Here is a 135880-nt window from a genome sequence, read left to right as displayed (position 1 = left end):
CCTCTGCTTTCTCCAGGACTGGATTTGTGAAGTTTCCCAAGGAATGTTCTGCAGCCATACCTCTTGCTCAAGCCCACTGACTCCCATCTCTCCCACCCCTTGCTGTCCCTCCTCAGCAGGAAATAGCCAGATCGGCATCACCGTTCCAAGAGGTTGGAGTGTTTGGTTGGACTCCCCACCCCCATCCCTTCACCTCTGCACAAGCTGGGAAACCCCGCCCACTTTCACCGCTCTGGGCTAACACTTCATCAACCCTCACCTCAGTTTTTGACCATATATGGGCACAATCCCGGCTCCTACCTGACACATCAGTGCTCCTCGCCTAAGCTCTAAAAACTCCCTTGCTTTCCCAAGGGTGTGCGCCTTCTTTGACCTCCACCTGTAAGGAGGGAGGTAGACCCTCCCAAGAACTGTCTCTCAATAAACCTGCCTTTATATTCTTGATTCAGCTTGAATTGGCTTATCGCACTGGTGGACACACAGCCCTCACAGGGTAGGAGGGAAACCATCATTCCTGCAGCAGGTAGCACCTCGATCTCCAGCAGTGGCCTCCTGGACATTTCCCAGCAAGAACAGGTTGTTTAATGTTTGTCCATACAGAGTTCCTTCCCTGAATTCAGAGAGCCCTTACTTTTTAGGGGGCAGGAGCAGGAAGAGGACCACACTGTCACGTGTGAGCAGCAATTCCTTAGCTGAGGCACTGATGAGATACCCCCTCCCCCCTCCCCAACCTCCATAGACAGTGGCCTTGGATCACTCAGATGTGGGATTAACTCCAAAGTCATTTAAAGGTATATTTTTTTGGGTGACAGGCTTGTGATGAGTCGAGGTCCTGGCAGTGCAGTGAAAACAGCTATTGACATAGTAGCTGAGAGAACTCAAGACCAGACAATGGAATAAGCTTCCTGAGGTCACGCAGCTGGCAAGTGGCAGAGCTGGGGTTTGAACCCAAGGTGCCTGGGATCATAGGGCATGTTCTTATTTCTGTCCGGCGAGCTTATCAGCGGCACCGCAGGCTCCTCCCAGCAACCTCGACTGAAACAGAGGTCAGGATTTTACCTGTTTCCAAAGACAAAAGAGGGCTCAAGAGCTCAGTGACATTTGTAAAGTCACTCAGCCTGGGGTGGGTGGAATTGGGGAGGGACACTGGGCTCGTGTTTGAAATGAGGCCCAGGAATTCCATGGTTAGTGCTTTGAACATTGAGCTGAGCCCAGGCCTCACAACCTCTCTCTCTGGACACTGTGGCTGAGAGGGTCAAATGGAATGAAGAGTCAGGGGTGCCACGCTCATGCCACCAACGAGATAAGACAAAATGGCAACCCAGGGGCTGGCCTTCCGTCGCCCACCTCACCCTCTCTCCCCTCAGAGCCCCTCTCTCCACCTGTCATAAATCAGCAGACAGTGTCTGACCCACAGGTGAGCTGCTGCAGTGGGGGTCTTCAGTCATCCTGGAGTGGACAACCCCTTTTGCTATTTAATTTTAAAAAAAGAACCTCTTGACATTGTATTTTACTGTACTGGTTTGGCCTCTCATCATGACATACATGAGACAAACATCTGAAGGGAGGGGTGATTGAAATTGGCTCATGGTTTCAGAGGTGTCACTCACCTGTGACGGAGAGGGTGTGGTGGGACAGAGCTGCTGATGTCATGGTGGACAGCAAGCAGAGAAAGATGGCCGTAAGAAGGGCCAGAGAAACAGCCCCAAAGACATGTTTCCAATGGCCTGCCTCCTACAGGCAGGCCGAATCCATTAGATTTATCCATCCCGTAGGTCAGAGCTCCCATGATCCGATCCTTTCTGAAAACACCCTGAGGTGCCCTTTACCTGTCCCCTAAGTGTTTATTAATCAAATTAGGTTGATAACATTAGCCCTCATACGTGTCATAACATTCGGCCGAGCCAAGCATGCCGCCTGGCTGCCTTCGGTCTATCACAGAGCAACTCGGTCACATTGCCATTTAACTTTAAAGCCTTTTCAACCTGGGAGGAACTTGGGGTACACTGATTTGCAGCAGCAAGTCTGCCGGAAGGAGAAATGGCTCAAACAGCAGCTCTGCAGATGGCCTTGTCCGAATGTTTGGGGAACACGCCCCCAAGACAGACCCCATGGCGTTGTCTTTTCCCAACACCTCAGAGGAGATGTTTTGGAGGAACTGTGGCTCTGCCTGCCCATTTAGGGTCCAGAAGTGACCGTTTGTTTCTCAGAGGTCAGAGCAGCGTTGTCATGTGGGTTAGAAAGTGGCCAGAAAGTTAATGAATCATGAAAATGATGGGAGAGAGGGTGAGGAGTGGAGGGCCATCTCTCTCTGTGTGTAGCAGATGTTCCCAGAGAGCAGCCTAAGAACAGACTTACAAAAATGAATTGGATCGTGTCTTAAAAAAAAAAAAAAAATTTATGTGTTAAGTCTGTATGTGGGCGTTGCACATGCATGCAGGTACCCTCGACGGCCAGAAGAGGGCATCGGTTCACCGGCAGCCACAGCTGCCTCATGGGAACTGAACTCTGGTTCTCTGCAAGAGCAGCGAGCGTTCTCAGTGGCTGAGGTAACTCGTCTCTGCAGCCCCGGAAGTGTCCTTCTTGTGCTCAAAACCCTCCAAGGGCTTCCCATAGCTTTTGAGAGCAGACCAGCCTCATCTCTCACTGTGCTCCCGTTACTCTCTTCCTTTTTAGCCCCTCTGGATGCCCTCTGGTCCTAGCCGGGTCTTTCACTAGCTGCCAGCAAATAGAAACAGGCGCGCTCTCCTGACTGAGAAATGAGAAGGAGTTTTGTTTCCTAAGCCTTGGTGCCTTTTTAATCTGTGTGACCTAGGCAACCGAGTGCAGAAAGTCTACCTTATAAAGACAGCGCTGGACTGGAGAGATGGCTCAGTGGTTAAGAGCACTGACTGCTCTTCCAGAGGTCCTGAGTTCAAATCCCAGCAACCACATGGTGGCTCACAACCATCTGTAATGCTCATATAAAAATAAATAAATAAATCTTTAAAAAAAAAAAAAAGACAGCGCTGACATCTGGATGGAAGCGAAGGCTCATGGGCTGAGGGAACAAGCGTAGGAGCCCCAGCTTTGCTGTACATAGGTGAGCTTGTGATTGGCCGTGACACAATCTGAAAGACCTAAACGACTCTCAGAATGAGGGAGACGAGTGCACTAAGGCCTGGGTGAGATCTTCAGACCAAAGGTACCCAGCCCAGAGAGGCCTCCTGGCTACTTGATCCAGGCAAAATGCATCTCACAGTCTTGGGCAGTCCCACAAGACGTCTTGAGGAAGGAAATCTCCCAAAGCCCTCAATGGGATCCAACATCAGCCTCGGAGAGCTTGGAACTGATGTCTCCCACACCAGGGCCTGGAGATCTTGAGGTGTGCTAATTACACTAAGTTAGAGCTTCATACCCTGGCCTGTTTCTTGCTGAGGCACAATGACAGGGACCATCCGCTTTTTGGGGTCAGGTGTTCAACAGCGCCACCACGTGGTAGTGAGGAGCAACAGTATCTGCATTAGCCACAGGACTACAATAGGATGTACTGGTACAGTAACCCATCACCTCTCAAAACTGCAGGATCCTAGACAGCCCAGCTCATCCCTTCCACCCCTCCAAGGAAAGTTGGAACAGCGGGGCTTTGCGCTAATGTAGGTGTTCAGGACTCAAGAGTGCACGTGCTGCAGGCCGCGCTGGCTACAGCCGGTGAGTGTATTAAGGAATGGACGAAAAGCCACACCAGCACACAGAATCTACAGTGGGGAGAAAAGGGGTGTTTTTGTAAAGTCCAAAATAATGTCACAGCTGCCGCAGAAATGCCGGTGCTGGAGGGGCTGCTCTGAAAGAGGCCCGGAGCCCCGGTACACAGACCTCTCGCTTTCCGGTGCTCAACTTCCAGTGGCTTGGGTTATTTCTAGAGCTGAGCACGGGGAAGCAAGCAGGGGCTGCAGGTCAGGGTCAAAGACTAAAGGATTCTTGAGCAGGACAGCCGGTGAGTGTGATGGCCCCTTGGAAGCAGCTGCAGAGCTTCCTGGCTCAGGGTCTGAGGTGATCTCAGGTCCGGTGTAAATCCGCCTCAAGCAACAGGAAATTCTGGGGAGAAACGGGCACCATTAGCCGAAATGCACCTTTGCTACTTGGTTGGATTTTTAAAGAAGGGAACCTGTCTGGGGAACTCTGTCTCAATATAGAAGGTGGCGAGCGATGGATGAAAACAGGTCACCTTTGGCCATTTTTTAAAAAGGAAACTCAGAGGCTTGGCTAAGATGCTGTTAAGGCAAGGCCTGCTTGAGAAAGGCAGGAAGCACTGGGACCGTAGGGTGTCAGCAGTGGGCTGGCTACAATGACACCCGGAGAACCTGTCATCAGCTTCCCGAGTGGGCCCACCTTGGGGGCCTCTGTGTGTCATCTCTGCCTTGCAGCAGCTCAAAAAGCCTGGTTCCAATCAAGGCTGAAAAATTACTCCCTACCCGGAGTGCCCTCCACTCTGCTTCTAAGTGAAGAAATTAAATTTTGCCGGGGGGATGGGGTGGGGTTGGGTGGGATTTTTTTTTAAAGGATGACCTTGATAAAAGCTAAGAACAGAGATTCTGGGAGGCTGGGGGCAGATTTCTCTGATCTACATCACCTGTTTCCTAGCCTCATCTTCAGCAGCCCCCTGTCTACAGAACTGAGGTTGATTGACACCAGGCATTAGAGTAGTGGTTCTCAGCCTTCCTAATGCTGCAACCCTTTAATGCAGTTTTGATGTTGTGGTTGTTAGCATTCTGTCTACGCTCCACCCCACAGTTACCTGGCAACAGCCAGGTATGTCCGACTCACTGTAAAAGGGGCTGCTCGCCCCCTCCTCGATCTCTTGTTCTCTCTTGTTCTCTTGCTCTTGTTCTTGCTTTCCCTTCCCTCCTCCCCATTCCCTTCCCCCTTCTCTCTCCATGTGCTCATGGCTGGCCTCAATTCTCTACTTCTCTACTCCTCTCTCTCTCTCTCTCTCTCTCTCTCTCTCTCTCTCTCCCTCCCTCCCTCCCTCCCTCTGCCTTTCTCTGCCTCTACCACCCTCTTGACTCCCCTTCTCATGCCCTGAACTTGACTCTCCTCCCCATTTCTAGAATAAACTCTGTTCTATACTTCCTGTGCCTGGCTGGCCCCTCAGGAGGAAGGGATGACTCAGCATGGGCCGTCGGGGGCACCCCCTTCCCCATACCTCATCACACTTCCATAGAACATATCCCCCCTCTCTTTATCTTTTTATAAACACATTAGTGGTGATCCCAAACCATAACATTATTTTTGTGGCTACGGCATAACTGTAATTTTGCTACCATTGTGAATCATGATATAGATATCTGACGTGCGACATATCTGATTTGGGGCCTCTGTAAAAGGGTTGTTAGACTTCCAAAGGAGTTGCATGGCCCACAGGTTGAGAACCACTGCATTAGAGCAAGAAACTTGATGACAAGGACCTTTCTCTTAAGTGCCATATGTCAGAAAGGCAAGCTGTCAACAGAGGTGGGAACTCAGCACGGGACAAGGCTTTCACCGTGGAGTTATGGGCTTCTCGTGATATGAATGGATGAAGGGACTTGGGGCACAGACACTGAGGAAGGGAGAGGCCCCAGCATGCACAGCACAGGCTGGTTCCAAAGCTGGAAAGCTGGGTGGCACAGAGATATCCGCTGAGCTTTGAAGAGTTGTTGAGAGTCACCAAGAATAGCAGTAATATGGGGGGGGGGGGAGGCGGGGCTTGCTGCTGTGCAGGGATGGGGAGGGGACAGAACAAGAGGGAGAGTGAAACACTCGGGAGCCCCGGGAGCCCGGAAGCTCAGAGGAAGGCATGTGCAAACCACAGGGTGTCACACACCTGTAGGACATGTTCGGAAAGATGCTTGGTGCATCTGTGGCATACACCATGCACCAGGTGATAGTTTCCCGCTGAGAGACTACACTTCCCAACCTCCCTTGCAGACTACGAAAGTCATTTCCACCCAAGACGAGGCCCATCTTATAGCATATAAGCGTATAATAGCAAGAAGAGTCCCATCTTCCCCTGGAAGCTTTTGGGCTATCTGCAGGTGTGGGTGACAAAGATACCCCTTAGCTATGGATGAACAAGACCCCCGCTTCACATCAGACCAAGCCTCTCCTCTTTCCTTCCGCCTTCTCCTTCAGTACAGCTGCTTTGTAAACGACTCGACCATTAGGCACTTAAACACAGGCACCTAAAAGGAACCGTATGTGAACTTGGCGAGTCCGTGTTTACTGGAACAAGCCATGATGGTGTAAAAAGCGAGCAGCCTGGCTTAGACTGTGGACCTCACTTGATGCCGGGCGGGTTTTCTGAACCTCAGCTCCTCTGTGTCCTAGGGATGTTGTGAGAATAGGCAGATCTCCATGCAGAGTGTGGTGAGGAAGAGGCTTGGCAGCACTTGCTATTCTTATGGGATGCTTGGTGACCAGAGACCTCAAGGACTCACTGTTGGCATTCTGTCTAAGCTCCACCCCCACAGTTACCTAGCAACAGCCAGGTATGCTCCACCCCACAGTTACCTGGCAACAGCCAGGTATACTCCACCCCATAGTTACCTGGCAACAGCCAGGCAAGCCTGACTATAAAGGGGGCTGCTTGCCCCCTCCTCATTCTCTTTGCTCCTCTCTTTGCTCTCTCGCTCTTCTCCTCTTCTCCTCTTCCCCTTTGTCCCTTCTCTCCCCATTCCCCTCCCAACTTCTGTTCACGTGCTCATGGCTGGCCTTTATTTACTCTCTTCTTCTACCTTTCTTCTCTCATTAAACCTCTCCCTGCGGAACCATGTTGGTTTGGTGTGGTTTGTTGGGACGGGAGCCGAGATTTCTACCCCAACACTCACCTGGGAGGAGTAAAGAATCGAGTTGATGAGCTGAATCCCGGCAGGCAAAGGGAGAGGAAAGCCTCGACGCAGCTTCTCTGTGGTGTGAGACAACAGAATGGGGAGTGAAAAAGGGGCTGGGAAGGAAGTCTACCCTGATGTCTGTGCCCTGCCTCCTTGTCCTCCATCATCCCCCTCCCAAGGCTACATGCAGCACCCCTGTGGGCCTCTCTCCTTCTGAGGGTACACGCTGCTGGTCTAGACCACTCCTGAGTGAAACCAGGAGCTACATAGACGGAGCACGGACCTGTGGTGCTTGGGGAGCCCCGCTACGATGCACATGAAGCTGCGAAAGGGCAGTAGCTGGGGCCAGCAACTCCATGAACTCAGGTGGGATGGAGGCAGGTAAGGTCAGAGGATAGTGTAGTAACCTGGGTTGGTTGGGGTCATCCCTGAGGAACTCCTCCTCAGAGACCCATCTTTCCCGCGAAGATAAACTTGGGTGGGTCAGTCTCAGAGCTGCTGGTGCGAACCCCAGTTAGGGGCAGATGCTAGTTTCCACCACCTTGAAAGAGTCACATTCAACAGCTCCCACCTCACAGGCTGCTGTCGGATGGGGGCAGCAGAGTCAGAGCCCAGAGCATGTGAGTCCTTTTGTCCTAGAGGCCTGTCCTCTGCCCTCACAACCCTGGCCAGGGACCTGCAGGCAGGCAGCCCCACATTTCTGACCTGGGATTGAAAAACCATTTCTTTCTCCAAAGCTTCTTACCGTTGATCTTGGGCAGCACCATTGTGGACATGAGGTAGTTTATGACATCCTCCAGTAACTCCACCTGCAGATGGAAAGGTGGCAGTGGTGGGAAAGGGAGCAGCTGACAAGGTCACAGGAACACAGGTCATCTAGGGAGCTCAGGAGAGTATGAAACGGGGTGGGGGGGGTGTTTCAGGGCTTTTCCCCAGTGGCCAACAAAAGCCTTGCAGATGTGCAGGACGTGGTATATGCCAGTGATTGAGGTGCTGAGGCAGGAGGATCATGAGGTTTAGACCAACACAGACTACTGAAAGACTGTGAGCCCTGGCTCAACAAAACAAAATGAAAACAAAAGCCAGGTGTGGTGACATATGCCTTTAATCCCAGCACTCTGGAGGCTTGGACAGGCGGAAGGTGGATCTCTTGAGTTCAAGGCTAGGCTGGTTTACATAGTGAATTCCAGGTTCAGGTTACAATAGTAAGTCCTTGCCTCAAAAAACAAAAAGCAAAGGAAGAGGAAGGGAGGGAGGGAAAGAGGGAGGAAGGGAGGGAAGAGAAGGGAAGGGAAGGGAAGGAAGGAAGGAAGGAAGGAAGGAAGGAAGGAAGGAAGGAAGGCAGGCAGGCAGGCAGGCAGGCAGGCAGGCAAGCCTTTCTTTGGGGGCAGTAACAAGCCTCATGCATTCATCCTGAGGGATGGGGGGGGGTTGGGAGTGGGGGAGGATAACATGGGACAAAAGCAAAACTTGAGAAGCGCGTCTCCCACAGACACACTTAACACAAACAGTAAGTTAAGAGAACTACTGAGTCCTATAGCAGGGGACTCACTTGGGGCAAGTGGCCCGACTTTGAGATCAAGAAACAGAAGGCAGTCATTAGACATGATATTGTAGAAATGTAACCATCAGCACGGGGGTGGGATGGATGTGTCAGGCAGGAAAAGGAGGCTCCAGGAACCAAGGAATTCTGAATTTTAATTAAAGAGGCATAATGAAAAGCCAGGAAGGATATATTCTAAACTATGAACTGAATGGCAGGAATACAGATAAATTTCACTTCTTGGGTTTGCAAAAGTGCAGGTTCCCGGCGCTCAATGCCACATATGGGCTGTTTTGACAGTAATAAAAAATAAAAATTGAAAATGACTGGGACCCACGTTAGGATGCCTGCCTGGAGCGGTGACACTTAGAGCTTGCAAATGTGTATGCGTTTCTTTCTGGAGTAATCAGGCTTGCTACCCCAGGGCTGCAGTCTCTGCTGCCCAGGCGGCTCAGTCTGATGCTCTCCTAGCTCTGTGTCTGGGAAAACCCATTTTCATTTTCTGCTGGAGCAGAAGTTAGTTACCAGCCCAAGCCAGCCTGGGGCAGGGGAGCCTGGGGGGATCCCCAGGAGGGGCGGGCAGGTTTTCTGTTTGCTGCTGCTATCCCAGATGGATTCCCAGGAGATTTAGGGATGGCGGGCCAGGACCATGTGACTCTGGAGCTGGCGGCTCCAAGGCCCTCAGTGGGCAACTTGAGGCATGTCCACCGATGCAAGACAGTGGGAAGCAGCGTTCTGCCGGATGCTCTAGGAGCACCAGCCTCGGGCGGATACATGAGCACTGCGTGGAGGTGCTTTATGCCATGCAGGAGGAACTGCCGTGGGCAAGTGAGCTTCCTGGAGACTGTCCGCTGTTTTACATAGCTTTGATGGATGTGCATCAGAAAGGCTCAGCCCGGGGGCTTCATCTCTGGGTCGCTCCTTACTACTGCTGTGCCTTCTCAAGTTTTATCATATGTCTGGCCATGTGTGACGGCGTGAGGAGACCCTCACTGCCTACAGTCTGGTGTGATTGCCTCTTGGGAGACAAGCCCACTCTATTGGGGCAATTTTCCTGCAGATCAGCATGAAGGTGAACTTTCACAAAATAATATTGTTTGGATGGACTAATGATTTTACAGAATTCCTGATTTGATTTAATCAGGGTAGGAAATTGAGGTAGCTAATAGAAAGTTTAAGGAGGTTTTTTTTTAAGTTGTTTTTGCCAGAAATAAATAACGGTGAGCTTTCATGCGTTACAGCACATAATTGTACTTGTAGGAGAAAAACAGGCTTGGGACAAGTTAATGATCAAAGAAAACATTGCATTCTGGGTTGAGTCTGAGTTCCTGGGTCTTAGGGAGGCGGCCATAGGTTTCAGTGTGTGTCAAGAAAAGACAGGGTTATGAATACAGAGTAAAGGAGTCTATTGGGAGTGCAAGAATAGAGAATGGATGACTAGACAACGAACAAGACTGAAAAGTGAGAAGTAAGATAGATGATGATCTGTTTCTCCGTAAATACTAATTGTCATCCGCTAAGCCTAGGAAAGAACTCGCTACCATAGACTGGCTTCCTTAAACGTTGCTAGTCAATGACAAAAGAATTATTGCTTTGGGGATATGATGACTCGTGGAGAGAAAGATAGATGGGAAATGTTTAGTTAGGCCCGAGTTTCAAAAGAAGAATACATAATCAATAATCTTATTGTAATTTCCTTTCGTGTAATGATTTTCATCTGGTTTTGGAGGATGTTTTTATGGTAATTGTTTTTAGAGAACATGCAACTTGTAGATGAGGTCATCGTCTTCTTACCTAGAGAACTTTGTCTTAGATGGTATAAAAAGGCTAAGAGGGAAAAAAAATGAAGTTGTTTGAGCCTGCTCTTGAAGTCTGCCCCATCCGCCAAATGTGTGTATGTGTACATGTGTATGTAAAATGGTCTGAGCTGGCTTGTTAGAGCTTTGCTCCATCCATCAAAATACATGTGTGTGTATGTATGTAAAGTGATTGGAGCTGTGCTCCAGCTACCCAATGTGTGAATATGCACAAATGTATGTATGTATGTATATATGTATGTAAAGTGATTAGAGTTGTACTCCAGCTACCCAGTGTGTGAATATGCATGTATGTATGTATGTATGTATGTAAAGTGATTGGAGCTGTGCTCCAGCTACCCAGTGTGTGAATATGCACGAATGTATGTATATATATATATATGTATGTATGTATGTATTGTGTGTATGTGTATGTGTGAAATTGTTGGAGCTTGCCTTGCTTGCTTCAGTGTGTGTGTGTGTGTGTGTGTGTGTGTGTGTGTGTATGTGTGTGTATTTGTATTTCTTTTTTCTCTTTCCTTCTCGATGGCCCTCAAAGAATTTAAAGAGTTCAGAGGGTGTTGAAGCTGGCCTTCTGCAGCATGGATGACTCTGTGGGCAGGGCTGGGGGAAGAGGGTTGGGGGAGGATGGAGAACACTAGAGTAGCCAAGCGGCCAGACCTCTTCTGGGTCATTCAGTCACTCAGCTACAACCTGGTTGCCACCACAGTGCCTTCTCACAAACATCCTGCCTCAGTTCTGCCTAACCCTCCTCTATACTGATCTCCGGCCCACTCTTTCCTCTGCTTCCTCACACCCCTCACATCCCTTGGCCACACTCTTGGGCCAGTTTCACAGGCCCCTAAAAGCAGCATAAACCATAGCTTCTTGTTCCCTGTAAGAACAGACTCACTGAGGCTGTTTACTGACCCTCAACTCCCTTCTCCCTTCTCCCTCTCCCTTCCCTCCTCCCTCCTCCCTCCTCCCTTCTCTCCTCCAGTCTCCCTACATGGCCCTAGAGGATCCCAGCCCTGGTTACCAGCCATAGCTTCTATGACCTCTACTCAATACACAGCAGCCACCCTGGTTTCATACACATATAGGGTTTCATTCTGTACACATGCCAAGATATTCCTGTCTCAGGGCCTATGCCCCTATTATTCCCCACTGGTGCTGGCTTACTCTGACTGGCAAAGTATCACATCCTCAGAGTGGCCTGCCCTGATCTTTCCCACCACTACCACCACCCCCACCACCAGCAGCCTCTTTCTTTGAGACATGGTCTTATTAGGCAGTAGCCCTGGCTGACCTAGAATTTACTCTGTAGACAAGGCTGGTCCTGAACTCACAGAGATCTGCCTGCCTCTGCTTTTCAATGGCTGGGACTAATGCACTCATCGTCTAATACCTAGGATGGGTGCTCAGTAACGTGATTGATCTGTCCACTCGATAGTCACACTGAGCGGTTCTTTTGTGTGCTTTTTGTCCCACTGGACTCCCAGGACACAAGCTCGGGTGATGAAAGACTGAGTAGAGAGGGGACAAGCCTGGCCTGAGGCTGCTCACAAAGCAGGCTGCTTGCCGAAGAGCCAGTAGCTTCCTCAGCAGGGCTTGGGACTCACCTTAAAGGAGCCAAAGTTGGATTGCTTCAGTTCCAGCAACAGCCTGCCGGGGAGGGAAGATGAGGTCATCCAGAGGCCCGAGTGGCCGAGAACCCACCCATGGACACTACCCAGGCCTCTAACCCAGTATGCTTTCTCAGCATGACTCTGGCTCTCTCTTGGGGACAGTCACAGGTCCTCGGCATTGTTAGTGCTGCTGACCACACCCTAAGCGCTAAGCACAGTCCACCTCTCTGTTCTGTGCTGACAGGAAAACGTGTTGTCCAGTGGGAGCTGTCCCCAAGGTGTCTACAGATACAGTGAGTGTCATTCTCCTGCCACACGGGACACTGCATGCTGGGACAGCTTGCAGGGAATGCAGACAATCCAGGGGACAGCAAAGCCAAGAGATGGAGTGACTCAGGTTCCCAAGGACTTTCCTGGGGCGCTTGGGCCTCAGGTTTGTAGGCCACCTGATCCCAGAGTTCACTCCCTGGTGGCCAGGATGTCATTTAATGATTTGAGAGCAAGAGGGAGTGCTGGGGTGGATGCTCTGTTCCTGTAAACCTCCAGGAGGCTCTCATCTCACAAGTGAGAAATACCCTCAGAGAGGTTAAACCATCTACCCAAGGCCACACAGTAAGTAGCTGGCAAAGTAGGACTCCAGTCAAATCTCTCATGTTCTTCAAAGTCTGAAAAGTTGTTGCCATCTGTCCATCAAGTTGGTAGCCCCGCCCCCATCCCTGCTCTGTGGAGTCCCATCCCCATCTCTGACACACAGCAGAGACCATGGTTTTTAGTTTTCTATCATCCCATTCTTCCTATCAGTGTTTCTTATTCTCTCTGTGCCCCACCCACACCCCACTTCTCCCTGGCTTTGAGCAAATGGGCAGGGTGTGCCCACAGCACACACTCTGAGGCTTGGTCAGGCGGACCAAGGCCAGGACTGGGTGCTGACTATATGTGGTGGCCACTATTCTCCTTTGGACCCAGAAACAGATGGGCACCCATCTCCTCTTGTCCCCACAGGCCTTCTTACCTGCCTAGCTTCATCTCGCCAATAAGCCTGTTTTTCATAGCATTCACTTCCAGAGAGGCATTTGTTTTCTGCAAAGCAAGTGATCCAAGGAACTGGCCTGACTTCCAGGTGGGGAGGGTCAGGGGTCAGCTTCTCAGAGGCCTAGCAGTGTGGCCATACCTCTGGGTTACAGCCACAGAGCCCAGGAAGCAGGAATCTGGCTTTGGCCTTGTGGTTCTAAGTCCTGGACTGTCAGCCTGGGGTGGGGAGGAGACCAGAGTCCAGGCTGACCTTTGCTTACAATGGCTACTCACTGCTTCACTCCAAGCCTAAGGAAGGGAAGTCCCACTTCAGTTTACGGCCTACAGATGGCCTTAGGTAAGCAAAACCAGAACCCATTTCATCAGCAAAGTGGGCTTCAGCTTAAAACGGGGCAGATCAGCCACAGATCTCTAGTGCCCCCTTCTAGGAGGGTGTAGACCCATGTAGGTGGTCTACGGGCCTCTAGTGTCTCCTGCTAGGGGAGATGCTGGACACATGCAGGGGCCACCAACCATTTCTGTAGCAATAGGGTGGTCCAACCAATGAATCAACAGTGGAATGAAAATTTGAAAAAAAAATTAAAGTTTAAGCAAACAAATGCGTGAATAATTGAATAAGTAATGGGGGGTAGGGGCCAGAAAACGTATAGCTTATTTCCCATAAGAATGAGTGATTGACTTAATTAACAATTGGACAAATGGGTGAGTAGATGGATGGATGGATGGATGGATGGATGGATGGATGGATGGATGGTGGATGGATGGACAGCATACTGGTGCTATCTAACTTACACAGATGGGCAGCTGGAAACTATTTTATGCCATGAAGGAATGAATTGCTGAACAAATGAAATGAAGGCATGCCTTAGCCACATGTAAATAATGTGTGTGTGTGTGTGTGTGTGTGTGTGTGTATGTGTGTGTGTTTGCACGCAGGTGAGTTGGTGTCTCTAGACTCAAGCTATAGAGTCATGGTATCTGGGTTTGAATCTGGGTCCCCACCCTTCTTACCATGCCAAGCAGGAAGAGAGGGATCAAGGAGGAGTTGGGGAGGACCACGAAGGCCCGGGTCTCCAGGTTAGGACTGAGCGAAAGGCCTGAGGGCTGTATGTTCAGGTGTGCAAACAAGGGCGCTGAGATCAGTAGCTGCAACCCCATGCTGGGGAACTTCTTGGCCACCTGCAGTTCCCAGTGGGGACAAGGGACAGAAGAGGTCTTTCTTAGTGAAAGGTTTGTAAGACCCATCATGACCCAGCAGCATACAGACCAGTGTCAGTCTGGACCTGCTGGCCCGTCGACTTGCCTCTGGTGCCCGCCCCCCCCCCGCCCCACCCCCCACCCCCACCCCCCGCCCCAGGGACACGTTGCTTCTGCTCTCCTCATATACCGCCCTTTCCCATGGAAGCCCCTCCCACTGTCTGTTTCCCTTCCTCGGGTGCTTGTTCCTGTTCTTCCCCAGGCAGGCTGCTAAGTTTCCTTCAGACATCAGCTCAGCTGTCACTTCGCCACGGGACAGTGTGGGCTTTGAGGAGAGCTAAGGAGAGCCTTCTCTCTGCAAGCCTTCCCGGGGGGGGGGGTGCTCAAGAGAACTTGGACATTTCTACCAGTCATACCCGCCCCGGCCACCACCTCCTGATAGAAGTTTCTATGAAGTGTGTGTGCCCCTCTGCTGTAATTCACACTGCAGAGATGTGACTCCGCTTAGAAACGGGCCTCCATGGACACTAGGCTGTACGAGGCCATGAGTGCGGGACTCTGAGCTGATAGAACTGTCTTGCCGACACTCCCCTCTCCCTCTCCTTCTGCTAGTGGCTGTCAGACTGTTTGTTCTCCCAGAAGCCCAATCTTGGTCTTCCAGTCCACAAAGAAATCTCTGGCTTAAGCCATTCAGCCTTCAAAAGGAATCTACCTACCTGTTCACCTTGTCTATTCTGCCACCATCACAGGCTGCCTGCATGGTTTGTTTGTTTAAGGGCCTTGTGCACCTGAGTGGAACTTTCTCATCTTTACGGGGCTGAGAGAAGCAGGAAGCAGAAGAACATGAAGGAAGCATAGGGGAAAGGGGAGGCGGGGAGCGGGGGAGGCGGCAGAGAGGGGAGGGGAGGCAGAGATGGGGAGGGCGCTAGGGGGAGGGGAGCACTGTGTGTGTGGGGGTGCGCGCGCGCGCGCGCGCGCGCGCGAGCGTGTGGCAAAGGACACAGAGATGGAGGTAAGAGATAACAAGTAGGTAGTCTCTTTTGTTGGTCCCCAGCTGGCCTAGCCTCATCTTCAGGGCATTGATGGGTGTCATGGTTTGTATATGATCGGCCTAAGGAGTGGCACTATTATAGGGTGTGGCCCTGTTGGAGTAGGTGTGTCACCGTGGGTGTTGGCTTTAAGACTTTCACCCTAGCTGCCTGGGAGTCAGTATTCTGCTAGCAGCCTTCAGATGAAGATGTAGAACTCTCAGCTCCTCCTGCACCATGCCTGCCAGGCTCCTGCCTTAATGATAATGGACTGAACCCCTGAACCTGTAAGCCAGCCCCAATTAAATGTCATCCTTTACAAGACTTGGTCATGGTGTCTGTTCACAGCAGTCAAACCCTAACTAATACAATGGGGCACCTGGACTATGTCTGCGCTGGGCTATCCTGAGCCATCTCCACTCTGCTTCCTGTAGGCCTGAAGGGGGTTCTTATCCCATTACGATGGTCCAGTCCTCCCCAGCACTCTAGTGAGCCGAGTGAGGAGACAAGTCTCCTACCTCGGGCAGGAAGGTCTTAAGGAAGTCAGTGTTCAGGTGGTATCTGGCATCCTTTGCTAACTGCAGTGAGGAGAGAAAAGGACATTGGGAGATTGTTACAAGCTGAGAAGAAGAGGTACATGCCAGGCCATGGGCAAGACTATGGACATCAGTGCACACTAGAACCCTGTGGCAATGCCACCCAGAACTACCTGACTAGCAATAGGCCAGGAAGGATAGATGTGGCCCGTGACTGCCGTCTGCTGCCCGACCAATCACAGGATGTTCTGCTTCAGTTAGCCTAGCTCCATGTTAAACTGTCCAATGACAGCAGCCTAACAAACTCACTCCTTCCAGTCCTGTGATGCCCCACCCCTGCCGCCTCTGACTCCTGAGGAACACCAGCTGCAGGTCGGGTCTGGCTCTGAGTAAGCAGCCTGAGCCTGCTAGGTGGTTGGTCTGTGCTTGCTTCCGTAGTGGGTAGTGGGCATTCAGCATTCCTTTCTATGCCTGCTGGTTCTGATGAGTGCTGTAGGAGGAACCCAGGGTGTCGGGGACCAGGTTGGGATGGCTGTACCTCCTAGGTTGTAGAGAAGCTTCATCATGTATAGAAGGGGAAACTGAGGTTCAGAGTGAGTCCAGTCATGAACATGTGGCCAATGAGATTGATGGTTGCTTGGGATAGGTGATGCCGAGTCAGGGGTGGGAATGACATGTGGTGGCGGCGTGACTGCTAAGTACTGAGAGCCCTGCTTCCTCATTAATATTCACAATGGCCTTTGGGGAGGACATGAGTGTGGTGACCTACAGATGAGTCTGAGGGACAAGGATGTATAAGTAACCTAGGCCCAGGCCCTCAGTTGACAATGCAAGTGGGGCCAGCACTTGAACTCGAGGCTCTGTGACTCCTGACCCTCGTGGCACCTTGGACTCCACCCCTGTGAACCAAACCTCCCACTAAGGTCTGCTGGACTCGGAGTCCTTGTTCTGTGTTCACAGTCAGCCACACTCACCAATTGGTCCCTCAGGGTTATTTTCAAGGTTTCAGACTCTTGGTACGCAAACTCCGCAGTGTTGAAGAAGTAGTCAGAGATGCCCATGCATACCATGTAGTTATTGTTGGGCAAAATATTCATTACTGGTGGGACAGCGGGAAATGGGCCGTGGTGTCCCCGCCAGAAAAACTCCCCCTGGATGGAAAGAACAGAGCGAGTTTAGATGCCCTTCTCGGATTGCAGGTGAGTTCAGTAAAAGATGGGAAAGAACCAGTTAGACGTGAGCAGGAACTGCCCTTGCGGTAGTGGGAGGGGTGGGGCACCTGGGTGTGCTTTCTAGAATCCTTGGACACGAGGAGGTCATACAGCCAGTAAGTGGCTGAGGCAGAGACGCCAATCCGGCACCTCCTCCCCACTGTACCACTCCACCTCCCTCTTGCCAGTCAGCTCAGCATCCATCAAAACAACAGTTGCCCCCTCTGTCCCATTGGCAGAATTCGGAAGGCTGAATCGTGTGTGTTTCGGTAAGCTTTACATGCTACAGGGAAGACACATGCTCCCTATGTCTCTAAAATGCGATTTGACAACGTGCAATGAAAGCAGATGGTTTGTTAGGAAGAAAAACAGTGTCGAACTCAGAGAAGCAAATTATAGCTGCATATGGTAGGATACCACTTAGGTAAAATTTAAAGAGCGTAGAAAAGTCTGAAATGTGCACAGAAAGACCAGTGTTACATACAGTCTGTGCAGTGTCATGTGCGAGCGGGAGGGCAGTGCAGACTCTGGACCTTTGGTGTCAGACATGCAGGGAGGCATGTACCACTGCAGCCCAGACCGTTCTCTGAGCCTCAGAATCAGCTGTCCTTTACAGTTAATGCCCACATTACTCATAATTCCTTTCTTTTCCTTCTTTCCTACTTCCCTATCTTCCCTCTGTCCATCTGTCCCTTCCTTCCTGTTTTCTCTCTCTCTCCCTCTTTTTCCCTCCCTCCTCCTTTCCTCCTTTCCTCCTTTCCTCTCTTCTTCCCCCTACCCTCTCTCTCTCGTCTTTGTGTAGCCTTGGTTGGCCTAAAACTTGATGTATAGCCCAAACTGAACCCACAAAGGAAACTCCTGCCTCTGCCCCCTGAATGTTGGCATTCAAGATTTGTATCACTCAGTGGACCATGCGGTTCTTTAAGACAGTGGCAACAATCTTCAATCCACATCCTTATAGAGCAACACAGTCAGGACAGCACCAGTCCACCATGTGAAACAGCTCATCAGCCAAGCCCAGATAGGCCTCCAGTGTGATTGAGTATATGTTTCTATGCAGGCACAGGTGAATGTGTCTATTTACACAAGTGTGTACATGTGTGCAATATGTATGTATGCCTTATGTATGCACATGTATGTGGACTATGTGTGTGCGCATGCATGTGCACATGCACATGTGTTTGGGTATATGTGTGTGTGTGCAGTGTTTGTGCATGTATGTGTGTCTATGTGTATGTGTAGGTATGTGCTCTGCTTGTGTATATGTGGATGAGGGGGAATTCAGTCTTGTCCAGCACCTCTGGAGGGTAGTCATGGTGGACAGAGAGCTGTCAGGATGATCCCTATGAGGGAGCTGCCTGCTCTTTCTTCCTGGATGACCACACGGTTCTGCCTGCCCCGAGTTCACTGTTTTTCTATCCTCCATCTGTCCCTGGCTAGCCTCCCATCACCTCTCCCCAGGTCCCAGCCCATAAACGCCTGCAAGTTTGTCCTTAGGGTGGACTAGAGACCTAGGCTTCATGAGCACACGTACCCATCATGTAAATAGCTCTTGCGTTTTAGCAAGTGGCATGCCACACGGTGGGCAAAACAGTCCTGGATCAGTACCGACTGCAGCTCTGGTTTGCTGCATGGGACCTCCAGAAAGAGTACACCTGTCCCAAGCAGGGGACTTCATGGGCCTTCCTCTGGTTGTTTACTGAAGGACAGAGCCACCAGTGAAAGGTCTTAGGAGATGTTTTGTGAGTGGCTTGTCCACAGTGTGTCCTTCTGGCTCAGTGGTGGAAAGTGGTGTTCACGATGGGACCGTGAGGCACGTGTGTGCAGTGTGTGCGGTGTGTGCGGTGTGTGCAGTATGTGCAGTGTGTGCAGTGTGTGCGGTGTGTGCGGTGTGTGCGGTGTGTGCGGTGTGTGCGGTGTGTGCGGTGTGTGCAGGGTGTGCATTTGCATCTGGGCTGCGTGGGCAGTGCTGTGTGGATCTGTTTCTATGCCTCTGCATGCGCCCATGCTGTCTCTGCTGCTCTTTGTGTCCACTCCCCACCCTTGCTCTCTCTGTGCATGTTGCATGGCTGTGGAGAAGGATTGGGGATCTGCCTCCGTCTTGATGGTGTTTCTTTCTAGGTGGTATGAGTTTAGCCAGTGGTCCTCAGCAGGGGGATTGGGACCCCCACAGAGGTCGTATGTCAGATATTTGCATTATAATTCATAACAGTAGAAAAATTACAGTTATGAAGTAACAACATGGTAATTTTATGATGGGGGGGTCGCTACAATTTAAGGAACTGCTTTAAAGGGTCGCAGCATCAGGAAGACTGGGGACCACTGACTGGCAACGTCATGATCTCCTTCTGTTGCTTTGTCAACCTTTCTTTTCTTCCTTTCTTCCTTTCTTCCTTTCTTCCTTTCTCCCTTTCTCCCTTTCTCCCTTTCTCCCTTTCTCCCTCCCTCCCTTCCTTCCTTCCTTCCTTCCTTCCTTCCTTCCTTCCTTCCTTTCTTCCTTCCAACAAATTTCCTGAGCGCTATAGATGCTGTATATACAGTGGTGAACAGAGCAGCCCTGCCCCGCCTCATCACAGTGTGTGTTGGGTAATTAGTTCTGCCGAGATAAAAGCAGTGCTGGAGGCACAGTGAGGGGCTATTTCAGCAAGAGTGCCTGGGGACAACGTTCCTGGGAAGATGTCCCTAGTTGAGCCCGAACTGGAAGGAAGCAGGGAGATCTGTGCCCATATCTGCTGTAGAGGAGCCTGGGCAGAGGAGAGAGCCAGTGCAAAGGCCCTGGGCAGTGGGCAAGCGCTGGGGTGGGGATACAAGGGAGTGGGGAGTGGGGTAAAACAAGCAGAAGTCCGTTTCCAGGGTTGCAGAGTGCGCATGTGCGCAAACACGAGTCTCTGTGGAAGACTCACCCTTAGCTGCCCCTCCAGGAACTTGTCCGTGGTCATCGGAGGAGCCAGCAGACTGTAGTCAATCGAGGTTATATCATCCACTTTGGCTACCACTAGACATAGAAAAGATGGACTGTGAGCTGGTTCCGGTGGCAGTAGCCTGCATGGCGGGCGGCAAGGGGGAACTATGGTCATTCTCCATTACTGCTCCAGGGAGCCCCTGAGATTCCCTTAAAAGATGTGAAGTTTGGAGATGGAGATTGGGTTGGAGCACCTAGTGAGCCAATGCCAGACCCTGGGTTCAGTCCTTAGCCCCATGCATGCGCTAACACACACACACACACACACACACACACACACACACACACACACACACACTCACACAGATAACAATGGCTCACTGAGGGGCAACATGCTTGCAGTCCCATTATATGGGGGGCAGAGGCAAGAGGATTGCTTTGAGAAACCAGCCAGATTGCTAAGAGTTTGAGGCTAGCCTGGGCTGCTAAAGGAAATCCTGGAGGGTTGGGGAGAGGCTGGTTTTTGACCTCATGTCAGAGCATGCACTGTGGATCCAGCAGGGATGGAGTCCAAAAGGGGACGGTCCGTTTATAAACGGTGGACATGATTAATATCGTACACATGCATGAAACTGTCACAGAATAACATTTTAACCCTGCCCTGGGATCCAGATTCTTCTGGGTGGATCTAGAACCTCCAACACGTGTCTGTCCCTCTCTGAGCCTTAAAGTCTCCAAGAGTGAAGTGAGGGGGCTGGGGCATCCTGAGTTCCTGGGACAGGAGGATGCCTGCCAGCATCGGCCGCTGTTCTTAGCCATTTGCTGCCTATAGAGATAACGCCCCTTTTGCAGGGTGTGAAGACTGAGGTCTAGAGAGAAGTGAGTGAGCAGCCTCTCATCTCAGACTATGGTTTACAGACCTCAGAGAGCCGGGGTGTAGGGAAACTAGGGTGTAGGGTCCCAGGGTGCTGGTGTACAGGGGTGCCAGGCTGTCTGGTGCTTGCCTTCTACCTTCTGCAGTTACTTTCTATTTTACTTCTGGACATACAAGGAACTAGCCCAGTACCGGCTATGGTAGAATGCAGCCTGCTCTCCTCTCCTCAGCAGGCTCAGTCCTGACACATCCACTCTGCCTCTCTCCCAATCCCGATACCCTCCTATCTTCCACCCACTCCCAGCCCTCACCTGGAAGAGTCTTCACATAAGGCTGAAGCTTGGCGGACACGGAGTTTCTCACGATCTTGCAGATCTAGGGGCAACCAAAGATGTCAGTGAGCTTTGGAAGTGAAAAAGCGCCATCCATAGGGGTTGGGGAGATGGCTCGGCGGTTAAGAGCACTGACTGCTCTTCCAGAATTTCTGAGTTCAATCCCCAGCAACCACATGGCAGCTCACCAACAACCATCTGTAAAGTGGTCAGATGCCCTCTTCTGGTGTGTCTGAAAAGAGTGACAGTGTACTTATCTATATAAAATAAATAATTCTCTTTTTTTTTTTTTTTTTGGTTCTTTTTTTCGGGGCTGGGGACCGAACCCAGGGTCTCTTTTTTTTTAAAGTGCCATCAACAACTGAGAGTCAAGACAGGCTGTTTCCGTCTTTTCTCTGTGGCTATAGCAAAATACCAGAGACCAAGTAATTTACAGAGAACACGGGTTTATTTAGTGCATGGTTCTTTACACATCCTAAGAACAAGGGGCTGGCATCTGCTTGGTGTCAAGAGGAGACTTCTTGCTGCCTTGTAACATGACAGAGGGAGGACCACGGCAAAACTTGGGTTCCTCTGTCTCTTTCTACCAAGCAGCAATGCATCATGGGGTCTCATTTGATCCTGATTGCCTCCCATAAGGTTGTACCTTTCTTTAAACACCATTAACAGATTAATTTGCAGATTAAGTGTCAAGCACGTGAACTCTGTGGATACAAATCAAAACCAGAGCACTCACTTTCCCTTCCTTTGGTGTCTTCTTAAAGATCATGCAGCTAATCAAGTTTCCTTTTTCCCTTTGGCCACCAGGAAGCTCTGAAACAATAACTGTTGCACAGGACTACACTGCCTGCACACTTGCATTCTGTGTCTTTCCTGCACATAAAACTTCCCTAATGGGTATTTGTGTGATCTGTGTTGTAGTGCGGTGTTCACTGTTGTTGTTAGTTATTTTGTTTTATCTTTAATTAATCAATTAATTAACTAACTACTTAGCTTTTTGTTGTCTCAGATCCTTCAAGGAGAGAAGCAGTGAACAAACACAGGTTGGGACATGGCTAGCCTTCCCTTCTCTGTGTTCTTGACAGTGGGGCAACCTCTAGTCTCAGATGTTGGTAGGCACCCTCACCTTAGCCTTGTGACTGGAGAAGCCATTTCTGGCAGCTTCCCATGACGTCACTTACAAGGAAGAGACACTGACCTAAGAACTGGCCGACTTTATTGCTGAGGAAGTCTCTTCATTTCTCTAGAACCTTATTTTTTCACCTTGGCATGGAACGGGTCAATCGCAGTAGCCTAGATAAACCAAACCTCTGCCTTTGGCAAAATTTGGTTACCTACAATCAGCCATTATCCAAAACTACGGAAGTAGGGAATTCTAGAAAATAAGAAAATTTCGAGTTTTAAATTGTGTGTTATTTTGAAGAGATGACAAAATCTCATTCAATCCCTCCTAAGACATGGACGACCCCTTTGCCCTTCACATTCAAGTTGTGTAGGCTACCTGCTTGTCAGCCACTTAGTACCCATCCAGGTCATCAGACTGATCCTGGTGTTTGGGCCCGTGTAGCTGGATTGCTAATGACCCTAAGGTCAGGCAGGCTGCCACTGGAATTCTTCACTTGATCTTAGCCAAAAGGCCGAGAAGCGATGCCACTGGAATTCTTACAACAGTGTCTTGGCATGCGTGTGACACAGCACTGGCCCATTCAAACTATGTTTCATCCCCTGGGTTGGTCCCAAGATCTAGCCTTCATGGCAGGAAGGAAAGGCTTTATAGGGTGACATCATTCCGGGAGGTGGTTCCCCAATGGAATAAAAAGGAGACGCATGTAATAACCCAGCATCCATCTCTCTGCTTCCTGACTGGATGTAGTGGTACCAGACACCTCATTCTCTCCATGCCCTGTCTGCTTTTCCATAATGGCTGCACCTTCAAGCCACAGCCAAATTCACCCTTGCTACCTTCGTCAGGTTTTGAACCAGCAATGAGTAAAAGAATTAATGCACCCACCAAGATACTAGACCAGGAGGACAAAGGGATGTTGGGAGTTGAAGGCAAGATTGAGGGGTTACTACACACAGACAGTGGCCGGGGAAAAGAGCTATGGCCACACATCCAAGCTCTCTGCGCCATGATAACTAGACCAATGGGTGACCAGGGAATGGAGACAGAACAAGGGTGGGAAACCTACTCAACTAAAATAGAATTATTGCAGGAAATCCCTCAGATCTGGGGAAAGAAATGAAGGGACTGTACCTTCTCTGTCCCAAAACAATAAACTGTCTGCAGGCTACCAGGAAAAGCTATCACCAAAAGGGAAATAAAGACCCCCTAAATGACCACAGACTAAAGCCACTCTTCCTCACTAACCAGCGCTGAAGACGGTGTTTAGACGAATCCTCCATGGGTGTGGGTGGGTGGGTGGGCACACACGACACATAGTAGAGACACATGACAGTACAGAGCTTGGGCAAGGGTCCGTCCCATTAGGAGAATAACCAGTGAGAAGAAGGAAAGACTAGGGCGTTAACGCGGTAACCTAGAAAATCTTTAAGAAAACAAAGTTGGTGTGCATCACCTCTCAGAGGATGAGCCCCTAAATGTGGGACTCAGTGGTAAAGTTGCCACTCAAGAGTGAGGGGCTGAGTTTGAATCCCAGGGCCTACAGTGACGCTGGTAGCACAACCACCTGGAACCCTAGTGTTTCCAATGGAGATAAAAGGTGGAGACAGAAAAGTGTCCCCTTGCTTGGTATATACTGCAGACAAGTGACAAAGGGACTTGCGCATCTTAAACAAGGTGGAAAGTGGGGACGGTTACCTGAGTTGTTTTCTGACCTCCACATGGACAGAGTGGACACAAGTATCTGTGCATTGACACACGTGAGTACACACATACCCAGTATACACACACACAGAGACAAACACATGCATGCATGCATGCACATGCACAGACACATACAGAGAAACACACACAGACACATATACACACACAGACACACACATGCATGCACACACACAGACATATACACAGACACACACACACAGACACATACACCCATGCAATGCATGCACGCACGGACAGACACACACACAGACACGGACACACAGACATGTATGCACGCACGCAAGCAAACTGACCGCAGATGTGAATGGTCTTAACTCTCCAATTAAAAGATGCAGACTGGCTGAATGGATTAAAAAAATGAAGTCCACTTATTGCCGGGCCTTAGTTTGCAGGCCAGAGCCTTCCTGGGGCTTCCGACTGAGGAGAGAGGGAGGAGGTAAGGGAGAGATGGGGGTGAGGAGGAAGAAGGGAAGCAGGAAAAGGTGGATAAGCTTCTCTTAGAATGTGCTTCTGTTACAGAAAGCCATAAAGTCCCAAGAGGAACTGGGCCTCCTTCTCTGAGGCCCCATGCCACTTCTCTCCTTGGCCCAGGTTGACAGGAGTATCAGGGATGGCTGAGCACTTTGGCTGCTCCTGAGGTACTGTGTGCCCTTAGAATAGTATTACACTGTGAGGGTGGGGGATACCCTGCTCTCTGCACCCTCACATCACTGGGCTCCACATTCCACAGCGATCCCTTCTTGATGCCTCTTCCTGGTGCCATGTGTTCTAGGGCAGCACCAGGCGGGGCAGGGAGGGGAGGCCAGCTAGGAGGGAACAGCAGGGAGGCTGGCTGTTCCCTGTGAAGGAGCTGGGGCAGGCAGGTGCACACAGGTTGCTTGGTGGTTACAGTAAGGTTTTCTGGGCAAGGGGTGGCCCTTCCCTATGCACAGAGCTGGGCTGTGGGGATGAAGCTGTGGATTTCCATACCCTGTGGGTGCCGAGGGGTTGGGATGGAGGCCAAGGTGTGTCCTTGAAGCCTCTGCCCTGCCACCATTAATGCCCAGCCCTCCTACCTTTTTGTAAATGGTCTTTTTCAAGGAAGTCTCAATTTTCCTGTGGAACAGTTGGATCAGCCACCTGGAGGTTGACATGTGGGGACATACAGGAGACTTTCAGGTGTACCTGGGAACCCTGGCAGTTAGGCCTTGGTGGGGTAGCGTTCATTAGGCATTTCTCCCTGTTTGCAGCAACCTGCTTGCTAGACTACGTTCTTAATAGCTGCAGACGCCTGCCCCATCCCATACCTGCCTCCTCCACTGCCCTCCCTCTCTGTAAACCAGCCACATTGGACTGCCTTGTTCCCAGATGCCTCTGCTTCCTCTCACCACGGTTGGTGCATGTGGTCCCCCTTGTCCAAAACACCCCATCACTAACTTCTACCCATGCATTCTTTTCATCTCAGTTCAAATGTCATTTCCTCCTGCCCCCAGACTGGGCCAGGTCCTCCAGTTCCAAGTGTCCAGGGCACTCTGTACCTTCCCTAAGTCCTCATGGGCCTAGGTGAGCCCTTCACTGGTGTAATGACATTACTAATGTTTCTTTCCCCCACTGTGCCAGGTGCTTTAGGAAACAGGGCTGGGCTTCCTGAGAGTCTAGGGTCAGACAGCCCTGCCCTTGACTACTCGGTGGTGGTCATGAGACCTCTATCTGAGGACCCCGGGTAGATAGTGTAAGAGCATTAAATGCTGGCCATGCTGGTTGCACAGCAAGGCTCTGGCTGACAAAGGTGTGTGTGTCTGTGTCACATGACACAAGTGTATGTGTCATCAGTGCCTGCTGTCCTGGTGGAGAGCGTGTCTCCCAGGTCCCACACCCAAGGCTCTGCAAACACCTGTGTGGAGGCAAGTCTCCAGCTGTATTTTCTGAGGAAGGGGACTTGTGGGGACAGAATTCTCTCAGGACTGCAGCCTCGGGAGACCTACCCCAGCATGCTGCCAGAGACTTTGATGCGGACGCTGTTGATGTGACTGTCGCAAGTAGAACAGGTGATGGTGATGCGACCTGAGGGGTCATTGCCCAGGATCAGGTCAGCGATGATAGAGACACCCTGAATGCTCAGCTGAAAATTGCCGCTGGCTTTGCTGAAAGGGAGACAGAGGAAAGTGAAGCCTTTCCTCCTCGTACTTCCCCTGTCAGCAGGGGGATCCCCACTCCAGGGAACAGGGGCTTCAGAGAAAAGAGGCAGCTGTGCAAACAAACCTCACAACACTGGGCGTCAGGGTTCTAACTGGACATCCCAACCTGTTTCCACATGATAGTTACTCTGCCTCCCTCAGAGCCCTTGCTGTGTGGCTTTGTTCCTGTTTCTTAGCCTCTCTGAGCTTCTGTTTTCTCGTCCAGACTTGGTACTAGTAGCTGAACATGGGGCGTACATCTCAGTTTTGTCACTAAAAATCTGAGTGTTTGGTGTTATGACTTTAAAGAAATTACTGGTCCAGTAATCTATTAATGAAGTTAATCACCATCCCTGTGGGAAGGAAGTGAGTTTATGTAAGGCAGGGGACAAGAATGTGCACGATCAGCTCTGCCTTTTGCACTTTTTTCTATCCCTAAGGCATAGGCTCTGGGTGGCACATGGAGCCTTAAGGAAGGAGCCACACCTCTCAGCTGGACCTAGTTGATATGCAGATACAGGCACTGCATCATGGTTACTGTTTCAAGCCACCGAGATGGAGATGTTTGTTACATAGCAGCAGTAGCTGACTAATACAGCGAGGAAACCAAAAGACCCACTTAGCTTTTTGTTCTGAGCCACACACACCAACTCAGCCTTGCCACATCCTGCACTGGGATATAAAGAAACTCAGCTATCCATTCAGGGTTTTGCAGAGTTCTTTAAGTGGACAATCCTCCCAGCCCAGAAACCCTGTTGTGACAGGTGTCATTCCCACCACTCTGGCTCCGATGCCTCCAAGTGTTGCCAGTCCATCTGGCAACCCTTGCCCATGAGACTCACAGGATGTTCTTCCTATATTTCCATCTTCCACTTATCTTGATGCTGGCACTGGTGATGGACAGCTGGAGGCCATCACTGGGTAGCAGCTTGATCTGGGGATCAGGAATATGAAATCCTTCCACGGCCATGCTACAGAGGAAAAAGTTCCAGTCAGCACCCAGAGCCCAAGAGGGCTCAGGGAGGCCCTTCATCCACATGCTGCCCTGGACAAGCCATTCATTTGGTTGGTCGGTTGGTCGGTCCAGTGCCCTAGGTTCACTGTGGACCCGCAGCTTCCACCTCATCGAGGTGATTATCCACAAAGGTTTTGAGCCTCACCTGTAGAATTCATAGGTACCCTTTCCCAGGTGCTTTATCTTAAAGTCTCCAGAGAAGTCAGGAATGCTGATGGCTAGGAGCTCCTTCTGCAACTCAACCATACTCTCCTGGCACACTGCGGGACAGAGCATAGAGAGGCAATCTCAGAACTCAGCTCACAAGCAGGGCTAGGGCTGAAGGCTGCTGGCAGCTCCAGACCCTTGGGCCTGACCTCAGAGATGACATCGGGATGCTGCAGAGGTGGTCTGTCTTCAGACAGCGGGGACCTCGAGCTGGAGGCTCGCCCACTCCTCCCCATTCTGTATGCCACTCCGATATCACTGAGATAAAGACACAGAAAGGACCATGTCCCAGCACAGCTCTGTGAACACTGGAACAGTCGGGTTGATTTCTTTCAACCATCTGCATCACAAAGATCATCCTTAGGGGTGTATTATACACCGGTAATCCCAGTGCTGAAGTCGCTGAGGCAGGGGAGCTTGGATATAAGAGTATACTGCAAGACCCTATCTAAAAAAACAAACCGAATGTCTGGGGAGAGGGTTCAGTAGTTAAAGTATTAGCAACTCCAAGATAAGGACCAGAGTTCAGATCCCCAAAAGCCATATAAAACTGGAGGGTGGGGTGACTTGTCTGTAATCCCAGTGCTCAGGAGATGAGGACAGGGGTCCCAGAGCAAGTTGACTGGCTACAACCTGTATCACTGAGCTTTGGATTTTGAAGATTGGCCTCAAAATGTAAAATGGAGAATGATCAAGGAAGAAACCCAATGTCAATTTCTGGCTTTCACACGATATAGGAGCACTCTCACCCATGCACAACCATGGGTAAGTTTGCACGCATGCACATGTGCACGAGCGCGTGCACACACACACACACAGAGACACACAGACACACCTCTCCCCCCCCACTACACACACACTGTGCATGGTACCTGAGGAACAACACCTGAGCTTTCCCCTGGCTCCCAGGTACAACAACCCCCATTATAATGTACGCTCACACATCCCAAAACCTTCCCGGCTCATAGGTCATTCGGAAATGTACAGCAAGCCACACCGAACCTGTGGGCTGTAGTTTGTAAATCCTGCTCAGATATAACACCCCCCCCCAAACATCCGGACAAGAATTTCTCTCCACACCCTCCTGGGGACTGCAGTCCCACTGATGCACACCTTGACAGCCGCCAGACTCTGTCCACAGGACCTTTGCACACGTGGCTCCTGCTCTGCACCTGTAGCCACCTGTTCAACGTCTCCTCTGTCCCATCTCTAGTCTTCAGGAAGCTTCCCTGACACAGACGTTTAGCCTCTTCACGTCTGTGTCTCCTTTGGAGCACGTTCTTCTCTGCAATTAGGTGTCTATTCACTTGACTCTGATTGATGCCACCCTCCCTTGCTAGACGGACCCGGAAGTTGGTGCAATGCCAGCGTTTGTGTATTAGTGTGTCTCTGGTATTCACTGTGGTGCCTGGCACATACTATTTGTTTTGCGTCTATAAATGAACTCCCAGAGGCAAGAATTCTGCCACCCTGGTGATTATGTGGCTAACAGCACCAAGGATCCAATTAACAGGCAACCATGTCCCCAAAGGGAGAAGAGAAGTGAGCTGACACTTCTTCCAGTTTCCCAGGAACCAGCCCAGACGTAGTTATAACCAGCAGTAGTAACAATAAAAAGCACAAGGGTCTTCCTGTCCACCGGAACTGCTTCCTTCAAACCGAGCAATCTTGGGAAGGGCGTCCTTCCATTCTCTCCCATCCCCTAGTGCTCCCATTCAAGAGCTCACGGCTGACAGACACATGGTAGAGGCCAGATGGGATCTAGGCTTCCTGTTCCCCAAGCTCAGGCCTCAGGGTCAGCTTTGGATGTGAGCATACAAGTTAATAGGATTGCTGCACTTCCAAAAACTCACTCCAGTTGCCACATGGGACATGAGCTGAGCCTCTGCTCACCCAAGCAGTCAGTCACACACGCACTCATGTGACACGTACACACACACACCAGTTCTGGGTTTAAACACAACCATATCCTCCTCGAAGTTCTTAGGGGAATCTGTTAGTATCCCTTCGACGTCCTGCATGGCCTGGAACATGAGTTCCGGGGTAGGAGAGCAGATCCCCTGGGGCCTGTGCACAACTGGGTGTGAGGACCTGGTCTGATTTGAGCTGGGATCGCCCTGAGTTCTGCAGTTCCTCTCTCTGTCACCGGGAGGCAGCACTAAGCAGCCTCATGAAGGGCCTCAGTGAGGGAGGACCAGAGCTGAAACGCAGGTGCGCACTTTCCATAGCTTTTACAAGAGAGACTCTGCTCTCCTGCAGAAGTGGACAGTTGTAGTATGTCCCACCCAGTCCTGCCATGGAAGAATCGGGGCCGGTGGGTGGATCTGTGAAGCTCCCAGCAGCGAAGAGGTGAGGGGAGTTGTTACCTGCCTGGGCTTGGAAAATAGCCTGGGGTAGTTTCCCCAGAGTCTGTCTGCAGAGTGTGGACCTCTCACTGGAGGGGGCTCCCTCTCTCAGGTTGACATTCTCTAACAGGTAAGGCAGACATCAGGCTTTGGAAAGAAAGGGTTTAGACTGTGCGCCGAGACACCGTGTAGAGAGATGGGACCACGGGGATCCTCAGAGTCCCGGGGCACTTGGAATCTTCTAGAGTGTGGTTCAGTCCCAGTTCTTACACTTCGTAGCCCTATGAGACTGTGCCTTAGTTTCTTTCAATGTCAAACAGGGGGAAAGGGAGGGTATCCCCAGCAGATCTATAAATTTGCCAGGCACCCTATTTAAAGGGTTGTGCACCCTAAGTGCCCAGTCATGGAAAGGAAGGAAGGGAAAAAGGCATCCAATTACCGAAGTCCAGACCCTTCTGGGAGATTCTGGCCACGAAGCCAGGGTCGGTGGCCGCTGTCAAAGCTGTGCCCACGATGGCCAGCAGTGCCAGGCTTGACCATTTCCGCACGTTGTCAGGGCCCCAGGCCATGTCCTCCAGGGCAGCCCCAAACCTCAAGGCCTCGGATGGGAACTTGAGACCTATAAAAAAGCCTTCTGGGGAAGGGCAGGGCAGTAGTAGAAAGAGGAAGGAGGAAGGCAACCGTGGGGGCGGGAGGGGGAGGGCAGCTGCGGTTCCCCATCAACGTTGGGGACCAGTCCAGGGGCTGCCCCAGTGGAGCCTAGAGGTCTGTGCGAGCACGGGCGTGTGCGCATGTGCTGTGAACGTGCACGCGCACATACATGCAAGCACGCGGAAGCCTGTTGAGACCTGTGGCTCTGGGACTGATTCCTCTTCCTTAGCCTTCCATCCTTTTCCTGAGTCCTCCTCACCTCATTTAAGGTTTTCTCCCAAGCTGGGTGATGATCACATGGAGATTCACTGTATCTATTTTTTTTATTTCTTTGGTATTTTTCTTAGTAAAATGGTTTTTTTTTTCCAAAAAAAAAAAAAAAAAAACAAAAAAACAAAAAAACCCAAAAAAACAAAAAACAAAAAAACCCCAGGACCTTTGGAGTGCCACCCCCCACTACTCCAGGCCTCGGGGTATTTTTTTAATGCTCTAATTTTGGAGTCTTGTCTTTTTTTTTTTTTTTTGGTATCTCTTTACTCCTTTAAAGGCTGGTTTCAGCCTCTGTTTTTCTGAACCTCGGTTTCCTCTCCTATACAGTGGGGGAAGGGTCGTGGAGGGGGGGGGCTATCACCTTTGTCCTGAGCTTATTGTGAGGACAGGGTGGCCTTATAGGAGAGAAAGCAGGCATAGTATGCCTTGAGAGAAAGAAGTCCAGATGGCAACATTAACGGGACTTCAGAAATAAATACGAGAATCAGTTCCACGGACTCTTCTCCATGAAACAAGACCAAACATATTTTAATTTTCCCCTGTCCCATTCCCCGCTGCCCCCCTCCTCGGCAAGCACACATAGTTGGTTCTGCCTGTTTGTTTTCCTCTTAGAAACAGGATCGTACTGGGTAGCCCTGTAAAGTTCTCTCTTTCTGAATAATAAGCAGCGAACGTTCTTGCCCAGCATTCAATAGTCCATCGTTTCTTTAGCCGAGTTTTCTTAACCAGGTATCTGTTCTCACATTATTTCACCCTTTCTTAGGGATGAGGACTTGAGAGGCTTCTGAGGGGACAGCAAGCTACTCTCAGAGAAAAGATACTTCTAACACCAGCAGGAGGCGCTAGACTGGAGGGGCAAGGTGGGAACCCTGCAACCTAGTTCAGTTTTGCATGCAAGACCTTGAAGTTTTGCAGTCCCGCCCCAAATGGGAGTGGCTCCGTCTCCAAGGTGAAAAGAAGGGGCTGGACTTCAGAGGCTCAAGGTTTCTCCTACGACACCCCCAGACACCCCCATCCCTGGATTTTGTGGAATCCTTCTGAGGTCTTCTCTCCCCTCCCCTCTCCTCCCTTTCTTTTTTTCCCCCTCATCACTGTTTCTAAGAGGATCCTCCTGCTGTCTGCCCTAGCAAGGAGACATTGCCTTCCCAGTACTGGAACAAACACAGAGCGTGTACACAGGACTTGCCAGATGTTTCTCAGGGATTCTTTCCAAGGCAGGGGAGGGCCAATTTCTTCTCCTATGCAATGATTTTGAGTCGGATCATGGTCACTGCCTTTCAGGAGGAGGTGAGGGGGAGACACCAGGAAGACTTGTCCCTGGGTTTTTGCCTTTTGCACCTCCCTTGGTACCTTTCTTCTGCACTCTGAGGCAGCTGGGATCCATGACCTGTCATAAAATGCTGTTTTCAGAAAATAATCTTAGACACTTTCCCATTCAGACATACTGTCAGGCAAAACCCCCATGCATATAAAGTGAAAATAAATACATTAAAAAAAATAAAGTAAAGCATAGAACGGCTCGGGAACAAACATAGATCAGATGTTCCTGGCATAGGAAATCTTGACATTATGCTTAGACCCTGGTGTGATTTCTCTGGTTCCTGTGGACTTCTGGCCTTTTTCACATATGTTTTTAAGTATGTATATGCCCATGTATCTGTGTGAGTGTGTGTTTGTGTGTGCACACGCGAGTGCAAAGTGACTTCAGAGGCCAGAAGAGGGTGTCAGATCTCCCTGAGCCGGAGTTATAGACAGTCGTAAGATGTCTGAGGTGGGTACTGGGAACTGAACCCCGACCCTCTGCATGAGGTAGAATACATTCTTTTTTTTTTTTTTTTTCTTTTTAACCACAAAGCCCTGTCTGGACTGGACTGTCATTCTGCTCAGAATGTTCACTCAACCTCACCCACACTATTTTGCTGTCTTGACTCCGTATGGCTTAAGTGGTGACCAGAGCCTGTGGTCACAGTAGGACTTCCTGGGGGGACATCGAGAGTGGGCTGGCCCAGAGGCTGATTCTGTGCACTGTCCTGCTCTCGGTCCTTACTCTGTTGAGGTAAACTAGGATGAGAGCCACATGGACCTGGGTTCCGGCTCCCGTCTCGTGCCCTGCTCCTGGCAAGAGTCTGCCTAAGCTCCAGCCCCCCATTTCTGATGCCATGTTTCCTCATTTATGGATGAGACAGTATCTGTCCTGGAGGTGTGCAGACAGTAAAACGAGCCATCAGATATGAGTAGATTTGCACACGCAGCTTCTAGCTTTGTTGTGATTCAGCTTTGGTCTGCTCTGTCGGGGGAGGCCCAGACTCCCACTGTGACAGCTCGCCAGGACCCTACTGCAGAGATGCGGGACCTCTGGTATCCGGGTTTATCCCGAGTGCGAGTGCGAGTGCATGCAGCCTTCCCCTTAGCAACTCCCTAGGTCAGCAGGCCACAGCCACAGCAGTTAGGAATGGCCGTGAAGCCTGGCAGTCATTGTTCTGAGTTTTAGACCTACTGAACTTTGCTGAACCTCAGATTTCTCCTTTCTTCCTAAAACACCATCCTTAGCCTTTCATTAGCTCTGAACGTTTGAGGTCAGCCTGGTCTACAGAGCAAGCTCCAGGACAGCCAGGGCTATGCAGCAAAACACTGCAAATAAAAAACATCAACAAAAATAAATGCTCAATTGTGGCAGACATATATTATAGCTTTTGGTCATTTATGCTCTGAACTTAGAACTAGGAAGTTGTTTTGTTTTGTTTGTTTTTTTAAGAAGAAGAGCTTCAGGGTCCACAAAGGAAGCTGATGGACTTCCCTGCAATGAGGGTTGTTACAGTGAGAGGCCAGGGCTGCAAAGGGGCCTGAAGGAGGGAGGGGGAACTCGACATTACCTTAGACAGAAGCAATACAGCATATGGAGATCTGAACACGATAGAGGTTTACAGGGAAGGAGGGGCTTCCCTCTAACCTAGTGGTTTTAACCTTCCAAATGCTGCAACCCTTTAATACAGTTATGGTGACCCCCAAACATAAAGTTATCCCATGGCTACTTCAAAATTCTAATTTTGCTACTGTTATGAATCATAATGTAAATATCTGATATGCAGGATGTCTGATATGTGACCCCTGTGAAAGGGTCGTTCTACGCCAGAAAGGTCTCGACCCACAACTTGAGAACCACTGTTTTCAAGCCCAGAGAAGAGCTTTATTAAGAGTGAGAACAAAAGCTAACTCAGGAGGCGAGGCCGGAAGGTATCTATCTGTGAGTTCCAGACTAGTCAGGGTGACAGAGTGAGGCCCTGCTTAAAAAAAACGGAGAGTGGGGGTGGTGCCTTCAGAGTATCCCTTCAGACAGACTTCTGAACACTAGTCTTTGGGGAGTCTAAGACCAACTCTCAGAGCAAAAGAGAGGTCTGACCTTTTATACCCTTCTAGGGGTGGCGGGAGTTTCAGATCACGATTCGGTTGTTAACATTTCAGGACGTTTGTCTCGTGCACATAGAAATCTATGTGTATAGATGTATATATTAGGCGTCTTCTTGGAAGCATTTGAGCATAGATACAGCATGTGTTTCCTAGAAACAAGGGCACTATCCACATAACCACAACACCATCATCAGTTCGGAACCAGCGGCTTACAGACCCCTTTCAGGTCTCATGTGTGGTCTCCATAGGGTCCTGCCAGGATTCAGGATCCAGGCAGGCTCTGCCACTTACGTCATTTGTGTCCCTCGAGCCTCCTGTGAGCTGAAACAGTTTCTCTGTGTTCCCTTGCATTTCATGACCTCGACATTTCTGAAGAACAAGCCAGCTACTATCTGAAGAATGCCAGTTCGGGATGGTTTGAAGTTTTCGCGGGGTTGGAGTTAGGGTGTGCATTCCCACAAGGGGCCTGGTAGTGAGGCTGCTTTCTCAGTGCATTGGTCTGTGGCATTAAGTTGTCGCTTGCTGGGGATGTCGGTGTGGTCTGTGGTTCAGGTGTGTTGAGGAGGCTTGAGGAGGGCTGGCAGAAGGGGCACCAGCACGCAGGTGTCCGTGTGCCTTTCTTGTCCAGATTAATGGGTATATGGTCTCAAGAAAGCAGAGTGGGGGCTCCGGGAAGCATCTGAGTACCATGTGGCACCTACTGTTGTCACACTCAGGACAGAGACCAGGCACATATTCTGGAGTCAGCCGAGGGCCACCTGGCACCCCAGGTTTCCTTGATACCTCCAAGTTGATGCTGATTTGGCTGGCAGGGTGACCTCCTAGGACAAATCTCAAGCTTCCCAGAGCACCTGGCTGTGAACAGAGGGGGAGGAGTCATTATCCACCCTGGTGGGGATGGGAGCAGAGCCTGGGGAGCCAGAATCACATCTCATGCCTGAGTACAGTACCAGTCCCTGTAGGAGGTCTCCTCTTCCTGAACTCCCTTTGTCCAAAAATCTCTGAAGCGCCAAGCCTGGGTCACAGTGCAGTCACTGTTCTGTCTGGTTAGGCAAAGGCCAGGTCCACCCACTCACTGGTTTCAGGAAAGGCTATCACATCAGCTAGCCTGTGGCTCCTTTCCTCTTAAGTGGGACAGAGACTCTGGCCTCATGGGGCATCAGGAGGCAGTGTGCACAGGAGCTGGGTGGGGACATGGGGGTGTGTGTGTGCCCATGGGCTTGCTTTTTCCTTCCTTCCCCATCTCCGTGTCTATCCATGCCTACAGTTGTGGGGAACAGAGCTTGGAAATTCAATCAAGCATGGGTCAAATATTTGGGGAAAAAAAAATCCAGAAAGTTCTGTAAAACTTAAACTGGTCCCATGCTAAATGCATGTGGATGTGTGGTGGACTGTGGGTGTACCCTGCTGTAGCTCCCCCTCAGGGCTCTTTTTATTTTTTATTTTATTTTATTATTATTTTTTTTTTTGGTTCTTTTTTTCAGAGCTGGGGACCGAACCCAGGGCGTTGCGCTTCCTAGGTAAGCGCTCTACCACTGAGCTAAATCCCCAGCCCCTATTTTTTTTAAAGATTTTATTTATTTATTGTATGTGAGTACACTATCACTGTTTTCAGACACACCAGAAAAGGGCATTGAATCCCATTACAGATGGTTGTGGGCCACCATGTGGTTGCTGGGATTTGAACTCAGGACCTCTAGAAGTGCAGTCAGTGCTCTTAACCACTGAGCCATCTCTCCAGCCCCAAGGGCTCTTTACTCTCCAACCTTGACCTTGCCTTGAACAGTGTTTGTCTCTTGTCTCTTTTGTACAGTGTGCTGTTTGTGGGGGGTCCGGGGCCAATCCTCCTAAGGTTACTTACTGCTGACCTGTGACCTCCTGAGGGGAAAGGGGAGGTGGGTCTTCTGGCTGAGAAGCTGTACCTCAGGCCCTTGGCATTCAGCCAGCAGAAAGCAGATTGGTGAGGTTCCTGGGTCCAGGACGCTAAGATGTCAACTCTCCTGTTTCCCTGAAACCTGTGCCTAGGAGGCTGGCACCAACCAATGGCCAGGTCTGGGGCCTGCCAACAGGACAGGTGCTCTTGAAAAACCCAGAAGAGACAAGAGTGTGACTTTCCTAAGGGCTACATGCAGGATGGTGGATGGGCTGAGGAAGGGAACAAGAAGGACCTGGGGCCTGTGAGCAAAGTGCTACCATAGCCCGGGTGGGACCTGTGTGTCCAGCCCACAGGAAGGCTTCTGGAACCTGCCTTGTGGAGGCAGCCCTAGCAGGGAGGAGGAGGGAATGTTAAACAGAGCGACAGAGGATGTGGTCCTTAGGGGTTATAGTGTGAGACCACAAGAAGAAGGCATTGTGGATGAGGCCACACGTTCATCTGGTCTTCTCCTCGAAGGTAGGTGACTCCACCATGGATTTTAAGTATGAGGGTCCTTCTGGATGCTAATTAGATTTGGGGGAGGGGACACTGCAAATTTAGCGTATTTGCATTCTTTCAATCCCCAGTTATAGATCTCTGAATCAAGGAGCCCAGGGGCATGTCTGAGGAGCCTGGATGGAGTTTAGCCACTGATGTAACAGGAGAGGAAGGTGGGAGTAGAGAGTCTAAATTATTGTGAAACAGTTTGGAGATAAAGACTGGAAACCCACACACCCCTCCCCACTGATAATAGATAAGTCCTGTCTTCAATTCCTCAGCAGCTGCTGCTCGTTCGTGACCTGGGTACAGCCCCAGCCAGTGTCCTGCAAGCCTTGTGATTTCTGACTAACCTAGTGTGGAGGGAGTGGGAAGGGTGAGGGTGACGTGAGTTTAGGAGAAGCAGAAGAGGGGGAGGGAGCCCTAGGCCTGTGACACCACCCAGAGTTTAAAAAAAAAAAGAGGGGTTGGGGATTTGGCTCAGTGGTAGAGCGCTTGCCTAGCAAGCGCAAGGTCCTGGGTTCGGTCCCCAGCTCCGAAAAAAAAAAAAAAAAACCAAACAAACAAAACAACAAAAACAAAACAAACGAAAAAGCTCCATTACTGATGTCACAGTTCCAGACTCCCAGGGGAGAGAAAATCCAGGATGACAGAGCACTGGCAGAGGTGGAGAGGGGTGAGCCTGAAGACAGGACATAAGGACAGGGTATATGTGCTCTGTTAAAGAACTCAAAGTGCCCATCCCCACCAGTATGTGCTCAACCCAGAGTCCAGGGCTGCTATGGTGGACCACCAGAACTCTTAGAGGTTGCCGAGTGGAGACACAGAATCTTCACTCGGGGCCCGCAGATGCCTGGGAGGTAAAGACAGCCAAAGCTCTGTGTCTCGGCCACCATAGTGCACCTCTCTCCTTTGTTACTTTAAGTCTGGTCTGATCCTAGCTCACTTGGCCCCAAATTGAAGAATGAAGGTGTTTTCAACATTTGCAAGGGACATTATCATCAACACACTGCCTACTGCCAGCTCGTACAGAAACCCTTAACATTTTATAAGTGTATAAGTGAGCAGAGCCCAGGGTCTCCAAGCACAGCAGGGCCTTGCAGCAGATCATACCATGTACCATTCCCTATAACAGCTCGAACCTAAAGTGCCCCGGAAGGTGCTTATTGAGCACTTAATTCCCATCAGTTTTGGGAGGCAGTAGAAACTTGAGGCAGTGGGAACCCAAAGGAAACAGATCCTGAGGCTGGGCCATTGGACGGCATCCCTGTCCCTGGTCCTTCCTTCTTCCTCTGTTTCCTGAAGTACACTTGTTTCATATGCTACTGTTACCATGCTCCGCCTTACACAGGCCTAGAGTCTGTAGCAGACAGCACTACAGGCAGAGAGCTCTGAAACCCACATGTCAAAACAGACCCTCCCCCTTTCAGTTATTACGTCAACTATTTTGGTCATATCTCCACAAAAGTAACTAACGTATGTCTGGGTGGAGCGATTACCCCACGATAGGAACTAAGGCTACCCCTCATATAGGAGCAAGTTACATCATTGTGGGACAGGGGCTGCTATCTATACATAGACAGACATCATAGTGGGAACTGAATAGAGATTTGCAGAAGCGGGCCTGAGCTGTGATCAACTGGACCATTTTCAGGCGGGCTTCACGACTGTGCCTACTTCCTTTTGCTTCTTTCGTTCCTTTTTATGTTTTATTGTCACACCTCTCTCTGAAAGCAGGCTGAGGACTCAGTACCCCTGAAGGCAGGCTAAGGACTCAGTACCCCTGGAGGCAGGCTGAGGACTCAGTATCCCTGGAGGCAGGTTGAGGACTCAGTACCCCTGGAGGCAGGCTGAGGACTCAGTATCCCTGGAGGCAGGCTGAGCACTCAGTACCCCTGGAGGCAGGCTGAGGACTCAGTACCCCTGGAGGCAGGCTGAGGACTCAGTACCCCTGGAGGCAGGCTGAGGACTCAGTACCCCTGGAGGCAGGCTGAGGACTCAGTACCCCTGAAGGCAGGCTGAGGACTCAGTACCCCTGGAGGCAGACCGAGCACTCAGTACCCCTGAAGGCAGGCTGAGGACTCAGTACCCCTGAAGGCAGGCTGAGGACTCAGTACCCCTGGAGGCAGACCGAGCACTCAGTACCCCTGAAGGCAGGCTGAGGACTCAGCACCCCCGAAGGCAGGCTGAGGACTCAGTATCCTTAAAGGTAGGTTCATCCCTAAGGCAGGACTGAGGAAGCCAGGCCCTCTGTGCTCTAACTCTCTGCCTGCCTTTATCTCTCTGCTTGTCCCCTTGATGGGCATCTTGAGACAGAACCTAGTCTCTTGGGACCCTGTAGTGAGGGTCTTTGCCCTTAAATGTCAGTTAATAATAAGATATATTTTTACTACTTCTATAATTTTTTTGACCACTTTACTGTTTGTAAAGTACAATGTGGTATATACCTTGGCTAAAGTGAAGGTTGGCCTGCCTTTCCCATGGGTCCAGTCAAAGCAGACACTCTTGATGGGCTCTCTGCTCAGGTCAGCCAGTCTCTCTCTCTCTCTCTCTCTCTCTCTCTCTCTCTCTCTCTCTCTCTCTCTCTCTCTCTGTCTCTCTCTCTCTGATCCTGACAGCTGGGAACTACAATACCCATGAACATCAGTCTGTGGTGCACAGAAGCATAGCTATGGCTGAGTAATCCAGGTAGCCTCTCCATGAGAACCACCACTGACAGTGTCCTGGGGGGAGAGGAGGTCTTTCCCCAGGTGCCTTCTGTCCTGAAGGCAGAGGCTTCCTTCCTGTCCTGGTTAGAGTTACTGTTGCTAAAATGAACCAACAGCAACCTGGCTTATATTTCCTGAACCACTCTCTATCACTGAAGGAAGTCAGGACAGGAACTCAAACTGGGCAGGAACCTGGAAGCAGGAGCTGATGCAGAAGCCATGGAGAAATGCTGTCTACTGGCTTGTTCCCTATGCCTTGCTTAGGCTACCTTCTTATAGAACCCAGAGCCACAAGCCCAGAGATGGCCCCATCCACAATGAAATAAGCCCTCTAACACCAATCATTAAGAAAATGCCCTCAAGTCTTGCCTGTAGCCCAATATTATGGAGGCATTTTCTCAGTTGAGAGTCTCATCTCTTAAATGACTCTAGCTTATGTCAAGTTGACGTAAAACTAGCTAGAGAAAGAGGACATGAACACTTATAAAATGTTTTCATGAACTGCTCCTGACCGAGAGGGAGAGTGGCTTTCATAGATGAAAAATACCAAGTTTGATGAACCTGACACAAAGTAGAATCACCCGAGAAATGAGTTTCAGGGAGGGGTTGTCTAGATCAGGTTGGCTTGAGAAGCATGTGTAGTGGAGGGGTTGTCTTGATTACATCAATTGATGTGGGAAGACCCAGCTTAAAAGTGGGCAGTACCATTCCCTAGGCTTCAGTCCTTAACTGTGTATAAAAGGAGAAAGTGAGCTGAAAGACTAGCATGCACACGCTCATTCTCTCTCCGCTCCTGACTGAGGCCATGACTAGATGCTTCAAGTTCCTGATGTTTTGAATGACGGAGTATGAACTGGAATCACTAGTGAGCATGTAAGTGGGGCTAGGTACAGTTGTAAGGGCCTTGTACATATGCTTATGTGCAAACTAGGTACAAGACATCCCAAAGAGGCAGGCACGATATCTGTCTCAATATTATAGATGGTGACAAGGCTCAGGGCCTCACAGCTAAGTTGACTACTGAGGAGTCAATCTGATGGACACCAGACACTGAACTCTTGACCCTCTGAAGAAGAGGTCTCACGAGAATGAGACACTGACCAGAAACTGCAGGTTCAGAGAGTCCAGCTGCCTGGGGACATCTGAGGAGCCTTCTAAGCCTGGATTCGTGCCTAAGTTTTCAGTCTTCGGCCTTATCTACCCAGGAAGGAAACTAAATATTTGACAGGGTGGGACACGGAGTCCATCCGCAGCTGCTGTTTTTCCAGCTGTGGAGAGGCTGGAATGAGTAAGTCCTGGACTCTAGTGGGTCCTGAAAGCCAGCGCCAAGTGTGGCCATCGTGAGAAAACACAGGACAAAGAAGATAAAATAGATGCATAGGCAAACACTGTTATGGCCACAAAATACATCTTATTCAGCAATGAAAAACAGCGCTCCTGAGAGAACGCCACAGGGAAGCTCCAGCCTGTGACATTAAATGGTAGAAGCTGGACCCAAAGGGCATAAACTCTATGGTACATGTATGTGACATTCTGCAAAGCACAGACTTGTAGGAAGACAACACATGGGCAGGTCTGCGGTAGAGGAAGTGGAGCACTCTAGAAAGTTCTGGAGAAAAGAAAACGGACAGTGGCCCTGTTTGTCCACAGAGGCTGCTGGGCACCTTCTCAGTGTGTGTCTTGCAGACTGTTTTCCAGGTGTGCGTCTGTGGCCGAGCCTTTGTGTTCACACATATGCCTCTCACGGGGTTGTGCCGCAGACACTCCTTGATGGTGCCTTGAAAGTGCTCCATGTTAAGAACTGCTCCTACGTGGCACATTTTTCTTGATGTTCCACATCTTTTTGGTTTGGGTTTTTGTTATTATTTTTCCATGCTGGGGATTGAACCCAGACCTTTACACACTCTAGTCATACAGTCTATCATTAAGCTACATCCCGACCTCCTCCGTGTGTGTGTGTGTATGTGTACATATACATCATATATATGTGTGTACATGTATAAATATACATATATACACATATATGTATATATATGAGACATCATCTCATCTCATCTCACCAAGTTGCCCCGGCTGACCTTGAGCTTGCAATCCTCCTGCCTCAGACTCTGTTATGCTCCTCCTCCAGGCTTGGCTACACGTCATTGGCTTATTTTAATTGCAGATGTACTGTATACAGCATCCTATGTTCTGTATCTGTGGGCTCTGCCAAGGCTCCAGTCAGACACAGAGTAGAACCTTCTTCATCCTACACACAACCCCTTGTGCCTCTCTAGAGCGCTCTACTTCCTCTACCCCAGACCCTGCCCATGTGTTGTCTTCCTACACAAGTCTGTGCTTTGCAGAATGTCGTATAAGTGTGCCATAGAGCTTGTGCCCTTTGGGTCTGGTTTCTACCATTTAATGTCACAGATTGGAGCCTCCCTGTGTGGTTCTGTACTGGCTGGTTTTGTGTGTCAACTTGACACAAGCTAGAGTTATCACAGAGGAAGGAGCCTCCTTTGAGAAAATGCCCCCATGAGATCTAACTCTAAGGTATTTTCTCAACTAGTGATCAAAGGGGGGAAAACCAGCCCATTGTGGGTGGTGCCGTCCCTGGGCTGATAGTCTAGGGTTCTATAAGAGAGCAAGCTGAGCAAGCCAGGGGAAGCAAGCCAGTAACATCCCTCCATGGCCTCTACATCAGCTCCTGCTTCCTACCCTGTGTGAGCTCCTTTGGTGATGAACAGCAATGTGAAAGTGTAAGTTGAATAAACCCTTTCCTCCCCAACTTGCTTCTTGGTCATGATGTTTGTGCAGGAATAGAAACCCCGACTAAGACAGGTTCTATCTCTCAGGAGAGCTGTTTGAATTGCTGACTAAGATCTGTTGTGTAGACATGACAGTGTCTGCTTATGCATTTATCGCATGGGCAAATACAGCTGCACTAACAGTCATACACTAGCCTCCAGGCGAAGAAGCATATTTTACTAGAGAAACCTATAGTCTGACCCTTAGCATTTGCAATATAATCCTTATGTAGCCTAGGATAGCCTCAAACTCACACTCTTCCTGCCTTAGTGCTGGAATTATAGATGCTTAGCACCACTTCTGCTGTGTGTGTGTGTGTGTGTGTGTGTGTGTGTGTGTGTGTGTGTGTGTGTGTGTTCCTGTGTAGGCTGGTACATATGTGTGTTTAGAAGCCAGAGGACAATCAATCCTCCTCAGACACTATTCACTTTATTTTTTTCAGACAGGGACTCTGTCTGACCTAAAGCTTTCTGATTCCGCAAGGCTGGCAACCTAGTGGTAAGTGCCAGGGATCCACCTGCCTTTGTTTTCCCAGCACTGGAATTGCAAGCATATGCCACCATGCCCAGCTCTTACAGGGTTCTGGAGATTCCATCTAAGGTGCTCAAGCTTATGCAGGTAAGCACATTATTAACTGAGCCTTATCCCTTCCCCCTCAGTCCCCAAACACAAGTGGGCCCTGATGCCTGTGTCCCTGTGGGCAGCAGAGCAGGAACAGAATGCAAACCACAGAGGGGTGACCTCAGCAGATCCCCTTAATAGAAAGCCCGAGGACAGACAAAGCAACAGAAAATAACATTCTGGTTGGATGTTTACATCTCTACACGGTCTTACTGTAGAGAAAATAAGAGGATTCACAAGTTGGGCACAAGGGCCTTCAAGGGAGGGGCCGTGTGGTGCATGGTTTTTGTTTGTTTTGTAGCCATAATTTTATTGAACACTGTGTAAAGATTATTCTTGTATTATTCAGATGCTGATTTCTGTGTCTGCCCTCCCCCCCATATCTGGTTGTAATACTTATTCTGAGAATCTTCTGTTCAATGTTGTGTAAACATTGCTCCCCAATTATTCCCCGATTGGTCAATAAAGAAGCTGATCAGCCAATGACTGAGCAGGGGAGAGACTGGGGTTGGACTTCCTCTCAGAGGAGTAGGAAGACAGAGAAAGTATTTGCCATGGGACAGAGTCCAGGAGATACCACAAGAAAACACCTGGAGCCCAGAGAGTCAGATCAGTATTAAAATGCAAGTATCGGGGCTGGGGATTTAGCTCAGTGGTAGAGCGCTTACCTAGGAAGCGCAAGGCCCTGGGTTCGATCCTCAGCTCCGAAAAAAAGAACCAAAAAAAAAAAATGCAAGTATCACAGGGATTTTGGGTGGGAGGTAGCCAGATTAGTTCAGAGGATTAAAATAGAGTAATACTGCTCAGTTATTGTGCCCTTAAAGCTTGTTAAATAAATATAATTGTCCAGTCTCAATTATTTGGGAGCTAGCTGGGTTAAGAGGGAAACTGCAACAAACACTTATTAAAAAGTCACTGACATTGTTTGTTTGCTCTCTGCTGGCTGGGCAGGGGCCACAACTCCTGAACTGGAATAACAGGCAATCTGGCTGAAGTCAGCCTTTCACTTGCAAGAGAAGCAGCCTGGTGCCTGTGCCCAGATGCTCTCACTCAACTCATACACCAGTGTCTCCCTGCCTGACACCGTACCAGGGCTGGGGTCAGACAACTAGAGACTGTCCTGGAGCCCGGAGCCTGCAACTTCTTTCTTCTAGCTGCTCACAGGGGCTTGTTCTGCCCTGTGTCCCAGCTAATCTGCCCTGTGGAACCTAATGACAGCTCTGGCCCCCATTAACCTCATGCCTCCCTTAGGTGGCCATGAGTGGCAGAGCGTACCCCACCCCTGTAGGCAACAAATTCTTTCTTCCATGGCCTTCGTTGTCATTTGGTCACCCCCACAAGTGAGCTTCCTGGGGACAGTCACTGAGCAAGCAGGGGAAAGGTACACTGTAAGGTTTGGTTGACATAATGTCCTATTGTCTCCACGCACTGGAGCACCCATATATCACAGTGGCCCTGGCATCTTCTACAGCAAAAATGGGAAACATTTGGACTCAATTTTAATAGGGTCTCATATAGCCCAGGTGGGCCTCAGATTTACTGTGTAGCCTAGAATGTTCCTCCTGTCTTCACCAAGTGCTGGGATTACAGGCATGGGCCACCCTGTTTAGTTCATTCAGTGCTGGGGATTGAACGCAGGGCCTTGTGTATACTAAGCAAGCATTCTACCAGTCCCCAGTACCCATAGTCATTACTTTTTTTTTTTTAAAAAAAAGATTTATTTATTTTATGTGAATACACTGTCACTTTCTTCAGACACACCAGAAGAAGGCATCAGATCCCATTACAGACTCTGTCAGCCACCATGTGGTTGCTGGGAATTGAACTCAGGACCTCTGGAAGAGCAGTCAGAGTGTTTAACTGCTGAGCCATCTCCCCAGCCCCAACCCATAATTATTTTTATTTACTATAGAAATGTACATTAGGTGGTACCATGTATGGAACCCAGGCCTTCAAGCATAGTAGACAAGCTGTGCCAATAAAATTCATCCCCAGTCTTCTATTTTATTTTAGGACAGTCTCACAGGTTGTGCAAGGCTAGATTTGACTTTTTCATCCTCTGATACCACAGGCCTATGTCACCAGGGAGAGTACGGGTATAGTACAGGAGGTGCCTTATGCAAACATCACGGTGAAATCCAGGGGTTGATGCAGTTAATGTAGGCTAGTGAAGTGTTTGCATGTAGTGAGTTTTCAGGGAGCTGGATTCACCGGGTTCTGGGATCCAGTCTGGGTTTTTTAGATCCTGTTCTTGGAGCCTTAGGTATCCTGAAGGGTTTTTCCAGGGCAGGGAGGGACAGGGCCCAAGGATATAATAAAGTGCTATGTGCTGTCTCAAGAATCTTAAATGGTATCCTAGACCGGAGGGGTACCGGCAGAACTTCCCAGAGGCATGATGGAGAAGGCCTTGACCCTGACATGGGGCAGTGAGGACGTGGAGGGGGAGCTGGAGAGAACACAGCATCCATTGAGCAGCTGGGCAGCTGGCGTAGGGAGAGTCCTGCAGACTTGTTCTAGGAGGGGCTCTGGGGAAGTGGGACGGGATGAAAGAGGAGAGCCAGAAGCTACAAAAAGGGAGGCTCAAGAGCCGAGAGTGGGCTGTGACCTCCATCTTCTGTTTCTCTGTGCCTTGAGTCAACTTCATGCCTGGTTGTCAGCCATCTCCGCATCCAGCATACACCTTCCTGTTTCTTCAAGTCCCCTATCCCTCAATGCCGGGAGCCTTGGCTTCCGGCTGGGGCCAGCCCTTGCTGCTTGGCAGCTGAGTCTTCTCAGCTTATAGGATTTTCTGCCTTATAGTCTGGAGAGACCTCCCCTGGATCCCGCATCTAATAATCATTCTTCAACCACACCTCCTCAGAGTCCCGCTGGACTCCTTACCCGACTTCCACTTTGCAAAGTCTACTTCCGGCCTATAGTGGTCCACTTCCGGTCCACAGCTCCCTCAGTGGTCCAGAGCTGTTGGAACCTCCTGAACAGCCTTCTCACCCTGGAGACCCACATTGCCTCCCCCCCCCCCCCAGCTTCCAGGAAGGCCAGTTTTACATGTAGAACTGTGTTGCTCTCCCAAAATTCACACGCCGAAGCCTTATCCCTCAGTTCCACAGAGTGTAGACCTGTTGGAGGAAGTATTCTTGATGTTTTGTTTGGTGGCCCTGGCAAGCTGACCCAGCATGCAAGGGTGGCCAAGTGTTGCTGTCTTCATCTCTCCATTTCCTGAGCCAAAAAGTCTGCCTGTCCTACAGATGGAATTCAGTAAACAGTGGTAGTTTGAGTACACAAGAAGACATCTTTCCAAACTCAGTGACTACTGCTTTGGGTCATTTGATACTTTAAAAAGCGTGTGTGTGTGTGTGTGTGTGTGTTGTGTATAGGGGTGGGGTGGATGTTGAAGATACAGAGAAGAAAACTACAGAAGTTCAGGCCTCCCAGATCTGCTTCAGGAAAGCATCATCCCATCCGTAATTGTTAGATGCAATGATGGTGGCCTTGTAACTCTGCCAGGGACTGTTCTGTGCCAGGAATAATTTGTATTTTCTTTGTGGAAGCCAGTAAGTAAGATGGCCTCCTGTCTTCCCTGTCCTCATAGGGTGACAATCTGGGGCTGGGACAAGATCTGAGCTACACAGAGGTGTCAGTATGCTTGGTCTAAGAAGAGGACCTGGCAGTCCCCTCTCACTGACTAAAGCCAGCCAAATAGAACACTTCAGACATTCTGTGACTCCAGAGGTCCTGCCCTTGCCTTTCCAACTTCCAGCCACCTCCTCTTGGGGTAGGAGGTTAGTGTCACATTGTAAAGTAGTCCAGTAGTCCCAGCTCTATGTGGAGAAACTGAGGCCTCCCGCCTAGCTAGCAGCCACTCGTCAGCTGTGGAGGAGAGCCATGCTGGCAGGGGATCTGTCAGCTGTCAACCCTGCAGGCAGCACAGCCCGCCAACATCTTAACTGCAACCTCATGAGAGCAGCTTGTGGCCAGAAGCACCCAGCCAAACTGTTTTCAAGAGCCCATCCTTAGGAACCGTGGGAAGCTGAGTTCCCGTCTGCAGGAAGCTGCTGAGCTGGAGCGGCACTGGGCACACACATCCCACCTAATACTACCTGGAGATTGGCCCCACCCAAGTCTGCTCATGCCATCAAAGTACCCCGGACATATCCCAGTCTTGGATTCATTCAGAGATTGCTCTCTCCCATCAAAGCACTTTTGACCTCACCCATAGGGCTCCTGTCACTATGCTTAGGATACTGACCACTTGATTTTCCTGTTGGGCTTCTGTTCTAGACCCTGTGGCTTCCTGCATGTGGGCCACCCTTTCTTTCCTCTCAACAGTCAGACATCCAGAATAGATAGGGGGCCAGGTCCTCTCCCCAGACCCAGACACGGTAGTGCCTCTCTGTTATAGCTCAGATCTCTCCAGGATTCTGAATCATCACACTCATGACAGAGGCAATGAAGGAAGGAAAGAAGGAATCTGTCAATGAATGAAGGAATCTGTCAATGAATGAATGAGTAAATTAGCTTGAACCCAGAGATAGCTCTTTGTCCGTGACTCTGAGCAGGTCTCTGTGCCTCCCTGGGCCAGTGTTTCTCAGACTGTATAACCAAGGGTCATCTGTATTTATTACAAACACATTGTCCATCTGAGGTTGCCTGTGTGTGTGTGTGTCTATAGCCCCAGCAATAAAGGAGTTAAGCCAGAAGGATCATGAAGAGATCAGCATAAACTATACAGTGAGTCTGAGGCCAGCTCAGAATACATGCTTAATCCCTGTCTCCAAAAACAAAAGAGTCTCCATGGTTTCCAGTCCTAAGCCTTGTGGTCTAACCCTGTTGGGAAATAGTGCACTCATGCAGAGTGCTCTGGTGGCCATTCACTCTTGTGAGCAGCAGGTAGCTTCTCAGGCTCCTTCCTAAACTGAAGTCCTGGGATGTCGCTTTATCAGAACCCAAGAGTGGATGCAGAACCCAGGGCTCTGGAGGACGATCCTAGGGGATCCAAAGGAGGGGAGACAGACTGGAAAGAGACTGAGAGCCCTTCCTGAAGTGTAATTGATACTGTCTTGTTATTATTGTTCTGGTTTTGGAGACAGAATTCTGCTACATAGCTTGAACTGATCTTGAACTCTCAATCCTCCTGCCTCCACCTCCTGGGTATGGGTATTTCAGGTGTACCTGCCTTATGCTCAACTCATTATCAGTTTGATGTGGAGATGAACTTATCTCTGACTCTTTGTTTAGAGCTCAAGGTTTATGCTTTTGTCTCCTCTTCTAGTTTTCTGGGCCATGTGAAATGCTTACATGGTTAAAACTCAAGGTCATATAAATATATTCCCAGAGATCCTCATCTGCAGATCCTCCCTTCTCAAAACGTTCCTGGCTAATCCTTCCTTTCTTTTGTATAATTAGGTTAAAATGTGTGTTTTCTTTTCTTTCTTTATTTTTATTTGTGTGTGTGTGTGTGTGTGTGTGTGTGTGTGTGTGTGTGTCTCACATGAATGATGAATGCAGTGCCTGTCAACAGAGGCCAAAAGGGGGTGTTAGATCTCCTGGAGCTGGAGTGTGGAGTGAAAGGTGCTTGTGAGCAGCCTGATGTGGGTGTAGGAATTGAGCTTGGGGCTTCTAGAAGAGCAGCAAGTGCTCTTGACTGCTGAGTCCTCTTCAGTCTCCTTTTCTGCATTCTTTTTTTGGTTCTTTTTTTTGGAGCTGGGGACCGAACCCAGGGCCTTGTGCTTCCTAGGCAAGCGCTCTACCACTGAGCTAAATCCCCAACCCCCCTTTTCTGCATTCTTAAGTGAAAGGCGGCATACACTTATATTTTATTTTTTACCTAATAATAGGCACTAGAACTCACTCACTACAGAGATCCTCTTGTTTTTCTGGAGATCTATGTAAGGTCTCCTGTGCAGCGCCTCTCAGTGGTGTCATGGTTAATCTTTCTTGTCAACTTGATGGGAATGAGACTCACTGAAGGCAAACCTCTGGGTGTGTCTTTGAGGGAGTTTTGGAGAAGATTAAGTGATGGGGAAAGCCCTTCCTTGCATCAGGCTGAGGGCCTGCCTGGAATGTAAGTGTGAAAAGTAGAGATCAAGCTGGGCTCTGACTCACACACCTCTCTCCACTCGGTACCAGGTAAGAGGAACGAGCTTCGTGCTCCTGCCTTTGGCCACCAGCCTTCCCCTCTGAGATGGGCCATGTCCTGGGAAATCATGAGCCAAAATAAGTCTTTCCTCCCATAAGTGGCATCTTAAGTGTGTTTGGCCACAACCATTAGAAAAGTACTAGCAGATGGTTATTTAAGTATTTCCAACATGTCGCTATTGTAAACTCAGGAAGTCAACTGTGCATTAAACTTCTTTATATTTGCAGAATTACCTCATTAGAAGATGACCTAGAAGCGAAAGACCTGCACTGTGGGGAACTGTGCATGCTATATTGCTGGATGGTTCATTTTGTGAGGCATTCCCAGGACTTTGGTCAGACTTCTGCTACTGTTTGAAAGACAGGTTTACTTGGCTCATGGTTTTAGAATTCCAGCCCACAGTCGTCTGGCCTGGTGACCTTTTGGGCTTGTGGTGAAGAAGAGTCCAGTGGCAGAGGGTTTCATACACAAAGGCAAGCTGTTCCTCTCCTGAGAGCAGTCAAAGAGGGAGGGAAGCGGGAGGGGGAGAGGGAGAGGAGGGTGCATCCCCTTTCAGGATATGCCTTCTGTGACCTCAAACCTCCTAGATCCTCACCCCTGTCTCAGTTACTGTTCTATTGCTGTGAAGAGACACCATGACCAAAGTATTTTATAAAAGAGTTTTTAATGTGTAGCCTTTCTTACACTTTCAGGTGAGTCCATGAAGGGAGTGTGGTGATAGGCAGGCTGGCTGGCATGATGCTTGAGCAGAAGCTGAGCGCTTACATCCTGATTCACAAGTTGGAGGCAGAGGGTTGGGGCTGGCATGAGTGAGTATTTGAAATCTCAAAGTCTACCCCTTGCCCACAGTGGCTCCTCCAACAAGGCCACACCTCCTAATCCTTCCCAAAACAGTCCCACCAAGTAGGGACCAGCCGTTCAAATACATGAGCCTGTGGAGTTCATTCTCATTCAAACCACCACATTTCCTAAAGGCCCTACCTCATATAACAGTACCCAGCTGGAGGCCAAGCCTTTCACAAGGGCCTACTGCAGCCACCCATGCAGTGTGACGGTACCCAATGCCAGGATTTGGAACCTTTGCCAGCATGATGGATGAGGAGTAGTTTGTCAGTGTGGCCTGGGTTTACATTCTCTCTGTGTCTGTCCTAGGGAACATGCTGGGTAGTCAGTGACCCCCGCCCTGAGACTTATGCTTGCTTCCTAGCTCTTTGGAGGTTGGTAGCTGTGGCTACCCACCATATCTTTGGAGTCAGTCAAGTCTCAGCACTGGGTCATAGGGTCATAGGGTCACAGTTTCTTGTGCCCCTTCCTTTTGGTCCTTGAATGCTGTGAGTTCTGTCCTGGGTCTTCCCGACTCCTCTCCCCACAATCAGACAAACTGATCTTCCACTGCATACGCATGCATATACATACACATGCACACACACAGAGCTCTGAGTGAGGAGCATGATGCAGCCTCTGAGAAATGCTGGACCCTTGACTTCCTGCTGGGTTCAGAGGCCACCCTGGCTGAGGAATGACAAAACCGGGAAGCAGGGGCTGCTGAAGAGAGCTGAGGCAGTAGACACAGGTGTTCTATAGACCTCTTGGCTCAAGGTCATCAGCTCTGTCCTTCCCTGCTTGGCTGCCTGGGTGACCATGGCACTCTAGGATGATGAACTTCTTCCAGACTTCCAGGATGGTAAACTTGTTGGGACCGAAACCCCCTACTTTCCTAATAGACCTCTGACAATTGACTGCCTAATGCACTCTTACCCAACCACCTTCCTACACACCTACTTATCTACCCACTATTCATTTATCCACCAACCTACCCACTCAACCATCCTTCCACCCATCTGGCTGTCTGTGTGTCCACATGCTTACCCATCTACCCATATGTCTACCCACTTACTCACCCATGCAGCCATACCGGAGCTCTGCCTTCCCTGTCAAACACTCATTCAGCAAACATTTATAGACATGGAGCCCCTTTCTGACCTTATAGAACTGACCTGCAACAACCATCTGTGCACTCTGTCTCCTTGTCTTCAAATGTCTTCTCCTCTTTCTCCTCTTGTCTTCTATTTCCCCTCCAAACCCCAGTGTAAGTGTTCTGTTCTCTGAGAAACCTTCTGACTTGACCACTAGGAGGTGTGGGTGGGTTCCCTCCTCTAGACTCCAACTATGTCCACAGCCCAACTCTGTGACATTGCCTCCTTCCACGGTAGGTGAACTCCTGAGGGAGCGAGAGAGAAGCCCTGAGCATCAGAGCCAAGAGGGATAGACCTGGGCCACTAGGCCAGGTTTCCCAGAGGTCTTGGTCCTCCAAGGAGGAGTAGGCGTTGTGAGAAAAGTAATCTCCTGGGATGGGGTGTGGTGGGGAATGTGGGGGGACCTGGATATGTGTGTGGGGTGAGAGGCAGGAAGGCCTATGTTGGCTGCACTCCTCTCTCCCCTTCCTCCCTCAGCCGGCAGGGAATCAGTCATGGAGTCTGTCCTACAATAACAAGACAGGGCTGGAGTGGAAGGGCAAATGAAGTTCCAGGGTATAGGGCCCAAAGGCTAGAGCCTGAGGAAGTGAATGCCTAAGCAACCCCCAGAGCCTGTGTCTGCTAGTCTATGGTCCCAGGGCCATCCAGGCTGCCCTCTTACACTACCCCCACCCAGCAGCTAGGGGGATCTCAGGAGAGGCCCCCCTTTCGTTCCCTCTGACTTCATGCCCTGCAGGAAAAATTCACTTCTTGGCACATACTGGTCCACCTGTCTGCCATATTTTTCTCTGTCTTTCACTAGCCAACACTCCCAATATCGTGAAATCTCAGTCCCAGCCCTGAGGAGCTGAATAAACCTCTTTTCTTCATAAATTGTTCTGCCTCAGGGTATGATATTACAGCCATAGAAAATGTATCAGGGCACCTGCTCACAGGGAACTGCCCACTAGGCTGGTCTTGAAGGTTCCCAAGACTCTGACTTTTCCTTGAGGGGATTTTCAGGGAATGTGTTTGCCACTCATTCAATATCTACTCATTCTCACAAGGGCCTTAGAGGTGTGGCTTGTGTCTGCTTTGGCCATGCTGGGGATGAAAACACAGGGCTTCCTCACACATGCCAAGCAAGTGCTGAGCCACGCTCCCATCCCACCATGGGTTTTAAGGCAAGACTCAGAGCGAAATCCTCAGGCTTGAGAACCTATGTCTTCTTCCAGGCCATCCACTAACATTTCAGATCACAGATGACAAATGAATGTCAGGTCTATGATCACTTGTGCTGACCGGTGGCATCCACCTGCACTGTGTACATTGAGGAGGATTCTGAGGCTGCTTCTAGGTTTCACTGGAAGTTCTGTAGTTGATTATTTATGTCTGCCATGGACAGGGAAGGAGAAGGGTATACATGACTGCCAAGTGTCTGGCATCCTTATAATTGGTACACATATTTAGCAAAGGAGTTAATGACTCTAAATCCCATGATGTTCTTCCTATATTGGCAACCCTTTTCTCCCCAGATGAGCCTGTCCCCCTTGGTGAGGTATCCTAGCAAGGCCTATCCTGGCCTCACAAGTCTCAAGGTCACAGAGCTGCCAGTTGCTTAAGACTTGTCATAACCTAGACTTGGTTTTCACCTTTCCAATGGGTTATCTCAGGGGAATCCTCTTAGTCCTCCTCCAGGAGCATCTGGACCCTCCATTGTCCACTGAGGAAACTCTGGCTCTGAGAGGGATGTGATCTTCTCAGGACCACCCAAGGACTCACCAGCAGAAACTCTTCCCAAGTCAACTCCCATCCTCTCACCAGCAGATGTCAGACAGGGTGGGGGTGGAATTGATTTCTCCAGTGTAGCCTGGCAACTGGACATGGTTCAGTTCCTCACTGGCTGATGGGAGAGGATGTGAATTCTTAACCAGCCCTTGGGAATCCCCTGGAAAGTCCAGGAGGACCATGTCCAGCCTAGAGCCCTTAACATTTGCCTGCCTGATGAAGCCTCACAGCAGTCCTGTGAGAAATGGTATTTTGAACACAAAAGAGGAATCTGAGGATCAAAAGGGTTTCTATGGGCTCAGGCCAGATAGAGGTGTGTGTGTGTGTGTGTGTGTGTGTGTGTGTGTGTGTGTGTGTGTGTGTGCGCGCGCGCGCGTGCGTGCATCTCTGTCTTTCTGTATATGTGCCTGTGTTTCTCTCTCTCTGTCTTTCTCTCTGTTCTCTGTGTGTGTCTGTCTCTCTCTTTGTGTCTCTGTCTCTATATGTGTTTCTCTGTGTGTCTATGTATCTTTGTGTCTATGTGTGTATGTATCTGAGTTTCTGTGTATCTCTGTGTGTGTCTGTGTATGTCTGTGTCTCTCTGTGTGTCTATGTATCTCTGTGTCTATATATGTATGTGTGTATCTGAGTTTCTGTGTATCTCTGTGTGTGTCTGTGTGTCTCTATGTGTGTATATGTCTGTGTATTTGTGTGTCTCACTGTGTGTATATGTGTCTCTGGGTGTCTGTGTATATGTGTTACTGTGTGTGTCTGTGTATCTGTGTGTGTATATCTATGTGTGTGTGTATGTGTGTGTCTGTGTGTGTCTGTGTGTGTATCTGTATCTGTCTATGTGTCTCTCTGTGTGTCTATGTGTGTGTGTGTGTATCTGTATCTGTGTCAGTGTACATGTCTATGTGTGTCTGTGTCTATGTGTGTGTTTATGTACGCATATAGAAGTGCACACATGAGCAAACACACTCCTGGCTGTCTTTCAAATTGTTATACCATATCCGTACAGCACATTTCTGGAAAAACATACACAGGCTTAGGGTATGACGGCTGCTGAGAGGCCCAGCAGTGGACTGAACTGGCATGTGTCATTTAGAGTCCACTTCATGTCCTCCCCCTCTCTCCTATGAACTTGTTTCCTCTTGGATGACCAGCTCTTCCACATCTGGACAGTTCTGCTGAATTCCTGAGCACACGTCAGCTTGGCCTGACCCAACTGTCCTTCTAAGGCTTAAGGACAGTGGCCCAGGCAAGAGGAATGTCTGGGACTCGTTCAGGCAGCACACCAAGGTAGTTACTGGAGTGCTTTCTAGAATGGAGGCCTTGCTCAGCCAGGAGTGCAGCTTTTCTACTCCACCAGACTCTGCCTGAGGCTCTTTGTGTCTCAAGTGATGCCAGTGGCTGGGTCTGCCCCATAGTTCACTTGCAAAAGTGTCTGATGTGCAGGAAGCTCCTCTTTAGCACGCTTACGGCCTGAAGTGGTCCCCGAGGTTTTCAGGGCCTTCCAGGTTATTCCCGACACTGAGACACCTGGAGCACCCTTGCCACAGGTTAGACCCAAGCTTTCCCACAGACTCTGTAAGCACCCAAGGCCTTTTCAATTCGATTTTCTCTGCTTACTTAATTCAGGATCTGTTCTGTCTCTCGTGGTCCTGGAAAGCTGACTCTTGTGTTACTTTTGTCTTGTTGCTGTCCGGAACTCGAAACCCCACCTCCCAGCTGAATTCTGCACAGTAAACCGAAGGCTGTTTTCCCTTAAACAAATGCATTCCTATGGGGCTATTGGCAGAGTGTTTGCCTAGAATGTACAAAGGCCCAGACCCACATGAAGCACAAGTAGCAGTGCATGCCTCTGACCCCGGCACTTGCGAGGGCAAGGTAGAAGGGTCAGAAGTTCAAGGCCATCCTCAGCTACATAAGGAATTCTCCCTCAGGCTGGGACACTTAAGACCCTGTCTCAAAAAACAAAAACAAAAACAAAAACAAAAAACAAAGCAAAAGAACAACAAAAGCCCCCCTGCCCACTCTGCCTCTCAGGGAGGGCTTATCTGATGTTTAAGTAGTATCCCCAAGAAGCCCCACAGCATAGTGAAACTACTGGGGACTTACTAGTCCAACAGCAAAGAAACAGAAACCCAAGGGGCAGGATTTGGGATGGCTCCTAACTCTGGATCTTGTGAAGAGACTAGATAATCAGGCTGGGGGGAGCTGGGGGGAGCTGGGGGGTGCTGGGGGGTGCTGGGGGTGCTGGGGGGTGCTGGGGGGTGCTGGGAGTGCTGGGGGGTGCTGGGGGGTGGAGGTGTGGATAAGACTCAGTTCTTTTTTTTTTTTTTTTTTTTTCCAGAGCTGGGGACCGAACCCAGGGCCTTGCGCTTCCTAGGTAAGCGCTCTATCACTGAGCTAAATCCCCAGCCCCAAGACTCGGAAGGAAAACCTTTACCATCGCACCCATCCTTTCCGTTCTCCACTTACTTGTCCCCATCTTTTTAAGCCACCACCCTGGAGGCCTCTTTGGTGCTGTTCCACTGCCTAGAACTCCATTTTCCTGCTGCCCCTCTCCATTCTCCATTCACTTGGTTCTGGCCACTCTTTAAAACAAAAACAAAAACAAAAAAACAAGTATGTGGGTATTTTTCCTGCTTGTGTATCTCTGTACCATGCATGTTCCTGGTGCCCTATGAGGCCAAAAGAAGGCGTTAGATCCCCTTAGCAAGTGGTTGTGAATGGCCATGTGGGCGCTGGGAATGGAAACCTGTGTCTTCTAGAAGAGCGGCCAAATCTTTCCAGCCTCCTCTCTGGAGTTCTTGACCAATTCCGTTCCTTCTTAGCAGTTAGCTCATGGTTGTTTTTTCTGTTCCTCTCATTCCAGTCCCAGTTCCCAGCAGATGACAACCCCGACCCCTTCTACAGCCCCCAGAACAGGGAGTCTCTGTGTTGTTCTGACTCAGCCAAGTATTTGATAATAAACGGATCAACTGGAGTCATTCGACAGGAAACCTAGCACCTCAGGTGGGGGCTTCCAACCAGCCCGCCTCTCCTTCCAAGGTTGGTTCCAGAGCTAGGGAGTCAGGCACAGGCATGGAGGGTGTCTAGTGAACCCCTCTTCACAGCAATGCGGGTGTCTGTCATGGGGACTTCAAGTTCTTGAAGGCTGTGTGTGTAATCCCAAGCTTGAGATCGGGCCATCAGGACCAATGCTGGCCTCTGCTCCCCTATTCCAGGAAGGGGTGCTATCCCCACCACCTCATTTTTCAGGTGAGAGGAGAAAAACTGAGGCTTAGGAGAAAAAATGACTTGCAGATAAAGAAGCCAACAGTCCTGGGTGGGGACGCTGGAGGAGCGCTGGGCAGCGCTAGACAGTTCCGGTGGCCTCGGCAGGGGGTACGGGGTGGGCTGAACGTCGGGCTCCTGTCACCCTCGGCGGCGGCGGCTGCAGGGCGGGCGCAGGGCGAGGCGTCGCACAAAGGGCCGCTGTCCCGCCGCCGCCCCGCCCCCCACGGAGTGGCCCGCCTCCCCCCCTCCCTTTCGCCTCCTCAGTCTGGGTCCCCTCTCCCTCTTCCCGGTCCGGGTCTGGCTGCCCCTCGGGAGGAGGCTGAGTTGGGAGTTCCCCGCTCGCGCTTGCCCTCCGCACTCTCTCCAAAGAAGCTAGGAGAGCCAGAGCTTCGCGGGACAGAGACTGCCAGCGCAGGGACCAGAGGAGCATCACCATGGTAACGCCCTCCTGGGCCTGGACCACCTCACTCTGCTGGATTCTCTCCCGCACAATTCCCAGGGTGTGTGTGTGTGTGTGTGTGTGTGTGTGTGTGTGTGTGTGTGTGTGTCGGGGCAGGGGGGTGCGTGCACCTAGAGACCCTCGGTTCCCGGTCTGGATTGGTGCTTAACTGCGTAGCTCCCGCAGGATTAGGGCAAGAGTGGGGCTTTGATTCACTCCTGGGCCGTGCGTCCTGCCTGGGCCTCTCTGCAGAGATGTACGCTTTCATCTCGCTCCAAACCAGTATGCAAATCTGAACTGGAGTTCTGGGCCGTGAGCCATGCAGAAAACTTGGGATGTTTTTAGCACTTTAAACTTTATACTTACTGATTGACAGTGCTGTGTCCTGTAGGGGGCCTGGAATGAGAAGGGAGTCGAAGTCCCCCACTCAGCACAGCACAGACCCCTGAGGACAGGAGAATGGGTTAGAGGGATTTGCTTAGCAAATTCTGGGTGCGTTTGCTATTTTAGACCTGGAGGTTTGGCAAGTTAAACTTGCACATGTTGGGCCGTGTGGTCCTCCCATGGGCATGAGGTGTAGAGGCATCTGGGGAGAAGGCTGAAGGGGTATAGTACCTCTATGCCTGGGTTCCCTGGGTGGCACCCTGGGAAGGGGGCCTCGGGGAGAGTTGTGTGTGCCTTTTATGCCAGTGTCTGGGAAGAAGGAATCAAAATGAAGTCTGTTACTCAGAGTCTTAGCTCAACTCCAGACAGGTTCAGTAATGGGAAGGATTCACTGGAGCAATTTTGCAAATCTCAAGGGATTTTGACAGAGTTGGGAGACAGGCCAGGGGGTTCAGCCCTTGACTCTGATTTGCTATGCTGGCTTGGGTGGGCTTCCCTTCCTGTGTAGGTCCAGACGAAGACTTCTATAGAGAGGTGAATTCACACCGTGCATGCATACACAAATCCCTGAACCACGATGAATGAGTACAAGCACACAGGCCTCATGTGCCTGCTTGCTCGTGCTGAAGTATGACAGACACCTCTGCACACAGACGGTAGGCTCCCAAACTCAGACAGCAGAGGTGTGGTATACACCGCTCTTGGAGCAGGTTAAAAGTACATTCTAAGTGGTATGGCCTAAGGCAGTGGTTGTCTGCCTCTCTCTATAGCAAGACCCCTTGCTGGGCACTCCCACCAGCTCTAACTGCAGACTTGTAGCCCCTCATCACACAGATGTGAACCTGAAACCAAGGAGCCTAGATAGCTGGCAATGCTACCCTTCCAGAAGTACAAAGTGGGACAGCCAGGATTCTCACTGTGCAAAGGCACCTTAACGCCCCAGCTCATCTATCTGTTAAAGTTCTGGTTTTGATGGAATCTGTTTATTCACTTTTTTTGAAAACAAGCAAACAAACAAACGAACAAACCCTCAGTGAACCCAGACTCTTGGGTCAAAGGTCAGACCCCAGGATGCGCCTCAGTATTTCCTAAGGGGTAGGGCGGCCATGTTTTCATCTCTGCCTTTATTTGAATGTGAGTGTGCATGCATGTGTTTGTGCATGTATGTGCATGTACATGTGTGCATGTATGTGTTTGCATGTGTGCACGCATACGTATGTGCATATGTGTGCATGTGTGCATGTGTGTGTGTATTGTGGTGTGATATGAGGGAATGTACATGTTTGTACATGTATACGTGTGAGGTGTGTATGACACCGCACATGCATGTGTATGGATGGCTGTATTGCACACACAAGCCTTTATAACTTCTGTCTAGTCCTTAGAGCCAGAGTCTCTCCCTGAATCTATATCTTGCAGTTTATTGGCTAGTCTGGAAAAATCCCAGGGATCCTCCCATGTCTGTCTGGCTCAGTGCTGGGGGTATAGGCGTGTGTGAGACCATACCCAGGTTATGTGGGCATTGGGATCTACACCACTGTTTTCTCTTCTCCAGTCTTAACTTTGTGCCCTGAATACTCAGACCTGATTTCAGAACCCCTTAGGGTTCATGGTCCCTTCTGCCCCAGGACCTTCGTATGAACTGTCTCTGCTGGGAAATTCCTCTTTGTCCTGTAATATCCACCATGATATATCCACTCACAGTCTGCTCACTGCAGCACGACACTCTAGCGTGCCTTTGTGGCATGCATGTGGAGGTTAGAGGACAAAGTTTGGGCCTGGGTTCTCTCCTTCCCTGGTGGGATCAAACTGGTCATCAGGCTTGATAGCAAGAACCTTAACTTGCTGAGCCATTTTGCTGGCCCCTGGAGGAGATTTAGTGCTGTGATTTTTAAAACCTATGGCTTCCTGCATGTTAAGCAATTGCTCTACTGCAGAGCCACACCCCCAGCTCTCTTTTTTAACTTACTTTGTTTTGAGACAGGATCCCATTAAACTGTCTGGGCTGGCCTTCAACCTTACAATTCTTTCTCATAGTTAGAGTAAATAAAGGGGCAAGTCCAAGAGAAGTCTATGCTTCTTGCCTGTAAGCACAGGCACCATGGAAACCTGAGAAGAGATGACCCCTGGCAGGACTCTTCTGAAGGTTGGGTAGGCGCTTACCTTGTTCAGAGATGGGGACAGTGTGAGCAGAAATGGCGGGTGCCCAGGAGGGGATGCCAGAGGCTAAGTGAGGAGGCGCTTAGAGGGAATTGTTATGGAAATGACTGAAACGGTACAAACACAGGACAATAAATAAAGCAAATTTACACAGAAGATGAATAGGAAGAAAAGTCAAACATTGAATAATCAAGAATAAATATTAAGCAAATAACTAAACCAAGTGTGTGAGCATGGCAAGAAAACCTTGCACACGGGGCAGAAGGATGAAAGGGAGCCCCCCCGGCTAGAGCTGGGTCTGTCTTGGAAGCAGGGAAGACAGGATGGGAGACCTAAGTACTAGGCTCACAAGCTGCCCAAGCACTAGGGAGCCACCTGATGTGACTGAGGGCCACAGCTCTCTGTGGATGAAAGTCTTTAGAGAACCTCAGACGATGTTCCTGTTCACCGGCCAGCAGAACGATGTGAGGCTCTGTTTATTAACCTGTAAAATGGGGAGAAGATACCCAGCCCACAGAATTACCAGGGCAATCGTGTAAAGCCATGCATGGAATGGATCTAGCTCAGGCCTCACCCAGAAGGCTTGCTCAGAGCAGCTCAGAGGCAGCCGTAAGGAGCAACTTTGTCATCTTGTGGCTTGAGTGAGAAGCTGTGCCACAGGCCAGAGGCCTAGGAGTAGAGACAAGGACAAACATGGGACCAGGGAGGTCTCTCAGAAGCAGAAACAACTTCCTGGATGCCTCATGGCTGAGCGGGACTTGAACACAGCTCTTTTGACACCCACTCCTGTCCTGGTTCGCCGCATCTGGGCTGTACTTCCAGTTTGGAAAGTTTGTTTATAAAGAGCTGATTTGAAAGCTGGTTTACAAAGAGCCGGATTCTCACTCCAACCCCCATCCACCCACACACAGACAAAAAAAAACGCAAGCAATTTGAGTTGGATGGGAGCAGGAACTTTCGGGCAGTCGGGGAGCTGACTTTGAGACCTCAGCCTAGACAAGTTCGAGAGAGTCCCAGGAAGCTCGAAGCCTGACACCTGCCTGCTGGGCAGCAGCTGGCTCAAAGGTCTGCTTGCTTTGGCCAACCTTCAAAACACTGAGAGGTTTACGGAATATTGAGTAGATCAGACAGGGCAGCTGTAGTGTCCCAGACCTACTGCTCCTTTGAGGTGGGTGGTTGGGGGTCCCCAGCAAGGGTCCACATTGTACTTTCTCACATTCATCAGCTTCCACTTCTCACCGGCAAACCCCCTCATCAGACTGTTTCCTGTGCAGGAGCAGGGACATGGGGTGAGGTCAGACCTTTGAAACTTCCTCAGCAACCAAGACTGGTCCATTTAGAAACCACATCCTTACCCCACATCTTCCGGAACAAAACTACATGGACAATTCTAGAAGGACCCGAGAATGGGTATTGCCCAGTGAGGTTTTGTTGTTGTTGTTGAACAAATATGATACTTTTTTAACTCTTTGAGAATTTCATTTAAGTATACAATGTATTTCAATTATAATTATTTTTCCCTTCCCTTCAACTTCCTAGACACTCCCTCCACTCCTCTCTCCCTCCTAAATCGGTATCCTATGGTTTCTTTGTTCCTTTTTGTTTTGTTTTTATAACCAGTGGAGTTCTATTTGTGCTGCCCACGGAGGTGGGGCAATCCACTGGAGATTGGTCAATCTACTCGGGACTACTTCCCTCAGAGGAAATGAACTCTACCTCCTGCGGAAGGCCTCAACTCTCAGTAGCTCTTCAGCAGAAGCAGGAGAAGGAGTGCCATGGGCCTCTCCTTACTTCATGCTGGAATTTGGACTGGCTTGATCTTGTGCGGCCCTTGTGTAGGTAACCACAGATGCTGTGAGCTCCTGAGTGACCCGGTTCTGTCACGCCCAGGAGACACTGTCCTCCCCAGCAGTTCTGGGGGACACTCCTCTTGAACTTGCAGGGATTTGAAAGCCAGCTGGGCATCTCCAATCTCTAGCTCTTAAAAACCTTTCTGCCTCGTCTAACGTGATGTCTGAGTCACTCATCAATAGGACGTGTCAGTATTATATGGTGTGGTGCAGACGCTCGTTTGTGGCTGAGCATGCCACAGACACTTTTTTGCAGTTTGACCCGTTGTGAGCTTCTGCCTTAACCATAGTCAACTGCAGAAAGAAAACTCTCTGAGGAGGTCTGGGCCCTCCAGAGGTTCCTACTTATAAGTGTATTTATTTATCGCCTGTGGCCAAAGTCGCCTGGTGTGGCTTAGTCAGTATCTCATCTTTCTTACCTTTTTGTTTTCTTCTTTGTTTGTGGTGGGGGATGAAACCCAAGTCTGTGCACGTTAGGCAAGTGCTTCCCCCATCCCAAGCTGCACCTTAGCCTTCCCACAGAGCGGAGGGAATGCTCTAGGACCCTGCCCACATCAGCCCTTCCCATGAGAAGGAAGTGGGGGAGGAGGAGGAGGAGGAAGAGGAGGAGGAGGAGGAGGAGGAGGAAGCAGCCATGCCAAATGAGAACAGAATCTTGGCTCTTCGAGGTTAGTGGAAAGATCTAGACCTTTAAGTCAGTCCAGCCCGCATCTCAGAAGGCCCAGTTAAGAACATCTGGCGAGGCCATTTAAAAAAAAAGAGCCAGCCTTAAAAGCACAGGATCACACTTTTATGTTCCCCTCCTGGTTATAAAAGCTACACTTGCTGGTTCCAGAATGTTTGGAAAATGTAGCAAGCTCAGAAGAAAATGAAGAAAGGCTGCCTCATGAGGCCCCTGCCCGTCAATGCCCTCAGGGTAACTTTGCTTAATGCCCACTTGGGTTTTGTCTGGACCTACTCACAGTCTGTGGATTATACTGTACGGAAAATTTTCTTTAAAAACACTATAATAGAAGCTCAGTTTTAGAGGCGTGGGGTGGGGAGGGGAAGTTGGCTAGGAGTGAGCCTCTGTGTGGGGGTGATGGAACTGGGTAATGTTTGCAAGGACAGATATCTGACTATATACCTTGCCTTTGCAGAGTTTGCTCGATAAAATTAACATTCAGGACACCAATAGAACAGGCTCACTGCAAAGCTGCTAAGATACTTGGGTCTAGCCCTAGTGCAGTGGTGCACACCAGCCATCCCAGTGCTCAGGAGGCAGAGGTAGGAAGTGGAGGTCAGCCTGGGCTACACATTGAGTTCAAGGTTGACCTTAATTTCTGGTAAGAACTTTTGAAAGCTGGTAGTTTTCAAAAAGAAATTGAGGACTCCATTTCCTAAGTCCATCTCTGGCTTGGGTACTGAGCTCTTTCTCCAGCCTCGGTTGCAAAGGGGGGTCCTGTCGCCATCCTTCTCAGCATCCATTCATGCCTGGCTCCTGCAGGAGCAACTGACTGCTGGGCTGGGCTGCCCTCACTGGGAAGGAATGGAAACAAGGTTATCAAGTTTCACAGCAATCATTTAGAGTCTGGCAGCAGCGCTTAGACTCCTGTGATCCCAGGCGGGGCTGCCCACTTCATTTCTGATGGCGAGGGGCCATCATTCCTCCCTCCAGCCTCTGGGGCCTTTCACCATGTTCTTCCTGAATTCTTGGACAATTCTGAGACCCAGGAGACCCTGACTGATAGATAGTGAGCCTCCGAGAGTGTAGCCTGTCTGCCTGTCCCCAGTTCCCACTCTCCAGCCACCTCTGAAGGTGACTAAAGCATGCGGCCGATGCAGGCAGCCTGTGTAAGCCAAGGTCAGCTCACCTTGCTTTTCCTCTTGTGGTTTCTTTAGGCCACTAGAATCCCGGGCAGAACATCCCGAAAGGAGCGGACCCCCAGACGGAGTAGGCAGCCAGAGGCAGGGAGAGAAGGCCAGTTGTGTTCACCTCCATGGGTCTGGGTTGGATCTGCACTGTCTTTCTCATTTCCACTAAGACCCTGGGCAAGGCTGGATATCTGACTATAAAATGGGATGCCCCAGGTTAGCGGTGGCATCATTGTTTGTGACACCAAGCAAGCAACTGTGTACAGCTGGTACACAGCAAGTGTCTGGAGATTTATTCTCTCTCTCTCTCTCTCTCTCTCTCTCTCTCTCTCTCTCTCTCTCTCTTTCTCTCTCTCCCTTCCCTTCCCCTCCCTTCCCCTCCCTTTCCTTTTGAGATAGGGACACAATTATATACCTTTCTACACAGCGGGTAGAAGAGAAAAATAAAGAAACAAATAAAAATAACTTTTAACAGAACAAATGCAGAAGGTCATGGGTAATTACAGTTCTAAAAATGAAGCAGACAGCCAGACTGGAGATAAGGTCCAGAGAGGGCAGGTCCCTAATCAGGGTCACAAAAGGAGGTAGAAGCCAGGTGTGTCAGTGCCCCAGCATAGAGTGGGGCCCATGGCATCATGAAGGGATGCAGGCCCAGGGACTTACTGGGTTTATGTCCTTGAATGACACTTGAGATCTCTTTCTCTCTCTGTCCCCAGGTTGGTGGATGGCTTAGTCACTTTTCTGTTGCTGTAAAGGCACCATGACAAAAGCAACTCATAGAAGAGTTTGTCTGGGACTCAAAGTTCCAAAGGACTAGAGTCCACAGCCATCATGGCAGGTAGCGAGGCAGGAGGCAGGCTTGGTGCTGAGGTAGGTGGTAGCTGAGAGCTCAGTCTTACGTGCAAGAATGAGACAGAGAATGCCAACCGGGGATGGCTTGAGCTGTTGAAACCTCAAACCCCACCCCCAGTGACACACCTCCTCCAACAAGGCCACACCTTCTACTTCTTCCCAAACAGGTCTACCAAGTGGTGACCACGTGTTCAAACATGTGAGCCTATGGGACCATTCTCACTCAGACCGTGATGGTGGGGAAGCAGGGCTTGGCTGGTGGGTGGGGCTGGAGCAGTAGTGAGGCCTCAGGCCTGGGAAAGCCCTTTCTGTTCTACCCCACTGAGGATCCCCCAACCAACCCCCCCCCCTCCCGGCTCTGGGGCGTGACTTCCTCATTCCCACTGCACGGCTCTGCAGCACGCCAGCATGGTGACCCACCCTCCTTCACAGGGCAGCTGTAGGAGCTCATTTTCTCATTCTGCCAAAGTGACGGGGGCGGGGTGGCCTGCTCTGCGTGGACCTCAGATGGGAAGGACTGTGCCTCTCTCTTTGGCTTCAGATCTGAAGTGAGAGTTGAGAGTGAGCTGTGCCTTCTCACCTGCCTCAGAGTCTCGGATTTATTTTCCTCGGTTCCTCTTTGCCTGTATTCACAGGCTGTGGGAGATTAGGAATCTGGTACCTTTGGGTGCTGTCCTGCCTGACCCACTTGCCCTTTGAGGACCAGAAGTCAGTGTGGGAACTTCTCTGATAAGGAACCAGAGGAGGGGGACATCTGACCACACTGGGAAGAAGCAGGTGTAAAGTCTGAGTACCTTCCAGAACAGGCAAAGGCTGGCCTGAGTCTTGAGGTTAAAGTAAGAGGTCGTTGCCAGGTGAGGTGAGAGAGAGGAAGGCGGGCGTTTGGGAGGAAGGGACAACACTGGCAGAGGCAGGCGGTGAGCTAGAGACTGCTCTTGTCATGGTGGAGGTACAGACAGAGGTGGCAGGGCTGGGGGAGGCTGGTATCATACACAGCAGTTAGACCTAAGTTGCTGAATGCCTGGTGTGTCAGAGTAAGTTTGTTCTGGGGTCCTGGTGGAAGATGTCTGGTGTACAGAAGACCGAAGGCTGGGGAGGCAGAGAAGGTGACTGCATGAAGTTGGTCATGAAGTTGGGGAAAAGTCATAGGTGGGTGAGCTAGAGAGGGAGAGGCCATTGAATGTGATATGGCTGACGGCTGTTGGGGCAGGTGTCATGGAAGCTGCAGAGAGCATGCCACCATGGGGTCTGGCTGGGCTGTGGGGCCACCGTTGGGCAGAGGCAGGAGGTACAGGACTGGAAAGTTCCTGAGTTAGGCTGGGGTGAAGTGAAGGGCTATGGGAGTCAGCAGGGTCTCATTCACAGGGATCTGAAGGTCATAGTAGTGGTCACTGCTCCTGTCCACACTGTTACTGTAACTGTTCTTCCTCCCTGCTGTCCCCAACAGGACCCTTCAGCCCTTGACATGGCCATCCAGCATGCACTGGCAGGGCTCTACCCGCCTTTTGAAGCCACTGCCCCCACTGTCCTGGGTCAAGTGTTCCGACTCCTGGACTCTGACTTCCGGGGAGATGGGCTGAGCTTCCTCTTGGATTTCCTCATCCCTGCCAAGCGTCTGTGTGAGCAAGTGCGGGAAGCAGCCTGCGTAAGTTGGGGAGGGCCTGGGCTGTGGTAACAAGCTCCCTTAGGAGGCCTAAGGGCTGGGATTGAGGAGAGGAGATGGGCAAGGTGTGTCTCCCCAACAAGAAATATGGTAGATGTGGGGAGAGTTCCCAAAGAACTCTTATCGAAAGGGAAAAGCTACCTATCAGTTGAGAAAGAAGGCTACTTGACTTATGGCCCTCTTTCACCTAGGGGCCAATGACATTCACATTTCATCAACAGGGGGAGCGGAAATTCAGGTGTCCAAGGACCTTGCCTGGTCTTGAGGGACCAGTCTGGGTGTTGGCATGATTAATGGTACCAGCTGGCTCTGGTCCTGGTGAGGTAACTTCCACACAGGCAACAGATAATGTTCCAGAGTGTGCCTAAAGACACTGTCTCTTTTAGCACTGAAAACCTCTTGAGATTTCAGGGTGGCAACTCTTAAGGCAAAGTGGAGAACCAAACGTTTTAGGCAGTAGCGAAAAACAACTTAGTCCCCACTCAGGACATGAGTTGGCCCCAGTCAACCCACTTGAAGATACATTCTGCTGCTTCCTGCTTCTGCTTCTCTCCATTGACCAGTGGCCACAGTAACTCTAAAAAGTCCCAGGAAGGATCCTTATTGGCCAGACTGTGGTCATGTGTCCACAGCTAGACCAATCACTGTTGACCAGAGGAACTGGATATTAAGATTTACCAGACTCCTGAGTCATGTGTGTGCTCTCTCTGTCTCTATCTCTGTCTGTCTCTGTCTGTGTGCTGTTCTGTCTCTTTGTCTCTATGTCTCTGTCTCCGTATCTCCTGTTTTAGGACAATAGTGAGGTGATCACCAAGCAGTCAAACTTCTGGTTCCCCCTGCCCTTGTTCCTCAGAAGTTTGCCCATGCCCCTTAAGCAATTGTTACTTGCCCTGAGCCCTCTGCCACCCCAACAAGAGCCACACTACCAATCTAGGGGCCACAGCCTCTAGTAGGAAAACTCCCCATAACAACTGCACCCGAATGGGAAGAGTAGAATGCAGTGTCTCCCAGAAGCCTTTGCCCGTGGTCTCTCCATGACCTCCTGACCCTGTTTCACGAAGATCCCCCTCCTCACCCCTTTTTCTCCTCCTCCTGACCAGCCACAAAACTGTTACTTTGTTTGGCTGACCAAACCACAAGTGCAGGCCTGGAGATTTGGCGCAGTTGGTAGAGGGCTAGCCTACCATACAAAAAGCCCTGAGTTTGCATTCATTAACATTAGATGACGTGGTGATGCTGGCACCTAGCAAGTGGATGCAGGAGGATCAGAAGTTCATCTTCAGCTACAGTGTGAGATCTAAGCCAGCCTGGGCTACACGAGACCCTGTCTTAAAAGAAAAAAAAAAAAAAGCCAAACCCATGCTTTCCCTATCCCTTCCTTTCTCAGTGTCAAACTCACAGCCTTTCTGTGTCTTTATTTTTAATTTTGATTTGGTTGGCATGGACAGATTCATGCCACCTCAGAAAAGACAGGAACAAAGACTAACACACAGTAGGTCCTTTGCGGTCGGGTTCTCTGCTTCAAACTAGGTCTCCAATCACTGAGAACGTGGGGGATCCATGTTGCCTCTTTGAAGGTCTGCACCACCAGACCCAGGAGTGGGAAAGAGAGAGATCGAAATGGCAGAATGTTAAACTGCCAATGGCCATTTTTAACGTGACGGTCTGGCAAGGCAGACAGAGGTGGTGTCAAGTTTCCAGACTTCTCATCCAGTATTGTCACCGTGTCATTTTAACTGCTCAGCTTAAAAACCAGAGACGAGGGCTGGCAAGAGGACTCAGCCGTCAAAGGCTCTCGACACCCAAGCCTGGTGACTCAAATTCAACGCCTGGAACCCACACAAAGATGAAAGGAGAGAGGCCAGGTCTCAGACTTACTCTGTGACCTCCACATGAATGTTGTGTCCGTCATGCACACACATGCACACAAGCAGGTACTTTCAGAAGGGAGTGAATTCATGTTCCCTGAACCTCCCAAGCCTCCCGTCGGCTTTTCTGCATCCGTACTCGATTTATCTCATGCCTGTCGTGTTTTATTCAACTCCAATTTGCAGGTAGAGAAATCAAATCTCAGAGCAGCTCGGTAACATGTATAAATAACCCATTTAAACCTCAGACCCATGCCCTCCTGGCTTTGAGGGAAGGGGCTAAGGTTCCAGGTGGGTTGGGAGAAGTTTTGGGTAGATGGGGATGATGGTCATGAGCCAAGCAGGGTTGCCACAGAAGGCATCTGCTGATTAGAACTTGGAGCACGGGCCTTCCCTCCAGGCCAGGAGGCTAGCAAGCATCTTCAAGGTCAACACCGAGGGTAGGAACAAGTGACCTCACACACTCCGAGAGCAAAGGCCTCTTTGGTGCCTGATTCCGGGCATCTCTCTTGCTTTTGCCCATTTGACTATTTAAGGTCCTGTGTGGAAGAGGGAAGGAAGTTGACCAAAACTAAGGTCCCCTGGAGCCTGTTTCTCTGATGCTTCCTCTCTCTTTCTCTCTCTCTCTTCAGGCTCTCTATACGCACTGCCTCTTCCTGCATGAGGGCTGGCCGTTGTGTCTGCGGGATGAGGTCGTGGTACACCTGGCACCACTCAACCCGCTCCTGCTACGTCAGGGTGATTTCTACCTTCAAGTAGAGCCCTGGGAGGAGCAGTCTGTCCACATGACGCTCAAGTGTCTCTCCTCAGACCTCCGTGAGGTAGACAAGAAGCCTATTCCTGAGTCCTTCTACTCTCTGATTTTCACCCCAGAATGGTTGGAGGCCATCAACAATGACTTTGAGGGACGCCCCTTACACAACTGTCTCGTGGCTTCAGAAAATGGCATCACACCTGTGCCTTGGACCAGGATTACCAGTCCAGAGTTTGTAGATGACAAACCCCCAATAGTGAAGGTCCCTTCCTCAGACGGGGACTCCTGTCCACTAGAAGGCCTCCATCTGAGCAGCCCCCAGGAGCCATACCAGGCTAGTGACTTTGGCAGCAAGGGGTCTGTGACCCAGAGCTGGGATAAGGATAAAGGGAAGTTGTCTGGGGACAAGTATCCAGGGCTCATCAAGGTGGAGCCAGCAAGGTCAGGACAGATGGCCTTCAAGATAGACAGTGAGGCCAGCCAGGGCCTGGAGGGGGACTATGTGGCTCTCCTGGGCTTTCCCCAAGAGTTTAGAGGGCCATCTCCAGACAGCAAGGTAGTGACAAGATCCAGAACTAAGGGGACACCTTTGCTTGGAAGGGTCCCACCTCTCTCAGGGCCCCCTGAGGCACTTCCCTTGGGAAGATGGCCAAGTGCAAAGCCAGCAGGCTCAGGGGAGAAGCTCTGTAGTGGGGGCTCAAGGAAAAAGGCCAGACATAAAGCATTTGGCAACTCTGCAGTTCAACAGCCCCAGCAGCCCCATGCTAGCGTCCCGGAGAAGCTGCTGGCCTGTACTTCTGGCCTGGTGGAAGACATTGAAGAAGAACCAGCAGCCTCCAAGATGCAAAGGCCTTTGGGAATGCCAGAAGCCATGGTTCAGCTCAGGCCTGGGCCAAGACAAGCATTCTCTCCCCTCCTGTCTTCAGCTGGCCCTGTAGCCCCAGCGTCTGAGACAAACACAGAGGAGACCACACCAGGACATGGCGGAGCTTCCAAGCCTGAGGACTGCCTCAGTAAGAACATCTCAGGCCACGGGTCCCCAGCTCCTGGGCTCCAGTTCTCCTACTTGAAAGAACAGAGGGCACCTCTTGGGAACCCCGAGAAGGGCCAGCTCACCAAGCCTTGGAAGGCCCTGTGCCCCCTCAACTCTCTGCAGCCTTGCGGAGCCAAGGCCCCAGGAAAAGGTAAGAGCCCACATTCAGCAGGGCAAGGACCAAGCTTATCCCGGTGCAGGAGGCTCAGGCTGTGAGTTGCGGGGGCCACAGTGCTGTCCCAGTCTCAGGGAACTAAAGACGTCTCACTAGTGTTGAGCTGAGCAACTATTGAGGCTGTTTGGGGTCACATTCTAGCTTTTAGTCATGCTGTGTGACCTTGGCCAGACGCTTGACCTCTCTGAGTTTAGGCCTCTTTCTCTGCTGGGGATTTAACATCACAGAGCTGTTCTGATGGTTCAAAGATGTGCCAGAAGGAAAGGACTTAGCATTGCTGTCAGAGACCAGATCGTGCTATAAGCTGTATTGTCATTTGGATGGAAGAGAAAACGCTGTCCCTTGAAGAGTTTGTCTCCTGTTTAACATCTCCTGCTTCGTCATTTTTCTTCCCCAGATGGAACAACTCTCCCCACAACATCTGGCTCAGGCACACTGTCTGGGGAGCCGCCTGGCTTCCGGAGAGATTCTGCAGGTCTCCCAGGAGGAGGACTTCGCCTGGAGGAGTGTTCTAGGCCCAAGCCCAGGATTGTGACTCTGGGAGTCAAGCTTCTCCACTCCAGGATAGCCTGCCTGCCAGGTCCCAGGGTTGAGAGGGGAGTGGAAGGAGCATTCCCAGACACTGGCGGGTGAAGAGGGAGAAGGCTCAGGAGGTTGCACAGTTCCCAGCCAAAGGCTTGAGTTAGAGGAAAGCAGCGTCTAGGTATCCATTCAACCGTCTGTTCATTTGTCCATCTACCCAAACATCTATCCATCCATCTATCTAGACTTCAGTGAGGCAGCCAAGGCCAAGCCTGAGACAAACATTCTTGGAAAGGTTCCCACAAGGAAGGGACAGAGCAAAGGAAGGCAGGCAGAGAAAGGGATGAAGAAGACCATGGTCAGGCTCTGGGGAGGCTCTGAGGGATGGATTATACTACCTAGTCAGTTAAGCCATCAGGGTCAGTATTTAATGTCTAGGTCTGTTAGACATTAGCTGCAGGCTGATCCTGGGTGTGTCAGTCATTAACTTGGGGCTGATCCTGAGTCTGTCAGTCATTAACTGAAGGCTGATCCTGGAATGGGATGCAGGCTGAGCCAATAAGCTAGTATAGCTAAGGGAAAATCTTCAGGGACGGAGGCATCTATGAGGCTCTGGTATCAGTCCTTCCAGCCTGTGGCAAGCAAGCCCGACCCCCTTGGACCAGCCAGTGACAGCATCCATGCTGCAGGCCTTAAATTCCCAATTGGCTATTCAATCCCTGTTTCCTGAACCCTAGAGTCAGCACTGTTAGGAAATGAGTCCGATGTGATCCTTGCACCCACAAAACCTTCATTCTAGTGTTAGAGAAAATTCAAGGGGTCATTATGATTTAATGTAAAGGAAATGTCCAGGAACTGGGAAAACGTAGATAGTGGCCCTGGCCCAGGATTCCCATGGGAGAGGCCAGGACAGCTTCTGGAAGAAGTTTAGTAGTGATGGGCGTTGGCCATGGAAATGTTGGGAACAGTGTTTCTGAGTCAGGGAACAGCACTTATAAAGGTCAGGGGCCCCAAGGGCCACCGTGCGAACTGGGAGCTAACTGTCCTGCCTCCTCGCTGTTCCTGGACATCTCCTGAGCCCCATCTACCCACAGACCCTAGAGGGACCATCTGCCGGTGTCCCAGTCATTTGTTGACACTTGATTAACTTTTCCAGTGGCTATGAGAGCCTCCTGCATTGTCACCTGCCGCTCCTGCTTCTGTCTGACATTGATCACCCAGCATGGCCACAGCAGAAAGGTTTTATTTAGGGCTAGAGATGGCAAGGGCAGTGTTTGGAGCACAGGGGTCTCCTTGGTCCAGTACAAAAACAAACCAGGTGCACAGTGGGGCCTCCCACGTGAAAGGCTGCCTATTGCCCTGCTCCTGTCCCGGTAGCATTTGGTGGGTAAGCAGAGTCAGGCACCAGTCACATGGTTGACATGTCCCAGGACATCCAGCCTCTGACCCTTTGCTGCTCAAACTTGTGCAGGGACTGGCTCTCCCTTGCACCTCGTGGGAGCTAGAGAGAGGAGACAGGCGGGGCTGCTGGATCCATCTAGACTCTGCAAGCTCTTGGGTTTGCAGGGTTAGAACTGTGTTGCTCTAACCTCAATGCCTCAGGCGTCTGTGCTCTGACTCCATCCTGAGCCAATCCCAGGAGGCAGTGGAGTTGTAGGTGTAGCTTAATGCAGGATCCTGAGCCAGGGCCAGAGTTCTAGAAGGTGAGGAATACGGAAATCTTGCCTTGGCTGGATCTCAGTAGCTGGAGAGAGGAGGGTGACGCACACTAGGCAAGCAGAACAGCATGACAGAAGGTTAAACCAGCTATGCTAAGAGTTGTATAGGATGAGGACAAGGATGGTGCCCAGTCACCACAGCTGAATCCACTGGTCCTGGCCAAGTGCTGAACACTCCCAGGAACACTCAATCCCCAAAGAAACCTCATGTGGCCAGAACTGAATCTGTCTCATCAGATAGGTGAATCTCCAGCTCAGAGATGCCCAGACCAGCCCAGGAACACACAGCAAATGCGGATGTGAACTGGTCTGTGGGACCCAGAGCTCACACCCCAGTTTTGCTTCCTGGGGTGCATGCATCATACAGGCACAGCCCCCGAGGAGCTCGATGAGCGAGCGGCCCTCTGTGCTGAAGAAGGGTTCAGGGAGAGACTTTTCTCAGGAAGGGGCCTTGAAGCTGAGCCTTTGGAGGATGAATAGGAGTTTGGAAGTCACAGAAGGGGGAGAAGAAAGGACCTTCCAGGTAGGCACAGTGTAGCCAAAGGCCCGGAGAGTCGCAGAGGAGGCTCCTATGGAGGGTTACCCAGGATTGTCATTGTTCCCGTGTCCTCACTTCTTCAGGAGGAAGGGACAAGGTGGGGCGGCCGCTGCTTCTGGTGTCCACTGCGGAGGAAGCCTGGGAGGCACCATGGTGTACTGCCTCGGAGGTCGCAGATTTGCTCTCCTACTTATGCAGTGTTCCCAGGTAAGGGGATACTCTCATACCTTGACCGTTTCCACCCTCACCCCTCAGCCGAGTGTGTAATGGAGAGACCCCAGGTCCTCCCATCTACCATATTGTCAGAGCCAGCCACAGGCTAGGTGCTGGGGTGGCAGATGGGCTCTGTCCCTATAGCCAGGGCCTTCCCCAGGGCCTGTGACACAGGGGACATTCCACAGACACACAGCAGGGACCCACAGTTCTGACCTGATGGCGCACTGAAGTCATAGGTGAGCTGTTGATGCAGAACGCTTGGCCTGTTCCCAACACCGAGGGGTCAGCAGGCCTGAGAATATGCATTTTAGTAAGGTTCCTACTGAAAGCAATGTGGCTGACCACGTCTTTAAGAAGCACTGTTATGGTACAGAAAAGCCAAGAGGGTTGAAATCAGTTGGGAAACCAGGGTGGGAAAATGGCCACCGTCTCGGTGCAGAATTGGTCCTGTGGCTGTCAGTACCCTGGAATGTCTCCCCCCCCCCTACTTTTCTCTGTGTCCCTTGTGGCACTGACTTTTCTCCCCTGTGGCTCACCCTGTCCCCTCAATAACCAGGGAGCCTGGGTTGGGTCAGAAGCAAGTGGCATGAGTGGAGTATGTGCTGCCAACTCCTTTCGCGGTGCACTGCTTGGCTGCTCTGTGTCTCAGTTTCCCCGCCTGGGGTGGTCATAGCAAGCATGTATACCCCTCTCGCTCCAGGCAGGAACTGAGTGTGTTGCACTAGTGAGCCCACTGATCCTCACACAGCTTTGTTGGTAGTGGGGACACAAAATAATGTGTGCGAGTGACCAGGTGGTTTGAAGGCAGTTGGGGGTGTTTTTGAACCCCCTTGACCAGCAGGCTGGCACATACAGCCCACCAGACTCCCTCTGTACCCCTACTCCCCCACTGCACCCCTCCCTTGAAGCTACTGGTGGTGATTGATGCCGGGAAAGGGACCAAGACTTGCTGCTCAAAGTTTGAGGGCCCCGGGTTAGGGTCAGGGAAGGACTCCTGTTTGACTTAAGCCTATAGTTGGACCAGCCTGGGACTTGAGAAGCAGCCATTGTCCACCCCGTCCACTCTGGTGACAACAGCAGGGGGCGTTGCAGGTGCAAGGGGCTAAGTTCAAATTCAGAACCACCTCTGGTTGTCTGCCTTGAGGCTGTTAGAACTCCTCACTTCCCTGGAACACTGCATGAATTATAGTAGTTACACCAAGTGGGGGGGTTTCCTTCTGGCTGTCTCAGCTGCCTACTGTTCTTGTTCCTTTCTGGCCTGCTTGTCCCCCACGTCCCAATACCACCCCCCCCACCTTCAAAAAGCTCCTTAAAGGAGAAAATAGATTGTTCTGAAGCCGTTTAATTAACTTGTCTCATCTCATTGGGAAGAGATAGGTCACATGACCCCATCAGGCCCAGTCATTGGCCAAGGAAGTTGGGTTACTAGTGCAGCCTCTATAGATGGGAAGCCACACGTGGGAGCTGGTAAATTCTGAACAATCTGGGGCCCTGCCTACACAAAGAACTGGTGGGGGGTTTCATTTACTTTTTGCTTGGAACTCTGGGAATGGAATGCAGTGAGGCTCACACACAGCCTCTGAGCCACCAGGCTGTCCTTGCCCTGCAGAACCTGATTTCTGTTTTCTACCCTCAGATTGGAAGATAAAGCCAAGGGGCTTCTGGTGGTGATTGATGCCAGGAAAGGGCCCCCGAGACCTGGTCTGGTCATCGCCCTGCAGAGCATACAGGTGAGTGTCAGGTAGAGCGCCTTAGTCTAGCTGGTCTTGGGAGTCCCCCAGGGGACTCTGACATGCCCTGAGCCTGGTGGGCTTAAGGTTGGCATCCCAAAACCCAGGCAGAGTCTTTCAGTGGCAACTGAAAAAGCCCCACAGTCAGGCTTCTAGACAAAGGATGCTGGCTGGTTCAAAATATCAACAGAGGTTAAGAGTGGCCGCCGTGCATCCTGGGAAGCAGCTGCTGAAGGAATGGCTCCCTTCAGAAAGTGCATTGCATTGGGCTGAAAAGGGCTCAGGGCTACGGAGAGAGGCAGAAGTTTAGAGAGAGAGAGAGATGGGGCAACATGTGAGAGACACACACAACAGGGACCTTAAAGAGAAAGGGGGCTTCTCATAAAAATCCAGAGAGGAGCTTCATTAGGAGTGAGGATGAGAGAGAGAGAGACAGAGACATAGACATAGACAGAGACAGAGACAGAGACAGACATAGAGAGAGAGACAGAGAGACAGACATGCACACACACAAAGAGGGAGAGAGAGAGAGACAGAGAGACAGACATGCACACACACAAAGAGGGAGAGGGAGAGACAGAGAGACAGACATGCACACACACAAAGAGGGAGAGAGAGACAGAGAGACAGACACGCACACACAGAGAGAGGGAGAGGGAGAGGGAGAGGGAGAGAGAGAGAGAGAGAGAGAGGGAGGGAGGGAGGGAGAGAGAGAGAGAGAGAGAGAGAGAGAGAGAACCACCATGAGAGAGATGGGCAGAGGAGTCTCTTCAGAGAAGTCCCCAGAGCAAATCCCTCTAGCAATCTCAGGAACAAGAGAAACACCAGAGCTTTATAAGTTTGAAGAGCTGATGGGAAGTTTTACATCATGAGATTTAGCTCAATATACTGTGCGAGACAGAGAGCAAGAAGAACCGGGCACCGCAAATGAAAATCAAGTCTCTTAACTCTCTGTCCCACAGAGAGCTGCAGGAAGGTATGGCCTGGTCTCTTCTGGCTGTGGGAATCTCACCTCTCAGGAGTGTCCACAGCCTTAAGGGCAACCCATGTTCTAACAGCCAAGAGCCCAATCTAGCTGCGGGTAGGGCCCCATCCAAGGGATCAGAGAGTTCCCCCAACCCTATTTCTGTGCAGTTCCTCCTAGAAGGACGTCATTTTCTCAAGGCCCCGCTTCCACTAGGTGGCAGCATGGCTCCCAGTAGCTTGCAAACCACAAACAGTCATTTGATCCCAGCAGGACATAGTGAGAGAAGTCCCAGCAAAAGTTTCTTAGTGTATCATTAGTCCTGATTGGCTCAGATGTTCTGGGAGAATACGGGGCTCTGATTGGTTCAGCCTTAGGTCAAATAAATCCCGACTAGCCAGTCTGGACACTCTAAACATGCCACATAAGTTCCCACCTGGGGACCACCCCAAGCCTCTGCATGTCCCCTGGGGAGGAGGAAGCAACAGAGGGAGGGGCAAACAAAGCGGTCCTGAGGAGGCTCTCTCTTCACAGGCTCTGCCTCCGGCCTCCATCAGTAAAGTGCTCCTCCTGGGGGAGAAGGCGTCCATTCTCCAGTTACCTGTACGCTCTGTCCAGGTGAGGAGAGACCTGGGCAGCAGGGGCAGGGGCTGGGCTGGAGTAGAGCCGGGCAAAGGGGTGAAGAACTGTATGATCAATCCCAGCTTTGAAAGCATCTACCCCAGCCTAAGAATCGCCAGGGAAGCCATCCCACCCTCTGCAGGAGACATTGTCACATGTCCTCTCTTGGAATCCCAACAGTTCTGGTGGTCACTCCCACAGGGCAAAGATCAACTTGAAAGACTCCATCTAGGCAGTCCTCTCCTTTACAGATAGGTTAGGTATAAGATCATCCAACAGCCATCAGAGAACTGCAGTCTCTGATGCTCCGGGACCCGCTCTCTCTGCATTTCTCCCCCTGATTGATTCAGACACAGCAGACTGTGTGAGGACTGTGAGAGAGCATCCCGTCTGACAAGGGTGGGTGTGAGCACTAACTCTGCCTGCTGTAGGAGGTGATTCTGGAGGCTGCCTTCCTCTAGGTTAGAAAACAGGCGTGGGGACCAGCGAGATGACTCAACCGGTAAAGGCACTTGCAGCCAAGCCTGACCACCTGAGTTCTACACAGGTGAACTCTGAACGTTGTCCTCTTACCTCCACATGTGCTCTGTGGCAGCTGGGTGCGCACACGATAAAAAACAAAACAAAACAAAACAAAAAACAAAAAAAATTGATTAAAACAGAAAAAAGATGCGGGGAGAGTTGGGCATTGCCTCTCAAGCTTAAACCTGTCTCCAATATCCAGATTGGTTGCCTGGACAATAACTCTTAAATCCAAGGGCCAGCCTGCCCTGGGGTAGTACGTGGGTGCTGTGGTAGGACTTGAGTGTGCACACCTCTTGGGGGATCCTATCCAGGTGTAGGCTCTGGCTTAGGACTTCCTATGGGGGCTGGGATCCTGCAATTCTTTGCTCGGAGGGGATGGCGGGGCTGCTGACTGTGAATGACCCCTGGAACATCTGGGATAGCAAATGAGTCCATCCCTGTACAGTTCGCCCCACTGTGGAGCCTTCATGTTGGGAGCTGTTCCAGTTCAAACCTTAAACCTTGCTCCCTGACAAGTGCCTTCTCTATGTCTCAAGGGACACTTATGATTTGGTAACCATCAGCCCCTAGGAGGGAACAACGCTGTTATGGGTCATTTGAGAGCAGCGTGAGAACTACATACATTTCATCTCAGGGACAGCAGTGCTGAGAAAGAGTTCTGGATGAATGAGTGCTGCAGTCGATTGATAATGTCTGCCTTGAACAGCGACTTGGAAGTAGGAGTATGTGTGACTTGTACATATGTTCCATTCCAGAATCAGGGTCCAGGCCAAGTGATTTATTAAAGCTTCCAGAGAAGACTCACTGCTCAGAGCACCACTCTGGGCCTTCTAAAGGGGAGATGTGGAGCCTGCACAGAGATTTAAGCAGGACCTGCTATGGCATCTCTGGAGAGAGTCCTCTGTCCCTCCTGACTCTCCTTTTCTCTGCAGGTGGAGGTACTGACCTCACTGAAGGCTCTCAGAAACCACGTGGACCCTAACCAGCTGCCGGAGGCTCTGGAGGGCCCCTTTCCCTACCACCACAGCGAATGGGTGCAGTTCTTCCAGGTGTCTACCCTCAGAGCCTTCAATCTCCAACCCTTCTCCTCTCCTCTTCCCTGCCCTGCCCTATGGGTCTCTCAACCCTGTAAAAAACAGGGTTCAAGAACAGACAGTCATTCAACAAACATTTACAAGGAAGGCCCAGAGTAGTCCCAGTAAGGCATTAGGCTTGAGGCCAGTTTGCTGGATCCAGTGCAGGTCTGCTCTGTGACATTGAGTGAATTACTCACCTTCTCTGAGCCATGCTTTCTTTGTTAGTGAAGTGGGGAATGGGGAGGGCAATGAAGTTGCCTTTCTATGGGATTTTTATTAATGTGAGGGAAGAGCTTGGAAGGGTCTCCGGCACACTTAGAAAGCTTTGTCTGTTGTCAGCTGCAAGCAGATTAATGGGCATCCACAGACAGACCACACACGGTGGGTTAGTATGCACTGCCGCCTACAGGGCAGGGAGGAAACTGCTCCTGGCTCCTTGACTTCCTCCCACAGGTTTGGTGTCCTGTTTAACTTGGGAGGCCATGAGGAGTGAGGCAGCAGCCTATGGAATACTCTATTTTGAAGGCCCACCCACGGCCCCTCCACCCACTGCCTAGTCTGGACCGCTCAGCTAAGGTCTAGTGTTCCCTTTTGCACTGTGGCATGACCAGCAGCCCCCTGCCTCTCCCCACAAGGTTCCAGCCAGGGTTGGGGGCAGTCACCTCTCCACAGAGAACCTCTGTCTCCTCGGACAGTCTGACAGGTGGCTGGTTTTCTGCTGTTTGTGTAGGTGATCTTGTTCCAATTGTTTTGTTTGTCAGTGGCCCTGGGGTGAGGAACCCAGGCGAGCTGGGCAAGTGCTGTGCTCTGAGCTTCCAGGCCCAGCCCTTGTTTGTCTGAGACAGGGTCTAGATACATAGGCCAGGCCATGTAGTCATATATTCTTGACTTACTTACTCTGTGGTCCAATTGGCCTTACACTCAAGAGCTGCTACCTCCTCAGTCCCAAGTATTGGGGTAACAGGACTGCACCCTCATTTCCTGCTGCGTGAGGCATAACTGTGGATTCAACCACCATTGGGCCAAAAGTATTTAGCTGGGCACAGTGGCAGAGGTTTGCCGTCCATCCCAGCACCTGAGACATGAGGACAAAGAGTTTAAGGTCATCCACGAGACCCTATTGCAAGGAACTAGACAGACAAACGCAGAGGAAGTAACCAGTGAGCTGGCTCAGTGGTTAAAGCACTTGTCATGTAAGCCTGGAGACCTGAGTTCATCTGTGGAGGTGAAGGGAGGGAGGCATCGATGATGCCCAGGACCCTCTATAGACTTTCCTGTGTTACTAGTCTGGAAACAAAACAGTATAGTTTTCAGGGCAGCTTCTATCTGGCATCAGGTACCTAAGTCGTCGCCAGCCAGTTTTTAGTCCCCAGGAAGTGTGCATGGTTCTACATGATGGGTCTTAGGCATCCTGCCTTGGTGTCCTGAGGGAACCTGGAGTCACCCACTTAACATGTAGAGGGAAGGAGAAGCATGTATTCATATTTCAGTGGTGTGTCCTGTTCCCAGGCTCCAGGTTCCCTCTCTGGAGGCTTCCCATTAACTGTGACCTTTGAACTTCAACTTTCAGGCTGTCCCTTAAAGGGAAATCTTACTGGGTGATCTAGATGGCGATCATGATTCTGGCAAGCTCTGGGCTCTATACTAAATCCTGTACACAAATCAGCCCATCAACCTTTCATCCGGCTGTAAAACATGCACTGTAGAGTCCACCTCTCAGAAATACAGGGAAGCCCAGAAAGGTTAAGTAACTCACCTGTGGTCTCACAGCTAGCTGATGGTTCACAGGGCCAAGGGTACTTCTCTAGCCCACCCTCCCATTTCCTTCCTACCCCTTCAGTAAGGACCCACAGGATCTGCGAACAGCTCAGGCCTGTCCTCTTTCTCCTCTAGCCCCTGTCCCCCCACTCCAGACAGCACTGGCTTGCAGTAGCAGCACTGTGGCTTGGGGACTTGGTAGATGTTCTCAGACTGCCCCAGAGCATCGACATAGCGGTGGGGCAGGGTGGGGTGGAGGTGGGAGGAAGACTGGGGCATGGGGGAGGAGGTGCATGGTCCAGAGCCGTACTTTCACCAGCTCTCCTGATGGTTCTGATGTAGTGTAAGTTCTAGAAACGCTGCCTGGTCCCTTCCCGTGTCCCCTGGGGAAAGGCTTCTCTCCTCTCGGTTCCCTCAGGCTGAGCCCTGCTCTGGCCTCTGTCCTTGCAGAAGCTGGACCCGTTCCTCACTGACCTTCACCAGGCCTCAGCCCTGCTTCAGGCTTCCATCCAAGAGTTTGAGAAGGGTGAACCCCCTGGTGGGGTGGAGGTAAACCTGGAATACCGGGTGGGGAAGCCACAAGCACACCTCAGGCACCGGGAGGGGACGCTTGGGGGATGGGGTGGGGGACCCTCTGGTTTTCACTAATTAGTTTTTAGCTAATAGTTCTTGGGCATCCACCATGCACGCTGTACTAAGGACCCCAGCCTGAGGAATTGGCTGGCCTGTGTCCTGGTAAGGGTCATGGTGCAGTGGCAGGGTGTCCATTTAAGAGATAGTTATGCGGGATTGGGGATGCAGATCATTGGCGAGCAATTGCCTAGCATGCATAAGACCCTATGCTGAAAAAAAAAAAGCAAAATTAATTAATTAATTAATTAAGCAAGCAAGCTGGTACAAACTGTGCCAGAGCCGTTAACATGAGACTGAGTGAGAAGAAGATGATGTTTAACCGCGGCCTGAAAGAGTATGTCTTTGAGGGGAAATGAACTCCAGGCAGAGGGCAAGCATATGCCCTGAGGCAGAGTGTAGCTGCTTGTCTGTGGTGCAGAGTAAGGGGGAAAGATAAGAAACTTTTCTCTGAGAGGTGGGCCCAGGGAGCCAGGCAACAGAGCCCAGGGAGTTTGAAACAGGATTATAAGGTACACCCTTTGATGTCCCTTTTTTTGTGACTACAAGGAAAACCAGAGGGCATCAGAAAGTTCAACCAAGAGTCCGGGGTTGGTGTTGCAGAGAGAAGAGGGAGCTAGAACCAGTGAGGTTACCATGGTGACAGGAAGGTCACAGCCTCAGGAGACATGTTAGAGACTGAGGACAGACTTGCTGGAGATGCTTGGATGCAGCTGGGAAAGTCAGGCGCTCTCCCTGTGGGGATCCTTGGAAGCTGGGGAGAGGAGATTGGGCCTAAGGACACCTCCCTCTGTTGGCAGGAGGCTACCAGGTGTCTGAGCAAGTCCAAGGAACTGATGGAATCTGTGCTGAGGGACCCGGGCCTGCTGGCCCTCCAGAGGGAAGGTGGAACTACCCTGGCCAGCTTGCAGCAGGAGGCCAGCAGGCTAAATGCTAACCCTGATGTCAGGTATAGACACCCAGTCTCCCCTCCTTCACTCCCAGTCAGAGTTCAGACGTGGGGCCGCCCTGTGAAGGGAATACTTAGGGTGAGTCTAGGGAAGCCATCTCCCTACCCTCTGAACCTTGGGGTAACCTCATCAGCCCCTCCTTCATCTTGGCTGACCATCTGTAGCCAGGGGCAGGCATTGAAGGACTTCTGCTCTGGTCTCCTCCCTCCATACATGGACCACTCCCTCTTCTGCCGCAGACTCTGGTTCAAGCCCTTCAAGGTCTGTCTCATTTGGTCCTGATCTGCTCATGCCACCTTTATTTGGCTGGAAGAAACGGAGGCTGAGCACTGGGAAGTAGTAAGGCCCAAATGAGCCAAGGCTGGGACGGCTGGGAAGCTAACCCTACGGGCTTGCCTTAAGTTTATGCACACAACCAAGAACAACTTACACAGTGAGCTAACATTTGAAACATATGTGCGCACCGTTCTAAATGATTGCAAATATTAACTCATTTACTTCCTACTTGTGAGGTGAATCCTTTAGTTACAGCAGAGGAACCTGAGACTTTAAAAAGGTTGACTGTCTTAGGATGGTTCATCTGGAATGTGGTGGGGCCAGAAATCGGATAGAAGCTGGTAGAACAGATCACCCTCAGCTGCGCCCCCAGACTCCAAGTTCATGCAGGTGGAGCGGGAAAAACAATGGACTCTGGTACCAACAGAGCCATCTCCTGCCCCTCACAATGTCCTATTGTTGTTACCCATCCATCATGCCCCTGCCTGTTTTGCCCAGCCGCTCTTTTTTTTTTTTTTTTTTTTTGGTTCTTTTTTTTTCGGAGCTGGGGACCGAACCCAGGGCCTTGCGCTTCCTAGGTAAGCGCTCTACCACTGAGCTAAATCCCCAGCCCCAAGGGGTTTTTTTTTTTTTTTTTTTTTTGGTTGCCCAGCCGCTCTTGACTACCTCAGGTCCCTCCAGACCTTTGACCTGGAGTTCCACCAGGGGGCGCTGTGGGCTCACGCTCACCGTGGCGCCTCGTTGTTCTGTGCCCATCCCTGCAGTCCTCATGGCTCGCACTTCCTTCAGGAGTTTTGGACTTTCTTCTGATGTAGGACCATTAACGAGGGACCCTTGAAAAGACAGCCTGTCCTTCCATCATCTTTGTCTGAGAACTGGCTCCCCAGGAAGGGGTGGGAGACTCCAGGTTTCTCCCTTCACCATGCATCGGCACGGGAGAAGTCCCCTCCCTAGCTGCTTTAAGTCCTCTGGTTTTGGCCATTTTAAAAATGCCTTGCAGGGCAGATGGGCCCCGGGTTCAACGCCATCCTTGGCTACACAGGAATTCGAAGCCGGCTTTTGACCCTCCCTGAGTCTCGATGGGAGACAAAAGTCCATCACCGGCTATCTTTGCCACCCTGTCTGCACCTGTCCCCTGCAGAGGCTGGGAAGATAGGATGTTCCAAATGTGTGAGCACTGCCCAGCTTCTTGTGCCTGACACTCCACTGAATGTTTCTCATGAAAGAGGGAAGGTCCCTCTGGCTGACCAGAACCTCCTGAGCAGCACTAGAAAGTTCTATGGCCTGGACCTCCTGCCAGCCTGGGCTGGAATGTTGATATTGAGCTCCTGGAAGTTCCTGCTCAGATCACTTTCTGCTCATAGCCACTCCAAGAAGTGGGTTCTGTTACTATGCCCACCTTTCGGATGGGGAACCAGAGACCCCCAAAGTGGTGATGTTGTGCAAGGACCCACGCTAGCAGGTAGCAGCGCTGAGATTCGGACTCAGATCTACCCAGCTGGCTTAATACTCTGCTGAAAAAGAAGGGAATCATTTCAGTTCCTGTAGCACCTTCAGGTTTGCCATTGAGGTCCAGAGAAGGCAAGGGACATGCTCTAGGTCACACAGCAAATCAGTGACTGGCAACCAGCTGGGACCACAGATTAGGAAGGCAGGGCCTTGCCTGATGAGAACACAGAGAGGAGCATCTTCTCACCCTCTTCCCCATCCCAGGGACCATCTGATGGAGGCTGCTGCCCTGTACAACCTTGTGGACGATCAGCTTCATGTCTTGGTCACTGCGTCCAATCAGCTCCTCCGAAGGCTGGAACTCCGTGTCCGCCTGGGCCACCTGGAAACTGCCATCCACCAGGTAAAGGGGAGGCTACAGGGTACACGGCGTTTTACAGGGGTCACTAAGTTCTGGAGTTAACCTATCAGGTTGGCAGGCTGGCTTTGGTGTTTGGGGCAAGGCAGCAAGCAAGCATTGAACCCATGATTAAGGTATAATCTGCGTTTATTTATTTATTTTTTAAGATTTATTTAAGACACTGCAGCTGTCCTCAGACACACCAGAAGAGGGCATCAGATCTCGTTAGAGATGATTGTGAGCCACCATGTGGTTACTAGGATTTGAACCCAGGACCTCTGGAAGAGCAGTCAGTGCTCTCAACCACTGAGCCATCTCTCCAGCCCCTAAGGCTGTGTTTATTGAACACTGCTGTGTACAAGCCCCACACTAGAGTATTTGTGAATGTCCTTGTCTTTCAGCAGGGTCCCTTAGGAGGGACAAAGGCACTATGGGGATTCCCCACTACACATGGGGAAACGGGGGAGGGGGGCAACATATGCTGCCGACTGTGGTTGCCCATCTGAAGTCTGAGCCTGGAGCTGTTGCTAACCCTTCACTTGGCAGACACACCAGAAGAGGGCATCAGATCCTCTTATAGATGGTTGTGAGCCACCGTGTGGTTGCTGGGATTTGAACTCAGGACCTCTGGAAGAGCAGTCGGTGCTCTTAACCACTGAGCCATCTCTCCAGCCCCTAGCCTTGAGTTTTCTGAAGACAATGGAAGTTCATAGGAGTTTGTCAGTGTCCCCAGAGCAAGAACGCCTCATTTTCTCTCATGGAATACTCTGACAAGCAACCCGAGGCGGTTTCTTCTGCCTCACAATTCAAGGGTGCATCATGGTGGAGTAGACAAGGCTCTTGAAACAGCAGGACATATCACATCTATAACCAGGAGTACACAGTCCAGGATCCCAGCCAGGGAATGGTGCCAGCCACAACTGGTGTGTCTCCCACTGCAATCACCAAAATCAAGAGAAGCCCCAGGGCCTAGTCTCCTAGCTGATCCTATGCTATGTCAGGTTTAAAGCTAGCACTAACCATCACAGTGTCAGAGGACTTTTTAACCATCCGACTGCTCATAGCTACCCCATTACTACCCATTAACTGAAGCCGGGGACAGCAGTGACACAGTGAGTTCTTGGGAGACTCCCTGCCACTGGCAGGTGTTTCTCCAGACCCAGTTACATACCCCTAAGACAGGGAGCTCACCCTCCATCCCCAAGAGACCAAGCTTTTATGACCAGGTGACTGGAAGTGGTCAGACTGACACAAGTCCTGCCTTCCTGTGACCTCACGCCATCTTGGTTTCCTCTCACAACCATACAGACAGAGGGTCTCCTAGGGGTACGGTACTCACAGAACCATATTGCCTTCTGGGTTGAATTGAGTGAGGCCATTGCCCTCCTACATTTGCAGAACGCAACCACATGCTCCCCCCCCCCACATTCTCCTGCCTGGCCTTTCGAGGGTTTCCATCCAGGTCCGTGACTGACCGAGGACAAGAAGACGTGGGCCCCCTCAAGAAGTCAAGGGGTCAGGGAGATGGTTCAGTCTGAAGTGCTTTACCACGCAAGTCCAGGATCCTGAGTTTGATCTTCATAACCTACGTAAAACGCTGGGTATACCGGTAACCTTGGTAACCTCAGCAGGGAGGCAGCAGAGGCCGAGACCCTCGGGGCTCACTGCCTAATTGGTGAACCCCAGAGCCCAGTGAGAGACCCTGTATCATAGTTAATTAATTCATTAGTTAATTAATTAGTTAATTAATGAATTAATGGTGGGAGGCTCCTAAGGGAGCAACTCTTAGGTTGACGCCTGACCTCTGTATAGAAGTACACTCACATATGCATACCCGCACACACACATACACACACATGCATGCACACACCCATGCATCTGTACACACACAAGGAAGTAGGCAGTCAGCCTGGTATGGCCCCTTAACACCGCATCACACTTAAACCATTGCCTTCTGCCCAGGTCAGTGACTGGATGCGGGGAGAAGGCAGCCGGTGTCTGCAGGCGCTTGCTCCTGTTAATGTATGTGCAGGGACAGTGGAGAAAGTCCATGCCGACTTTGAGGATTTCTTCCTGCAGGTTGCGGTATGTTCTCAGACCCAAGCCACTAAGAGGGCATTGGGGTGGGGTGGGCTAGGTCCTGGATGCAGGGGTGGGAAAACACGAGGGAGGTTCCCGGGGCAGTGGTCCTTCCTGGACCACACAGAGCCATCATCACCTTAAGTTCTGCCTCCTCCAGGAAGTCCTCCAAGACCAAGTACCAAGAAGTCAGAACCCCTGGAAGTTCTTAAAATGCAGGTTCCAGGGCCCAGACCTAAGCCTGCTGGGTCAGCATAGAAAAGCCAGTCAGGGGTATCACATTTGTGATAACACAGGAGGCCTTGGCCTGTCACCACTCTCGGGAAACTCTGGGCACTGTGTCTAGCCTGGACACAGCAGAGAGGGCTGTTGGGGACCAAAGCCTCTGACCCAGGCTTGAATGTCACAGAACCTTCCAGAAGACTGTGAACTTCCAGGTAAAGGCTTGGACTGTGGGACGTATGACAACTCCTGTGCTAACCTTTGGCCATGGGCTGAGCTTTGCAGATGGGGAAGCTGAGGCTCGTGGTCCAGGAAGGCTCCTCACTGCTGGGTGGATGCTCAGGTGGGAGCTGAGCGTTCTTTTCCTTCTCAGGCCCAGTATCGCCAGGGCCTGGAACTGTCCAAGCAGGCGGCCCAGCTGGGCACTGCGGAGGAAGGGGCAGGAGAGACAGAGCTCCCAGACCTGGTAGCCTTCGCCTCCACCCAGCAGGCCTTCCAAGCCAGGCTGACACACTTCTACATGGCAGCCGAGAGGCAGCGCACTGACCTGGAGACCCTGCTCCATCTCCACCGCTTCAGAAGGAAGGTGAGTGAGCCTCCTGGGCCATCGGCACCAAGTTCTGTCCTCCCGCTGGGGTGGCGCAGGGCTGGGGCGGCCTAGACACAACACAGCGGGCCTTGTGAGAGTCATTCCCACAGTGGGGAGAGGGGAAGGGAAGCTGAGTTGGAGGCAGGTGTGAGATGAGCCTGGGTCCTTCTCCAGGAAAGGAGGAATGGCAGCAGCTTCCCTTACCCAAGCAGGCAGGGTGAAGGCAGAAGTGGTTAGGTTAGAAAGGACAGCCACCGGAGTGCACACCCTGTGAGGGAGTACTTCACACTTGTGTGTGAGTCCGGGCCACCTGCATTGCGCCCAGTTTACAGGAGAGGAAACTGAGGCCCAGAAGAAGTCAGTTACTCAGGATTAAACAGTGGCTGAGTAGGATTTGACTTCCAAGTTTCACCTCCTAGATCCACAGAACCCCCACTCCCACCCCCATTTTTCTCATGGAAAAACTGAGGTCTATAAAAAAGAAAAAGCAGTCTGGGAGGGCTGGGACCCAGCTGGACAGGAAGCCACATGGCTGCCTTGTGCCCTCAGCTGCCCCTTGAACTTGCCAAGAGGGACAGAGCGTGGGAGGAGCTTGACCCCACCCCCCAGCTGTTGGCTGGCTAGGCATGAAGGGACAGATTGGAACATGGGGATGCTTCAGGGGACAGTAGGAGGGACCCAGACAGCTCACACATGCCTGAGGACCCGGAGGACAGGGCTTCTCTGTCTCCTCGGGTTAGGGACAAGGCAGGCAGATGTCAATAGTGGCAGTGAAGGAACACCCTGACCCCTCCCCCTCCATGGAGAGCATGGGACGGCATAGTCCAGGACTTAGAGACGTGGGCCACCTGTGGCCACGTAGGCTGTGGGACCTGCACAGCTGTCCCCACTGCTCTGAGCCTCTGCTTCTGTTGATAATTAAAATGGCTAGTGCTGATGTTGGGTCCCCAGTGCCAGGCTCTGTGCCAATCTTTGTCACACCCACCTATGCTGAAAACAGAGGTTGGGTTTGAATGTATTCCTGGCCGTGCGGTGGGAGAAGCAAATTTGAGCTGGAGAGAAGGCTCAGTGGTTGTGAGCACTGGCTGCTCTTCCAGAAGACTCAGGCTTGATTCCCAGCATCCGTATGATGGCGCACAACGGGCCATAACTCCCGTTCCAGGGAACACAGCACACTCTTCTGGCTTCCCTGGGCACCAGGCATGCACGTGGTGCATAGACACCCGTCATGCAGGCAAGACACCCATTCGTGAAAAGTGAAATGATTTTTTTTTTAAGATAGAAAAACAGACTACATGTGAGGAACCCCCAGGGTAATGCATCTAGAGTCCAGGGCATCTGGAAGCCTCTCTTTGCCCAGTGATTGCTGCCCACTTCCTCCCTGAGATCTTCCCAAATCAACCAAACTCCCTAGCATTGAAGCCTTTGGGCCTGCGGGTCCCACCACCCGGCAAGCTTTCCCTTGGCCAGTGGTGCTGAGGCCTGTCCAGATTGCTACACGTCCCATGCTGTAGCTTCACGGTGCTCCCGAGGACCTGAAATAACCCTGTGGCATTCCACTGCTCCTCTCTGATGTGCCCTGTGTATTTTGAGCTCCCTGAGGCTGAAGACCATACTTGGTGTTTATAGAGGGGTCAGCCTGGATGGGTAAAAAAGGAGGGAGAGAGAAGAAGACAGGCTGGACCTGCGAGCAGGTAGCACTCATCCTAGGTTGGAAGAGCATCATAGAAGGGGGCAGGCCTGACCGTCCCCCGTCCACCTCTAGACATTTGATCAAGGCTGGGCACTGATGGCTTTGACTGCTCCCCTGTGTAACTGAGGAGTTAGAGACATTGTCAGGCTTGGCTGGGAGGATGGAGCCACAGACAGGGCTCTGCCCAGGTGGGGCACCCAGGCGCTGGTCCTTCTGCCCTAAATAATCCTAACTTGATTCACCGCTAAGGGAGATTTATGGTGCCATGAGTTTTGAGTGCTACCATGAATATGAAGCCATTTATCTCAAGACAAGCTCCCTTGATCCACAGAAAGATGTCTCCTTGCAGCAAATGGCTCTCCTGTCCCCTGGCCAGTGGCTTGCTGTCGGTCCTAAATTAATGGGGAGAGAGATTATCCTTTGTGTGAGCTACTGTAGCAAGCCGGGGGGGGGTGTGGAGGTGGCATGGGGAGGGTGTCAGGAAGAAGCAGAATCACACGATGGGCAGAGGGCCAGCTGGTGCATGGGCTGTGACGCCTGCTGGGCTGACCACCCGCTCACCCTTGCCTGAGCCAGCTTTTCTGTGGTGCAAAGAACAGAACTATAGGGGGCAGACCAGATCTGGGATGGGATTCCAGCTCCTCCTTGCTACACCACGTGACTTGGGACAAGTGATTTCAGCACTTTGAGTCTCAGTTTCCCACTTTGTGAAATGGGCTGCAAACCAGAGGACACTCTTGGACCCAGGCAAACGACTGACACTCAGGATGTATTAGTGACACTCCTCCCTCAGTGTCTCAGCTCCCCTCCCCGTACCCTACCCCAGGCTGGGAATGAAACCTGAGACCTCAAACCAGGTAGGGAGACACTCTACCACCAAGTAACATCCTTAACCTTTTTACTTTTCATTTGCAGACAGGCTGTTCTTAAGTCGCCCAGGCTAGATTTGAACTCTCTATAGCTCGGGAAGGCTTGAATGTACCATCCTCTAGCCTTGACTTTCTGAGTGGCCAGGACAGTCTTATATCACCAGGCCTCTCTATACTCAGTTTGTATGTTGTATGTGCACCACACATGTGCCTCTCTCTGGAGGCCAGAGGACAACCTCAGGTATCTGTTCTCGACTGCCACATTTTTTGAAACAGCCTCTTATCATTTGCCACTGAGCATGCTGGGCTAGCTGGCCCTCGAGCTGGCGGGGATTGCCCTGCCTCAGCCTCCTATCCCACATCACGGGCACTGGAATTCCAGTTGTAGGTTCCACCTGGCAGCCTTACATGGGTTCTGGGGATTTGAACTCAGGTCCTCATACTTGTGCTGCAAATACTTTACCCACTGAGCCCTCTCCCCATCCCGGCTCTTACTTCTAAAGAGGGTTTTCCTGGTACTTTCTGTAGCTCTCGATTTACAGTATGCTCTGCTGGCCCGTGGATCGGTTAGAAGGTGGCCTGAAGAACCCGTGGGTGCTAAAGGCTACTCGCAGGGGGCAGTCACACGGAGCCCAAAAGGAAGGGGATAATGGTCGTCAGGGAGCAGATGATTGTCAGCAGGCTGTGCGTGCTAGCTCACTCAGCCACACTGTCTCAAAAGCCCCTGCTCAAACACTCCTCGTGTTTACCCACCTCCCTTTCTCTTCCTGTCCTTAGATGTCCCGGTTCCACACGGACTGCAAGGACCTGCTAACCCAGCTCAGTCTGGGCAAGGCTGTGAAGGCCAGCCCTGGGGACCAGATCCACCTCCGCCTCCACTGCTACCTGAAGCGTCTGGCTTCCGAGTTCCAGACGGAGAAACTCCTGGCCATGAAGCTGCAGGTGGCTTCCCTGAGCCAGCCGGGCCTGGGCCAGGAGTTGTGGGAAGAGGCCTGGGAGCGACACCAGAAGATCCAGAACTTGCTGAGGAAGGCGCTAGCCTACTGCCCGTGCCCAGAGGTCCCTGCTGCCTACTTGGCGCACATCGATCAAAGCAGGCCAGCAGCTAAGGGTCAGGGTCTGCCTAGAGAAGTGGGTTCCAAATGGGACAGGTCTCTACAGGACATTCTTGCTGTGGATCGAGTGTTAAAATCCCAGCGGTCTCCCCGGGCCCCTCAAGGGGAGCAGAACAGAAACATGTGGGCAGGTCTGCTATCCCCAGAACCTGGCCAGTCTGTGGACCCTGAGGAAGGCAGAGGTGCCCCCAAGCTCCCTGATCCCACCCTGGAACGGCTCCTTGCCTCCCTCTTCTCCTGGCCACACCTTCCCAAGCAGAGAAAGGCCTCCCGTCCGACTGGGGGCAGCTTTTCCTCGGAAGGAACAGACTCACAGACATCCCTGGAGGACTCGCCCCACACAAGCCCTCCTGCGTCCCTCTAACTGGATCTGAACCACCACGTCAGCTCCCAGGGCTGTGATAGGATCCACAGAGCCCATGCCACCCCATCAAATATGGCCGTAGAACAATATTAGGACCATCTTCCAGCTCCCGAAAACGCCAAGACGATGGGTGATTAGCCACACAGAATAGGGCTTGTGGGAGTTAGAATCCAGACTCAATAAAAGGACATTTTTATTGAGGGTTGTGACCGTAAAGTCTCATATGGCAAGGGTGGCCGGGGGCTCCTTGTCAAAGAATTGTCCTTAGGAAGCCCAAACCCAGGAAACCCTGGGTTCACATGGGTAACAAAGTAGTGGGAGGGGCGGCTCTTGTCTCCAGACCCAGATTAACAGACCCCAAGACAAGGGCTTTGCATTTGACAGTGTCCCCCAGGAGCCACTGGGAGAAAGGTAAGCAGGGATTGGGGGTGGGAGTAAAGGGCATTTGTCAGGCAAGTTCCATCCAGCTGAGGCCTGTCAGGAGACAGAAAGGACAGCAGTAGTACTCTTGAGAGGCCATCTGAGGTGGAGGCGGCCCAGCACTCCTACTCCCAGGAGCTGGCTTTGGTGCGCACAGGCCGCAACATGGAGGGGAAGAAGTTGGTTGGTGCGGAGTTCTCCCCAGGGACCAGGGTCCCCAGCTCAGACCCAAAGCACCACACGGAATCTTGTCCGCGCAATCCACAGACAACCCCCGGTTCCCAGGGAGTGTTACCTCATCTCCAAGTCCCACATTCAGTACCAGCTGTGCTGAATCATCAGGGGCAACGGTGGTGGCGGGTGTGTGTGTGGGGGTGGGGGGGAGCGGGGTGCAGTCTTTAAAAGCTGGTGAGGGTGGGTGCAACAGACAAAGACCATTCGATCTACAGCCCCTGGCTTTTTACAGGGCTGCATAGCGCCCCCTAGTGTCACCTTTAATCACAGATGTTGGAAGTATTCACAGGGCTCTGAATCACCAAGATGGCCTCCTGGCAGCCCCGGCTGAGTTTTCCAGGCCCTGGGAGAAGAGCAGGACGTCTATTCTCCCATCAGGGAGAATGAGACAGGGAGAGAGAAAGCCTGAGTCATGTTCGGGAGGACGAGGTGCCTCAGGAGACATCTCAGCCCCAAACAGCTTCAAGACTCTTCTCTAAGACTCTGGATTTCTCTAAGCATAGCCTGAGGTCTGCCTGTTTCAGACCCACCAGTGAAGGTGATTGTAAGGAAGGATATCCAGGGACTGACATCCCCTCTGTAGACACACTAAAACCAGGCTCCGGGCCTGGGGGATGCCCAGGGACTGACATCCCCTCTGTAGACACACTAAAACCAGGCTCTGGACCTGGGGGATGCCCAGGGACTGACATCCTCTCTGCCTAAAACCAGGCTCCGGGCCTGGGGGAGGCTCCGGGCCTGGGGGAGGCTGGAGGCTGTACCGAGGCCACCTGCTTGGTGTCTTCTTGTTGTTGTGTTGTCTATTCTGCTGCCATCACAGATGACCACAGGCTGTGGGACTTACAAACAATGGAAGTCCTTTGGATTTACAGTTCTAGAGACTGGGGAGTCCAAGGTCAAGGGGCTGCCCCCTGTGAGGACCTTCTTCAGTGCAAGGGTCACCTGCAGATGGAGCTTATGTGAGGGGGTGGTGGGGAGGGCCAAACCCATCCTTATGAGAAGGCCACCCCCCCACATTAATCTTGAAGGAGGGCAGCGAGCACACGTTTGATCTTTCCACCTCCATCTCTCCAGTTTCCAACATGTGAATTTCAGGGGACTCTTGAAACCTAGGGTGGCTCCCTCGGGGAGTTCTTGGGAATCCAGGCCTCAGGCAGCTCAGACTTGGCATTCTTCTCCCAGGCCTTGCATGCAGAAGGCTGAGGATGCTTCTGGAATTTGATCAGCCATCTCCATCCAAGCCTGTCACCCCGGAGGGGGTGGGGGCTAAGGCTCTTAAGCTGTTGTTACCATAGCAACAGCATCCAGCCAGTGGAGACCACAGACTTGGAGCAGGAAACCTGGGGAGTAAGGATGCAAGCTGCCTTTAGTGAGACCCACAACCACTGCTGGGAATGAGGACAGGAGGGGTGGGGTGTGATGGATGTGGGTAGGGGAAGTGGGGGAGGGGAAGGATGATGGGTGAGCCAAGGATCATTGGGTAGGAGGGGGCCCCAAGGTCTTGCACATTCTCCTGTTTCAAAAAGAATCGAACCTCAACGATTGACCTGCTCAGAGCAGCTCCTAGGGAGAAGGGGTGCAGACACAGAATATGGGTGAAAGACATTCAAAAATGAGGAGGGGCTGGGTGGGTGGCTCAGTGGGTGCGGTGCTTGTGAGTGCTTACTGTGCAAGCATGGGGACCTGAGCTCAGAGCCCCAGTGTGATGTCCCAGAGTGGTGTGGCAGTACATGCCTATAACCCTGAGCAGTGGGATGGAGGAGACAGACAGATCCCCTGGCTCGTGGGCCAGCCAGCCTCGCTGAATCGGTGAGCTCCAAGTCCAGTGAGAGACTGTATCACAAAACAAGAGAAAGGACACAGTTGTCTGCGCCTGGCCTCCACGTGTACCGGCGATGGCTCCCAAGTGCATGAACACATCCACGCACGAATTCAAAAAAATTCAAAAACAGCTGGTGTTTCAGTTGCGCCCAGCTTCGTGCTGAGATCCCCAAAACCTCTGGAAGGCTCAGCAGACTGCATGCCTACAGCCCTGTGGGGTTGGCATTCATTTCCTATCGTTTTCTGGAGGAGGGAATCCCAGACTTCTAGTGGCTTGGGGATGTCTTGTCTGATGTGACAGCAAGTGATGGATGTGGACCTTACATATACCTTGGCCACCACAGGCAAGGTGCAGCTGATTGCTGGGTGCCGATGGCTATGGTTTTGTCTCCTCTGTGTTCCTGTTGTCCTTGGCCATTATCGTGTGCCGGGAGTCATGGTTCTCTGGATGGTACTTACGCCACAACCTAGAGAGAGGTTAATGATGAGGACCTGGAGTTGACTGCCCAAGCTGCATCAGTCAGAGGCTGTGTGTCCTTGGACAAATGGAGTACCTCTCTGATTCTTGGATTCCTTGGTTTCTGTAAACTGAAAACTGCAGGGCCTTGGGAAGCATTATCTGAGTTGGCCTGTGGGGATTTCTCAGATAGATGCTGGAACATAGTAACTGCTCACTAAATGGTAGTTAGATACATAACTTTGGCACCAGCCCTGCCAGCCCCCGTTGTTGTGGCCTGGAATATTCAGGAAGCTATCTCTCCAGAGCCCCAGTAAAACCCTCTACTGACTCCCCAACTCTGTCACTCCAAGTCATATGGCTTCCCGTGTTTTCTGAATCCCCAGTTGAGTCTTAAAGGCCACGGGGACTTGATTTATTGGCAAGGTGGAGACATGGCAAGGAGTTCCCATGTGTGGGAAATGGCCCCACAGCCATAGCTTTGAATAGCAAAGCCTTGTCCCAGATGCTCCTTTGATGCTGCTGTGTCCCTCCATGGGACTTTAGGCAAAGGTTTGTAACTTGCTGTGGGGGAAGAAAAGGAGAGTTCACAGAGACCCATAGGTAGGCAGTGATGTGACCAATTATCCCACTGTCTCAGGACCCCTTTCTGGCCTGAGAAAATGGGAGGCTAGGGACAGTTGAAGGAACATAGCCTAAGATGTCAGACAACACCCTCTCTGATGGCCAGACTCCCTCGTTTATCAAATGGGTGGATGGAAACCCTTCCACCTTGGGAAACACAAAGCCCTGGCCTTGAGCCCAGGCTTACCAGCCTGGTGTTCTCAGTAGAGGGCTGCTCTTCACTTCCCCATCTGTCAAATGGGAACAAGCCTTCTGGGTCAAGAAATTGGGTGTCTGGATTCCCGAGCTCAGCACTAAGCTTTTCTGTGGTAGCAAAAGTTAATCGGGGGTTTCTACCCCACCTTAGATCATTTAGTTCCCAGATAAAAGACACAAAACCTTTATAATAAGCCTTAGTCAGCACTAGAGCTGGGCAGATATCAACCCTCTGAGCTATTTTGTCCACTTCCCTGTCAATAACCCCGAGTTATGACTTGCCAGCTTCCACTGGGCCGCTCTTACTCAGACTACCCAGCCCTTGTGGCCAGTTCTCACGATCCTTTACCCCATGGCATCTTCTCTCTCCTCTTCTTCTCTCCTCATGGGTCTCTGCCTCAGACCCTCAGACCCCAAGCCAGGAAACGGAAGCCCCCGCCTACCTCTCTTCTGCCCAGCTATAGGCTGTAGACATCTTTATTCAACCAATAAGGAGCAAGGTTACAGAGCATCCTTTGGTGTATGTGAGGATCTCCTGGCCCCTGGGGGGCAACCAGACCTTGCGGGCCAGTGTTTAGCATTGTAAACCTCAGCACCTTTCCTTCCTGAAGCCATCAGTCTTGTGAAGGGGCAAAGCTTTGAGCGTGATCTTGACAGAGGTGGGGGCAGAGACAGCACTGAGCCCAAAGGGAAACTTAGGCCCTGCACAGTGCTTCGCATCTGGCCATTTCCTTATCTGATGGTATTGCAGCCATCTTCTGAGACGCTCCCACTTCCCAGACCTGATGACGGATGCCTAAATGGGGCGACTTGTTCAAGGCCAACTATCTGGGAAAGGAATGGAGGGGAGAGAGCTCAGACCCAGACTTGTCTGATCAGTGCGGCATTTGGGACAACATGGAGCCTGACCAGAGAGGCCATCCACTCTGAGGTAGTCAATACACGCTCTGTGCCCTCTAACTACTCACTCCAGATGTAGACAGGGGACAGCTGGTCCGGGTCAAGGCACAGTCTGCCCTCAAGAACTAGGGCTGTGCTGTTCCCAGGGGCTTTAAGCTGGCTCCCTGCCCAGGACAAACTGTCCGGCCCAGAACCCCACCCTCACCCAGCTGACAAACAGCACGATACATGTGAGCCAGCAGGACCCTGAGGAGGAACCCTGAGGACAGCAGCGCCCCGGGGGTGTGGGTGGCTCTGAAGGGTGAACACTGACCTCCTCAGGCCTCACTGTCCCCATCCACGAGATGGGGGTGTGATGCCGAGATAGACTCAGAAGTGCCGAGTTGTTCTCCACGCCTGGCCCCTGGCCCACAGCTCTTGAACCCCGACAGTCTCCAGAGGGGTGAGAGGGTCTCTGATTGTGAAGGAGGGATAGGATCACCAACCCTCAAAAATTCTGTCTGTGGACCCAAGGAAGACTGAGGGGCTGAAAGTCACACTGGTCACCCACAGCCTTTGACTCACCAGTGAGAGCTGCCTTATATGTTCTTTGTAAAGAGTCTAAGGCCGGGGTCAGGGAAGCTGCCACAGGCTGGACCCTGGGGAATAGCGGGGGAAGGAGAGCCCAGCTGGGGCAGAAGGCTATTTGCTTCTTCACTCGCCTTGTTCTTTCTGTAGCTCCCATCAGGACATTTCTCTTTACCTTTGTAGGTGGCCCAGATGTACGAGTGTGTTCCTAAGTTCTGTGATCTGTCTCAGCAAAGAGATGACGCCCAAGGAGGGCCGCGGGGCCCCCATCTCATAGCTGTTTGTTCAGAAGCACAAGTCACAGCTCCAGGCATGTGACTGGCATCCAAAGTTGGAACAGTCCTGTGGACCCAAGCTGGTGGCCTATGCCGTCCAACTCTGACCCCAGGGAGGCAGTGCCAACCGTTCTGACCTGAGTTGAAGAAGGCCCACCCAGGGTCCATCTGAGAACGGGTGGTTCTTGGAAGAACCTCGAGGCTTTAGCTTTTTAAGAGAGATGTAGTGGCCTGTGGTGAAGACCTTCTGAGGGGGTGGTGGCAGGATGACAGGATGGCCTCTGGGTATTGTCAGTATTGTCACTTGAAATTCCCGTCTGCCCTTCCCACCCTGCCTCCCTCTCCACACACTAACAACCCATCCTGGCACCGAGGAGAGGAACAGCATGCCCTTGAACTCTCCAGAACTCTAAACACACTGTAAAAATAGAAAGAAAACTTACATGGAAACATCATTAAAGAACCTTTTAAAGATGGCACCGACCCGTCCAGGAGCAGGACTTAGGCATGAACCCAGCTGCTGCTGAGTGGCTCTGACTGCTTCTGACTGCTAGCCGCAGGGACAGGACATTGCACTGCGCCCAGAGACTGGAGTGCATAATGGGAGGTGCACATGCTAATTATTATTATTAATAATTATTATTATCATCATCATTGTTATACATAGTCTCGTGTAGGCCAGCCTCTAACTCACGTCTGACCCAACTGTGTCCACATCCTAAGTACCATACTATAGGCACTCGCCACCATGCCCAGTTTCATGCAGTTCTGGGGATTAAATCCAGGGCTACGTGAGTGCTAGGTAAGCACTCTACCTGAAAGCCGCGTCCTCAGCCCTGTATTAGCCACATAGGCATTGCTATATAAAGCACTTGGCAGAACAAATTGCAAAGAAGATGGAGTTGTCTTGGCTAAGGTTTCTGAGGGTTCAGTTCATCATGGCGGGAGGGCACGTTGGAGCAAAGAGGTTGACATCCCGGGAGCCAGGAAAAGCAGAAGCATGAGAGTGGGTGTGGCTGGGGAAGATGCACCCCCAAGCATGCAACCCCAATGACTTACGTCTTCAGTTAGGTCTACTTTCAAATTTTCCAGAACCTTCTAACACGGTACCGTCAGCAGGAGAAGCAGCCGTCAAACATCAAGCCCATGGGACAATTTCAGCATCATTGCTAATGTTGTGATATTAATGCCCCAGCCAAAGCCACCTGAGGAGGAGGAGGGGTTACTTAAGCTCACATCTTAGGGTACAGCCCGTTGACAACAATGGGAGTCAAGGCAGCTGGTCACATCCACTGACAGTCGAGAGCAGAGAAGGGTTTTTAGTACCCTTTCCTCGTCACCAAGTCCAGGACTCAGCCCAGTAAGGGTGGGTCCTCCACCCTCAATTAATCCTATTAAGACACCCCCACCCCCAACAAACTTGCCCTCCAGCCAACCAAAAGCCCCCTGAGCAGCCCTCAGTGAGATTCTCCTCTCAGGGGACTCTAGACTGTGCCCAAGCATCACCTGCTGTGACCGGACGTTACTAGCCTTGTGCTGGATGGCTGTGTTCTGCAGTCTTAACTCCTGCCAGTCACAAGGCCCTGAACCTATTCCCAACCCCTACAGAAGCTTCCCACGGCCTTGTAATTAATCATACAAAGTGACTTTCTCTGAAATACCGACTGGGAGCCGTCCAAACACACATCTCCCCAATAGCTAAAGCACATGAATTTGTTACTGGAGAGTTTGAGGCTGAAGGAAAAGTCTGGTTACACAAAGACTCGATCTTAGGCCTAACCAAATGTTTATTAAATGAAAGGTTAATTTTGAGTTTACTTGGGAAACAGTAGGTGTCTGATACCTCAAGACGGTGGTTCTCAATGGGTGGGTTCGCAACCCTTTGGGGGGGTCCCACATCATATATCCTGCAGATCAGATATTTACATTACGATTCGCAAAGGTGGCAGAGGTACAGTTATGAAGTAGCAATGGAGTAATTTTACGATTGGGGGTCACCATGACACGAGGGACTGTGTTAAAGGGTCACAGCCTTGGGACGGTTGAGGACCGCTGCTCTAGCTGATAACTTGTGGGATGATTTGTGTCTATAACTTTCAAATATTAATTTTTTTTTCGGAGCTGGGGACCGAACCCAGGGCCTTGCGCTTCCTAGGTAAGCGCTCTACCACTGAGCTAAATCCCCAGCCCCTCAAATATTAATTTTTAATTAATTAATTGAAACTAAAGCTGGAGGGGGCCCTTCCTCTTATTATATGGGTTTCCAGAAACATTCTTATTGTGGAATCAATCTATTATTATTGTGTATGTATGTATGTATGTATGTATGTATGTGTGTATGTATGTATGTGTGTGGCCGGTGCACGTGTGGCCTGGTGGAGGTCAGAGGTCACTTCCTTCCACTGAGGGTTCCTGGGATCGAGCTCAGGTGGTCAGACTTGTGGGGCAGACGCTCCCATTCACTGAGCCATCTCACTGGCCAGATGTTCTTTTTTTTTTTTTTTTTTTTTTTGGTTCTTTTTTTTTGGAGCTGGGGACCGAACCCAGGGCCTTGAGCTTCCTAGGCAAGCGCTCTACCACTGAGCTAAATCCCCAACCCCCAGATGTTCTTAATATGCGATCAATAAACATAAGCTCTCTCCGGGTCCAGTGTCAGTTTTTATTAAGGCTATTACAGATACAGAAATATAGATGTATATCTTTACCGTTAAATGCCCTTCTCATAATGGAATTTCCAGGAGAATTCAGTCCTTAAAAAGGGCAGCTTTCAAGACTCGGTAAGCTTGCACTGAATGCAATAGGAAAGAGGCTTACGATTAAGTCTTATCAAAAGGAGCGAGCTGAAATCTAGCGTTTAAAGGCGGCGCGAGAGTGTTAATGTATGCTTTTGTTAAGCGCTCAGAAGTTTTCTAAGCTGATTTTGCCGGGCAAAGTTAAAAATGTAAATTTAAAAGAAGCGTTTTCACACCGACCTACATCTAGAGTTTTTCTGGGTTTTGTTCCATACGGAAGGACATATATTTGTGTTAGTGTTGATGTGGGCTAATTTTGCAGTTGGGATAATAAAGTTAGCACTCAGTACTAATTGGCTGCTGAGTAGATCCTGCATTTTGTTATACATGGTGCTGCGAGAGTGGGCATTTTAATACCTAACTTCATATGCACGTACAAGTTTAAGTCATCAAGATTTCGTGTTTTTTTTTTTTTTTTTTTGGTTCTTTTTTTCGGAGTTGGGGATCGAACCCAGGGCCTTGCGCTTCCTAGGCAAGCGCTCTACCACTGAGCTAAATCCCCAACCCCGATTTCATGTTTTTTTAGAGTTGCTTATGGTTTCTGGGGATTTTGCCAGGCCTTTCACTACTCGGGAAACTGAGTTTGAACAAAGTCAAGGTTCGTGGAAGTGCTGTGTTGAAGTCTTTTAAATTAGCTACTTTATACACAACTATTTTAAAGTGAGGTCAGTGCATTTACTTCAATATACCCATGGTTAGAAACACATGGAGTGCTGAGTCCGACCGTCCCTGCATTTATTAGGTGTGTGTTTGTGCCCAGGTGCAGTGGTGTGCCCGTGAGCAGGGCCGCAACCCATGCACCAGAGGACAGCTTACAGGAGTCACGTCTGTCCTTTCACCACGTGGCTTCCAGGAACCGAACTCAGGTCACCAGCCTTGGCGGCAGTCACCTTCGTTTTCTGAGCCACATCGGCAACCCTTGATCTATATGTTATACAACAGCTCACAGAGGTTTTTAAAAAAAAAAAAAGCATGTAAATTTGATGTGGGCAAAGTGACTAGTAAGTGCTCTCTTTTATTTGATATGTTTTTTTTTTTTTGTTTTTGTTTTTTTTTTTTTTTTTTTTTGGAGCTTGGGACCGAACCCAGGGCCTCGCGCTTGCTAGGCAAGCGCTTTACCACTTAGCTAAATCCCCAACCCTTTATTTGATATGTTTTATAGCTGGATTTTTAGCACATTAAAAGAGCCAAGGAAATCCCCCCCACCCCCGGGAGTTTCTGCCATTATTAAATCAGTGCTGTTTAGACTATGGACTCACTGTGTAGGCAGACCTGCTGTTTAAACCCTGGTCCGCATCTGTTTCCCTTGTCTAAAGACCTTCTGCCATTGTGTCTACGGGTGTAATTTGCACACCAGAGAACAGGTCCGTTTGTTGTCACTGGTGCTGGCCCTTGTGTGTGTAAGAGGTCTAAGGCTTGGATGTTTGTCTGTACAGCGACCGTGGCTCTTCTACCCGTTCAGTCGAATGCTCCTCTTCTGACAACTCAGCTTTCTACAATCCGAAATGTGAGAGAACCCTTTACCAAGCTGGTCTGCTCCAGAACTGTTTGCCTCTCCCAGGCCCTTCTCGCTGTGTTCCTAATTGTATCTTGACTGTTCTCTTGAAGCAAGGCTAGTTAGCCAGGCCCGGGCATTGTGTTCTCTAAGCAGCATTTCCTAATAATTAAGAGGTATTAGACACTAGTCACTTAGGGAATATGTCTATAACATGTGTAAACTGCAGGCTAGTTCTCCTTAAATATTTGCTCCTGTTGGTTGTGTTTTGGTAAAACTGTGTAACTGTCGTCTGGTAACAGTCTGCAGAATTACAGATGCAGTTTTTACTACATAAACAGTATTTGTATGTGTGTGTGGGGGTGGGGTGGGGTTGTTTTCTGACACTAACACATCATCCATAAAACAGACAGAATTAATTCTCTTGGTTGACCGCCAGAACTTGACAGAGGACCCTGTTGCTGAAGACACTGCCCACTCTGGTTACAGTGCTTGCGGAAATCAGGACGTACTTTCCCGGCAGCCTCACCCCTGAAGCTAGTTCTCACGGTGGCAGAGGGAGCTATGCACACTGCCAAGAGAGAACATTTATCAACAATTCTGTCTTGCTGCAAAGCCTTTGAACAGCCACAATGACTGGCCCACCAAGATAGCCTCAGCAGCACAATGGTGGTGGGTGCAACCAACCACTGTGTGATTGGACTTACGGTCTCCTCAACAGGGCGGAACTCATGTCTGATACTATAAACCAAGCCAGGAACCCGCGGCTGGAGAGCCATAGACCCTAGAATCTACAACTACCATTTAGCTAAATTAATATAGTTCCCAACTGTCTTCTAAATACGTATCCTTGTGCCCATAGATAAATACCGCGTTCACCCTCTCGTCAGAGAAGCTGCCTGCTACAGCATATGGAAGCCGAGCTTCCGCTTAGCTGGTCACGATGCACGGAGCAAGTGACTTGGGGTGTGCGATCCCACATGGAACCTGTACAGCGTTATCGCTACACCTAAGGCTCAGGGAAAGCGAAAGAGAGGGCAGAAATATTAGAGCCAGAGGACTGAGACGGTGGCTTCAAGAGCGTGTCTGCACAGTATTCATGGACTCTGAATGACATGGCTGCTTGAGGAAGACCACACCAGCTGACATAACAGCATGGACGGGGAGAACGGGGAGAAAGAGGGATATAAATGATGTCAATATAGCGTACTCAGTTATGAAGTTTTCGAAAATTAGAACAAATTCAAGAACAGACTCCAGTGGGGCCTGATCTAAGAGTTATTCATTCTATACCCCCTTCGTTGCTTAAATGGTGCCATAAAGGGTTTATTTGCACCAACTCTTTGACATCTGACATTTACCACTGCCCTCCAATGTGGTAGTGGGAGGATCATGAGCTGAAGGCCAGCCTGGGCTACCTAGGGAGACGCCCATCTCAAAACAACAGCAGAAAGAAACTGTGTGCGCCTGCCCTGGTTCCTAGGCCAGAGAGGAAAAGTTCTTCATCATGGTGACCTGACACTAACTGGACATCTAGCAGAAGCAATCTGCAGATTCAGGGCAAGCCTCGCACAGTCCCTGCAGGCTCTATTGCACAGATAATAAACCAAATCTTCACATTTATATCGGAACTTCAAAAAGCCCCCAGACCGTGACAAAGCTGGAGAACTCTAAGTTCCTGGTTTAAAGGCCTCCTAAGATCGGCACTGATCAAAGCAGTGCCGTATTGCCAGGATAAAGACGGCTAAGTGGGGCAGTGTGGGAGGCAGAAAGAAAACCAGGTGTCCATGACCAGTCTATTTGACCAAGATGCCAAGTCTATCAGTGAAGAAAGCGTTGTCTCCTCAGGGCCAGCAAGATGGCTCAGTGAGTAAAGGTGCTTGCCGCACAAGCCCAGTGACCCGAGTTCTAGCAGGCTGTAACGGACTCTGGAAACCTTGTCCTCTGACCCCCACATGCTTGCTGTGGCACACAAGCACCTAGGCACATCGAATACACACGACAATAGTAAACAAAAGAAACCTTTGAGAGATAGAATAGATAGCAAGTAGCTTGGAGACTATCGGATTTTCGCATATTAAAAAGAATGAGGTCAGACCCCTATTTGGGGCTCCATATACCAAAGTGTATGAATCACAGACCCAAAAGAAGAAACCCAAGAAGGCCTAGGAGAAAGAGTGAGCCTGGACTTGACAGCGGATTCTCAGACATGACCCCTAAATCAAAAAGGGGAAACGTTTAAATTACTCTATACATTGAAGGACCTTATCAAGAAAGCAAAGAGAGGGATGGTTGGACTGTTAAGAACACCTGTTGCTCTTGCACAGGATCCAGGTTCAATTCCCAGCACCCACACAGTGGCTCACTATCTGTAACTCCACTTGCTGCCTTCTTCTGACCTCCGTGAACATCAGACATATACACGCAAGCATACATGCAGGCAAAACACACACACACACACACACACACACACACACACTCACACACACACATTTAAAGGTTGGGCTGGAGAGATGGCTCAGCGGTTAAGAGCACTGACTGCTCTTCCTAGAGGTCCTGAGTTCAATTCCCAGCAACCACATGGTGACTCACAACCATCTGTAATGAGATCTGATGCTCTCTTTTGGTGTGTCTGAAGACAGCGACAGTGTACTCATATACGTATTTAAAATAAATCTTTAAGAGAAAAAATTTTAAAAAATGAAGGTGAAAAGACAGTTTGTACAATAGGACACAATATTTGCAGACAGCACATGGAATGAGTCAACTGTCTGGCACCCACTCAGAGAGCAAAGTGCAGACCACACAAGCCTGACTGTAAAGGTGGAACACACACACACACACACACACACACACACACACACACACACACACACAAATGCAAAAGTCTTTGAAGACTTCTTTTGCCAGGGTACATAAAGAACTGATAAAACTCAACAGAAGACAGTCTTCTGTTTGAGTCCACATCATGAGAGAGAACATCGTGAGAGAGAACACAGCAGTGACCAAGAAGCACATGGAAAGACACGCCCTTTGCCGGGAGGGAATCCAGATGACAACCGCCACTACCTGCCTCTCACCTCCTAATGGGATGGTTACAATAACAAATGCAGAAGATACAATGTGTGGGGAGGTCATGAAGCAGTACCCTTAGACACATAATGGTGTAATTGCTATGGCTTAGATAACCCAACAATTGCAGTCCAGGAACTGAAAACAAACAGGAAAAAAATATTTTATGCAAACCGTGTGGCATTATCCACAATTTCTAAAGGCAGAAACAACACAAATATCCAGAAAATATGAATAGATAATCACACACACACACACACACACACACACACACACACACACACGCCCCATCAGTATATAGAGAGAGGAATGATGTCCTTGTTTGTTTGAGGCTGGGTCTCACGGATCACGGGCGAGCCTTGAATTTAATATGTAGCCAAGGACGACTTTGGATTTCTAATCTCACCTCTCTGGGACAGGCATTCGACAGACAACACCCCTCACCCCCAGAGCTTAAGTACATGTTCAACAAACGCTCTGCCCACTGAGATACACTTCACTTAAACGGGAGCCAAGTTCCGACGCATGCTGCAACTCGGGCAAACCTCATGCTAACTGCAGTGAACCAGACACAGAAGGAAGGCTGTCTGTGGTTCTGTCCTGTGAAATGACCAGATGTTCACAGAGGCGTTAAGTGGGGGAGGAGTTATTCGGGGCCGGGATGGGAAGAGGGTGGGAATTGTTAGTGGGTGGGGGTTTTTTTGTTTGGACATATGAAAGATATTTGGAAATAGCCAGTGCTGGTGCCCACACATTTCGGAGATGACCACCAGTGAACTGTGCATCTGAAAGAAATTAAAGTGGCCTAACGTACGCAGTGCGGGTATTTTCCCATAGTGAAAATTCTTGGAGAGAAATAGTGATTCATGAGGCAACATGAATGACCTTACGGACTTCATGCTATGTGGAAGAAGTCTTGGGAGGCTGCAGTTACAGTGACTACATTTACACAGAACGCAAGAAGAGTTGGTGGTGCCTAAGACCGCAGACGGAATTATGGGGTCTAGCGGTGATGCTTACAGAACACAGCACACCATTGGCTCTCTTTCCCCAGGTGGCTCTTTTGTTAAATTTATTCATTTTATTTTACAGGTGAGTGTTTCGCCTGCAAGAATATATAAGCACCGCTCGCACGCTTGTTGCCTTGGAGGTCAGAAAGGGGCATCAGATCCTCTGGAACTGTAATTAGGGATGGTTGGACCATATAGGTGCTGGGAATGGAACCTGAGTCCTTCACAAGAGCTCTTAAACTGTGGAGTGATCTCTCTGACCCCAGATATCACCATCATCACCACCACACCATCATCACTGTCCTCCTCCTCCTCCTCCTCCTCCTCCTCCTCCTCCTCCTCCTCCTCCTCCTCCTTGTGAGATGAAAGTGTTCTAAAAGTAACTGTGGTGATGGCAGGATACAATTGAAATCATATTAGAAATCACTGTGTCGTATGTCTTAAATGAGCGGATTTTGAGGTATGTGAACTTTATCTCTATATAGCTATTTAAAACATACACACAAAACACAGACAGACAGAAGCCAAAAAAGAGGGAAGCACAGAAAAAAGAAAGAGAGAGAAAGTGACGGGGGAATCTAGACAGTAAGGATTGGGCCCCACGCAGGCTTTCTTTTTCTAGGACTTAGAGAAGTCTGCCCGTCTCCTTTAAACTCTCAAGATTTCCATAGCCTTCTGATTGGCAGGGTCAGCCTTTCCTGGCCACCTTAAAGGTGTGAGACTCCGTTTAGGGCTAAGGGTGTAACTCAGCAGCAGAAGGAGGCCCTGGATTCAATCCCTAATGTAACACATACCTGTTCACATGGTCTTACACACACACACACACCTTACATAAACCTATACTTTACCTTGATATCATGTATTTAAATTGCCATTTTGCAATATTTTATTAATGCTTGTGTCTTGTCCTCAACTCTTTTGTGAGAACGAGAACTGAGCCTGTCTGTTCTGTGTCCTTTGGACTTCAGGGTGGTCAAGTGCATGAATGTATACGTGAATGGACAGTAACTCGTTTCTATTAATAAGGACTGCCCAGAGCTCAGTAAGAACTCTACGGTTGATTAATGATGTCTGCCGTGGGTGCTGGCAGGAATACAGGTAGTGGATATGCCCTAAATTCACTAACCTTGAGCTCAATAGGGCTATGCCTTGGGGTCCCCTGCCAGCAAGAACTCAGGGCTGCCTAGGAACAGTCACATCTCTCCCCCCAGCTCCCAGAAAAAGAGCACAGTTGTCATCCCAGCTGGCCTCAATAATCAATCACACAGCCACACTGTGTGCCCATTAGGATTTGTCATTGAGCCATATCCAGGTGCACGAGGCAGGCAGAGCAGGTTCATTTGCATCTCGTTTATGTGAAATTTGCATATGCCTCCACAGCCCTGTCTTCTTGCAATTTTCAAGTTAAAATGTCATTACTGCTCCCTTGAAGCCTGTTATTTCCTGATCTCGTCTCCCGCTCCCATGCTCCCACTCCCTCCTCTGACACAGCATAGAGGATGGGCTGGCAAAGGAAATGGGGTTTGTTTGAGCTTGGGCTCAGCTGCAGACCCACTTAGGACTTCCCCCAGGTGGGGGCTGTGACATCAGGTACAGGGACAGGGATGTGGCCAGGTAGTTGCCCTTCAAGCAGTCACTGAAGGGTTGATGCAAGCTTACCCACCCAGCGTTCTGCACACTGAGGACAGATTCCCACACCTAAGCTTCTGCCCTGGCTGTGCCCTCAAAAGACTCCTCTCTCTCCTGGCACAATAGTATCTGTAACTGGGCACAGTTGGCAGCACCCAGCATGCCTGTGGCCCTCAGGGGACCCTGAGGCATGGCCCTATCTAGTTCTATGTTCTCAACTTTTTTTTTTTTTGGTTCTTTTTTTTTTTTCGGAGCTGGGGACCGAACCCAGGGCCTTGCGCTTCCTAGGTAAGCGCTCTACCACTGAGCTAAATCCCCAGCCCCTGTTCTCAACTTTGAAGCACACACATTACCTATTCCAGCCGGCGCTTGCGGCAGTCATCATCAGACATTATTAATTGATCACAGACTTCTTTCTTACCAACCTCTATTCATGGTTAGTCCTTGGCCTAGCCTGTGCCTATACCTCATCACCTCATCATCATAGATGGATGCAGAGAGAGAGAGAGAGAGAGAGAGAGAGAGAGAGAGAGAGAGAGAGATCAAGCAGCCAGAAAAACTAGCTCAGGATTTTAATTTGGAGGGCAAAGATGTTAGGCGACTTGCGAACCAAGTCAGAGGGCCATGTGTTCTCAGAAATCAGAACAGGCCTCACCGATAGGCTCCGAGGTAGATTTGGGAGAGCTGGAGGCAGCAGACCCTCCTGCCTCCCTAGGCCAGGCTCTGCCATGCCCCCACCCTGTTTTGAACAGACACTCCCACTCTTCTCCCACTCGGACTAAACACTGTGCAGGTGACAAGTGAGCCCAAGGGCATCGAGGAAAACCTGTGGAGGGAAAGAGCCCAAAAGGCTCTCAAAAAGTTCTTCTCTTAAGGTTTATTTATTCTTATTTTATTGAGTGTTTTGGTGGTACGTCCTGGTGCATTCACATTCCTGAGAATAGAACTAGGTAGGGAACTGAGGCCTGGGCCACTGGGTTAAGGGCACTATGTGTGTGCAGTACCCACAGAAACCAGAAGAGGGCGTAAGGATTGGCAGTACCGGCATTTGGGAGCCATCACATGAGTTCTGGGAAACCTAGCCCCCAACCCCCTGCAAGATCACCAAGCACTGAGGGTTTTTTTTTTAAACAGGAGGTTAAAAAAAAAAAAAGCAAATCATCAACAGAACATGGCCGTGCTTGTGTGTAATTCAAGCACTCTGGAGGATGTGGCAAGAGGGTCACAAGTTCAAAGCCAGCCTGGTCTACAGAGCAAGCCTGTACAAGAAGCAGAATGCAGAAAGCCTTTCTGTGGGTTATGACATGGTGGCCCTACTGACATTCGGCTTAATATTTCAGAAAGGTTGGACTGCCCGGTTGTGTCCTGGAACACAACTCTGATGTCCTCACCCTGTGAGAATGTCCCCTCATGGACAACTCCCTTCACCTGGCCTTCATTCCTACAGCTCTGTGCAGATCGGGGCTGTGGCTGCGATTCTGATGTTTAACCTGGACACCTGCCAAAGCCGATAATCTTAAACTCACACAGTTAACGATGGCCTCTTCTTTACTAAGTGTGAGCCACTGTTCCCAGTGTAACGATATTATTCCACCTCAGAGCTCTTCCCACTGTCTTGTATTTTTATGAATGGGAAAACTGAGGGTCAGAGAGGTGAAACAACATGCTTGAGCTCACACAGCCCACAAGTGGCAGAAGCAGGATGTGAACCCAGGCAGACTCATCTCACCCCTCCCTCCGTGGTCTCTTACACACTCGAATTCCCCTCAGGGTGTGGAGTTCTCAAACCCATATCTCCACATATACCCCTTCTCCCCTCCCCCTGCCCCGTGCTTTTTGGCTTTAATCCATGACTGAGGTCTAAGATATGTGAGTTAAGCAATGACTATCCGGTGGGATGCGTCGCTGTTTGCCGTGCACGATCCCTGTGTAATTATCAGCGACTCCCCAAAGTACTCCGATTTGGCGGGTAAATTGCATGGATGCCCATCCAATCTGTTGTGTGTACTGAGGACGGTATCTCCCAGGGCTCCTGCGAGAAGTAGGGGAACAGTTCCGGTGCCATTCTCATTCCTGAGGAACTTGGATGGGTAGGGAGCTGAGGCCAGGGCCGCTGGGACATGAGATGAGCCCCCCTCCCCTCCCCGACACCCCCCCATTTCTATGGTTCCCAGCCAACCCGCCACTATGGCGGAGGAGCTGTAGGCAACCCTTATGGGGGAACTGATTTCCTGTCCACCTTGGTTTATTCGTCTGTTAAAGGGGCTGTTACTTGGGCCAGGATAGCTGCGGGTGGGATGTCAGCACAAACCTTTGCTTTGAATGCCCCAGAACCACCTGCAGAGATCTCCAATGCCCCCAAATCCCCTGCAGATGAAACTACAAGCAGAGGGTCTCTTGGGATCACTAGTTTCCAATGGCCTGGAAACTCCATTAAGCTGAACAAAGATTGGGAACATCCCAGCACTCCAGTATCCTGCGGGAGGATCTCCCATAAACACGCTCCTGAGGGGGACAGCCAAACTTTGCCATTCCCGTCTCTGAACATCACACTTCTTTCTCTAAAAACAGAGACTATAAATCGTGGCCTTGGGCTTGGATGGGGCAACATGGAGGATTTTCGGAGAGGCGGGTAGAACAACCGAGCCATGTCCGAATCATTTGGAACCCTACGAGTCCTCTACTGAATTAGTGCAGTGGGGTTGTGGGTTGTGTACTGCTCGGCCACCTGCTTCCTGTGAGAACCAAGGCCAGCCCCGCCCACCACGCCAGCCCCGCCCACCAGGCCAGCAAACCCCTCACCACCACCACTCTCTAAGCCCTCCCACTTCCCAAAAACCCCCTGAGTTCAGGGTCATTCAGATCAAAGGCCTTCCCAAGTAGCAGCCAGAGCTGTGGAACAAGCTGCATCAGAGAGCCTCCGTCTACTTACCACGCTCCAGCCGAGGCGGTGGTTCTCATCTTCCTGGAGGTCCAACAGCTGGGATCTCAGGATTCGGCAGTGACCCTGCGCGCCCCAGCATCTCTCACTTTCCACTAGTTATACTCCAAGGGTCCCCGTTCCACTCTCTAACCCTCATCGAAGTCACACCCTCTGGCCCATCAGGCTTTTCCCAGTTGGCTGTCTCAGGGTTTCCACATCTCCTTGACCAACGCTGCGCCCACTGCTGGGTCATGGGGAGATGTGTAGGTGGGGGCTTTTACTTCATTGTTTATAAGTAAAGGCTCCACAAGGCCAGCGGCCAAGACCAGGCTACTGTACAGCTCTAAGTTCTCTGTGCAAGAAAGTCCAGGATTGTGGGGGGATTGACTTGGCCCAGAAAAAGGTCTCACAGGTCTGCAAGGAGCTAGGGCAATGGCTGACAGAATTGATGTGTACTGGAGTCTCAGAAGCAAGACTCTGACCCAGACCCCACTTCAGGGTCCTCACGTTCTAGGTAGGGTGGATGACATTATCCAAAGCTGCCCATAACAGTGGGCATCTCGCATCCAGGAAGCCTTGCTACAGATTGACCTTGGCTCCTTGACTGTGCAGGTGGAGGTCTGGGTCTCCTTCCCTTTGAGAATAGTGTGACAGCAGTGTGACTTCAAAGCAGGGTCATAAAAATGCATTTTTGTTTGGCCGTCTTGGAGCCTGGCCAACAAGCTGTAAGGAAGCTCGTTCTAATCCCCACACAGAAAGTTCACCCTGAGGGCCACGAGGAAGTCATGGCCTGTGGTCCGGTGCCAAGCTCCCAGCTGACAGCCAGCATCCATCACCAGCCTTGCCAGTGATGAGACCCCTGCCCCCAGTGACTGAATCACCCTTCAAGTGGACCCAGCTGACACTGTGGAGACAGACAAACTGAAAGACAGGTGACAATGGCCTTTCACAGGACAAGTATACAGCAGAACAGACCTAGGACTCCCAGATCCCTTAAGACCTGTCACCTCACCACACACCTGACTTAGAGCTGGCCCTGCACCTCTTCCACAAGTCATCGTACCCTGCTAAGGGACAAAAAGCAGTTATTTAAAGGGAGGGAGTCCCACCCAGAGCTGAGCACAAGTGGCCAGGCACACCACATGCTTGCCCAGAAAACGCAGCAATGCCCAAGTCTTCTCCATAAAATAAAGTGTACATCTGAGGCACACCTAAACCCCGACCACTCTACACGGTCCCCTCCATCCAGAGCAGTTCTGGCACTGGGAGACCAGGAAGTGTAGAGCTGAGCCCCTACACCCCCCAAGAAGTTAGCTCCTTGGCCCCAGGCTTCACCTCATTTGTGATGTTAATTGCATAGATTTGCATAATGCACTCACTGAGCTGGTATTTTACTTGCACATTAGAATCATCTAATCATCTGTGATTTTTCCTTCTTTATCTTGATGATACCAGGAAGGGAGGGTGGGGGAGGAAAAGGGAGCTAGAGTCTTTCTGGGTCTCTGTCTCTCTGTCTGTCTCTGTCTCTCTGTCTCTGTCTGTCTCCTCTGTCTCTCTCTGTCTCTCTCTGTCTCTGTCTCTCTCTGTCTCTGTCTCTCTGTCTCTCTGTCTCTGTCTCTCTCTGTCTCTCTCTCTCTCTCTCTCACACACACACACACACACACACACACACACACACACATGCAGAGAGAATGCATGACAAAAATGTTCTTGGTCCCAAAACTTTAAGGCACTGAGATAGCAGGAGCATGACTGTTTGGCTAGGGTAGCCTGGGCTACATAGGAAGCCTTTGTCTCAAAGACTACACTGTGGTTTGCAACCCCGAGGATGTCTAACTCAAGACAGACAGACTGATGCACACTCACAGCGCATGTCTACCTTAGTCTTCCATGTTTAAATTCTTCCATCCCCGCCCTCATGCCTCACCTGTTCCCCCAGATTACATACCTTACTTCTTGTTTCCTTTGTTTCTCTCCTCAGAAGATGTCACCTCTTCAAAATATTTTATGTTTGAATGCTTAGCTATACGTGTGCGTGTGTGCCCTATGTGCATGCCAGGTACCTGTGGAGACCAGAAGAGGGTATTGGATCACCAGGAACTGGAGTTACAGATAGCTGAGTGCCATCATGTGGGTGCTGGGAAGTGAACCTGGGTCCTCTACAAGAGTCACCCTCTGAGCCATCTCTCCAGTCCTGACATCACCTCTTCAGGAAGATGTCTGTGACGTCTCGCTTAGCCCTGTGTGTAGGAAGCGGTACTAGACGATGGTGTGGGCTTGCCAGTGTGGAAGCCAGGGGTTGACCTAGCCCACCTCAGTTGTTTTTTTTTTTTTTTGGTTCTTTTTTTCGGAGCTGGGGACCGAACCCAGGGCCTTGCGCTTCCTAGGTAAGCGCTCTACCACTGAGCTAAATCCCCAGCCCCCCACCTCAGTTTTGAAACAGGGCCTCTCACTGAATCCGGGGCTCATGGGATCGATGAGCAGGTGATAGGAATGGTGGGTCAGGTAGGTTGAGGACTCTGAGGTAGCAGTTACCAGAACATCCTTGCCGAAAGCAAGAAGGCCAGCAAGGTTCTGGTTCCTGTTCCCTTGCCAGCTCCTAGATAAGCACTTCTGCCTGAGGTTGCAAAGTGACTTCACAGGGTGACTGAAACAGAACAGACAATGGACGCTTGGTAGGTCAGCTGGGCTGACGGCTTATCGCTCTCCCTGGCTGACCAATAATTGAGAAAATGCCTTACAGCTCCTCAACTGAGGCTCCTTCCTCTCTGATGACTCTAGCTTGTGTCAAATTGACACACAAACCCAGACAGCACAGTACAGTACACTATTTGCTAAGACCCTCCCCCGCTATCCAGGAACTCCATTTCCTCTCTCCTATGCCCCCACCTATGAATCTATAATAAACATCCCTCTCAAATTCCTCCTCTATGGCCCATGGATTTTGTTTTCTTTGTTTTTTAATCCTGAGACAAAACCCCAAAGCCATTTGCTCAAGCCAGTTTAGGCAGCTTTAATGTTTCTGGGACATTTGTTCCTTAAAAAGACCCTGCCAATCTCAAAGACGCCCCCACATTCCTGTATCAAAATCAGCTAGGCTTGCTGGCCAGTGATCTCCAGGAGGCTGCCTGTTTCTATCTTCCCGACGTCCTTGGTTTTCGTGGGAGTTCTGGGGACCCGAACTCCCGTCCTCCAACTTACACAGCAAGCACTTGGCTGGCCCCCTCACCTAACATCTGCCCTCCATCCTTCTACAGTGTGTGAGCGGTCAGTGGTAGGGCCTACCTGCTTAGCTACCCACAGGGCTTGCTGGAATAGAATGCAAGCTCCACCAGGACAGGGCCACCCTGTGATTTGCATCTTCTGCTTGACCTGTGATCGCTATGTCTCTCTGGGGTTGTGATAGGTACTGCGCAAAGATTTGTCAGCTGAACGCACACTTACAAGCCAGATAAGATTAAGACGTGACAGTGTAATGTTGATGACGGCTGCCCAGGCCTGATGTCACTAAAGTCAGCCTTTCTGTGGAAACCGAATGCTTTCCTCCGAAAGCTTTGACCCCAGGTCAGCATGTCCCATAGCTGACATTTCCCAAGCATAGGGGATGACCATTGGCCTCAGGGGAGCCTGAGTGAGGTGGTGGCATTTCAGGAATTGGGCGGTGGTTTTGCAACCCAGGCAGATAAGTGGGGCCCTTGGGAAAGACTGGGGGAAAAGGTGACCACAGATGCACGGAGAGAAAGGCTTTGAGGTCAGTGGAGCAGACCTCAAAACAGGAAGCTGGGAAGGTGGCTGTTGTCATTGTTCAAGAGACATGTGAACTAAGGTAACCCCTTAAGTCTGTGTTCTCCCTGCACCCCTGAGCACACAGCAAACTGAAGCTCAGTGAATGGACCTGAACAAGCCTTGTGAAGTGGAGGTGCCAGGGTTGAGAGGCCAGGAGGAAGTAAGTACAAGGTGCTGACCGCTCCTCTCTGCCTGTGTGTAACTTTTCTTCCTGCAACTCTCAGATTGGGGGTGACTTCTAGGAAGCCCTCTTTGAAGCACTCAGGCCAATATTCTCTGTTCTCAGGAAACCACACAGTTGGCCTTCATTGGCCAGAGTTCCTCAGTGACCTTCCGATGTCTGTTACCCAATTGTGTCATACGCTCTACCGTGCAATACGTGCCTGGCTGTGGTGTTCACTTCTGTTCCCAAGCCCAGGGCATACTGGATACAGTGAGGCCCACTGGTCGGATAGATGCAGTGTGGTGTGCACTAAAGGGTTGGGGTGTGTGTGACATATCAGAAGCACTTCTCAGTGAGGTGACATGAAGACTGGCCAGGAACCAAATGTCACCTCAGCATCCTTGGGTACTGCAGAGGCTATAGCAAGAATTGGAGGTATTTGGTCCTGCTTTGTCCACCACGGGTACACTGCCTCACCACCACGATCATTAGATTCTGACTCTACATGCCCTCCATTAAGGCATGCTGAGATGCTCGTATATAACACCAAGTCAGGAAAGATGCCCGGTCCCTGAACCTCTGATGTGTCGGGTGTCTGGCCCAGGAAGTACAGTGGAAACTTCCTGGTTTTCACTTCCTCCTCTGTCAAGGGTATTATTCAGCCCAGTGCCCAGCTTCACGTGGGCTGAGTGTCTGGGCTTAGAGGTCATGCCTCCTCTCTCTGCATACCAAGCCACCTTTAGTTCCCTAAGAAAGCCCAGCCATCTTTTGCTTGTCCGGCTGGGTCTTAGCACCTGCCAATCCCAGTTGTCTGCCCAGCTGGTACTTATCTCCCTCCAGAGCACACGAGCACCATCTGGAATATCTCTCTCTCTCTCTCTCTCTCTCTCTCTCTCTCTCTCTCTCTCTCTCCACTTCTTCAGGCTGCAATGCATCCCTTGCCCAGCATAGAAGTGGTCACATCTGTGCATGTTTGCAACATAACTTAAGCTCCAAGTGCCTGAGATCAGACCCAGGCCATTGGTTTGCTAGACAAACACTCTGATCATTAGGTGTATCCCCAGCCTCTTGTCATGACTCTCTGGAGTCTTGGCACTGGCTCCTGTTCAACTAGATCCTGCTGGTCCAATGGCCTAGCCTCAGGCTGGGAACACAGTGACAAAAGCCCATGAGGGAAGGAATGATGCTGACATCTAGCCACCTCCTGCTTTTCCATCCAAGCTGTGTGGCACAGCATTGAGTGGAAGCCGACTGCCCACTGCCAGCCTTTTTAAAGTTTCACTTCCTTTTTCTCTTTTCTAGAAAAGCCGATGTCAACCCCGAAGTGCCCAGTGCTAACCCTCTCGTTCTACCAAATGAAGCGTGGTCCCTGGCATCGTGAAAACGTCTGACAGGATGTTTCTGAACATTCCCTCTGGAGACTGTAGCTCCTCTGTCCTCTCCTCAACCAGTCCCCAATTCTCTGGCAGACCTGTAGGGCTATGATGAGCTGGAGTCCAGAGTCAGGCAGCTGGGAGTTCAATTCCCACACCTACCACTGTGCTAGCTGGCTGGCCTTGAGTAAACCACTTCTCTGCCTCAGTTTCCCCACTTAGTGAATGAACAGCCCAGAAGCCCTGGCAGGCATTCTGGGGCTCTTTCTCCTGTTCCTTACATCTGGAAACAGTAAAGGGCCAAATTATATGGTCGGTGAGAGGGGCCGGAGTTTGGGGTGGGACTAGATGGCCCTGCGGGGGACATGGCTTTGCCACTGAGGCCCCTAGAGGGCTGGTAGGCTGTGCTGCTGAGAAGGGGGCCTGTTCTCCAAGCCTAACTTCCTTAGTGACCCCTTCTTGACCCAGCCAAGCCTCAGCTGGCCTGATCCCAGCCACACTTTCAGATACATACCTCACCAGTTTCACTTTGGCTTCCTCAGCTTTTGGCCTGGTTTTGTCTCCCTTGGAGGCCACTCCAAGAGGCCTGGCTCCCCTAGTCCACAGGAATGCAGTGACTCCAGCTTGGGTTTGCAAGGGACCGATTGCCTCAGGACAAGGTTTCCCGGTGTGGGAAGAGACCCAGGCTGCTGTTTTAAGTCTTTCTGGGCTTCGATGCACTCGCCGGTGAAATGGACTGGTAGTCATCTGAAGGGTACAAGTAGCTCTGTAGACACACTTAGCTGCTTATGACCAGAGTTCACGTAGCAGATCCTTTGGTCCTGCAAAGACTAGAAGGGCAGACTGGCCTGTAAAGTCAGTGAGGCTGAATAAAACCAGGAAGGTGGACAGAAGGACAGACCAGGACCATGGAGGGAGGGAAGACTCTGGGCGACAGAATAGTAGGAAGAGTTTTTCTTCCGTTAAAAAGGGGCTACTTGGGCTGGAGAGATGACTTAGTGGTTAAGAGCACTGACAGCTCTTCCAGAGGTCCTCAGTTCAATTCCCAGCATCCACATGGTGGCTCACAACCATCTATAATGGGGTCTGATGCCCTCTTCTGGTGTGTCTGAAGACAGCAGCAGTGTACTTACATAAAATAAATAAAAATCTTTAGGGGGGGGTGTTCTTTAAGGGAACTTGGAAGTGTGTGCACATCCTAGACCAAGGTCAGGAGAGCCTGTGTCCCAGCCCTAGCTGAGCCCTTGCATGGCTGAGTGACACAGAAAAGCCACAGCCACAGCGGGCCTAGATTTCCCACTCTTGCACAAGGCCAGGACTCAGAATCGTCTTGCCCCTAGTAGGTGATTTCAGAGCCAGGCGGCTGGAGCAGTCAATCCCTGATTCAGAGGCAGCAAGATATAGCTAGAGCTTCTCTCTGATTGCTTGTCTGCTGTCTGGGGGAGCCAGTGACAATCTAAAGAAGAGGACACAGGCTTGAAACCACAGCAGGGTGGTTCTGATGCCTTCTGCATGAATAATCACCAAGGAAAGCACTCTGGCTTGTGGCCTGTCACATGCATGGAAGAGGGGGCTTGACGTATATGTACAGGTGTTTTATCTGTATGTATGTCTGTGTACTACATGCACTCCCGGTGCCTACAGAAGGCAGAAGAGGGTGTTGGATTCCCCAGGGTGGAGTTACGGTTCATTCTATGGGTGTTGGGGATCAAACCCAGGTTCACTGGAAGATCACCCAGTGTTCTTAACCACTGAGCCATCTCTCTAGTCCCAGGCAGTCTGATTTTAAATACGAAGTTGCTTGAGCACTCAGTGTTCTCTTCCTAGGGTATCTCAGAGGAAATATAGCCACATGAGCTGACTAGAGCTGGGGCATAAGGAAAGACTGATGGGAGGGAAGCCACAACGTAGCCCAGCAGACAGAAATACTAGTAGCCACAGGATAGGTGCTCCCAAGAAAGGCATTCATGTACAACCACATTGCCCTTCCTCAGAATGTCAAGGACAACGCGTTGAGGTCACTGGCTAACCAGGGAGGGACCGCATGCTTATTTGTTCTGTCACGATAGACTTGATATCCCCACTTGGGTGTCTGAGGCAAGTCACACTTCCCATGTCTGGGGCTAAGCCGTCATCTCTTTCAGTATCTCCCATCCCAGTCAGTGACAACTGTCTTCTGCTGGGGTCAGAGCCCTCCCACTCAGTTTGGGCAGCTGGCAAAGGTACCCAGAATCTGACCTTTTACCCTTTAACATGTGCTCCCACTATCATCCCACGTCTGGATTATAGCAATAGCCCCTCAGTGGCCCATCTGTTTCAAGGTTCCCCTCAGTGGCCCATCTGTTTCAAGGTTCCCCTCAGTGGCCCATCTGTTTCAAGGTTCCCCTCACTGGCCCATCTGTTTCAAGGTTCCCCTCAGTGGCCCATCTGTTTCAAGGTTCCCCTCAGTGGCCCATCTGTTTCAAGGTTCCCCTCACTGGCCCATCTGTTTCAAGGTTTCCCTCACTGGCCCATCTGTTTCAAGGTTCCCCTCAGTGCTATCAGTCCCTCCCCCAGTATCAAGAGCCTCCTGCTAAAACCCACCCAAGGCGGATTACTTCTCACAGCTCCGGTTCGTTCAATGGCTCCCGTGTCAGAACAAGTCAGCATCTTTGGAATGCCCTGGAGAGTCTGAATAGCTCAGGCTGCCTGGGATTTTTACAATACCTTCTTGGAGGCCAACGGGGATTGGGGGAGGGTGTGATGATTATGTTCCTGGTCACTATAACAGGATCTGTGACTGAAGCAATATAAGGAAGGGAGGGTTCACTTGGCTCACAGAGCGTGAGGTCCTTCACAGCGGGGAGGACGTGGGGACAGGAGCTGGAGGTGGTGTGTGATGTTGCACCCAAGTCAGGGACTGGAAAATAACGGACTAAGTTTCTTGAGATTCCAATGCCTGGGGTGATGCCGCCCACGTGAAGGCTGATCCTTCTTCCCACCTCAGTTAACTCAGCCTAAGGTTTGTCTCCTAGGTAATTAAAGTTCCCAGTAAGTTGACCGTCAACGAAAATTAACCACCATGGAGGGATTGCTCCATTTTACTGATGGGAAAACTGAGTCCAAGGCACAGCAGAATTCACCTGCCAGTCTTGCCCTATCCACCACTCTGACACTGATGCCTGAATGGCATCTTCTAGTGTCTCTAATCAGACAAAGCTGTGCACATGGTTCTCTCCACCAAGTGCTGGCTCACTGCCCCTCCGTGGCGTCTAGCCAGGTGTTGAAATAAGACTGTGGACACTGTGCACTTGGCTGGAGCAGGTCCCTGGATTCCACCCCTTTTTAGGCCAAATATGAGCAGTGTGTGGTCCTCCTCCAGGCTGCTGAGTTGATATGAGAGGAATTAAAACCCCCAGGGCTGGAACAGGTCAACTTCTGGGTCCTGGTTCCACTGACTCACTGAGTTATCCTGGGCAAGTCACTTCTCCCCTCAGAGCCGCACCGTTTCCACGGATGAGCTCTAACATCTAAGAACATCTTCAGAATGAGTGGATTGAAGCACAGACTCACGCCGTGAGGTCTGTTGCCTGCAGGTCGCTTTAAAATAGAAAGATGACTCAGGAGGCAATATGTCATAGGATATCAGAACCACAGTATCCGAAGACCTGGAACGGCAGGACCAATCGGCTAAGCGTGAGGAGACAGAACACAAGGGGAACTTTCCGACAGCCTGTGCCGTGCCTGGACTCAGACACCAGCCAGACTCGGTCACTGAGGCAGTGTGAGTTTAGTCAGCAGGTCTCTGGGGGGCATTTGACAATTTATAATGTTGTTTTGGATGTCATCACGATTAAGGAATTAAAAGCCGTAGTGATATTTTGTATCCAAGAATCAGGGATCCTGGATCTCCCCAAAATGTCCAGAATCGTCTCCAAAAGATCATCACCTGACTACCTTCACCACTAACAAAAATAGAAAATAAAAAAATAAAATAAAATAAAAAAGAAAAACCACTGCAAATCTAAACAGGCCAGGTTTTCATCCACAACAGAGCCATAAGACTTTGCAGGAAGTCAGAGAGGACTCTGGCTCGGGAACAGGTTGTTTCTGACAGAGAAGCAGACCTGGGACAAGAACGGTGACTCAGTTTCTGAATCATTTTCTCATTCCACACGTCCCGCCTGGTCAGAGAGTCGAACCATCTCCAGTTGCAAAGTTATAGGAAAAGAGTTCTGTGGGTGGCTATACTTCCTGCCAACATAGCAAAACCAACTGTGATCATGGGACGGAGGGATGAGGCCTCTAAAGGCTTAGCATTGAGTTCCAGGCTCTGGCTTCCCCGTATCACTGGATGGAAGGTGGATTCTTGGATTCGTCCCCTCTTCCAAATAAGGGATGACGTTGGCTAGACTATGCTGCAGGCAGGAGGCATCTCTGAGCTGACGGTGCACTTTCTAATCGTGATATCCGTTGGGAACTGCGTATCCCTCGTCTCTGGGGGCCCTTGCTGACTCTCTCCAAGTGACAAGTGCCATGTGTGCTCCTGCATGCTCTTCTTTCTCACCTACAGTTGTTTCTCCTCCCCTGGTCACATGCAAATGACCACTGGCCATTATGCCTGCCCTGACAGCAGGCTTTCTTTTCCTTTTCAGCTGAACCCCCTGCTTTTTCATCTTCCCGGGCTTCCTGGGCCTAAGGGTCGCTGGGCTGCTCACCTCCTCGGAATCTGCATTTCCTCATTCTGTGTGACCCTGAGGAGTCTGATATTTTTCTTATCCTTCCTGGGTGGTTGTTCCCAAAACTATATTGGAGCACATTATTTTATTATAGATAACTTCTTTTCTATTCCTTCCTTATATAATAGACTAGTCATTGCATGTGTGTGTGTGTGTGTGTGCGTGCGTGCGTGTGTATTATTAACCATGAATTCCATTTCAAAATTGCAAATAAAAAGTAAGATTGGGCTGGAGAGATGGCTCAGTGGTTAAGAGCACTGACTGCTCTTCCAGAGGTCCTGAGTTTAATTCCCAGCACCACATGGTGGCTCACAACCATCTGTAATAGAATCCAATGCCCTCATCTGATGTGTCTGAAGACAGCTACAGTGTACTCAATAAACATAAAATAATAAATAAATAAATAATTCTTTAAAAAAAAGTAAGATCAAGCACTTTATATAAATAAAAGACTTGGGTAATTACACTTGTGGGTTCAGGCTTGGGAGCTGAAATCAGGAAGATCAGGAATTCAAGGTCATCCTCAGGACATAGTAAATTTGAGGCCTATATGAGACCCTGTCTCAAAACCAAACCAAAACCAAAAGTAAAGCCTCAACTAGAAAGCGTTCACATATGCAAGAATCTTTGAGTTCGAACCGCTCAGAACAGCCCCAAGAGGGAAACAGTGCCACACCCATCAGAGCTGAAGGGATGTGTTCCGTGAGGTGAGGCACGCTACAGCAAGGAAGAGGAGCCAGGCATGACTGTTCACGGCGACACAGAGAGAAGGATCACACTCAAGCATGCAAGAGAGGGGAAGATGCAGGCAGGAAGCTAAATCCGCCGACACTGAGCTCTTGAGGTACCTAGTTAATTCTGTACTGCCAGACAGCAGGGAGGGGCCCGCCTGCCTTTGTGGTCAGTGACCCGGTGAAAGGGAAAGGAGACTTACTTACAGGAAGGTGTGTGGTGCCCCACTTCCTGATCTGATTTGTCAGTGTGTGAAAACTCACCAGGCTGCTCCCTTGTGAGCACTTCCTTGTGTATATGCCAGTACCAAAGCTTTTCAGAGAAGTACAAAACAAAACAGTATGTGCATGTGATGACTTATGATAGACAGGCAGACAGACAGAGATAGATAGCTAGCTAGATGATAGATTTACAGATAGACTACTGAAACAGGCTTGCTCCTCAGGGTAGACCAATAGGCTAGAGTCAGGAAGGAGGTGACATGGTTGCTTGAATCACAAGTCAATCTGTAGGCAATTGAATGGAGGCTCATTGGCTAAACACAAAGTTTCTTGATTTAAATGTTAGATGTTTGTTTGCCTTGTCTGAAACAACAACAACAACAAAACAGAAGACTTCTACAGAAACAGCTAGGATCTTACCGGATCAAATAACAGAGCAGCATGACCTAGTTAACTGGACACTTAAAATGGCACAATGTTACTCTTCAATGAAACAGTCATTAAGGGGTGGGGAGCTTCCTACTAACGAGCATGAGAATAGTAACATGAACAGTGCTCCCAAGAGGCCTTATTATAATTCTGGTGGTTGCAGAGCCAGGTCCACCCCATGAGCAGAACTGTCAGAACCAGATCAAAGGAGAGACCGTTCCCAAGAGCCCCTATCTTCTGCTTGCCAGTGTAACCTGGGAGAAATTTGGCTACTTTTATTATCAAACTTGAGAATCACAGCCCCAAGCCAGGTTCAACCACCCATGTGCAACAAGCCAATTAAATGAGCCAAACTATGGGCTGGGATGATGGCTCGGCAGTTAAGAGCTCTTGTTTTTGCAAAGGCCCTGAGTTTGATTCTCGACCTCCATGTGCCAGCTCACTACCATCTGTAACTCCAGTCCCAAGGGATCTGACACCCTCTTCTGATCTCCGAGGACACCGTGATCATGCAGACATACAGACGGATAAAACACTCAACCTATGTAAAATAATAAATAAATCTAAAAATTTTAAAAGAGCCAAGCTACGAGTGGGAAGCAGGAAAGGGAGGTTCACTTGGTATGTCCACACTGAGAAGAGATCTGGGGAACGCTCTCCCCACCAGAGACTTTTACTTTGGGCGTCCTGAAGTAGAGGTAAAATTTATTAACAGAGAGCCTACGATATGTACACGTAAAATAATCCTAGTCAGGGTATGGTCCTGCTCACCTCTAACGATGTCTGGGATTCAGTCTCATCCTGCAAGGAAGTCTGACAAGTTGGTAGAGCCTCATGAAATCTCTTTCAGAGACAAGTTCCCCCTCTGGCTGGCACTTCTCCTTTTCCCAATGGGAGAGTCTTGAGGAAAATCGCATTTCTTTGGGGTCTACTGCTTTAATAATTTGTCTCTTTAGAATATCTTTATTTCTTCCAGCCGTGTGACATTTAGAAAAGGTACATTTTCATAGTGACCTAGGCAAGGGTAAAGGGGCATCCTGGGAATTCCAGCACTTGGGAGGCTAAGGCAGGAAGATTGCTAGCTCAAGGTCAGCCTGGGCTACACACCGAGTCTCAAAGAGCAAAACACAAAGATAACAAAAATATCATAAGTTTTTGTAGAGAAGCAGTAAGGGATCAACAGGACATAATATTAGAACTAATGAGCCACTTCGGTAAGGTTGAGGGACACAAGATCAATGTACAAAATCAATGAGATTTCCACACCCCAGCGGTGAGCGACCTGAAATGAAATTAAGAAAGCAATTTCAGTTCCAGTAGCAGCCAGAAGAATAAAATGCAGGAACAAATTTGATGAAAGTCTACGGTTTGTATAATAAAAACCATAGAGCATCACTGAAAGCAGAGTGAGCCCTGGAAAGGTACCGGAAGTCGGAATGCTCACCAGCAAGATGGTGGCGTGCTCCACAGCCATCTAAAGTCAGCACAAGCTCTGCCGATCACCGGGGGAGGGAGACAGGTTAGAATAAAACATAAAGGCGCAGACGCCAAAATGCTGTGGTGAAACCCATTACTCTGAGCGGAAGCCTAAAAATTAATTTAAAATAAAGAGAAAGATGAAGACAAAGTATATCTGGAGACATAGAGAAGTCCATGAAGTGCCTACCATGCAAACATGATGTCCCGAACTCAACCCCCTGAGGCCAATATAGGGGGGTAAGGAAGAACTCACTCTTGGAAGTTTTCCTCTGGTCTCCACGTCACTGCCAAGGCACATGAGTGTCCTACCTCCCTACGCACTATCTATCTAAATAAATAGCTAATGAATTATATATATAATTCTGGGCACAGTAGTTTATATGTTTAATCCCAGCCCTGGGAAGGAAGAAGACAGGTGGATTCCTGGGGCTAACCTAGGCTAATCAGCTCCAAGTCAGTCAACAAAATTCTCTGTCCCAGAAAAACAAAATGGATGGGTCCTGATGAATGATACCTTTGGTTGATCTCTGGCCCCTCCCTATACACAAGACCCCATGATGGAAAGAAAGAACTGACTCCAGTAAGTTGTGCTCTGTTTTCTATACGTGTGGCATGCCTCATGAGTACATGCACGCACGCGCGCGCACACACAAGCACACACACACACACACACACACACAAATGAATAAAGGAAATAAAAGTATGTGTGTGTTTTGATTTCTGGTTTTGTTTTGCTTGCTTATTTTTTTTTATTTTTAGCAAGATTTATTCTTTAAAAACTTCCAAATTAACAAAAATCACACAGCAAAATTAATCAGAACTGAAGTCTATACATCTCAATGAAAAAAGAGAATTTGAGGAATGATATTCTAACATGTGTCTTACACCCCTGGGCCCTGAACACATTGTGCTAAGAGACAGGTGGCAGTTACAAAGAAGGCAAAGTGCTTAATTCTGTTTATATGAAATACCCAGAACAGACAAACCTAGGAACAGAAAGCTGGTCCCTTGCTGCCTACGATGTTGGGAGGTTGATGGGAGTGACACAGACCATAGGAAGTGTTTGGGGATGATTTGAGATTTTTTAAGTACACTCTATAGCCTTAGTATCAATACCAGGCACCTGTGCCTCTCAAGGGCTGGGTTGAAAGATCTACGCTGCCACTGTTCCCTGAAGTCTATTCCGGAAGTAAGGCGACAAATATCCTAAACCCTGTCATCCTCGAAGCTTTATGGTGGCCCACATTTAAGGCCAGAACCTCGCACCTCACAAAACAGCTGAGGGAATGAGGAAGGCCGACCTGGTTTACACAGGCAGAAACTCATTCTGAAGAGAGAGTGGCTGAGAGGCTCCAGGATAATTTGTTACTCAGGGTTCACACCCGGAATCCAGAAAACCACATTTACAGTTCTAAACAGAAAGTAATTTAATCCAGGAAACTGGGTTCTTGCGGAATCATGGAAAGACCTGGAGAAGTCCCTGAGCCTTTAGGATTGACTTTCTAGAGAAGCCATCATCCCTGTTGACAACTCAGAATGTTCAGGAATGTGTGTCTTGGTTTTAGTCTGGGGATTGGAGATACTGCTGGAACCCCAAAACCATTTCAAGCTAGGACCTGGCTATGAAAAGGTGAAGCATGAGGAGGTTACGTCTGTCTCCCTTTGTCTTTAAATGACAGCCAAGCACTCACCTGCTTGTTTCCTGAGAGGAGGACTTAGTATGAGCTCTAACTGCACTCACCCTTGAGGCAACAATCACCATGATTCTGCCTCCCAGTTGCTGGGATTTATATGACCATCCCAGACAAATCTATTTTAAGGTTTTTCTTTTATTATTATTTTTTTTTATATTTACCGCAACAATGTGGTTGCTGAGAATTGAACTCAGAACCTTTGGAAGAGCACTCAGTGCTCTTAAACACTGAGCCATCTCTCCAGCCCCCAAATCTATTTTAAGATTTAATTTATGTGTATGTAGACCCTCTGCCTCCATCTCTCTGTCTGTCTGTCTGTCTGTCTGTCTGTCTGTCTGTGTCTATCTCTGTCTCTGTCTCTCTGTCTCTGTCTGTCTCTGTCTCTGTCTCTCTCTGTCTCTCGTGTCTCTCCATCTCTGACTCTATCTCCTTTCAGGTTCCCACAAGTGTATTTTAATAGGCAACCTAGTTGATCTCCCACCCCTAGCTGCAAAGGAGTCTGGGAAATGCCATCTTTCTCCTTCCAGACTCTGCATACCAGAAAGCACACAGAAAGAGGTTGAAACGGACACTGAATGAAGACTCACCCTACCGTTTGAGCCCACAGTGGCAGGATGCCTTTATTTCCAGTAATGAAAACAGAGGGAAACAGCTTGAGTGCACAGTAAAAGAGGACGGATAAAAATGAGTGCATTTATCCAGTAAGATTCTAGGCCACCAATACACACCCTGCATAAACCCAAGTGACTTGAGCAGCTTTAGACTGATCAAAAGGAGGCAGGTGGCAACCACATTGGCGTGGCAACCTTCACAAGAGTAGTCACTGTGTCCTTCTTGTCCACCACCCAACACATCCTTGGCACAGAGGAGGCTCTCAAGACCCAGATCTTGAATGATGGCATGATTCTGTGTTTAGGAATGCAATGCATAGCTATGCAAGTCTACAGCTGTTTGGCTGTAATAGAGCAAGGCCAGAGAGATACAACAAATGTCAACAGTTGCTCTCCGCTGGTGATTTTCAGTGACTTTCCCTCTCCTCTTTTGGCTCTTTGAACTTTGTAAATGTCAAACAGTGAGCAGGCATCAATATCAATTAGAGAGAGCGCAGATGTTCTGGAAGAGCCTCAGAGGGAAAACACGCTGAGCTCACTGCTCTGTCTCTCGTAGGGCTGGCCAAACTGGGCCCACAGTGGGTACTGCTCCGGGCTTGCTAAGCAACAGTGTGAGTCTCAGTCAGTCTTGGCGGGAGGAGGAGAGGTTCCTGTGTCTCTCGCTGAGAGCCTGAGGGGAACTGAGCTTCCGGGGTGAGCCTAACTCTTCTGGCACCCACGGTTCTCTGAGCACCAGAGCCTGGAGACCCTTCGACAGGGTCATCCAATACTGCTGAGGTGGGGTTGGGGATTTAGCTCAGTGGTAGAGCGCTTGCCTAGGAAGCGCAAGGCCCTGGGTTCGGTCCCCAGCTCCGGGGAGGTGGGGGGGGGAAGAAAAAGAATCAGTACTGCTGAGGCTGGCTCAGGTTACACTCATGCTCTGTGAGTACAGGATCAATGACTCCGTCCATTGATACAACAATCCATATACCCATCAGGGCCCTGGGCCTCTGTACCACCTCCCAAATCAGAACTGACATTAAAGCTCTCAGTTGTAGTTAGGGACAGAGGTTTCCTGGAAATGGAAGGGCAGGGGGAAACCTATCGTTCCTCAGAGCTGTCTTGCATATCACCTTGGAGACCTTCAGGGAGGTGTGCTTATTATGGGTTAGAGGAGGGGGGAGGTCTAGATGTGATGGGGCAACTTATGTGCCTCAGTTTCCCCACCTTTGCCAACAGCCAGCTGGGTAGACAGGACTTCTAGTGACAGCTGCCCTCTTCCTTCTTGCTGCCCTCGTAAGTTGGGAAGAGGTCAAGAGTGTCCAACTGTTGTCCTCAGTCCTGTGGCATCTCTCACACCCATCAGGAAGGCAGGAAACTGAGGCTCCAGAGGGACAACACCACAGCCAGGAGCACACACTGGGAAAGAAATGTCTACAAAGCGCATCCCTGTCCCCACCAGTGTCTTCTGAGAATCCAGGGCAGGACCAAATGGAAGAGATGGGAATGGTGTTACCAAAGGCCCAGGTTAGCCTCATCCTCAACCTCTGTCCCCCTCCCCTGACAGATGGGGGGGGGCTGCTGTCCTGTGGGTACCACTGCTGCCTCAGTGCATTCAATGAAAGGGCCCAGGGCTGTTGTCATCACAAAATCCAATTCTAAGAGCCCGCAGCTAATGAGTCCACTGTCATTATCCCCAAACTCTGCTCCAAACACACCACTCCTGTCTCTTCGAAATAATTGGCTCTTTGTATGTCAACCTCAAGCCTGGTGCACTTGGCTATCTCTGTCTCATTCGTTCGTTCATTCATTCATTCATTCATTCATTCATTCATTCATTCCCTGGGCCCCGAAACTCCCGTCACGTGTTTCTCCACACCTCCTCACCCCTCTGGCTTGGTCCCATGTGCAAACCCAGGTCTCTTGGTTGGAAATGCCACGCTTTGCCATATCTGCCCAACTCACACTGCAACGCTCAGACTGTCGCCTCCTCTGGGGAGCCCATCCTGATCTTCCGGACAGCCCCTCGAGACCTTCCCCCTCCACAACTCTGAGCACAGGTTGTGAACCACTAGCACGGTGAGCACCCTGGAACCTGCCTGTTTACCCCACAGAGACGAGAGTTCCTCAACAAAACTCTGTTTCCAGATCAGGATATACAAGGGGCTCAGGGAGTGTCTGGAAATTATTCTGTCAGTAAGTCCATCTCCAGAGCACCCCACAGCTCTGCCTCTACATGTTTAGGGGTCTCTGACGATGGGAGCTATCACTGGCTAGCCTGGGGTGTGGCACAGGAGTAGAGAGCTTGCCCAGCAGTATAGTTCGCCAGAGTTCTATCCTTAGCACCAGAAAAGAATGAAGAGGAGGGGGAAGAGGAAAGGGAGGAGGGAGGAGGAGAAGGAACAGGCCAGGGCGAGTGGGAGGGGAAGGGGACTGAACTAGCTACTTCTGAGGTCATGACCTTATGACATTTGTCTTCTGTCTGTCTTCCCACGGCTGTGACCAGCCCGGCCCAGCCAAGCTGTCAGCTACTTCGACTAAAGAGGAAACAGAAAAAGTGAAACTGACTCGAAGGCCACACAGCACCTCACACATGGGGCCAGATCTCCACTGTGGAGTCCCCTCTCTCCAAGCTTCCTGCAGATAAGGCACAAAGTTTGAGAAGTGTGTCTGTCTGTCCTGTCTAGACAGAGGGAAGAGCCAATGTAAAAGTTATGAGACAACTCTGCCAGAGCTAAGGGAGCAGGGACAGCCCTGGGAGAGGAAGTCCAAGGACAATGACCATGACGGGCAGGTCCTATAGTGTGAGGTAGCCAAAAGCGGATATCTAACCAGCCCCGAGTGGCATCAGTGACAGGCCAAAGTGTGATGTCATAAAGTCCAACATTGTGAGACAAGTGAGTTTATTGGCTTTCTTATAGAACACAGGTGAGGAATTGCTTACAAGAGGATGGGTGACCCCAAACAATTGCATCGCCACCAAGTCCCACCCCTACCCAGGTCACCAGCTCTAGCCCCATTACCACAGACCTGGCCACCACTGCGTTGTTCTGTTCTAGTTGCCATGGCTACTGGGCAAAGTCCAAGAATGGCATCTTGTCATGGCCAGAGGAAAAGGTGCCATGTAACAAGAGACACATGAACACTTCAGCTTAAGTGAAATGGAGAGGAGGCATTGCCAGCTCTGGAGCAGGGGCATGGTGTAAACTGACTTAGGTTTTAAAGCATTGTTCTAGTTTGCTTTGGTGCTGATGAAACATTCTGATCAAAGGCAACTTGGGGCAGGGAAGGTTTTCGTTTATCTTACAATTCTAGGCCGCAGTTCATCTTTGAGGGAGTCAAGGCATGAACCTGAAGGCAGGCATGTTTGCTATGCCATGCATGGAGCATTATCTACGAGTGGGGGACTCACAGTTAAGGAAGCCCGGGAGAAACCTGGAGGCATGCTGGCTCCTTCAAAGGCTCATGCTTAACTTGCTTTCTTATACAGCCAAGGACCCCCTGCCTAGGGAATGGTGTCACCCACAGTGGGCTAGGCCCTCCAACATCAATTAACTATCAAAACAATCGTCTGTAGAGGTGCTCAAATGTCAATATGACCTGAGCAATTCCTCAGTGAGAACACTTCTCAGGAAATCTAGGCTGTGTTGAGTTAATGTTTAAATCTAACAGGCCAGAGGTCTTTCTGACTACTATGTGGAAGGAACACAGACTAGGGATAGGGGACAAGGGAGGAGGAGAGATCCAGTCCAGGTGGAAGGTACTAGGACTGGGGTTGCCCTTATATAAGAAGCAAGATTATGGAAACCAGGGGACCCTAGTCCTGGGTGGACCACGGTAGTCAGTAAGCTGCTGTTCCAGGCCTCCTGAGGGCTTGGTGAGGAGGACTGATGACAATTAGAATCATGAGGGACAGTCTTAGGGACAGTCTCAGCTGAGCCAGAAAGGTTCTCCCAGAATGGGGGATGGCTGGCCTTGGGTACTCTGGAAAGAATGGACAGGGACGGGAGGTGACACTTTGTGTTCACTTGGAGATGGGGAGAGAGGTGCAACTGATACAGGATGTGTGGGATCCACAGGGATGGAGCCAGCACAGGTGTGAACTCAGCACACAGATCCAGGACCCAGCACAGGTGTGAACTCAGCACACAGATCCAGGACCCAGCACAGGTGTGAACCAGATCACAGATCCAGGACCCAGCACAAGTGTGAACCAGATCACAGATCCAGGACCCAGCACAGGTGTGAACCAGACCACAGATCCAGGACCCAGCACAAGTGTGAACCAGACCACAGGTCCAGGGTCCAGCACAAGTGTGAACCAGATCACAGATCCAGGACCCAGCACAAGCGTGAACCAGACCACAGGTCCAGGGTCCAGCACAAGTGTGAACCAGACCACAGATCCAGGACCCAGCACAGGTGTGAACCAGACCACAGGTCCAGGGTCCAGCACAAGTGTGAACCAGACCACAGATCCAGGACCCAGCACAGGTGTGAACCCAGCCTACAGATCCAGGACCCAGCATGAGTGTGAACCAGTCCAGGCCATCAAACCCCACCAGAAGCCACAGGGAGGTGCCCTGCTTTCCTCAGCCTCAGTCTCCTCTATGAACCCAGGGCAATGGAGCCATTATGCAGAGAACTTCCCTGATAATAACCGTGTAGGATCAGGTGAGGGTGGAAAGAAGCAAGAACTAGTGATGGACTAGGAGGAGGGGAGAGCCTGCATAGGGGTGGCCACCCAGGCATTAGTATGCCCACCTCCTCATCCAGCCATATCTACTGCACGACAAACTGACCCTGGGAAGTGACAGGGTTAATCGAATCAGTTTCCAGATTGTGCAGAGACATTCGCTTTATTTTAAAAGGTTGGGGGGGGGGGAGCCTGTCAGGTCTCATTTAGAAACTCTAACCTTCTGAAAACGTTGGCCAAGAGAGGGGGCTGTGCCCACTGGAAGAATCCTCTAACGGAATGATGCTAATCCAAGATGACAGCAGTATCTCTCTTTTTAAACCAAAAAGGCAGACAGTGCAAATTGCTCTTCTGGGATTGATGGCCTGGGACGCTAACTCAGTAGGGCGCCCAGCAGCTCCAACCCCCTGGAATCAGTAGAGAGGCAGATGATGACACCCCCACTCCAACCCGCACCCCTGTCACTGCAAACAGCAAACATGGCCGGACATGGAACCATCAGAAATGCATTGTTTGTTTCCATTTAATCTTGTCACAAATGGGAAACAGAGGTCCCGAGAAAGGATGCGCAAAATTCCCTTCAGCCAATGGGAAGTCCCAGGACATTCCGTGCCTCCTCCATTAGTGAGGGGTTGGCCTACCGCCAAGGCCTGGGTTCCTGACACTTTACCTTGCAAGGAAGTCCTCAAGTTCAGTGTGGGTCCAGGAGCATACTGTGTGGAGTTCCTGAGTCCTGGCGACAGGATCATTAAAGGGGAAAGGGGTTCATGGAAGTCACCCCCACACTGGACAAGGAGACATCTGAGAGTGTCCATGCAGTTTTTAACTGGGTGACAGCCCCCGAGGCAGATGGAGGAACATAAGGACAGCTTCAGACATTTACTAGAGAGTGAAGACATGGGTCCTTGCAGAGCAGTACCTGGAGGCTTACAGCATTGCCTAGGGCAATGACAATCTGACACCAGTCACAGGTTCACACTGAAATAAATTATGGGACGGTCCTGACATGGAATACTACTTGGTAGTAAAAAGGAACAGGTGAGGTCTGCAGCAGCATGGAAGACTCCACCATGCTAGTCTAAGTAATTTACCCAGGATTCCACCCATATGGCATTGCAGAAACAATGAAACAAGAGATCCAATAGCCAAGTTGGGCCTGCAGGCTCAGGCTTGTCACATCGTGGACTCAGGAGGAGCTAAGACAGGAGGACTGCAAACTTAAGGCATGTCTGGGATAAAGGGTGAGTTCAAGGCTAGCTTGGACTCCTTGGTGAGGCCCTGTCTTAAAAGGATTTTTTTTTTTAATGAATAGTAGGGCTGAAGCTCAGGGGTAGCCCTGGCCTAGCATGACAGAGGTCCCCGATTCCCCCCATCAGGGGTTGCCGGGCACAGAGAGGAAGTAGCTTGCCAAAGAACCTGGGGCAAATTGGAGGGCACCAGAAACTGTTTAAAATCTAGATCATGATTGTGAATTAGCACTATGAGGGAGTCATATCTGACCTGAGTGAACTGTGCTATATGGAATCAGGATGGGTGGGCTGCATGTGAATTATAATTATAATATAATTCAGAATCAGACAAAGCTAGAAAGGCCAAGCTTGAGGAAAGGCCGGAACTGAAGCCACTAGGAATGGACCAGCAACCTCCAACCCTTAATGGTGGCTCTGGGTGTAAAGTCCCAAAGTCCCAGGAGAGTATCCGATTGGCTGCGTTTGCCCTTCAGGCCCGCTCTTAGCCAGGATTGGATAAGACCACTTGATTGACAGTCTCAAGAGCTTGTAGGAAGAGACCATTATCCAGCCGCAAGACACTGGGCCAGCTGTGTTTATAGAGGGTGCTATCAATTTAGAAGCTCATACTTGCTGGGGAGCTCTGATCCAGGACTCTAACGATGGAGGTTAACACCTTCCAGGTGTTAACCGGATCTCCCAACCCCGGGATGACATCCAGCCTCGGTGTGTCTCACTGATGGCTGCCACAAGTCCTCAGGAAGCTCAGGATACAGGCCGGGGGGGGGGGGCGCAGTGCAGTGACTGTGTTTGAATTAGATGGACAACCTCAGCTGGGGCCCTAAGGCTCATTTGTTTCCATGAAAGAAAGAGTTCTTGGCTCCGAATGACTGAACTGGGTGTGTCTTGCAGACACAACCCTGAGTCAGAGGGAGGGATGAGGAACTGAGCAACCTTGCAGAATCCGGGCGGAGGACCCCAGCATCATGGACAGACCCTCTGGGCCTTGGGAGCTTGGGTAGTCACCTATGCCCTTACTCAGCTGACCTTCTATTATATCCCAGCAGTGTTGACTGCGGTCCCTCGTCTTTTCTGTGTTCTGTGACCTTGGCCCATTCGCTTCCCCCCTCTGAACTTTGCTTTATAGAAAGCGACCTTTTTCAAACTCTTTTGGGACTTGAGACCGAGGAGGAGAAGTTGTCCAGGAGCAAGCATCTTTAATTCCAGTCCCTACCCCCAACCCCACCCACACCATCACCCCCACCCCGGAAGGCAGAGGAAGGCAGATCTCTCAGAGTGCAGGGGCCAACCTACTCTACATAATGAGTTCTAGGCCAGCACAGTGAGACTCTATTTTTTTTTTTTTAAGACACAATGAACAGGGATGTGAGGTGTACAGCGTGCAGTCAGGAAACCGCAGGCTTCAGATGTGGAGGCCCCTGAATCTTCTTTCTTCCCAGTCCCGTTTGTGGTTTTGGTGGGGATATGATGTCAATATTCACAGAAGTATTTTCTGGGTTGACTGTGGGTGTGTGTGTGGTGGGGGGGCATGTCCCTTCTCTTTTCTCTGTACTTTGTCCACCCGCGTTACCAGCACTCCTCTCTTCTAGAGAATCCTTGCGTTTCCGTGAAAGCTCCGTTCTGCCAGCACAGGTCATTCATCCCTAAATTAACCTTCTCCTAAGTGAGGCGGAAGATAGTTTCTCCACTTAAAAATGTTGCCTCCTCCCAGGGAACACTGAAACCTTTAAGCGCACCAACCCACCCCCAGCTGGGACCGGCGCCCCTCCCAGGACTGCGGGCAGCTCAGGCTGGATTTTTCCAACCCCTCCTCTGCGTGTTTACATTCACACAGTGAGCACATGTTTACTGTCTGTCCCCACACGATGACAGGGCTGGTCCGCAGAGCCCCCACCCCCGCCCTGCAAATTGCTCTCTTTGCTCAACTCTAAGACAGAATTCCTTTGGGCTCAACACAGAGAACGAACTACTCCTGCCTTTTTTTTTTTTTAAACCAAGGAGGGATTTAATTCGGGACCAAGCTAGCCTTGTGCTCTGCCACTGAGACACACTCCTAGCTCTGTCTCTGCTTTAAAAAAAAAATCTTAAAAAAAAGTGTGTTTGTGTGTGCATGCATGCATGCGTGTGTGTCCCACGCATGTTCTTATTAGTCTGAATGTGTGCAAATGCAAGTTCACACAAGGTCTACATGAAATTGCTTGCTCTCCACCTTCCTATCTGTCTGTCTGTCTATCTGTCTGTCTATCTATCTATCTATCTATCTATCTATCTATCTATCTATCTATCTATCTATCTAGACACTGGAGAGATGGCTCTGTAGTCAAGAGCACTGGCTGCTCTTGCAGAGGATCTGGATGTGATCCCAGCACTCCACTCCGCAGCTCACAACTGCGTCTAACTCCAGTTCCAGGGGGATCTGAAGCCCTCTTCTGACCTCCAAAGGCACCAGAGTCATACATGGTACATATATGCACACAGGCAAAACATCTGAAAACAGAAAACAAAGATAAATACATCTTTTTGAAAATGTCATACAAACCTATCCTGAGTTTTTCCACTCTCTTTCTCTCTCTCTCTCTCACCAGCTCTTTCTCCTCATAAAACCCTTGCTTTCTTAACAAGTACTCCTGGGTCAATGTCTCCCCCCTTGATTCTCTTAATTTCATTGGGTTTCCCGAATGACCACGAGTGGGAGGCTGGAATGATGGCGACTTGGGAAAACAACAACCCCATCCCCAACCAAGTCCTGTCCCTTGTCCCTAGTCCAGTCTTATTCAGCTCCTCCCTCCTGCATGATGCAATGTCTGCCTTTGTTTTTTGAGACAGGATCTCTCACTGAACCCGAAGTGTATGGCTAGACTGACTGACCAATGAGCTTCAGGGTTCAACTTTCAGTTCCATCCCAACCTGAGTGTTGGGATTATAGGCACACCGCTGTGCTCAGTTTTATACAGGTTCTGGGGATCCAAACGGAGGTCCTCAACCTAGGTTGGTAAAACTTTACTGACTAAGCTATCTCCTTGCCACTCCCCTCCCCCTTCTTTTAGTTGACAAAGTATCTCGGGCATGGCTAATTTATCCAAGCCCTCTCAGGCGTTTAGGTTGTGACTAGTGTTTTACGTAACATTCAATGCTGTGCAAAGTGAGTTTCAAGCTCTTTCCCAGGTCTGGGTCTGGGGAGGTAGGGTGGGTGATACAGGAGCAGTTTTAGGACATCAACAGAGATAAAGGCCCTTGCACCCAAGACTCACAACCTGAGTTCAGTCCTCAGAACCTATAGTGTGAAGAAGAGAACTGACTCCCACAAGTTGTCCTCTGACCTCCGTGTGTGTATGTGTGTGTGTGTGTGTGTGTGTGTGTGTGTGTGTGTGCTCTCGTGAGTGCTGTGGCCCTGGTGTGTCCTCACATATACACAAATAAAGAAATAAATGTGCTGTCAGGGGAACTGCACATTTCAGGTGTGAGATCGGCCACTCGCTTCTGGTTAGATGTTGTGCTTCCTCTGCCTGTGGGTTCGTGTTTGTAGAGGCTTCTGAACTTAGCCCTGCTTTCTTCTTTTGTTTTTAAAGCGCCCACACTATCCCTTCACGTCCTGTCATTACATATATATCATTAGCTACAAATCACACGCCAGAAAACCGTCATCCGTTTAAAGTGGTTTTGGCAGATTCTCGGGTTTGGGCAGCCACCACGACGCTCTAATTTTATAATACTTTCTTTACATGCCCAAAGAAATCCCTCGTCATTACCACCCATTCCGTGGCTTTTGGTGGCCAAGATCCACTCCGTCTCCAAGGATCTGCCTATCCTGGCATCACAGAAGCAAAGCTCTGTGGCACCAGGTTGGGCAGGGGTGGCTGGTTCTTGAGGCCCACATGCAATCCTGAAGCTCCTAGGGTGAATCAGTATCTGTTTCCCCCCTAGTAAACAACCTCCTTCTGCGAGAGTTCAAGGCCTACCAAGTGTGATGTTAGACTCACAGAGAGTTCTGTTTTGTCGTCGCTGCCCACTTTGCAAAGGGGGAAAACAAGACTGGGAGTAGTATTGTTGAGATCAGATGCAAGTTGTGAGGTCATGAGGAGGGATATGGACATGATTTTAGTCTGTCACTAGCTGGAAACAGTATGTCTTCAAAGCTAACAGCTGTGAAGATGACCTCCATAAGAGATAAAGGAGAGGTTCCCCTTTCTGGTGATACCTCAAGCATGGTTATTAAAATACCTCATGAACGATCCAAGATGCACAGTGACCTTACCACACTGCTTTCTGCAAGGCCACGTGCTTCTATGATTCTCACAGGCATGGTGATAACTCTGTTGGTAATTTTAAAGTATCTTTTCTTGCTTGCTTTTTTTTTTTTTTTTTTTGAGACAGGTTTTTATGTAGCCCAGGCTGGTCATCAGTTTCTTCATGCAGGTATACTTAAGATATTCAGATACATACAAATGCTTTTGTGTGTTTGTTTTTTGTTTTTCAAGACAGGGTTCCTGTCTTGAACTAGAACCTGGCTGTCCCAGAACTTATTTTTTTTAGAGACTGGCTTCAAACTCACAAAAATCCATCTCCCTCTGCCTCCTGAGTGCTGAGATTAAAGGCATGTGCCATCATGCTGTGTGATGCTTCTCTATCTTAAAGGATATTTTTATTTTATGTGTTTGGGTGGTTTGACTGCGTGTATATGCACCATGTGTATGCAGTACCTGTGGAGGCCACGAGAGGGAGGTGGAACCCCTGGATGTGGAGTTACAGTCCCAGTGGGTGCTGGGAACTGAACTCAGGACCTTTGTAAGAGCAGTAAGCTCCCTTACTCGCTGAGGCATCTCTCTAGCTCCCCAGTCCTTTTCTTTTCTTTCTTTTTTTTTTTTTTTTCGGAGCTGGGGACTGAACCCAGGGCCTTGCGCTTGCTAGGCAAGTGCTCTACCACTGAGCTAAATCCCCAACCCCTCCCAGTCCTTTTCTTTTTTTTTTTTTTTTGGTTCTTTTTTTTTTTTTTCCGGAGCTGGGGACCGAACCCAGGGCCTTGTGCTTCCTACGTAAGCGCTCTACCACTGAGCTAAATCCCCAGCCCATCCAGTCCTTTTCTTAATAAACCCTAACTTGGTCTCATCCTGGTTGGTCCTGGAATTCTTTGCTGTGTAAGCCAAGATCCAAGATGCACCTGAGTAGACTTTCCTGGGAGGAAATCCTGCTGGCAGTATTGTGTTGCCTCCTGTGACACATCACAACAAGACACCCAAGATCACAACAGAAAGTAGCTGGCAAAGCTCAACTTGAACCTAGGTCTGTCAAGTCTTTGGCCTATGTCCTGTCACTGGGCTGTGACACTGCTAACAGTAGGCTTAAAAGGGTCTGTAGCCTATTACTGATAATTGTCATTTGAAATCTGAAATCACCTGGGAGATGGACCTCTGGGCATGCCTGTGTGGTATTACCTTGAAAGTCATCATCATCTATTGATATGGGAAGATCTGCCCACTGTGGGCAGCACCATTCCTTAGTTAGGACTCTGTAGTGGATGGAGGGGGGCTCCTCCTCCTCCTCCTCCTCCTCCTCCTCCTCCTCCTCTTCCTCCTCCTCCCCCCTCAGCCTCCCCCCCCCCACCTCTTCCTCCTCCTTCTCTGCCTCCTTCTCTTCTTTTTTCTCAATTGTAGATGCAGTGTGGTCAGCGGCTTCAAACCACTGATCCCCATACTTCCTCCAAAATGAAGGACCATAATCTTGAACTGTGAGCTGAAGTAACCCCTTCCCTTTTAAGTTGCTCTTGTCAGGTGATTTTATCACAGGGACAGAAGAAAAGCTAAGACAGGAAGGCTAGAAAGACATCTCAGCTGTTACTGTAGCAAGCGTGAGGGACCGAACATTGATACCAGAATCCACACAAAAGCTGGGTACCACAGTACACACCTGTATGCAACTCCAGTGCTGGTTGACTGGACAAGCAGAGTACATTGGACATTGACCTCTGGATGGAGTGCTGTTGGCCTTCCAGTCAGAGCACCACCGTTCTCCACCCTTCAGCTCCCCTGCAGCCTGGATATGCCATCCTCCCCAAAGATGAGCAGGGTCTAGACTACCCCTTGACATTTCCACCCGTCCCCTGTGCTAATGGCCCCACCCCACCCATCATCTCAGCCCAGGGGAGTGGCCCAGCTATCTTGGGTCCCTCACACCAGATACTGCTCATCCCTGTTAGTCACAATCAGTAGAAGAGGGAAGGCCTCCTAATACCCCAGCCCTGTCCCACCCTTGGCTCCTCTCACCTCCCTTTCATGCAACTCAGAGTCAGCTCTGGCCCAGGGACCTTTGCCCTATGGGAATGGACAATGTCTGGGAGCCCAGTCATGCTGTGTGACTCTAGTTTGCTCAACCTCTGAGTCTAATCTTCCCCTTCTTCCTTTCCCTCCTTGTTATTTTTCCCTTCAGCTTTTTCTAACTCACCCCTTTTTATTTTATTTTTTTTTTCTGTAATGTCAAAGACATTTTGGACGCCCAAAGTCTATGACAGACCACAGGTCAGATACATCAGCCACAGCCCAGAGGACCTCCCTTGCTGAGAGTAGACTGGACTGACACAGGCCCCTGAGGGGCTCCCCTATGGCTGGTAGAGGCAGACCTGACCTGAGTCAACACAAACCTTTTATCTGACGCATTTTTATGTAACATTAGGCCGTCACTTTACCCCTTGCCTCTCTTACATCACTGAACACATGACAAAACTCATGCAGTGAAGCTTCAATGGAATTCAGGCCATAAATGGACTATTCGAGTGTCCAAAGGCTCACCTTTGTCGCTACTGAGACACAAGCCTCCTGTTGGATGAGACCCAGTACTGAGGCTATAGGATTCAACGCCTTGGCTCAGGCATACAGAGTCCTTGGGAGACAGCGAGCCCTTTGGAGCTCCCAGTAAACCGTGTTCAGCATTTGGGACCTTCTTCCAATCCCTGGGGAGCCCCACTTTGTGAGGAGATACCAGACCCTTTGCAGACATCTTCATAAGGAAGTTTCTGGTGATGTTTTACTATGTAACCAACACCGGGTAAACAATAGCTAATTCCCTCAGCTGAAGATGTATCCATTCCACAGAGGGGAGAATCAGAGCTCAGAGAGGTCTAACGGCTTGAGGGTGCTCCCACAACAATAGTGAGCTCCGTACTCTTCCTGATCCAACGGCTGCACAGTCCGTTCCCAGAAAGTATGGCAAAAGGCTCTCCACACAGTGCTCTCCAGGGACCTGCAACCCTTGACCACCTTCTCTGCCGCCAAAGCACTTCTGAGACTTTCTTTTTTAATTTTAAAAATAATTTATTTTTATGTGCATTGGTATTTTGCTTGCATGTAGCTCTCTCTCTCTCTCTCTCTCTCTCTCTCTCTCTCTCTCTCTCTCTCTCTCTGAGTTACAGACAGTTGTGACCCTCCATGTGGGACCTGGGTGTTGGTTCACAATATGTGAGATTCCATGTGGGGACTGGGAATTGAACCCTGGTCCTCTGGA

General features: G+C 50.3%; 2 protein-coding genes and 2 long non-coding RNA genes across 11 annotated transcripts; 2 read left to right on the top strand and 2 right to left on the bottom strand.

The window, feature by feature from the left end:
- Window positions 1-3657: 3657 nt before the first annotated feature.
- Window positions 3658-30302, bottom strand: Bpi (bactericidal/permeability-increasing protein). 2 transcript variants are annotated; one of them, NM_001004079.2, is given in 15 exon segments: window positions 3744-4077; window positions 6849-6925; window positions 7597-7660; window positions 11813-11855; window positions 12831-12898; window positions 13862-14029; window positions 15594-15653; window positions 16586-16762; window positions 19726-19817; window positions 20910-20973; window positions 24834-24897; window positions 25743-25901; window positions 26777-26905; window positions 27095-27209; window positions 29941-30262. In NM_001004079.2, coding segments are annotated over 15 exon segments (1449 nt in total). In that variant the 5' UTR covers window positions 30071-30262; the 3' UTR covers window positions 3744-4038.
- A 10820-nt stretch (window positions 30303-41122) lies between these two features.
- On the top strand, window positions 41123-43686 carry LOC147995783 (uncharacterized). Its single transcript, XR_015684987.1, has 3 exons — window positions 41123-41692; window positions 42184-42359; window positions 42712-43686. It is a non-coding gene; the product is annotated as an uncharacterized LOC147995783 (long non-coding RNA).
- Window positions 43687-55730: 12044 nt separating this feature from the next.
- Kiaa1755 (KIAA1755 ortholog) lies at window positions 55731-89042 on the top strand. Of its 4 annotated transcripts, none has more exon segments than NM_001430470.1 (14): window positions 55731-55942; window positions 64492-64689; window positions 67208-68513; window positions 68935-69117; window positions 71399-71522; window positions 73168-73261; window positions 74760-74843; window positions 76304-76420; window positions 78656-78754; window positions 79636-79784; window positions 81775-81913; window positions 83873-83995; window positions 84585-84797; window positions 88140-89042. In NM_001430470.1, coding segments are annotated over 14 exon segments (3534 nt in total). In that variant the 5' UTR covers window positions 55731-55939; the 3' UTR covers window positions 88842-89042.
- Window positions 89007-107447, bottom strand: LOC134486469 (uncharacterized). 4 transcript variants are annotated; one of them, XR_015683928.1, is made up of 4 exons: window positions 95841-95909; window positions 95394-95539; window positions 91647-91783; window positions 89008-90835 (listed from the first exon to the last, which is right to left on the bottom strand). It is a non-coding gene; the product is annotated as an uncharacterized LOC134486469 (long non-coding RNA). The 4 variants fall into 4 exon arrangements; XR_015683929.1 differs by lacking the exons at window positions 95394-95539; window positions 95841-95909 and adding an exon at window positions 107265-107447 and having other exon boundaries at window positions 89007-90835; XR_015683931.1 differs by lacking the exons at window positions 95394-95539; window positions 95841-95909 and adding an exon at window positions 93806-93996 and having other exon boundaries at window positions 89019-90835.
- Window positions 107448-135880: the final 28433 nt, after the last annotated feature.

The sequence above is a fragment of the Rattus norvegicus genome, chromosome 3 (assembly GCF_021556685.1).
Source record: "Rattus norvegicus strain SHRSP/BbbUtx chromosome 3, alternate assembly SHRSP_T2T, whole genome shotgun sequence".
Classification (NCBI taxonomy): domain Eukaryota; kingdom Metazoa; phylum Chordata; class Mammalia; order Rodentia; family Muridae; genus Rattus; species Rattus norvegicus.
Note: the sequence above shows the minus strand (reverse complement) of the source record. Positions and strands in the feature narration are given on the sequence as shown.

Bases quoted from the DNA above. Each gene is read 5' to 3' on its own strand.
- Bpi (XM_087651113.1), bottom strand. From the start codon at position 30,070: ATGGCCTGGGGCCCTGACAACGTGCGGAAATGGTCAAGCCTGGCACTG. The intron at 24,898-25,742 runs GTAGGTCTCCCG...GTCAACCTCCAG, and splicing joins GTCTCTGGCAGCATGCTGGG to GTGGCTGATCCAACTGTTCC. The intron at 6,926-7,596 runs GTAAGAAGCTTT...CTCACACCACAG, and splicing joins GGTGCTGCCCAAGATCAACG to AGAAGCTGCGTCGAGGCTTT.
- Kiaa1755 (XM_087652346.1), top strand. From the start codon at position 64,510: ATGGCCATCCAGCATGCACTGGCAGGGCTCTACCCGCCTTTTGAAGCC. The intron at 68,514-68,934 runs GTAAGAGCCCAC...TTTCTTCCCCAG, and splicing joins AGCCAAGGCCCCAGGAAAAG to ATGGAACAACTCTCCCCACA. The intron at 78,755-79,635 runs GTAAACCTGGAA...CTCTGTTGGCAG, and splicing joins AACCCCCTGGTGGGGTGGAG to GAGGCTACCAGGTGTCTGAG.